Here is a 142,395-nt window from a genome sequence, read left to right as displayed (position 1 = left end):
ACAACTAATTATTTAGATCAGTGGAGGGCGCATAAGAACAAACAGTGCGCGCGCACGCACTCTCACCGCCTTCAAACAACACGAGCGCTGTATTGCTCTCTCTCCCTCGCGCATATCAACACAATAGTAAAAGGTCGGAAGACCGATTGTGTTTTATAGATTAGTAGTTTGTTCATATAAAGTGTTTGATTAGCAAGTACATGTTTAGGAAATGCATAATACAAATTGTATGGTTTAATGTAACGGTAAACGGACTCTGCGGGTAAAACTGTTGTGATGAAACTGCGCATGCGCGGGGTAAAACTGCTGGGGTAAAGCTGTGGCTCTGCGGCTCTGCAGAAAGATATTATTGTGCTGCCATCAGTGGCGCGGATACTATGTTTGTTTCTGGCTCGCGCAAAGCCTTCACTCTCGGACGCGCGCTTTCTTTGCCCGCTTCATATTAGAAAACTGGTCTAGCGGTCTCTGGTGGTGCAAAAATGTATTACAACTAAATTAAATGCACGCCATTGACGCCACTTAACCGAGCAAAATGTTTCACTCGGTTAAGCAATTTTTAACGGTTAATCGGTTAATCGGTTAACCATGGACACCCCTATTGTTGAGTATTCTCATGAAACAAGATAGAGGAAGTAGAAGCAGAGACTTCGACCCGGAAACAGAGTTAAGGTGCAGTAAAGTGATCTGTTGTTCTGTGAATGTTCACTGGTGAATTCCAGTCATTTTAATAAGAATCCACACGATCAGCAATTTCGTTTGTGGTCAAAAATGTCACTATGGGACCAAGTTGGTGTGAGGTACTTAAAGAGTTAGAAAAGTGAAAAGATGCAGCAGATTCGTTTCCCGTTTGTTTTTCCTCTTTTCTGGTGGATGGTCCAGGCACTTCAGTGATTTTCTGGTCTACAGGAGGATTTTTATTCTTGTTCAAACTTGTATTTCAGCTTACCGAGATCCCTGCAAAGTACAAAATTTACTGTTAGTAAGGTTATTAAAGTGATAGTTGTGAAATTTAAATAATTTCCTCAGCCTTGTGACGCTCCAAACCTGTTTGACTTTCTGTCTGTGGAACCCAAAAGCAGATCTCAGGCATAATGCAGCCCCTGACACCGTTCAATTTCACTGCATGAAACACAAGCAGAAAAAAAATTGTGTAAATCATTCATGAAACCATTCTTATACTCTTGTCTAGTTCAATTCAATGCAACAATTTATGTAAAAATGGTTAAGCTCCAAAAATGTCCCAGAAAAGATCCTAAAAATAATCAACGAGTTCACAACTCATGTGTTATGGGTTGTGTTGTAAGTCTTCTGAAGCCATATAATATCCTAGCTTTTTCCTTTTTTGTCGAAAAAGACTAAACTTGAAGTTATAATTCAGAGACACTGTAAAACTGTAGTAATGTATAATACATTTAGTTTATATATGTGTTTGAATATATAGTAAGTAGACTCTGTATTTATATTTATTTGGTGAGTTTACAAACCTTGTAACGGAGAGCCGAACAAACGGCGGAAGCTTTGTTGAAAGGACGGAGCCATTACTTTCAAATCCGATGACGTCGATCAGCTGAGGTTTGTTGCGCGCGAGGATCGCTGAAGCAACGACAGCAGAGGAATAGCAGAAGTTTCGTGACAGAATAAAACTTCTCTCCTCCTGGTTCTTCTTCTTCATATTATTAATATTATTATTATTTAGAGTTGTTGTTTAAGGTTTAAATTACTTAATAAAATAGGCCTATACTAAATAAATGTAAGATACCCAAGTGAAAAAGACGTAGGCTACTGTTTAGGGATGGCGAAAACAAAAACATTTCTTGACCGACCACCGAGCCTCATTAGCTGGTTGAAACCGGATAACCGATTAGTTTAAAATATACGCTATTTGAAATAACAGCCATTTCGAGCCGCGCCTGCAAACTCTGTCGCATCTCTCTGCCGCCCTTCCACTCGCGTCACTTTTTTTAAATCCCCTACAGCGCGAAACATGAGTCCGGCAAACGCAGTGCAGAGGAGCTTGTATGTAAACGGAGGATAAATGGTTCGCTTCTATAAATATAGAAATTTAAAACATCTCCGGGAACACATTTAAAAAAAGACAACATCTTTTATAAAATGTCATATCATGAATCAGTAAATTAGTGCAAATATTGGGCCCAGAACCATTAAGGGCAGAATTCTATCTACTGTTCAATAGATTCAGTAGTAACAGTAAGTTAAGATAAAAAACAACTCTTTTCAAATATAATTCAAAATCATGCTTTCAGAAAGCACAAACTGTCCCAATCTGTACTTTTCAGCTTTGAATGGCATGTACTGAGGCGCTCTGGCTTAGAAATCACTTCCAGCACATCTGTGATGTAATAAAATACAATGTCAAGAGGGTGAGGCCAAATGAACACATTCTTCCATCCTGACTTCTGCATGCATCAGGAGCCCCTTTGCCATGGGACTTTTCGGCAAAGTTCCATGTCACGCGCTTGATGCCAGAGAGAAATGGTACTGTACTAAGGAGATAAAAGTTGTTTTTTTATTCCTGTACTGAGTGTAAGGCCCATCACTCATGACATGTAAAGTTGTTGGTGGAGGATTGCACCTCTCCCTCACATCCTTCAGCACCGGTTCTAAGTGGGCCCATATAGCACGTTCATCATGCCGAAGGGATGAAGAGATGGTGGCATATGACTGACATCCACGTGCTGTATAGGCCACACATGTGTGAACTGTGGCCTGTTTCCTGCTTCCTCCGAAATGAAAAGCTTGGACTTCGCTGTTCAGCTTGCATGAAAAATTTTCTGAGAAGTCTACATGAAGGCAAACTTCATCCTCTGTCAGGGTTTCTTTTAATGCTCTGAACTCTATGGCTTGGTGCAACCAATTGAAGTGATGTTTTGCCAGAGAATCAAGTTTCTGGCTGAACAGCTTGAATAGGTTAGACCATGTTCCACTTTGAGTTGCCTTAGAAGAATTTGTAAATGTCTTTTTTTTACATCCGATTTTGTCTCTCGTGACCACTGCTGCCATGTAACAGGTACTTCCTCCTGAGGTACTGCCACCTCTATCTCATTGTAACAGCACTTCGCACAAATCCGATACATGCAGTCTTTGCTTTGTGGATCACACACAATTGAAGTCAGCAGCTCTGAAATTCTGGCAGTTTGCAGAAGGCCTTTCTGGTGCAGCTTGTCTACTAAAAGCTTGACATTTTCGTGGTCCAAGCATGCGCATGTGTTACGATCTGATGCTTTGGGTGGTGTTACATAAAAGGGACAGTGGCGAACAAACTGTCTGTATGATAGCGAGAAAGGCTTTTATATTTCAGAATTATATTGAACATGACGTTCAGTCAGGGATTTAGTTAACACTCGCCTCTGTTGTTTGTTTTTGTTTTTAGTTATTGTATCCTTTTTCCCGGGTAGCAGGCGATTGTTCTCATCCTGACAGTGACATTTAACCACTTCTTCTTTTCTCTCCAGGGCAAGTTTCTTTGTTCCCCTTGGCTTGTTTCTTTCGCTGACTGTTTTTTGGCCTTTCTTTAACCTTTCCAAGCTCTTCCGCAATTTCTCAGAAGTTTGTTTTGTAGCTGCCAATTGCCTTTTTAGTTTTAGCATTTCCTTCCGTAAGTCTGCCTTCTCTTTTTGCAAAATTCTGCAGCGTTTTTTCACCCTTATTTCTTTCTCTGGTGTTGAGGATGCTTGTGGTTGCTTCCCATCCTGCACAAACATGTTTGCATACTCCTGATCAGGAGGGTTAGGCTGAGCCTCAACTGGAAGATCGACTGGATCATCTGCTGCTGATGAATTCATAGATTCAGGTGTAAAGTTCATTATTTTGTCCAGTGTCCTTGTCCCATCCCTGTGCTTTTTTTTGGTAGTCCCTCCATTGCTGCCTCGTTTTTTCTTGTTGTGCTTTGGAAAGCTGACTTATTGTTTTTTTTCACTATTTTTCCATCATTTTTCATTTTTTCATAACAAAAAAAAAAAGAATGACAGAGTTGTGGGTGATTAAGATGTAAATAAGCTTACTAATGTACAACATATCTATCTCAATAAAATATACATGGTTTCAGACCCCTTTTTTAGTTTTGAAATAGGACCGATACACTTTTTCCCCTCATTTATAAGGAATTTAACATAAAATCATGCCAAAATATTTGATTAAGTATTTTATTGAGAAAATTAACATTTATATCTAAGTTTTGTTCTCTGCTTGTATATTCGGACGGTCACACCACCTGACATTTTTGGCCTTTCAAAACACCAAAACTCAAAAAATCTATTGAATTTCAATAAAATGAAAATGGTTTCTTATAAAAGACATATTATAGATCCATTTGATATATGACATGTATTTATTCAAATTATTTTTAGGAAAATAATGAATTTGGACACAAAAAATACATGTCATGTCATTGACCCTTATACCACGAGTATTAGAATGTGATTAAATAGATGAGAAGGTAAAGTGACGTAACGATTGAGTCTTCCCAGCAGAACTTATGCTAAAGCTTTAATTTATACCAGAAAGACTCGGGAGAATAAATACTGTGACAATTATACATTTATTAACAGCCCAGCAAGCAATAAAGTTCTTTGGCGTAGGCCCCGTCCGTAGCTCGCAATCTGAGGGTCCGGACTCTGCATATCCTGCCTGAAGACAAAGGCAGGGGCTAAAAGAATAATTCCACCGGGACGGAGCCCACCCCCAGAAGCGGTAAAAAGTATACCCACCAGTCGTGTATCCTGAAGTTCCTAAAACATAAAAGAAAAAGAGTTAACATGATAAGCATGAACATGGAACATGGAATGCCTCATGGCCAATAGCTAATTAGTAAGAGGCCACTTCATCATGATTAGAACAGAACCTGAAAGGTGTTGTGTAGATGTGTACTACGCATGTGCATTTAATAATCTGCTGCTGCATATACTTAAACATTTGTCCATTGCTGACGCTTCCATCCAAACAACTTTTATTAAACTATACACACTTATGTCTTATTACTAGTTTCCCTGTAGAAGGTCTTCTGCCCTCGGTTGAGTGTGTGGCTACTCAGCCTATGCAGCGTGCTAAACATACAGTAAGAGAAGATGGTCCCAGGAATGACAAGACACAGTTTTCTTCTTAGTGCCTTTACTGAAGACCTCTCTTCTTTGATTTGTAAAACTGTGAACATACAAGCAAATTTTATTAAAAACACATTATTTAACAAACCAAGACACATTACTGTGAATTTAAATGCTGGAAGTGATCAGAATTCAAGATATAAGAATCACAAGATTACATTTTTAAATAATTCAGTTTGTGTCAGTTTGCCACCATGAGTTTGCAGAATATAATGCAGTTAATTGCAATTTCAATACACATATACACAGACAGTTCAAAATACTATACAACATATCTGTAATCCCAACATTTATTTACTACTACTGTAGAAGAAAGTTGTAAATTTGTTTCATTTTTCCCTACTCTGCAAAAGTATAACAGGTCTTTCCTCTTTAGTTAGATTTAGTAAAACATGAACTCAGCAAGCCTTTGTCAAAGCTACACAGGAAAACAAAAGATACTTGTTTTACTTTTGACAACCTGTATGTACAACCTGACGATCTAGGTTGTGTGAAAAACAGTGTTAACATTGACCTAAAAGATATTGTGCAGCCACATACCAAACAGAAGCTAGCAGCATTAGCTTGGCTTAGACCACAAAAAAACTTTTTTTTTCTTTTTTTTTCTTGTAAGAGTTAAAATAACCTCTTAAGCAACAGAAAAGTAACAAAAACATTTAGAAAACAAAATTGGCCACTAATTACTTACAGATTATGGCATGTCAAAGCTTCTCAAAGATATAAGGGGTCTGAGAGGAGTGTAGCATGTCAAAAACTCCGGACATTTTCTCACACTGCGTGTAACAAACTTTTTTGCCTGCTACCTCAGCACATCACCACAGAGCACCGTGTAGCGCACGCAATATAATCGAAGAAGAACCCAAAAAACACTAAAGGAGATACTGACCCCTAGTGGGTAAATAAATAAATGCACTAGCGAACTAATACTATAGAACACAGAGGGACAGAATAGAAGGAACCCATGACTTTAGCGTATAAAAACCAATGCTCAACTAATTGACCTACAGGAAATTTAGCTTTTTTCTGTGCGCATGCGTCACGACTAAGCGTATTGTTTGTGTTTGGAGCTCCGTCGAAATTGATTCATAATCCTTGATTTTCTTCTTTCACATTTATTTACAAACAAAAATTTTCTATTTTACAGCGTGTGAACATATCTTTGATACTATTCTTTATAAAAAAATAAAAAAAAATAGATTGCTTTGATATCGCTACTTATATCCAACTTTCCGAACTTCCGCTACTAGCCTTAGCCCGCTAGCATTGCACGCATGGTCTCGCCTATCGATCGTCTTATTTACACCCGTATCACTGAAAGGATATGGGTTCTATCCAGGATTACAGTCCTAAATTAGTAGTAATATTGGTAGTATCACTGCTAATTTATTGTTCATCTGCTATAATGGCGAATATATTGGATGTGTGTCTAACGTTACCTTTGAGTGCAGGTGCGGACACCTTCGAGCTGCATTCGGTGCAGTTAGAGTAGGAGTCCGTGGAAAAGCAGATCCGAGAACTAATAGAGAGGCAAGCCGAGCTGCAAGATTGGCGATCAGCGCTTGAAACATCATACGCCGATGCTCACAAGTCAGTGGTTAGTAACTTTTTGACTCTGACCTCGTCTACTCCGTGTGTTTCTCTGCACAGGACCCGAGGACCCAGGACGTGATCCAAGCTCAAATCCTCAGCTGACCACCCGCCAATCACACTCTCCTCCACAGATGTCAGCAATGCACTGAGCAGGATCAGCACACACAAGGCTGCTGGACCAGACAACATCCCTGGACGCGTACTCAGGGCATGTGCGGAGCAGCTTGCTGGGGTTTTTACAGACATTTTCAACCTGTCTCTTGCCCAAGCAGCTGTACCAACATGCTTTAAATGCACTTCCATTGTGCCAGTGCCAAAACACTCCAGTCCGAAGTGCCTTAACAACTACCGCCCTGTAGCACTCACACCCATCGTAATGAAGTGCTTTGAGCGGCTGGTCCTGGCACACCTAAAAGACTCTCTACCATCCACATTGGACTCACACCAGTTTGCCTACCGTAGCAATAGGAGCACAGAGGATGCAGTCTCCATGGCACTGCACTCTGTGCTCACACATCTGGACAATAAGAACACTTATGCACGCGTGCTGTTTGTTGACTTCAGCTCAGCATTCAACACTGTCACCCCAACTAAGTTAATAGCCAAACTTGGAGACCTGGGCATCAACACCTCCATGTGCAACTGGATTTTGGACTTTTTGACCAACAGACCCCAGAATGTTCGATCAGGCTCCAACTGCTCCACGTCCATCACACTCAACACTGGTGTACCACAGGGCTGTGTGCTAAGCCCGTTTCTCTACTCCCTCTTCAACTCCGACTGCAAGCCTGTGTACGGATCTAATTCCATCGTCAAGATTGCAGACGACACTACGGTGATTGGTCTCATCAGCAACAACGATGAGACTGCCTATAGGGAGGAGATCAAGCACCTGGCCACATGGTGCACTGAAAATAACCAGCTCCTCAACACCACCAAAATGAAGGAGCTCATCGTGGACTTCAGGAAAGAATCAAGAGGCACACACGACCCCATCCACATCAATGGAATGGCTGTTGAGCGTGTCTCCAGTTTCAAGTTCCTGGGGATCCACATCTCGGCAGACATGACCTGGACAACCAACACCTCCTGCTTGGTCAAGAAGGCTCACCAGTGCCTTTTCTTCCTGAGAACACTGAGGAATAATCAGCTTTCCTCGACTATCCTGGTGAACTTCTATCGCTGTGCAATAGAAAGCATTCTGACCAACTGTGCTACAGTGTGGTATGGGAGCTGTTCTGTTGCAGAGCGCAAGGCACTGCAGCGGGTGGTGAAAACCGCCCAGCGCATCACTGGGACTCCACTACCTGCCATCGAGCACATCCAGAGGAAACGCTGTCTGCATCGAGCTCGCAGCATCCTCAAGGACTCCTCTCACCCAGCCCACAGACTGTTTTCTCTCCTGCCCTCCGGCAGGCGTTTCAGGTGCCTCTGGACCAGGACCAGCAGACTAAAGAACAGTTTTTTCCCCAGAGCTGTCTCTTTATTAAACTCTAACCCTCATTGATCCCACTCCCCTCATATACTGATTGACTCTCCTCTCCCTCCTCACACCTGCCTCCATTTTGTTATTTGTAATACTATAATGTTCATTTGCACTGCTGACTGTAAACAACTGTTTACATATGCATCTTGCACTATTTACCTTGACTGGAATATGCTCAATTTGCATTGCCGACTGCTTATTTACAGTACCAATTGTTTACATATACATTTGCAATACTGTACTTAACTGTAATGCTGTAAGGCAAGGCAAGGCAAGTTTATTTATATAGCACATTTCATACACAGTGTCAATTCAAAGTGCTTTACATAGAAGAAATTAAAATAATAAAAAGAAAGAAGAATAATTAAAATAATAAAAAGAAATAAGAATAATTAAAACAGTTAAAAAAAAAAAAAAATACAGTACAGTACAAACATTCGGACGAACAGTGGCACAGTGCTCATTCATTAAATGCATAGTTAAACAGATGTGTTTTGAGTCTGGATTTGAATGTGACTACTGTAGGAGCACATCTGATCTCCTCTGGAAGCTGGTTCCAGCTGCGGCTGGCATAATAGCTAAAAGCGGCCTCGCCATGCTTAGAGTGAACCCTTGGTAATTCTAGCTGATATGATCCTAATGATCTGAGTGATCTGTTGGGTTTATATTCTGTGAGCATGTCTGCAATGTATTGAGGTCCTAGGCCATTAAATGATTTATATACCAGTAATAATACTTTAAAATCAATCCTAAATTTAACTGGTAGCCAGTGTAAAGACCTGAGGACTGGTGTGATATGATCATATTTTCTGGTTCTGCTCAGAATCCTGGCGGCAGCGTTCTGTATGAGCTGCAACTGTCTTATGGTCTTTTTGGGAAGGCCAGTGAGGAGTCCATTACAATAATCCACCCTGCTGGTGATGAAAGCATGAACAAGTTTCTCTAAGTCTTGTCTGGAAACAAAGCATCTAATTCTTGCAATATTTTTCAGATGATAGTATGCTGATTTAGTTATTGCTTTGACATAACTACTGAAACTAAGGTCTGACTCTAGTGTCACACCAAGATTCCTGACTTGATGTTTAGTTGTTTGACCCCTAGAGTGAAGGTATGCGTTCACCTTGAGAACTTCATCTTTGTTTCCAAATGCAATGACTTCAGTTTTGTCTTTGTTTAACTGAATAAAGTTTTGACACATCCAACTGTTGACTTCATCAATGCATTGGCACAGGGAGTCAATGGGGCTGTAATCGTTAGGCGATAGGGCTAAGTAGATCTGTGTGTCGTCTGCATAGCTGTGGTAAGCAATTTGGTTCTTTCTCATTATTTGGCTCATTGGGAGCATATACAGGTTGAACAGGAGTGGCGCAAGAATTGAGCCTCGAGGGACTCCGCATGTCATAGATGTCCACTCAGACTTATGATCTCCTATAGTCACATAATAACCTCTCCCATCTAAGTATGACCTGAACCATTTTAGGACTATCCCAGAAAGCCCCACCCAGTTTTCCAGCCTGTCAAGAAGTATGTTATGATCGACAGTGTCAAATGCAGCACTGAGGTCGAGTAGTACCAGCACTGATAATTTGCCTGAATCAGTATTTAAGCGAATATCGTTTATTATCTTTATGAGCGCTGTCTCTGTGCTGTGGTGCGGTCGGAAACCAGATTGAAATTTAGCCAGTCTGTCTGTAAAGCAGACAGACTGGCTAAACCGACCGTCTGCTAGCTGTCTCACCTCACCAAGGTCAGATAAATCCCATCACATAGAGCCTCTTTCACCTAGATATCATCATATAGAGACTGTAGGTGTGTTCGACATCGGCTGCGGCTGGATGCAACCGATCGGCGAGAGTAGCCGCGTGCAGGCGGGGAGGAGCTGCAAACGGAGACGTGAAGTCGGACACTTTCTGGTTCCCGTAGTGACTGCTCACGTGGTATTTGCATACTTTACCACAGCTGAAGTGAAATAAATGCAATATTTGACAAATAATACACAGATTTTTCAGATACATTTTTATTCAATACTTTATTTAGGCTACTGCTTCATACAGCGTCTGTTTGAACAAGAATAAAGTTCAACATAAGCTGTTATAAATGAAGTGGAGTCTACGTTTTTTAATCTGTTTTATTTGATAAACATGACACAATATAACATGACAACGACATGAAAAGAGTGTTTACTGTTATAATAAACTGATTTGAGTGCTTTAGAAGAACTAAAGGTGTTCGAATAAACACGAAACACACGTGATCGTTGTCATGCAGTGAATCCGGCCAATCGTGGAACAGCTGTGTCGTCATCAGCCCACGTGCAGCCCAGTGCAGCCGCTCTTGAGAAGCTGCGCTGGCTGAGTTCTCCGGCTACTCTCGAATTGCCCTCGCGGTACTTTGATGGCATACGTCACAGTCACGTGGCGTCGGCGCTGCATCAAGTCGGACAAAATTTCTAACCGGCATGCACTGCTTCAAGTCAGCCGCCGATCGGTCTGCGCAGAGCTGCATGAAGTCGAACAAGCCTTGTGTCTGTTCCCCGAATTAGGACATACAAAAAACTCCTAAACCCATTCAAGGGTAATTTTTATTGATGTTCAACAAATAAAAAACAGACATAATATGAATGAACAAATGATAAAGCTTGGGTTGCTGAATATTCGATCCCTTATTTCAAAAGCACTTATTGTTAATGATATGATTACAGACTATAATCTAGATGTGCTGTGTTTGACAGAAACCTGGCTAAAACCAGACAATTATATTACTTTAAATGAGTCCACCCCGCAAGATTACTGTTATAAACATGAACCTCGTCTGAAGGGCAAAGGGGGAGGAGTTGCTGTAATTTATAGTAATATTTTCAGAATTACTGAGAAGACTTGTTTTAAATATAATTCTTTGAAATGTTGTTGCTAAATGTAACACTATCTAGTGTAAATGATAAATCACGTTTAACATTTGTGCTGGCTACTGTATACAGGCCACCAGGGCACCATACAGACTTTATCAAAGAATTTGCTGATTTTCTATCAGAGTTAGTATTGGCTGCAGATAAAGTCATAATTGTTGGTGATTTTAATATACACATCGATAATGAAAAAGATGCATTGGGTTTGGCATTTAAAGGTCCCGTTCTATGTGATCCCATGTTTCAAACTTTAGTTAGTGTGTAATGTTGTTGTTAGAGTATAAATAATATCTGTAAAATTATAAAGCTCAAAGTTCAATGCCAAGCGAGATATTTTATTTAACAGAAGTTGACTACAAAAAACGGCTGGATTGGACTACACCCCTCTACATCCTGCTTTAATGATGTCACTAGAACCGTAACCTCCGCCCACAGGAACACAGGCATATTGATGGCGAAATGTCAACAGACGTGGTTGATGTTTATCTATAATCGGATACCGCAAAAGTTTAATTCGAAGTTGTTAGTTTGCTCTGTCCACGGACTGTCCTCTGTCCATTTCACCACGGACTGTTTTTCTAACCTGGAATAATATCAAGCAGGCTTCTCTAGCGTTTCATACTGACGAAGGGGACAATTTCAACTATATTCCAGCAAGCGGTAAGTAGTGATTTAATATGGAAGTAGCGATCACTCTTCACATCGTTCGTTTCTCTTAGTAGGATGAAAATAATCTTACTTAAACTGTGATTAATATACAGAAAGCGATCAAAGAACAATCCCTTTCCAATCGCCCAAGCTATCAATCACACAGCGCGAGTTTATCTGGACACTTGCCAAAACTCGTTATGAAATCAATGACGCTGTTACACTGCACAACGAAGCTCTTACTGTATTTATATGCCTCATGTTTGCATTGGTGAAATCATTAGTGATAGTGCAGAAACTGCGTTGCAATGATAAGATCTTTCACGCGATCAACAGACTGTCATCTGCTCAATGCTCATCACTGCAACCTTTTATGTGATGGTAATAGATCTAAATACTTAAAAAACTTCTCATGATTCGTTAATCCAGATAGCTGTAATAGTAAAAACGTATAATAGCTGTAATAGTAAGTTTTCCAGATAGTTCCACATGTAATGCCAGATATTTCATATGCAAGCATGTCAGCCAATCACAGCAGAGGGCGTTTACACTGAAGTCTCACAGCAGACACGCCCCTTCAAACAGAGTGTTCAAACCAGGGAATGAAATCAGGCTAGGAAATATGCCTTTATTTCTAAATTATAACAATTTTTGATCTAAAAAACATACTAACATTATAAGGGCCCCCCTGGAAACATTATAAAATAATAAAAATAATCCATGGAATGGGACCTTTAAAGACATTCTGAACTGTATTGGAGTTAGACAACACGTGTCAGGACCTACTCATCGTCGTAATCATACTCTAGATCTAATATTATCACACGGAATAGATGTTGATGCTGTTGAAATTCAGCATTAGAGCGATGACATCTCAGATCATTACCTAGTCTCGTGTAAACTTCATTTAGCCAAGGCTGCAAAGCCGACTCTGTGTTTCAAATATGTTAGACCTATCACTTCTGCCACTAAAGATTGCTTTATTAATAAACTTCCTGATCAGTTTCATCATCTCAGCATCCCGGATAGCTTAGAAGAACTCGATATTGTGACAGAAACTTTTAACTCTCTCTTTACCAGCACTTTAGACACAGTTGCTCCGTTGCGCTTAAAGAAGATTAAAGAAAATAGTCCAACGCCTTGGTACAACGAGCACACTCGGGCCCTTAAGAGAGCAGCCAGAGAGATGGAGCGCAACTGGAAGAAAACAAATCTAGAGGTATTTCGCATCTCATGGAAGGAGAGCTCGATTGCTTACAGAGAGGCTTTAAAAGCTGCTAGATCTGCTTATTTTTCAACCCTATTAGTAGAAAATAAACTTAATCCTAGGTATTTATTTGAAACTAAACTATTAAAGCTCCAATATGTAACAATTTTGTAATAAAATTTCCGAAAATAACTTGCACAGTGTGATATATTTCCTCCAGTTGTGTACTTACAATATCTCAAAAGTCTCCAAAGATTTTTTATTTAAGAGAAATTCCGATTTTAAATAACTGTCCGTCCCGGAAAAGAAATGTCACCTCTCAGTGACGCAATGTCCGCTTTTTTCCGGTGTGGACCATGTGGTTATGGGTCCGAAATTAACACCCGCCAAGCGCCAAATGTGGGTAGATTTTCTGTTTGGCGAGTAAATCTCAAAAGGCTATCCGCCACACTGGCGGGTGAATGTTCATACCAAAATATGAAATTTTAACTCTTAAAAAACTCTTAGAAACTCTTCTGCCTCTAAGAACGAGCACACAGAGAGAGAGAGAGAGCCCCTTAACTCTCAGGGAACCGAGGTTAAAGTAACCGAGTAGCTCTGCCTTCCCTTCCACAATATCGAGTCAGGTAACAAAACTGACAAAAAATGTTTTTTATTTCACCCCAATGATAATATTTCATATATTTCTCACATTTTGATCAATATATACAGTATATATAGAGATTTTTTTTAATTATACGATTCAAATTTTGACAATTTGAAACAACAAAACGAAAGCGTCCATATTCGGATACACGCAGACTGTGTGACAAGCGGAGGAATAGAACCCGGATAAATATCCGCCAGGCGTTTTCGAGATGGAGAGAGCTGCGCGACAATCTTGGACTTGACAGAGACTCTGCTCTCGCGAGTGTATTGATAGACAGGTAAGCAAATAATTTTTTTTTTTTTTTATTGTACAAGTAACGTAATAGTTACAGTAAAGATTATTTTAATAGATATGAATTAGGCTACACCACATGCCTGTAATAATATAGCATAACATTTCACTTTCCTTGCAGTTCATTAATTATGATGACATAAAATAATACGATCAGACATACAGGTAATACAAAAACGAATAAATTACCTCATCCGTGATCATGATTCATTAATTCCATTTAGATACATCACTAGATGGTGAAAACGCATTAAAAACGACATCTCCCATCGTCACCTCCTTCATAGCGTCATCAAGCTTCGCCTTTGTTATTGTTGGAAACTGCGCCCTCTTGTGGTCAAAAAATATTACATATTGGAGCTTTAAATGTAAAATGTGTCTGGCGCAACATGGTATCCAGCTCCTCAGGCTGTAGTGCAGCACTAACCATATGGCTGATGGACAGAGAAGGTAATTTTGTACCATGGTTTTGACTCGTAAGGGTTTATGTTCAAGACTAGTGAGATCAAATGTTCAATTATTTAAGGTTATGTCCAAATTTGTAGAGGAAACAGAGGTCAGATATCAAGGAAATGGAGTAAATGCTGAAAGGGCTTGCCGCATAGCAGGTGAACTAAATGTTATACTGTAGTAGAGGTTACTAAATTCTCTTTCACCTTGTTTAAATCTATGCTTTCACTGTGCCTGCAAAGTTTTATATACATTTTCACAGAAGGGGGTAGAGTGACCTCTGCTGGTTGAGCTTCCACATAGCAAGAAGGGCTATAAATATGTTACAAAACTAAAATGTGAATTAAATAATAGAAACTTATAAATAAATAGGCTACCTGCTATCCTAAGCTACATATAAAATGAGTTCACTTGTCTTAATCTGAAGTTACAGGTCACCAATGGTCTTTCAAATGTTTAATTCTCCCTAACAGCCAGGGTCCGTGTACTTTTTGGTCATTTCATTTCCTGTTTGGAATGGAATAACGAGAAATGAAAACCAGCTCGTTTATTCGGTTTTTAGTTTAGTTTAAAAAAACGAAAAATGAGATTTTGGCTCGATTTTTCATTTTTCGTTTGTGGTTTACAAATCGGTTTATGGGTTCAATATTTCATTTGCACACGTGGGCGGCGCTGAAACGCCCCTTTCATCTGATTGGTCAAAACGCTCCGCCTTCAGTAAGCTACGAGCTTTTCTTTCTGTCAGGCAGAATAAGAGTCAGTACGAGTGCGGCACTGACAAATGCACTTTAATAAAATAATGTCTGAAACCACCACTCACTGTTAACTACTCACAATATTTGAAGCAGACTATGTTGCTGGTCACGTAATTCGTGCTGCTGCGACTTGCAAGTGTGACTCCATTAATGTGAGCCACAGTAAATGACAGATTATTTTAGCATGATGTATTTCCCATTGATAAATACAGTGCAAATAGTTCAAATATCTCTTTGGATAAAAGGGAAGTGGAAATAAAAATCAATAATAGGCTGAACTGTACCATGATATGTCCGTAACATGTGCGTAGATGACCTACCCATAACTGTTACATTAGAGTTAGCTAAGTTTAACACAGTTTGTACAGTAGCTATAAAAGTTAAAAAATTATGTCTAAAGTTCCCATAAAACATGAAAACCCAACAACCCAATGGGAATATATCCTTGTTGTGTAAAACATCTGTTCATAATCTGTGATTACACAATTGCAATGCGAATAGCACCGGGAGGTGTCTGGAATAAGTCTGCAATGATCAATCCGCATTTTTAAGACAGCTAATTTTACAGTAGGCTCATATTCAGAATGTCGACCTTCTCGTATAACGCCAACGACCGCACAAATGGGCTTCCTTTGTGAAATATAGCAGACCACCGTTTTAAATAACAGTTTAAAAAAGATGGTTTGTTATAGTCCGACAGACAGACAGACAGACAGACAGATAGATAGATAGATAGATAGATAGATAGATAAATAGATAGATAGATAGATAGATAGATAGATAAATCTTGAAGTGTAAAGCTGGTTCTCATACACAGATAATGCCTATTTATGAATGAAATTCATGCGTTTATTTGTCATTTAAACTGATGCAAACAGGGAAAGAGAGTAGAAAAGACGTATTATCCTGTCGCCCCCTCTAGTGGAGTTTGGTGATGCATTTAAGTTCTAGGCGGAGTCAATTTCTCATAATAATAATACATAATAATAATGTTTAAACATACACTCTCAGAAAAAAAGGTACAAAAGCTGTCACTGGGACAGTACCCTTCAAAAGGGTTCTAATATGTACCATTTAGGTACTAATATGTACACGTTTGGTACCAATATATAACTTTGAGGGACTTATATGCACTCTTTAGGTACAAAGGTGTACCTTTTGAAAAGGTACCGCCACAGTGACAGCTTTTGTACCTTTTTTTTCTGGTATGCTAGCTTTTTCAAGCCAACATAATAAAGAAAACTCAGAGAAACATCGACCAATTCAGTATGTAATAAAATTGTATTAGTTTTATAATAAACTTTAAATAAACTTTATAATAAAACTAATAACATTTTAAAGGTAATGTCAGAAACCAATCAGCAGACTCTGCATCACGATCCACACAACGTTCAATCTCCCCAGAATTCTAATCACCCACACCTGTTCACAATCAGTAACCTCATCAACCAGCTCCATAAAACACTCACACTCACTGCAGTCTAGCGTCAAGCCTCCAACAGGAACTGACCGTATTTCCTCTGTCTCTGTCTCTGTCTATTAGAGAAAACCTTTGAATACTCTGTTCACTGAATATACTCACCTGTGTATCACTAACCTCTGACTCTGTCTGTAATCCTCAGAAGAGCTGCTGTTGATCACCGATGTCCTAGCTTCCAGCACTCATCCAAGGCTCATTGAAACCTCGGTTTCTCCCGCTGAACCCTCACCTTATCCTGTAAGAAATAAGGCCAGTGTTATCATTCTGGGAATGGATTCACGGAATACATGATTTCAAGAGTGTGCACTAACCTGTTGTGGATCCCGCATCTTATGTTCTTTTAAATCCTCTCGTCTGGAAAAGGCAATTCACATTCACAGATCTGAAGAGGAATACTCACCCGTGGTGGATCCTGATCCCCTTTATTGAACAATTCTGAAAGATAATTTGAGTTCCTAACCCGTTGAGTGAAAATTACCCGCTGTGGATCCCGAATGCCTATGTTTTGTTGCTCCGGGTTTTTTCCCCGAATTCCTTACACCTGCTATCCTAAAATTCAATAAAGTTGTGTTATCTAACATCACCTCGATCTCTGAGTCCATCGTATCCTGACAGAAGGCTTGACCTACTAAACTTCAAATCGATGGTATGGATATAACACAGCCAACACCCGCCGCTATTCCCATACAATCTACAAGCAATGCTACCGCTTCAGCAACATCAGCTCCCGGTACTTCCGCAAACACTGCTCCCACGCTGGTGTGCTTGGCTAACTCCGCCTCCCGACTAGCGCCATTCTCCGGCCGGGCGGAGGACTGCAATGGATTCCTTTTGCAGTGTTCACTAGCTCTTGAAATACAAGCTCAGACGTACCCCACTGATCGATCAAAGATCTCGTTCATAATTCAACATCTATCTGGATCAGCATTAAGATGGGCAGAGTCACTGTGGATGCAACAAACAGAAGTTACTACATCATTGCAGAGTTTTGTCAGTCATTTCAAGGAGGTGTTTGGACAACCCATCAGTGATTCCTCCATTAGTGACAAATTGTTGCAGCTCCGCCAGGATAACAAATCTGTTTCAGAATATTCCATCGAATTCCGGACACTAGCCTCTGCAAGTGGTTGGAATGAAAAAGCCCTCATCTCTGTGTTTCGTCGAGGTTTAAATCCTGCTCTCCGCCTACAACTCGCCATTTATGATGATAATCTAGGGCTAGAAAAATTCATACAACAAACCCTGCGCATTCATCAAAGATCACAGAGTTGTTATCACGATTCCCGATTATCCAATACACATTTCAATCGACCTCCATCTGACTCTACTTCTGAGAGTTCACCCGAAAAGATGCAGGTCGATGCTCATAGAATCTCCCTGGCTGAACGTACCCGAAGAAGAGAACTGAGGTTATGTCTATACTGCGGGACAGCAGGTCACTTTCTCAAAGCATGTCCAACTCGTCCACCTCGACTGATGGTGAGTTCAGTGCAAACTCTAATTCCAGTTTCAACTCCTCTCACTATTCCAGTAATTCTGAAATCCCACAATCTCCAAGTCTCCGCAGCTGCCATCATTGATTCCGGGTCAGCGGGGAACTTCGTATCAGGGAAGCTCTGTAAGAGACTCAAACTCCAGAGGATCAACACTCCAAAACCATACTCCATCCATGCTGTAACTGGCGAATTTATCAACAAGGGGTACGTTACCACTCAGACACCACCTATCACTTTGTACACTGATGACACTCACCAAGAAAGTTTCGAACCATTTATCCTGGAAAACAGTCAGATTGAGGTTATCTTAGGACGTCCATGGTTAATCTGTCATCAACCTGATATCAACTGGCAGACTGGCAAAATCAATAGATGGGGCTGTCAGTGTCTCCTTTCAGAAGAACCTCACTCTGTTCAGGCCAACTCCCAATCACCAAAAATCATTAGCTTGAGTTCCACTTCCATTGAAAGTCCCACAGAAAATGTATCTGTCACTTTTCCCCACTGTTACTCCTCGTTCTCCGACGTTTTCAATCCAGTTGCGGCCTCCAAGTTACCCCCACATCGACCCTGGGATTGCGCAATTAATCTGATTCCCGGAGAATCTGTTCCAAAGGGTCGCATCTATTCCCTGTCAATTCCTGAGCAAGAAGCCATGCGAGCGTACATTGAAGAAGCCTTACAACAAGGTTACATCCGTCCTTCCACTTCTCCCGCAGCTGCTAGCTTCTTCTTCGTATCCAAGAAGGATGGAGGTCTAAGACCCTGTATTGATTACAGAGCTTTAAATAAGATCACCACAAAGTTCAGTTATCCATTACCACTCATTCCCTCAGCCCTGGAGCAACTCAGAGAAGCCAAAATTTTCACCAAGCTGGATCTCCGAAGTGCCTATAATCAAGTTAGGATTCGAGAAGGGGATGAGTGGAAGACGGCATTCATCACTCCTGCAGGACACTATGAATACCTCGCCATGCCTTATGGCCTTGTAAACGCTCCTTCGGTCTTCCAGAGCTTCATGGACGAGGTATTCCGAGACTTCCTGGGGCACTTCATGTTGGTGTATATTGATGATATCTTAATTTTCTCCAAAAATCCAGTAGAACATCAACATCATGTCTCCTCAATACTCCAAAGACTTCGTGAATTCAATCTGTTTTTAAAGGCTGAAAAGTGCACTTTCCATCAATCTCAGGTTGAATTCTTGGGCTACCAAATTAGTGAAAGAGGTGTGGAAATGGATAATAGGAAGACTGACGCCATCATGTCCTGGCCCACTCCTACTTCGATCAAAGAGCTCCAGAAATTTCTCGGCTTCGCTAATTTCTACCGAAGATTCATTCACGGTTACAGCATGTTAACAGCTCCTTTAACCTCTTTGCTGAAAGGCAAACCCAAGACCCTTCTATGGACCCCAGAGGCTGACCGTACCTTTCACTCACTCAAGACTGCATTCACCTCTGCTCCCCTGCTTAAGCATCCAGACCCTGAAAAGGTGTTTATCGTTGAAGTAGATGCCTCTACCTCAGGTGTAGGAGCTGTCTTATCTCAATACTCTGAGAGCTCCTCCAAGCCCTTACCTTGTGCCTTCTTTTCAAAGAAGTTGTCCACTGCTGAAAGCAATTACGACATAGGTAATCGCGAACTCTTGGCAGTGAAACTTGCCTTGGAAGAGTGGAGGCACTGGTTGGAGGGAGCTAAGCACCCGTTCATAGTCTTCACTGACCATAAGAACCTCCAGTACCTAAAAGAAGCAAAACGACTTAATCCACGGCAAGCCAGATGGGCATTATTCTTCACTCGCTTCCATTTTAGAATTTCTTATCGTCCGGGCTCCAAGAATATCAGAGCAGATGCTCTTTCTCGTATCCATGCCCCTGAAGTTCCGATCGAAGAACCAGAGACCATTCTACCAGAACAGATATTCGTCAACCCCATCCAATGGGACATCAATGAACAGTTACTTGAGCTATCTCAACAGCATCCTGGACCTCCAGAATGCCCTCCAGGAAAGATTTATGTGCCTCAAGAATTCCGCAATTCCTTAATTTCTTCGGCCCATTCATCAGTTGGCACAGGGCATCCAGGGGTACACAAGACATGCTCCACGCTCCAACTCCGGTATTGGTGGCCAAACATGCAGCAAGATATCACAACTTTTATCCAGGGATGTATTCCATGTGCCATGTCCAAGGTCCCAAGAAACCTTCCAGTCGGTAAACTGGTCCCACTCCCTGTTCCAAATCGACCCTGGTCCCATATCGGGGTTGACTTTGTCACCGATCTCCCAAACTCAGCCGGAATACCTGTATCCTCGTTACCATCGACCGGTTCTCAAAGGCTTGCAAATTAATCCCACTCAAGAGTCTCCCTACGGCCTTTGTCACGGCACAGTTATTAATGGAACATGTCTTCCGAAACTTTGGAATACCAGAAGACATTGTGTCCGATAGAGGTCCCCAATTTATCTCTCGGGTTTGGAGAGCATTCTTCAACCTAATGAATGTGACGGTAAGCCTCTCATCTGGTTATCATCCACAAACTAATGGACAAACTGAAAGGAAGATCCAGGATGTAAGCCGGTTTTTGCGTACATTCTGCCACTCCAATCAACACATCTGGAGTCACTACTTGATTTGGGCAGAGTACGCACAAAACTCTCTCAGACAGTCATCCACTCAACTCACACCTTTCCAATGCGTCCTGGGCTATCAACCTCCTTTGTTCCCATGGTCTGGGGAACCATCTGAAGTACCTGCAGTCAATGAATGGTTTAGGGAGAGTGAAAATGTCTGGAATCAAGCCCATCAGCACCTACAACAAGCAGTTAATCGTCAACAACATTTTGCAGATGCTCATCGACGCCAAACTCCCGTTTACCAACCTGGACAATTGGTATGGCTTTCTACCAAAGATATGCGACTCCGGCAACCCTGCCGTAAACTTAGCCCAAAATACATCGGACCGTTCCCCATTGTCAAGCAGATCAATCCGGTCACATATCAGCTTCAGCTCCCCGCTCAGTATCGGATCCACCCTACCTTCCATGTTTCCCTTCTCAAACCTCATTACCCACCTGTACCTGGCTCCCCAGCAGAACTGGCTCCCGGAGACGATCCTCCTATTCCACCTATAGAACCGGATCCCATCTATACGGTTAAAGAAGTGATGGAATCTCGACGTCGAAATGGTCAATTGGAGTATTTGATCGACTGGGAGGGATATGGACCGGAAGAGAGATGTTGGATACCTCGAAAGGATATCCTCGATCCTACTTTGCTCCTCGAATTCCATGCTCAGCATCCTGACAAACCGGCACCACGACCCAGAGGCAGACCTCCAAGATGTCGAGGTCTAAGGTCCGCTGGCGCGGACTCTAGAGGGGGGGGTAATGTCAGAAACCAATCAGCAGACTCTGCATCACGATCCACACAACGTTCAATCTCCCCAGAATTCTAATCACCCACACCTGTTCACAATCAGTAACCTCATCAACCAGCTCCATAAAACACTCACACTCACTGCAGTCTAGCGTCAAGCCTCCAACAGGAACTGACCGTATTTCCTCTGTCTCTGTCTATTAGAGAAAACCTTTGAATACTCTGTTCACTGAATATACTCACCTGTGTATCACTAACCTCTGACTCTGTCTGTAATCCTCAGAAGAGCTGCTGTTGATCACCGATGTCCTAGCTTCCAGCACTCATCCAAGGCTCATTGAAACCTCGGTTTCTCCCGCTGAACCCTCACCTTATCCTGTAAGAAGTAAGGCCAGTGTTATCATTCTGGGAATGGATTCACGGAATACATGATTTCAAGAGTGTGCACTAACCTGTTGTGGATCCCGCATCTTATGTTCTTTTAAATCCTCTCGTCTGGAAAAGGCAATTCACATTCACAGATCTGAAGAGGAATACTCACCCGTGGTGGATCCTGATCCCCTTTATTGAACAATTCTGAAAGATAATTTGAGTTCCTAACCCGTTGAGTGAAAATTACCCGCTGTGGATCCCGAATGCCTATGTTTTGTTGCTCCGGGTTTTTTCCCCGAATTCCTTACACCTGCTATCCTAAAATTCAATAAAGTTGTGTTATCTAACATCACCTCGATCTCTGAGTCCATCGTATCCTGACAGGTATGCCGTGCTCTTCAACCGACATGATTTAATTAATCCCAAACCTGGTAATTTTGTCAGTACTAATGTACGTTCACTTACAGTTTCTCTCTTTTCTGTCTCTTTCTTTTCATGTGAACTGAGGCTACACATGCATACATTCATAAATATAATCTTTATTTCTATTCAATTTTCAAAATTATGTATACGTCACACACGCCTACCGGCCTTCTGATGTAAATAAAAGACGAGAGTGGTAAATGTTACTGACATATTATCAAGGTACAGTTCAGCCTATTATTGAATTTTATTTCCACTTCCCTTTTATCCAAAGAGACGGAACTATTTGCACTGTATTTATCAATGGGAAATATATCATGCTAAAATAATCTGTCATATACTGTGGCTCACATTAATGGGGTCGCTTGCAGCACGAATTACGTGAGCAGCAACATAGTCTGCTTCAAATATTGTGCATAGTTAACAGTGAGTGGTGGTTTCAGACATTATTTTATTATAGTGTAGCCTATGATTTGTCAGTGCCGCACTCGTACTGACTCTGCCTGACAGAAAGAAAAGCTCGTAGTTTACAGAAGGCGGAGCGTTTTGACCAATTTCAGCGCCGCCCACGTGTGCAAATGAAATATCGAACCCATAAACCGATTTGTAAACCACAAACGAAAAATGAAAAATCGAGCCAAAATCTCATTTTTCGTTTTTTAAACTAAACTAAAAAACGAATAAACGAGCTGGTTTTCATTTCTCGTTATTCCATTCCAAACAGGAAATGAAATGACCAAAAAGTACACGGACCAGCCAGAGTTACTATTTTATTAGTTTTAATTTTTATTTCAGTTAACTAAAGTGTTTTTTTCACACCCAGTGCTACTTTAGTTGTACTAAAAAGCGTTATATTAGTTAGGTTTTAGTCTACAATCACCTCGCTATTGTTACTTTTATTTTGAAAGCGTTACCGGTTACTTTCGCTTCCAAAAAAGGAATAGACCACGTGACTTCCGTTTTTGGTCTATAAACGAAAAACGAATTGACTGAAGTTCAAAGACTCTCTTCATGCTTTGTTCAAAAAGGAATAACGATAAAATGATCCCCAAAAACGAAAAACGGGCCGTTATTAAAATGGTTTTTCGTTTTTTGATTCTGACACCAAAAACGGTTATTTGGTTTCTCGTTTTGAAACAAAAAACAGAAAAACGGTATTTTCGTTTTATAATTACAAACGAATTACGGATTATCCAGAGATCCCCGGTCCGTTTAGACTTTTATTGTTGGTAATATCTCTATCAAGTGTTACAAACTGATTTTTTTTTAAAAGAGAAAAAAAAAACCTGCTCGTGGATAAATTGAAATCTTGGGGTCTCGAGAAGTAAAAATGTATATTTAAGTTCGCAGTTGATGCTTGACTTTGTCTTAAATATTGCAATATAGAACATTCAGTAGCCAGTAACATTCATATGCTTATTAAACTGAGATGTTGGGATTATAAAGGGTCTGTGTACGTTTTGATAGTTTGTTTTTTCGTTTGAACCACAAAACAAAATAACGAGAAACCACCTGTTTTTCATTTGTCGTTTCAAACCAAAAACAAAGAAACTGTAAAAAAAGAGCCGTTCTCCCGTTTTTGGTTCTGAATCCAAAAACGAAAAATCAAATAACGGTCCGATTTTGTTTTTTTGAAATTCATTTTTCCGTTTGAAGATCTACATTAAAACATAGACAGGTTGGCCACGTGACCCGGCAGTAATAGTAAATATTTTTTACATTTACATTTAGTCATTTAGCAGACGCTTTTATCCAAAGCGACTTACAAATTAGGACTAAAATTAAGCGAGTCATCATGAAGAGGCAAAAAACAATAACAACGCAAGAAGTGCTCAGAATACGAGGTTCAGGCATTATTCAGAGTAGCATAAGCCCGATAAGTGAGGTTTAAAGGAATTTTTTTTTTTTTTTTTTTTTTTTTTTATGAAGGTAAGTGCTCACGAAAGAGATGGGTTTTCAGCTGTTTTTTGAATGTTGTCAGGGATTCTGCATTCCGGATGAGGGTGGGGAGAGTGTTCCACCAGCATGGAACTGTGAATGAGAATGTTCTGGAAAGTGATTTTGTGGCTTTCTGTGATGGAACCACGAGACGTCGTTCGTTGATCGATCGTAGGTGTCTGGTAGGGATGTATGCTCGTAGGAGTGAGTGAAAGTAGGAGGGAGCTGAGCCTGTGATAGATCTGTAAGCAAGCGTCAGTGCCTTGAACTTGATGCGAGCAGCGATAGGTAGCCAGTGCAGAGAGATGAACAGAGGAGTGACGTGGGCCCTCTTGGGCTCGTTGAAGACAAGACGGGCTGCAGCATTCTGGATCATCTGTAGAGGTTTGGTTGCACATGCTGGAAGTCCGGCCAGAAGAGCATTGCAGTAGTCAAGCCTAGAAATGACCAGGGCCTGGACGAGAAGTTGTGTTGCGTGCTCAGTTAGGAAAGGCCTGATCTTCCTGATGTTGTGCAGCGCAAACCTGCATGATCGAGCTGTCTTTGAAATGTGATCTGTGAAGGTCAGCTGGTCATCAAACATTACTCCCAGATTTCTGACCGACCTTGATGGGGGGATCGATGATGAATCAAGCTGGATGGTGAAGTCGTGCTGTAGAGATGGATTGGCAGGGAGGACGAGAAGCTCTGTCTTTGCCAGGTTGAGCTGCAGGTGATGTTCCTTCATCCATGTGGAGATGTCTGCCAGACAGCTTGAGACCCGTGCAGCTACTGTTGGATCATCTGGTTGAAATGAGAGGAAGAGCTGTGTGTCATCAGCATAGCAGTGGTAGGAAAAACCGTGTGCCTGTATGATGTGTCCCAGTGATGTGGTGTAGATGGAGAAGAGGAGGGGACCAAGAACTGAACCCTGGGGAACCCCTGTGGTCAGTTGATGTGCTCTGGATACCTCGCCTCTCCATGCGACCTTGAAGGACCTACCTGTGAGATAGGACTCAAACCAGTCGAGTGAAGTTCCTGTGATGCCCAGTGATGAGAGACAGGACATAAGGATCTGATGGTTTACAGTGTCGAAGGCAGCAGACAGATCCAGGAGAATGAGGAGTGAAGATTTGGAAGCAGCTTTTGCAGTCCGTAGGGCTTCGGTGACCGACAGTAATGCAGTCTCAGTTGAATGCCCTTTCTTGAAGCCAGATTGGTTGACATCCAGCTGGTTGTTTAGAGACAAGAAGGATGGTACTTGGTTGAAAACAGCTCTTTCAAGTGTTTTCGCAATGAATGGTAGGAGAGAGATAGGTCTGTAGTTCTCTACAAATGATGTGTTTAGTGTTGGTTTTTTAAGCAGTGGAGTGACCCGAGCCTGCTTGAATGCTGTAGGGAAGGTGCCAGTATGGAGGGATGAGTTGATGATGTGTGTGAGTGCTGGTAGAAGTGTGGGAGAGATGGCTTGTAGAAGGTGTGAGGGGATGGGGTCTAGAGGGCAGGTGGTAGGATGACTGGAGAGGAGAAGTGTAGATACTTCTTCCTCGGTTAGCGGAGAAAAGGAGGACAGAGGGTCGTTGGCTGTGGAAGGGGTCAGTCTTGGTTCCTGTGTGTGTGGAGCTGAGAACTGACTGCTGATGGTTGTTGTTTTGTTGGTGAAGAAGTTCGCAAAATCGTCGGCAGTTAAAGAGGAGGTGGGTGGTGGTGGAGGTGGACAGAGAAGAGAGTTGAATGTCTTGAAGAGTAATCGTGTGTTGGGGGAGCTGTTGATCTTGTTGTGGAAGTATGAAGATTTTGCAGCATGAACATCAACAGAAAAGGACGAGAGGAGAGATTTATACATACTCAGGTCAGATGAGTCTTTTGATTTGCGCCATTTCCTCTCTGCTGCCCTGAGTTTGGTCCGATGTTCACGAAGAACCTCAGATAACCAGGGGTTAGAAGGAGTAGCGCGTGCTGGCCTGGAGGAGAGAGGGCAGATATTGTCTAGAGAAGAGGTTAGAATGGAGCATAAGGTATCTGTTGCAGTATTCACATCCAGAGATGAGAATTGTGAGGGTGGGGGAAGAGAGGATGACACGGCAGAGGAAAGGTGGGAGGGGGAGGGTGAGCGCAGGTTTCGCCTGATGGTGACTGGTGGTGGGGTTGGTGGTGCCGGGGTAGTGAGTTGTAGACTGAAAGTAATGAGGAAATGGTCTGAAACATGGAGAGGTCTCACCAAAATGTTGTCTGTGGTGCAGTTGCGTGTGTAAACCAGGTCCAGTTGGTTGCCTGATTTGTGAGTACCTGTGGTGATGTGTCGTTTGAGATCGAAGGAGGCTAGGAGAGAGGTGAAGTCTGTTGCAAGTGGTTTTTCGAGATGAATGTTGAAGTCACCGAAGACTAGAAGTGGGGTGCCGTCCTCAGGGAAAGAGGACAGCAGCACATCCAGCTCCTCTACGAAGTTACCCAGCTGACCTGGGGGGCGATAGATGACTACGATATGGATCTTACTGGGGGTTGTAAGTGTGATAGCATGATATTCAAATGAGTTGTTGTTGCATAGAGAAGAGAGCGTTGAGTATTTCCACTTGTTGGAGACGAGAAGCCCTGTCCCGCCACCCCTTCCAGACTGGCGAGGGGAGTGAGAAAAGGAGAAATTGCTAGAGAGAGCAGCGGGGGTTGCTGAGTCTTCTGGTTGAATCCAGGTCTCAGTCAGGCCCAGGATACTGAGAGTACAATGAGATTGTGCTGACAAACTGCCTGGGAGCTCCTCAGTGGTGAAACTCCTCCTCCTTCAATCAGTGGAGAACCAGGTGGGACAAATCTGAGGCAATCTGAGCGTGCCAGTACCTGGCTCTGTTATTGTCTTTAAACCACAGTGAAAGGAGCATTTGTAGCACCACTAGACCAAGGAAACTTTCTTTGTAATCAAGGTGACTGTGCAAAACCAAGCCCTCCACAAAACAGTGAAGGACATCCGGTAAGCACCATATTGGCCATGTTTGGCCCAACTGACTTAAGCAGTGCAGTGCAAATGATACTATGGAAAACTCTTGTTGACTTTGTTAGGACTTTTACCTTTTACCTTTACTTACTTTTACTTGAAACTACTGATTAGAATAAAAATGGAAACCTTGTAATAGCAGTAATGTGTTTATCTGAGGTGAATGTGAATAATTTTGTTTATTTAATTTGGCTGGCAACTCAAATAATAATCTTGTATTTGTCATCTCTCTTTTGAGGTTTTTCACCTGTTTAGTGCCAACCAAAGCATGGTAAATAAAAGACAAACAACTGATTCCATGGCTGTTTATTGAGTGAAATCCAGTTAAAATCTTCATGTGGAGGGACTGTCCTTTTCAAGTGGGGAATTGCACAAAAAAATAGATCACAACTTGACAGAGATGCAAAGGCTGGAATGAAGTCAGCTTTGTTGACTGCTGACTGACAATTCCATAGACCCACAGAAAGAAAGAGAGGAGCGTGTGAGGATGAGAGAATGGGACGCAGATTAGCAGTATCACGCTGCCTTGTGCGCGTGATGAAGGGGCGTGTTCCAGAGATAACAGGAATGTGTTGAAAACACATGCTGATTAGGGAGAAAGATAAGATAAGAAGTGGAAAGGGAAAAGGAGATACTTAAGTGCCTTTCTGGTGTCCTAGCTCGGTGGAGTCGCGCAGGTAGAGTCGATGGTCTTTACCCGAGTCGGTCTTCACACGAGGAGGCTGAGCGCGAGAGCTGAACGCTTCCGCTGACGCTTCCGCGACAGCGCGCAAATTACACAGATATACAGATAATGCTTACACCGCTTGAGTGAGTACAGCTGTTTCGGTCGTGCAATTAAGTGAATAAGGCGACAATGGGCCAAAACGAAAGTGCTAGTAGCAAAGGCTTAAGTGCAAATTAGACTGTAATAATAATAATTTTCACTCGCGGCTGCTTGTTTAATGTAGTAACGCGTCTAACTAAAATGCAGAATTATGGGAAGTTCAAAATATAAAATAAGCAGAGATTCGAAGATGGCCTTACCAGTGTTGTGCCAGTTCATACTTAAAAAGAACTAGCTCAAAGTTCAGTTCACACAGATGATAATGAACTAGTTCATGTTCATAGTTCTTTTTTTTTTTTAAATGAACTAAGTTCACATATCTAAAAATGAACTAGTTCACGTTCATTTGTTAAATTCTTTTTAAGATAGGCCACTATCTTACTCAATAGAACCTCTTTACCAGTGCTTAATTTGTAAAGTGGGAGGTCCCGGCGACTCAAAACGGGGGTTGGAGATATCGGAACAAAAACAAAAACAAAAAAAATAAATTACACTGCCTACGTAGCTTCTCTGCAGGGACAGCATGCTGAGTGGGTGCTAGATCATTGACGGGGAGCTGCGCAAAACTTGGTCACTAAATATTTAATATTCAGTTATGTTAATGATCACAATTAAAGTTTTAATTTTATTAAATTGAACAAGCGCAACATTCAGCATTCAATCAAATAGGCCTATTCTAAAAGATGTAGGCTATTATTAATAATAATGTTATTTCAACACAATATCTCGTTATTTCGAAATAATATGTGTGCGTGCATCTGTAAATCCGGTAACGCGTGTATTGATTTTTATTAATAAACAAGTGTTTTCTCTAAAAGTGTCGACTCTGCTGCAAAGATTAAGTTGACGATCGCCATCTCCGTGTGAACGCGCTTATAGAGAGAAATGCACAAAGTGGATTACATAATCAGAGAGTAGCCTTTTTCTTTTTTCTTTTTTCGTTTTGAATTATTTCGTTTAAAGACATTTCAAGCTTTGTGTATTTGATGTATTTGTCATGTCTGTGTGAGGCATACACTGAGTTTCGTTAAGTTAGGATGTGCTCTAGTTCACGTGCAATGCAAGTGAGCGCGCGGGCGCCTCCGTTATATTTATTTCGTCGGCCTATTCATTAAATACAGGCAATTGGTTGATGAAAAATTTATTAAAATTAAGATACAATTTATACAAAACGAAATTCACTTTAAAGAAAGGCTTTCTATAAAACAACTTCAACGGTCAAAATCATGTCTGACCTGCTCCATGTCTCATATTGCGCATCCTATCTTACTCGGTCGTGCTGTTCACTTTTCATAAATCAACATAAATGGAAAAAAAATAACATTATAATATTTTAACAAATATGAAACGCGCTTTTTTTAATGGCTACAACAGTATAGTAGGCCTACATAGCCTACTCTCTATTTGTACAAATTTCTGCACATTAATTTAATTCTGAATTTTGCATTTATTAGCCTAATCATTATGATACTAAAATCCTAACAAATAGGCTATGCTATGTAGGCTACAAAAAATCAGATGAGCCCATAATATGAACGGTTAAGCATTTTCCTCTTATAGAAAACCATTAGGCTATAAGAACGCTTAATGTGGCTTAATGCAGATTAGAATGTCCCCTTATAATGTCGAAATAACGAGATATCGATACTAGGCTACTTTGTCCACCGTGGTCTCCTTTTTGATCAGCGGAAACGATTTTTGCTTGTTTGGGATCTGACTGTGAAGCGTATTTGAAAAAATTAAGCAAACTTTCCTGTCTTTTTGACATTTTTCCCCTGAGTGAAACGATCGAGGCTAACAGCAATCTCCACTCGTACAACAAGCGCGCAAGTCATGTGTCACAAACATTGAACACTACACATACAGTAATTATTTTTTTTTTCATTTAGGCAATTCATTTTAGTGACACAGGAGGTGCCGGATCCAATAAAAAAGGTTCCGGATCCAATTTCGGAGGTGACGGAACATGTTCCGGCTCAAATTAAGCCAGTAAAACCTGACTTTTCAAATGAGCGTGAACGTGAACTGCGCGTGCTGCTCATTCCTGCCAGAGTGAGCGCCGCTCTCGTTCACGTTCATTGTATGAAAAGTGATTCGTTCAGTTCAGCGTTCGGCGAAAATATGAATGCGTTCAGTGAACGTCGTTCATTGAACGCGTTCATGCACAACACTGGGCCTTACCTTGACTAAAATGCAGCACTGAAAAAGCAGGAGAACAGGGTATTCTAGAGAAAACACACTTGCGCGCTCCTGTCGTGCCTCTTGTATGCTCGCTTGTCCTACGGGAATGATCTGGATCTCCTCTATTTAAATGTATTCCTACAGATGCTGTTTCGGTCGTGCAATTAAGTGAATAAGGCGGCAATGGGCCAAAACGAAAGTGCTAGTAGCAAAGGCTTAAGTGCAAATTAGACTGTAATAATAATAATTTTCACTCGCGGCTGCTTGTTTAATGTAGTAACGCGTCTAACTAAAATGCAGAATTATGGGAAGTTCGCTTGTCCTGTGCATGGCATGGCCTATCAAAATAAAAGCCAAGCTAATGTTATACCAGAGTAACGTTAGAAGAAGAAAAATCAATTAATAAATAGGTTTATATAAACCTGGACCGGATTAAATATGTTAGCAACAGTAGTTTTTTACAGCTATTTAATATCGTGCCTATCCAGACATCACCAGTCACGTTTAATGAGCGCATTGTTTGGCTCAACACAGTTGGTAATATAGGTTATCCTAAGAACTTATTGTGTGTGCGCAGAGTTGTTACAGTTAGCGCTATATTATATAAGTAAATTTATATTTAATATGGTTTCCACCGTAATGGACCACTGTTCCCTCTTTCTACCAGCAGGTGGCAGTATTTAAATGACTGACTGTATGGTGTCTTTGGTAACTGTTTTAAATCAAGATTACTGATACAGATGTATTTATTGTTGTTCATTTTATTTGGTTTTGATTTTATTTGCCTAGTTATCATCATCATCATTCACCCAGCCCAGAGTTAAACCTGCTTCTGTTTTAACCTGATTATAACACTGCTATCAGCTTCTTAGCAGCTCAGACAACAAACTCACATCAGACATGCCCTAATCCTAATGTAGGCCATCTGGCCAAAAGAATGATTTACCAGTGTGTCATATACTGTGTGAATCTTTCTTCTCTATACACATTCCAGTTTGTATAACATACAAAACTCAGATTGTGTCATGCAAGTGAAGAGAATCCATACAAGTCTTAAAACTTTATATAGCACATACATGCTTTCAAAGGCATTGCATGTACAATCAATGGCTGCAGAACATTTGTTAAGCCCTAAGGTAAGAACATTTTACAAGGTCCTCAAAAGAAATTCCAAAAACATAATTAAGCATAATAAGCAATAACTGCAACAAAACGTTTCCAGTAACTTTTGAACAGTCCTGCTTATTGACTTGGACGAATCTTTGCCCGTACAGAACAGCTTCAACTCTTGGATGTTGGCAAGTTTCCTCACATGAGCTGCTTGCTTCCTCTGTCATGATCCTGGTTCTTTCTCCTCCTTCTCTGTCTCCCTCTTGTGGTCACACACACACACACACACACACACACACACACACACACACACATACATACACTCTCTCCCGTTGGCTCATCACTCTCAGCTGTTTCTACTCTCCTTCTCTCCGCGCTAATTTGCCCCCATCTGTTCCCTCTTTCCCACTAATTGTTTCTGCTTCTTCTAGCCCTCTCTTTTCCTGCCTTGTTGTCAGATTATTTTGTGCTACCTTCATGCGTTACGTTACAGTCTACCTGTCCTGTCCTGTCCTGTCCTGTCCTGTCCTGTCCTGTCCTGTCCTGTCCTGTCCTGTCTGCGCTCTTGCTGGAGCATCATCTACCACGGGTATTAATCTGTTGTTGCTGTTACACACTATAGGTACTCTATCAGCTTACTAGACACTGGGTACCTGTTCGACGCCAGCATTCCAGCCGTCGCTCCTTCCAAGGGTCCGGAGGAACGCTCTCTCCTCTGCTCGGGATCCTGTGCCTTTTCCCTCGCTGCGCTGTCCTTAAGAGAGGATTTGTGTTGTCAAAGACATTTCAAGCCGTTTGGCATTTTCTGTTTACAACAGACTTCACTGAAGTTTATTCTGTTTATTTTATTAATATATTATTAATATATAAGTATTGTCTTAGAATTTTAAATAAAATAAAATAGAGCAGTGCAGGTCCGTACAGTGATAATATATTATTTAACCCCCTGAGGTCGACAATCGCGACGGCGCGATAGGGTCGTTTTTTCCTTATTAGTGAAAAAAAGAATCAAAATACTAATATTATTTTTTATCTAATATGCTTGTATTGTACATCAATCGATCCTGTTAAGTGTGTATTTTTTGAAGTAATTAATATAAAAAACAAATGTTTTCAACTCATGTAATCCTTTTGAAAGCAAGGAGAGGTACCGTTTTTTCCTTCTCCCTTCATTATCTGTAATGAGCTGAGGCCGCCACACCCCCGGCGCTATTCACATGGTAAATAGTTTAGGTGATCTATGCATCGCACCCGCCCCCCGATCAATGCCATAAAAACACAGTTTCTTCATCAGATTCACTGATAGTTCATCGCGTTTAGAGAGGATGGCTTGTTTCTCCGGTAAAGACGCCCTTCAGATGATTCTGGACAGCGAGGAAGAATTCACCTTTTCCTCAGAGGAAGATTGTAACTCAGACGACGAACGGCAGCATTTTCAAGAGCGAATTGATCCCGCCGAGGATACAAGTTCAGAGTAAGTTGTTTACTGTTATATATATATATCCTTTTCTGATAATATAGAACTTTATATAAATTTAATTTCTGAATTTTCAGACTATATTTTCCCTATTTTTGGCTAGCTTTTGACACCTTACAGGAACGATTGCCTTACATCCATAACATTTGTGTAACTTATATGCTCAAGTGTAAACTTTTTTTAAATGTGATATTGCTCTTTAAACATATTTGTATATTAAATATATTTCACTCAGTTTTGATTAGCTTATGACACTGATTCATGCTAAAATACTGCCTTATGCGTAATGTAGATTGTTTGCGAATATCTGCTTATAGGTTATATAATGTGGTTTAGTGCAAATATATTTCAGCCTCCGGTAAAATATGTGATACTGTCTAAATACATTATATTTTTATATAAATGTTCTGGTTTTGGTTGGCCTATGACAGTATTTATCATGCTGCCTTATGCACAGATGTTTGTGAATACAGACTGTGTAAATGTTTTAGTGATGTGCCGTTCGCGAACGATCCGTTTATTGCGTGCGTCACTAAATGCGTGCGGTCTTTATGGCCCATCAATACTCGCGGTGATGCGGTCTATGGGGTAAATAGATATTTCTCTGTCCTATGGCCCATCAACAGACATTGTGCGTCCATAACCATCAATTGCTCATCAGTTTACTTTGAATAATGTATGCTAACAGTTGTATTTTGTTGTTGTTGTTGTTTTTTAGGAATGTGGTTGCAGCTCTCCTTCTCCAGCACCGCAGAGGGGCACGCAGGTGTCGTTCAGTTCTCAGTGCGATCAAAAATCATACTGAGTAAGTGCATAGACGTAATATTTTACAGATGAAATGTAGCCTAATTGTGTTTACATGATAATAATATAAAAGTAGCCTACCTATTCTTGTGTGAAATTACAAAAAACGTTGTCTTTTTTTTTATCCGTGGCCATTAGTTATTGATAATGATAATACAATTTATTTAATTGTGTTATCAGCATGCTCACATGTTTTTTGTTTTGTTTTGTTTTTTTACAGATGTGACAATGAACTTGTCCAAGCACCTGTCCCGAAGAGAGCCAAGGCTAACCAGCAGGCAAGCAACAGGCAGTCCACTCTGTCATGGAAAACAGAGACTGATGTTGACAAGGTTCCACAGACTGTGCGATTCCGTCCTGCACGGGAACCTGGACCGCAACTGAGTTCTGTTGACTCACATTCGCCCACGAGTCTATTCAAACAATTTTTTTCAGAAAGTGCTGTGTCAACTCTGTGCCACAACACAAATGCTCAAGCTGCCAAGGCAACTGTAAAGGGCTGCAATTATAAATGGACAGATATCAGCACAGTGAGATGTACCGTTACATTGGGTTGCTGTTCTACATGGTCATGGTGAAGGTCAGCTCCATCAGCGACTACTGGCGGCAAAGCAGTGTTTTCTCCGTACCATTTCCATTTTGATAGTTTTTCCAGGATTTTTTATTTTGCTCACATTTGATTTGCTTAGAGCCTGCATCAACAGGGCATAAGCATTTACTGTGAGATACCTGCCTTTACTTTTGTTTATCGCTCACAATTGCTTTGTTTATAGCAGACTGATTATTTTTTTATTTTGCTCACATTTGATTTGCTTAGAGCAAATTTAGAACATTTACTTCCTCCACAGAGGAATTACACAAAAACAGATTGAAAAACAAAATCTCAAACTCAAAGGTCTTCTCCCATTCTTTGTTGTTTATTCTCTTAAAAATACAAACATGTACATATATGTTATACACATATTATGGTAGCCCTGTTTGTGCTATATAGAGTGAATTTACACCTTTGCCATTAACATGTTTATAAATAACTGAAAAAAGCACAAATGTCAGAGCATGTCAAAACACCTCCAGGACCCAGAAAAACCCTTAGGCCCCAGAGGGTTAATTAGTGCACTTAAAAATTGAAGTTTGCATGAGGTAGATGAATAGACTAATATTGGTTGACTATGTCCAGTATAAGGGTAGGGGCAGTTTCCGAGTATTCAACAAAGTGACTGCTTTGGGATAGAAGCTGGCTTTGTATCGGCTGGTTTTGGCATACAGTGCCTTGTATCGTCTGCCAGACGGGAGGAGGTTGAAAAGTTTGTGACCAGGATGAGAGGGATTTGCAGAGATTTTTACTACCCTTTTCCTGAACCTGGACCGGGCAGGTCCTGGATGGAGGGAAGGTCAGCTCCAATTATCCTCTCCACAGCCCTTATTGTCCGCCGCAGTCTGGCCCTGTCCCGTTGGGTGGCTGACCCAAACTAGACAGTGATGGAGGTGCAGATGACAGACTGAATGATGGCTGAATAGATCAGCAGCTCCTTTGACTGGTTAAACTTCCTTAGCTGTCTTAGGAAGTACAACCTCTGTTGTGCCTTTTTTTGGACACAGTCAATGTGGGTGGACCATTTAAGGTCCCTTGAGATGGTAGAGCCCAGGAACCTAAAGGAGTCCACAGAGGACACTGTGTCATTCTGGATGATGATGATTGGAGGAAGTGGGGGAAGTGGGGGAAGTGGGGGAAGTGGGGGGGGGGGGCCTTCTCCTAAAATCCACTGTCATCTCCACAGTCTTCTTGGGATTTAACTCCTGGTGGTTTTGACTGCACCACTGGACAAGCTGCTCCATCTCCTGTCTGTAGGCAGACTCATCCCTGTCCCGGATCAAACCAATGATAGTTGTGTCATCAGCAAACTTCAAGAGTTTCACAGACGTGTTCTTCGAGGTGCAGTCATTGGTATAGAGGGAAAAGAGCAGTGGGGAGAGGACGCACCCCTGAGGAGCGCCGGTGCTGATGGACCGGGGTTTGGATGAAATGCTCCCCAATCTGACTGTGGCGAGGGGGGCGTGGTTTTGCGAAGTCTGTAGCGGGAGAGAGAGGACGGAGCCGAGCGGTGCGTAAGTAGGTCAAGTGCAGATGATGAACACCTGTGTCTGATTGCAGTAATTGGCGTGGAGAGACCGGATATAAGCTGGTGGGAATGAGAGAGAGAGAGAGAGAGTTGGACTGGGACCTCGTCTGCTGCTGTGCTCGACGGAGAATTCACCACGAGAATCTGGATTATTGTTTTGTTGTTGCTGTGCTGATAAGCACGGTGAACGCGCTCTGTGCGCAACCTTACTCTTTTGAACTTTTTACTTTAATAAACGAGTGTCCCAGTCTCGCCGACCCCTGTCTTCTTTCTTCCCTTCATTGCAACCTTGAAATTCATCACACTGGTGCTGAAACCCGGGAGGGAAGAAGATCGCCGCCGCCATGCAGACCCCGCCAGCCACGCCATTTGCGGACATCATAACATCGCTCGCCGGTCTTCACCAGGAACAGCACCAACAACTACTGGCGATTAAGGAGGAGCAGGACAAGAGATTCGAAGCGCTCCTCTGAGCCCAGCATGAAGACCGCGAGCTGTTCCGGAGCTGGATAGACCGGGAGGTTCGGGCCGTCCCCCCCACTACTAAGGAGTCATCAACGCCGTTACCCCTCAACAAAATGGGACCCCAGGATGACCCGGAGGTGTTTTTAGATCTCTTCGAGAGGTCCGCGGAGGACCGGGGATGGCCCTTCGAGGACTGGCCAATGCGGCTCATCCCTCTGCTATCCGGAGAAGCACAGGTAGCCGCACACCAACTGCCAGTCCAGAACCTCCTGGTCTATAAAGACCTCAAACGTGCCATCCTCCAGCGGGTCGGCTGGACCCCAGAACAACATCGCCAGAGGTTCAGGACGCTGAGCCTCGAAGAGTCCGGCCGGCCCTTCATCATGGCACAACAGCTCCGGGACTCATGCCGCAAATGGCTGATGGCCGATGGAAGCGACGTCGAGGAGATGATCGACCGAGTGGTACTGGAGCAGTTCGTGGCGCGGCTTCCGAGGAAGACCGCGCAGTGGGTCCAGTGCCACCGCCCGACGTCGCTGAACCAGGCCATCCAGCTGGCGGAAGATCAGATGGTGGCGTGCCCAGGGGTCGGCGAACCCCTGCCATCTGCTTCTCTCTCTCTCTCTCTCTCTCTTCCCCCTCTCTCTCATGTCCCCTCTCAAAACCTGTCCCTCCTCCCAGGTCTCGTGGGGGCCTTACACCCAGGCCAGCTCCAAGATGGAGAACAGGGACTTCTGCAGAGCCGGTGCCATCGCCCAGGGCCCCTCCCAGGGGAGGGGGCGCCCCTAGCGGATTCTTTACTTCAACGGCTGCTCCACCGCTCTCTCCACGCCAATCCCTTGACCCGCTTCCTGCCACCAGGGCGGCGGGGAAGTCTGGGCCGGCTTGTTGGCGCTGCGGGGATCCGGGTCACTTTATCGATCGGTGTCCGGTGATGGAGGTGGGGACGCTGATCCGGGTCCCCGATGCGCCACAAGCTGCCCCCGATCACGATGGCCTGTACCAGATACCAGTAAGTATCAAGGGGGGTACATATCAGGCTTTGGTGGATTCAGGTTGTAACCAAACCTCCATCCATCAAAGCCTGATTCAAACTAGGGCATTGGATAATAGCCGCATGGTTAAGGTACGGTGTGTACACGGGGAGGTGATGGATTATCCAATCATGCCTGTGGAGATTCAATTTAGGGGACAAAAGCATAGAGTAGAGGTGGCGATTAATCCACACCTCCGGCATCCGCTAATTTTGGGGACCAATTGGCCAGCGTTTAATGAATTATTAGGGTGTTTGTGTGCGGATGCCTCTTGGGTAGAAAGAGACGGGAGGAACGAAGCGGTTGCTCAGGTGGGAGAAGCTGAATCGGGATCTCTGGGAGCTGGTTCAAGGGAACGGAGCGCTCTTGAATGAACCATCCTTGCAGAGCGCGATGATTTTCCCCTAGAGCAGTCTCAGGATGAAACGCTGAAACATGCTTTTGATCAGGTCCGCTCTATCGACGGCCAGTTACTCCACCCTGACCAACCGCTCTCCTATCCGTATTTTACAATTTTAAAAGATAAGTTGTATCGGGTGACCCAAGACGCCCAGTCAAAACAAGATACAACTCAGTTGTTGGTACCCAAAAGCCGCCGGGAAATGTTTTTCCAGGCGGCTCACTGTAATCCAATGGCAGGGCATTTAGGACAAACAGCTACACTAAACCGTCTCATGGCCCGATTTTTCTGGCCGGGCATTCACGAGAATGTACGCAAGTGGTGCGCGTCTTGTCGTGAATGTCAGTTGGTGAACCCACCGGCCAACCCAAAAGCACCTTTGTGCCCTCTCCCATTAATGCAGGTCCCCTTCGAGCGAATTGGTATGGACCTCATCGGGCCATTAGAACGGTCAGCACGGGGACACCGCTTTGGTCCTGGTGGATTATGCAACGCGGTATCCTGAAGCAGTGCCGCTCCGCACTATTTCTGCTAAGAGCGTGGCGAGCGCCCTGTTTCAATTAATCTCCCGGGTGGGAATCCCGAAAGAGATTCTCACCGATCAAGGCACGGCGTTTATGTCACGCACAATCCGCGAACTTTACGAATTATTGGGCATTAAATCGATTCGAACCAGCGTCTATCACCCACAAACTGACGGTTTGGTCGAACGGTTTAACCGCACGTTGAAAACCATGATTCGAAAGTTCGTACAAGAAGACGCCAAAAATTGGGATAAATGGTTAGAACCCCTCTTGTTCGCTGTACGGGAGGTCCCGCAAGCCTCCACGGGGTTTTCCCCCTTCGAGCTTCTCTATGGACGTCAGCCCCGCGGGGTGTTAGACGTCCTTAGAGAAACTTGGGAGGACGGACCTTCAAATAGTAAAAACGAAATTCAGTATGTCCTGGATCTGAGAGCAAAACTCCACACTTTGGGGCGGCTGTCAATGGAGAATTTGTTACAGGCTCAGGACAAACAGAGTCGGCTGTACAACAGGGGGGCTAGACTTCGTCAATTTGCACCGGGAGATAAAGTGCTTGTATTACTCCCTACTTCTAGTTCAAAATTACTCGCAAAGTGGCAAGGACCCTTTGAGGTCACACGGCGAGTTGGGGATCTCAACTATGAGGTAGCTCGGACAGATAGGGGCGGAGCACATCAAATCTATCACCTCAACCTACTTGGTCGGAGGTAGAATCAGTGATGCTGGCGACGGTAGTGAGCGGAGAGGAGGATCTCGGTCCAGAGGCGAGTCTAAAAACCCAATCTCTCGCTCTGGCCCCTGGTGGAGATCACCTCTCACCCTCCCAGCTCGCTGATGTAAAAAAAGTTCAAGCAGAGTTTGCTGATGTGTTCTCGCCCCTGCCTGGCCGGACGGACCTCATTCAGCACCATGTTGAGACAGAGCCGGGTGTGGTTGTACGCAGCCGGCCGTATCGTTTGCCAGAACACAAAAAAAAGGTGGTTCAGAGCGAATTAGAGGCAATGCTAGACATGGGAGTAATAGAAGAGTCCAACAGCGACTGGGCGAGCCCGATAGTTTTAGTGCCTAAAACTGACGGCTCGGTTCGATTCTGTGTGGACTATCGCAAGGTGAATGCTGTGTCGAAATTCAACGCTTATCCAATGCCAAGGGTTGACGAATTGCTTGATCGGCTAGGTACTGCTCGATTTTATTCGACACTGGACTTAACAAAGGGATATTGGCAGATCCCCTTGTCTCCTATGTCCAAAGAAAAAACAGCTTTCACAACGCCATTCGGATTACACCAATTTGTTACTCTTCCTTTCGGCTTGTTCGGGGCTCCGGCGACCTTCCAGCGTCTGATGGACAGAATTCTCCGGCCGCATGCTGCATATGCCGCTGCCTACCTGGATGATATTATCATCTATAGTGGGGATTGGCAGCGTCATATGCAGCATCTACGGGCTGTCCTGAAGTCGCTGAGAAGGGCGGGGCTCACGGCCAACCCGAAGAAGTGTGCAGTTGGGCGTGTGGAAGTTAGATATCTGGGCTTCCACTTAGGTCATGGACAGGTGCGTCCCCAAATTGATAAGACCGCAGCAGTTGCGACCTGTCCAAGACCAAAGACCAAAAAGGAGGTTAGACAGTTCCTGGGGCTGGCGGGATATTACAGAAGGTTTGTACCTAATTATTCGGACCTCGCCAGCCCGCTGACTGATCTAACTAAAAAGGAGGTACCAGATACGGTTCAGTGGACGGAGCAGTGCCAGCAGGCTTTTACTCAGATAAAGGCTGCTCTATGTGGCGGACCGCTCTTGCAGGCTCCTGACTTTTCTCTCCCTTTTATCCTACAGACGGACGCGTCGGACAGGGGGCTGGGCGCGGTCCTGTCCCAGGAGGTGGAGGGTGAAGAGCGGCCGGTGCTGTACATCAGTCGGAAGCTCTCTAAGAGAGAGACGATGTACAGCACCATAGAGAAGGAGTGTTTGGCCATCAGATGGGCCGTTCTCACCCTCCGCTATTACCTCCTGGGGCGGGAGTTCACCCTCTGTTCGGACCACGCTCCCCTGCAGTGGCTCCACCGCATGAAGGATACCAACGCGCGGATCACTCGTTGGTATCTAGCTCTACAGCCTTTTAAGTTCCAGGTGATCCACAGGCCGGGTGCACAGATGGCTGTGGCCGACTTCCTCTCCAGGAGGGGGGGGGGGGAGGCTGCAGACCGGATGGCTCCCCGGCCTGAGTCGGGCGGTGGGGGTATGTGGCGAGGGGGGCGTGGTTTTGCGAAGTCTGTAGCGGGAGAGAGAGGACGGAGCCGAGCGGTGCGTAAGTAGGTCAAGTGCAGATGATGAACACCTGTGTCTGATTGCAGTAATTGGCGTGGAGAGACCGGATATAAGCCGGTGGGAATGAGAGAGAGAGAGAGAGAGAGAGAGTTGGACTGGGACCTCGTCTGCTGCTGTGCTCGACGGAGAATTCACCACGAGAATCTGGATTATTGTTTTGTTGTTGCTATGCTGATAAGCACGGTGAACGCGCTCTGTGCGCAACCTTACTCTTTTGAACTTTTTACTTTAATAAACGAGTGTCCCAGTCTCGCCGACCCCTGTCTTCTTCCTTCCCTTCATTGCAACCTTGAAATTCATCACACTGACATAGTGAGATCAGATAACATGATGTGATTGGTGCAGCTCAGATCGAGGGGCATATTTAATGAGCATCATTACTCGACACCAGAGTAACTCACTGAGCAAATTCAATTTACTCTGGATTACCAGGGTACTTCATGTTGTGGAAATCATAAATCATAAATCTTCCATATAACTTGAAACTTTATTATGATGAGTGTAAAATACCTTTGATTATTGTGTTCGCTGTTTCTTCACAGTTAAAAACTCTAAACTTGACAACTATGATCTCAAGACACTGGAGGATGATCAAACACTGGGTTTCCCTTTTTTGGGACCCACAGTGACATTAAACGCAAGAAAAAAGGTCAGAGGTCTCCTGTTCACGAGTACACAGGTCAGTTCAGTCAGTCTAAAGTCCACAAATGCTTGTTTTCTCCATCAGTGGTTTTGCATTACACACATTTATAAAGGCACTGATAGACAAATCTAAGGTAAACAATCATAATCTCCACATCACAACAGAAAAGTCAAAATTGACAAAATGTCTTATTTATCATGAGAAATGGGCAAAATTATGAGATAAAAATTTAAAATGGACAAAATGTCAATTATGAAATAAGTCACACTTATGACAATTCACAAGTGACCTAAAATGACAATGATGAAATAGTCATGATCAATAATATGAGAAAAAAGTCAACATTGACAAAAATGTCATAGCTGTGAAATAAAAGGTAAAAATTTTATAAAAGGTTACAAAATGGTAGAAATGATGACAAAATGATGTCAAAATTGACAATGTGTAATAACATGCTCTCTATGATGCTGTATGATTGACATTTCTCTTCTTATGAGCATTAACAGTGGAAAAGTGCACAAGTAGAGCGCATACAGTAGAGCGTTGGTGCTTGTAACGCCAAGGTCATGGGTTCGATTCCCAGGGCAAGCAAGAACTGATGAGAATGTAAATGTGTACCTTGAAATGCAATGTAAGTTGCTTTGGATAAAAGCGTCTGCCAAATGCATAAATGTAAATGTAAATGGACAGAAATGAACAATTATCCCACATATCCTCTACATAATATACATGTAAACTTTATTATGATGAGTGTAAAACATGTTGAATTATTGATCATTCATACAATTAAAGCTAAAGGAACATATTGACAGATTCATGACACGATATTATTCAGTTTCTGACGGATGTTTTGTTCTGCTCCACATCAGCTTGCAGACCTGCATCATCTCACACAGGTTTTTCACGGCTTGTCAGACGAAGAATATCCAAACCAAGACATCCTCCTCCTGAAGATGAAGATGATGAAGATGAAGATAAAGTAATTCCCAGGTCCCAATCTATGTGTGGTGATGTAATCAGCCATCATAGGGTTAATTCCCAAATATGGTGTTCTGCGGGTATAAAAAGGGATGCGGCAGGCATCTAGACTAGCGTGCTATTCCGAGTCCGGAAGGTGACGTCATTCTGGGGTGCCGGTTTAGGTTTAGGAGGTAAGTGCTTTTGTGGCAAGTGCATGAATGTTTGGATCAGAAAGGGTAATTTGGGACTCGCTTAACTTGCAGTGTGGTGGAGGAGAACGTGGAGTGAACTCTTATCATGGCGAGCCTTTTATTAGCACGCCTTGAGTGCACTGCGCGGCATGAGTTAATTACCGCAGGTATGTGATGCATTCTTCTTATGCCTAAGCTAACGAGATGATCATCTCCTAAACCTAATGTTATGTTTTAATAGTGGTATGAGGCATGGAGGTGTTGCAGCAGGCTTAGCAGGCTTTGCAGATTGTGGGAGCATTGAAGACACCGTCGGCTCGTGCTACTTTCTGTAACTCGTATCTGTGTGTGTGACGCTGAACGACTTCGGACGGATTGTGTTTCACTCCCAAGTCGCTGTGTTCGCCCGACCTTCCGTCTCTTATTTGAACTACAGTTTCTGTGAACTTGTATGCGAATTCTAATTCAACAGTGTGACGGTCTCCATCCGGTCAAGGACGACGTCAGAGCTGATCAAAATACGCGCCGAGCGTACAGCCTGCCAGGATACATCTAAATTGGGGCTGTCACAGTGTTTCTCGACGGGTGGACTGAGGACGGGGGAGGGGTAATCTTACAGTGACGAAGGTCTATGTGTGTCACCCTTATATTTGTATATTATTAGGAATGTTTGGTTTTCTTTTGTATTTTTGTTTTGTTTGTGTTGAATTGATTTTCTGTTTGTGAGTAAGGTTTGTCAAGACATAGGGGAATGACCCATCAACGCCCGCTATCTTGCTGATCGCGGTCCACGAGCATGAGCTGGTTGGCTGGTATTGCTACTGAGAAAGACAGGCCTTTACGGCCGGGTGTGATTATATGCTTCATTGATAGAGTTTTATGTGGAAAGAGTTTTATGTGGAAAGTGTATGTGTTTATTGTTATATTGATTGTTCTTGTCTTTTCCCTTCAGAATCTGGGGTACCCGTGGTTCACAGTCCTCTGGGTGTGGTGGTGGTTTGACTGACAGTCTGCAGTGTTCACAGTGGGTGGAGTGTTGTGAGAGAGCACGAGTGGTTGCTGTGTTGATCTAATAGTCAGGACAAATCCCCCAGGTTCTGAAGTGGTAGGAGTGCGTGTGTGAGTGCGTGTGTGTGCGTGTGATTGTTGATTTATCTGACTCTACTGAAGATCGAGTTGTATTTTATTAAATGGTGTTTTCTTGAATAAACTGTTTTGTATTATCATTGTTGTCTGTTATCTGACTCAGCCACTACGTATCTGTGTGCTTTGTGTACCTGAACAAGTTCCCGGACTATTTCCGGGTGGCGTAGTCGGATTTAACCTAAAATTGTAAACTGCCACATTTGGCGTAGTCGGCAGGATTTTGTGGCTGTCGTACAGATTCAGACACTGTGATTGTTTTTGTTTTTGTCCCTATTGTGTGTGTGTTTTGTTTGAGTGGTGACAATACGGTGGACATTCGTCTGGTAATGCCCCCCTATAGTATTTATTTATGGAGGCTGAACTACAGGAAATGAGAGATCTTTTGATTCAGTTAAAGGCTGACAATGAGAGACTGTGAAAGGAACGGGCACCGGTTGAGTTGCTTGATCCTGGCGCAGTCTCTGGTAGTGCATCGCGACCGGTAACGTCCAGTTCCGTCGACTTATATATTGGTACTGTTGAACGCTTTGTGTTCATCCCGCGGGAACAGCGTTGTCAAATTCATGCGTTATGTAGGGAACTGAAGCAACTAGTTCGGGCAAAAGCCTGCTGCAACACTGTTGGAGGGGGAAGCAAGGGAGAAGATTAGGCATCACCCTCGTGTTTAATGGGGGGGATTGCACTAGAATTATTTTAGTATTACGGGAAGTATGTGGCTGTTTTCAGTCATATGTAGCCGTCATGGCAGAGCACTTGTAACAAGTGTCTCGTGTCTCGTTGTGTAGCCGTCATGGCAAGAGTGCTCGTAACCAGTATCTCTTGTGTTTCTTATGTAGCCGTCAAGGCAGAGCACTTGTAACAAGTGTCTCGTTTCTCGTCATGTAGCCGTCATGGCAAGAGTGCTCGTAACCAGTATCTCTCGTGTCTCTTATGTAGCCGTCAAGGCAGAGCACTTGTAACAAGTGTCTCGATTCTCGTCGTGTAGCCGTCATGGCAAGAGTGCTTGTAACCAGTATCTCTCGTGTTTCTTATGTAGCCGTCATGGCAGAGCACTTGTAACAAGTGTCTCGTTTCTCGTTGTGTAGCCGTCATGGCAAGAGTGCTCGTAACCAGTATCTCTCGTGTTTCTTATGTAGCCGTCAAGGCAGAGCACTTGTAACAAGTGTCTCGTTTCTCGTCGTGTAGCCGTCATGGCAAGAGTGCTCGTAACCAGTATCTCTCGTGTCTCTTATGTAGCCGTCAAGGCAGAGCACTTGTAACAAGTGTCTCGTTTCTTGTCGTGTAGCCGTTATGGCAAGAGTGCTTGTAACCAGTATCTCTCGTGTTTCTTATGTAGCCGTCAAGGCAGAGCACTTGTAACAAGTGTCTCGTTTCTCGTCGTGTAGCCGTCATGGCAAGAGTGCTTGTAACCAGTACCGCGTGTTTTTTTATGTAGCCGTCATGGCAGAGCACTTGTAACAAGTGTCTCGTTTCTTGTTGTGTAGCTGTCATGACAAGAGGACTTGTGACAAGTGGTTGCGTTGTGGTGCAAATTCACTCTTCACTCTTCCTTTCCATTCTTTTAGCATCTATGTCACCAGTTCCCTTCAGGGGTTGTCTTTTTAAAGGATAAGGCTAATAGCTGGTCAGTTTGTTTTAAGTGTCCATCGCTTGCCAAAGGCAGTGGTGGATGTGGGAAGAGGCGTTATGTTATCCTCTGGCGTAATATGTAGTGATGACTCGTCTTTTTTTTTTTGTCTTTGGGATGACTCCTGAGGTTTGTTCATCGTCGGGACTACGATGACTAATGGGGGGGTAGATTGTGGTGATGTAATCAGCCATCATAGGGTTAATTCCCAAATATGGTGTTCTGCGGGTATAAAAAGGGATGCGGCAGGCATCTAGACTAGCGTGCTATTCCGAGTCCGGGAGGTGACGTCATTCTGGGGCGCCGGTTTAGGTTTAGGAGGTAAGTGCTTTTGTGGCAAGTGCATGAATGTTTGGATCAGAAAGGGTAATTTGGGACTCGCTTAACTTGCAGTGTGGTGGAGGAGAACGTGGAGTGAACTCTTATCATGGCGAGCCTTTTATTAGCACGCCTTGAGTGCACTGCACGGCATGAGTTAATTACCGCAGGTATGTGATGCATACTTCTTATGCCTAAGCTAACGAGATGATCATCTCCTAAACCTAATGTTATGTTTTAATAGTGGTATGAGGCATGGAGGTGTTGCAGCAGGCTTAGCAGGCTTTGCAGATTGTGGGAGCATTGAAGACACCGTCGGCTCGTGCTACTTTCTGTAACTCGTATCTGTGTGTGTGACGCTGAACGACTTCGGACGGATTGTGTTTCACTCCCAAGTCGCTGTGTTCGCCCGCCCTTCCGTCTCTTATTTGAACTACAGTTTCTGTGAACTTGTATGCAAATTCTAATTCAACAGTGTGACGGTCTCCATCCGGTCAAGGACGACGTCAGAGCTGATCAAAATACGCGCCGAGCGTACAGCCTGCCAGGATACATCAAAATTGGGGCTGTCACAGTGTTTCTCGACGGGTGGACTGAGGACGGGGGAGGGGTAATCTTACAGTGACGAAGGTCTATGTGTGTCACCCTTATATTTGTATATTATTAGGAATGTTTGGTTTTCTTTTGTATTTTTGTTTTGTTTGTGTTGAATTGATTTTCTGTTTGTGAGTAAGGTTTGTCAAGACATAGGGGAATAACCCATCAACGCCCGCTATCTTGCTGATCGCGGTCCACGAGCATGAGCTGGTTGGCTGTTATTGCTACTGAGAAAGACAGGCCTTTACGGCCGGGTGTGATTATATGCTTCATTGATAGAGTTTTATGTGGAAAGAGTTTTATGTGGAAAGTGTATGTGTTTATTGTTATATTGATTGTTCTTGTCTTTTCCCTTCAGAATCTGGGGTACCCGTGGTTCCTGAAGTCCTCTGGGTGTGGTGGTGGTTTGACTGACAGTCTGCAGTGTTCACAGTGGGTGGAGTGTTGTGAGAGAGCACGAGTGGTTGCTGTGTTGATCTAATAGTCAGGACAAATCCCCCAGGTTCTGAAGTGGTAGGAGTGCGTGTGTGAGTGCGTGTGTGTGCGTGTGATTGTTGATTTATCTGACTCTACTGAAGATCGAGTTGTATTTTATTAAATGGTGTTTTCTTGAATAAACTGTTTTGTACTATCATCGTTGTCTGTTATCTGACTCAGCCACTACGTATCTGTGTGCTTTGTGTACCTGAACAAGTTCCCGGACTATTTCCGGGTGGCGTAGTCGGATTTAACCTAAAATTGCAAACTGCCACATATGGATATTTTATTATTTGACATGAATCAGCCTCAGCTGGTACCCAGTGAATAATGTTGAATAATTCTGAATAATGTTGAATAATGTTGTGTATCGTAGTTCAGCCTCACATAATCATCAGATCAATCACATGTGTGTTTATATCAGGTCAGTGTGAGTGTTTACTGTTGATCATATGAGCTCCATCATACATTCACTGAAATATTTCACTTTCAGAGGCCGACATCAGAAGAGAATATGATAGTGAATGTTATGGTAGTAAATTTGAATTTGAAACTAAATCACACTTTAACTGATCAGACCACAATATGAATATATATTATTATGATGATTATGTGAGACTGTATAGTTATGAAGGACTAAAAATGACAGAACGAAAAATAAATAAATAAATAAATAAAAGTAGAAATAAATGAATAAATGCAGAAATAATAGTGAAAATAAATACATTTTGGTAATATAAATGGCTATTTCTGTATTTTTACATGTATTTATGTATTTATTTATGCATTTCTATATTTTTTATTTATGTATTTGTACATTTATTTATATATTTATGTATTTATATATTTATTTATTTATATATTTATATATGTATTTATTTCTACATTTATTTATTCCTACATTTATTTATTTCTGTATTTCCACATTTCTACATTTATTTATTTCTGTATTTCCACATTTCTACATTTATTTATTTCTGTATTTCCACACTTCTACATTTATTTTTCCCTGCACGTGTATGCTAATTGACCTATGGCTAAGCCACGCCCCCTCCACTCACTCAGTCAACATTCGGTAAAAGGCGCTATGGCAGCTGTCACAGTACGAGACATTTCACAGGAGGCAATTGATGATTTTTTTGGAGACATAAAGATTATATATCATCTCGATGTCACCAAAAGGGCCTTAACTATGCATTGGAGGGTTATATTAATAATTTTATTGTTGAGAAGGTCGATAAGCTGCAGCTCCAGACAAAGATTTACAGTTCACAGTGTAAACGTTATAGTTTGGTGCTATTTCGCTTCAAACGCTCGCTTTATATACTGTACGCGTCCTATTCGCTTTGGATTCAAAATGTTCAAGCGTCGAACTAGACGCGATACGCACGAATTTGACCCTCTATTCGCATTTGGTGTGAGCGCAGAAGAACAGGCTGCGATGTCAGATTGCTCTGCTGGAATGTGTGTGGGTGTGTGTGTGTGTGTGTGTGTCAGAGAGCGGGCGCGATCGAACAGTGGAAACATAAAAACATACTCCATTTTGTTCATACAGGACATAATTAAAACTGCAAAGTGTTTAGCCTACTTATATTTGTGTAAAACACAACATTGTGCTTTTGTCAAACTGTAAACTCTTGTCAAACTGTAACCTACAACTGTCACCCAACCAAAATCACACACACACACACACACACGCTGTTTAAAAGCCAAAATGACAAGAAAAAACATAAAAACGAATAAAAACTGACTAACTGCAATGCATTGCAATGGACGTGGAAGCAGAAAAGGGTTAGCTATGCGTACTGTGATTGGCTCATCGCGTTTGGGGGCGTGGCTTAGCCATAGGTCAATTAGCATACATGTGCAGGGAAAAATAAATGTAGAAATGTGGAAATACAGAAATAAATAAATGTAGAAATGTGGAAATACAGAAATAAATAAATGTAGAAATGTGGAAATACAGAAATAAATAAATGTAGGAATAAATAAATGTAGAAATAAATACATATATAAATATATAAATAAATAAATATATAAATACATAAATATATAAATAAATGTATGAATACATAAATAAATACATATAGAAATGCATAAATAAATAAGTAAATATATGTAAAAATACAGAAATAGCTATTTATATTACCAAAATGTATTTATTTTCACTATTATTTCGGCATTTATTTATTTATTTCTACTTTTATTTATTTATTTATTTATTTTTCGTTCTGTCATTTTTAGTCCTTCATATATAGTTGGTGGAAGTGTGTAATAACAGTGTTTACAATTATTTTAAGGACCCCTTTATAGGGCCTATTTTAACGATCTAAGCTCATGATCTAAAGCGCATGGCGCATGGCGCAAGTTCACTTAGGGCGTCCGAATCCACTTTTGCTAGTTTAACGACGGGACAAATGGTCGGCGCTCCCAGCGCTGGTCTAAAAGGGTCGTCTCTATTCTCTTAATGAGTAATGGGTGTGTTTTGGGATTTACGTGCGTTTGTCATGATATACGAAGCGGAAGCAAAGATGCAAGTAACTCTTTATTTGTAGGGTCAAAGGACACAAAACAGTTCAGGAACTCGGGTGGGCTGGTGGCGCAGGGACAAGATGGTCAGCGTGCTGGTGAAGAGTGGTGACGGTGAATCCAGTGTAGGTGAACATCCAGACAAGACGAGACGAACCCACGAAGACACCGAACAGGAAACTCGAACCAGGAACAGGACTGTTGATGGCACACGATGAACACACACTGAGGACACCAAACAACGATCTGACAAAGAGATGAGAGTGCGATGAGTCTTTATAGGAGAGTGAATTGGCAGCAGCTGGTGCGGGGAACGAGATCAGCTGGTGTACTGATCAGCTGAAACGAGCAGTCACGCCCACTCACACACACCCACACACACAGAACAACAAATACACGAGACACGAAGAAAACAGTGAATTCATGAACCGTGACAGTACCCCCTCTCCTAGGAACGCCTCCTGGCGTCCCCAGACTCCCTTACCTGTCGATTGTAATCATCAATAAGGGAGTGATCCAGGATGTCTCTAGCAGGAACCCAACTTATCTCCTCCGGACCGTAACCTTCCCAGTCCACCAAGTACTGGATTCCGCGTCCCCTCCGCCTTGAGTCCAGAATGCGATTAACCGAATACGTAGGTTCCCCTTCTACGAGTCGCGGCGGGGGGGGGGGAACCGGGACAGGCGGATTAAAACGAGAATGAAACACGGGTTTTATTTTGGAAACATGGAAGGCGGAATGAATCCTCCTGTACACTGGAGGGAGTTTGAGGCGGACTGCCACCGGGCTAATGATCTTGGTGACAGTGAACGGGCCGATAAATTTGGGAGCAAGTTTATTAGAGACGGAACGGAGAGGAATGTTCTTGGTAGAAAGCCACACTTTTTGACCAACGACGTATACGGGAGGCCTAGACCGGTGGCGATCGGCTTTGGCCTTGGTGCGTGCTCCCGCTTGGAGTAGAGTCTTGCGGGCTCTAGTCCAAGTGCGATGACACCTCTGGACAAAGGCGTGAGCGGAGGGAACCGCGACTTCAGATTCCAGACTAGGAAAAATTGGTGGCTGGTAACCTAGACTACACTCAAACGGAGATAGGCCCGTAGATGATACTGGTAACGAATTGTGGGCGTACTCCACCATTGACAGTTGTTGGCTCCATGAGGAAGGATTCTTGGAGACCAGACATCGCAACGTTCTCTCCAAATCCTGGTTGGCTCTCTCAGTTTGGCCATTGCTCTGGGGATGAAACCCTGAGGACAGACTAACAGTCGCCCCCAGTAATCTACAAAACTCTTGCCAAAATTTGGACACAAATTGGGGTCCTCTGTCGGAAACCACGTCCGTCGGGAGGCCATGTAACCGAAAGATGTGTTTAATGACTGTTAACGCTGTCTCCTTGGCTGAGGGTAATTTGGGCAAAAAAATCAGGGTAATTTGGGCACCACGGTCAAAACTACCGTGTTACCCTGAGAGGGTGGGAGGGCGGTGACAAAATCTAGTGCGATATGGGACCAGGGTCTCGAAGGGATCGGCAGCGGTTGAAGGAGCCCATCTGGGGGTCGATTGGAAGTCTTACCAGTGGCACAAACTGAGCAAGCCAAAACAAAACTGTGAACGTCACGAGCCATACGTGGCCACCAAAATCGTTGCTTGACTAAAGATGTAGTACGACTGACTCCTGGATGGCAAGCCACATTGGAACAATGACCCCACTGAATAGCGTCGGACCGTAATCCCTCTAGCACAAATAAACGGTTCGGTGGACAGCCGACCGGAGGCGTTACCCCTTGTAAGGCCGTCTTGACCTTCGATTCGACCTCCCATGAGAGTGTGGAGATAATTAGGGTCTCCGGAAAAATGCACTCGGGAGTAGACGGGCGATCGGAACGGTCAAAAATGCGTGACAAAGAATCGGGCTTGATGTTTTTAGAGCCCGGGCAGTACGAGAGAGTAAAGTCAAAACGTCCGAAAAAAAGTGCCCACCAAGCCTGCCTGGAGTTCAATCTTTTAGCGGTTCTAATGTATTCCAGATTCTTATGATCGGATAAAAGGTACCCCCGACCCTTCTAACCAGTGACGCCATTCTTCCAATGCTAACTTGACTGCCAACAACTCTCTGTTACCAATATCATAATTACGTTCGGCAGGGGACAAACGGTGAGATAAAAACGCGCATGGATGCATTCTGTCGTCTGCAGAAGAACGTTGGGATAGCACTGCACCTACCCCCACCTCTGACGCATCGACCTCCACCACAAACTGACGTGATGGATCAGGGGTAACTAAGATGGGGGCTGTTACGGGCGGACGGACACCACCCCTAACATAAATGGAGAGACGCACACAGATCAGCTCGTGTCCAACATAAGGGGTATGTTTATTTAGTAGGTTGTTCAGAAACAGAGGCAGTAATACTGAGGCGGAACGCTTTTGTTTCCCGGGGTGGACTCCTAACGCTTCAACGACAGCACGGCAGTGCATAGACTCCTGGCTCAGGCTCTGTGTGCGTGCCCAGGTGTGCTTCCGGAAAGCTTTTGTAGCTTCAGTATACGGCTGCGCTCAGGTGTGGCTCATCTGTAATTAAGAGCAGGGGAAACTCAAACACATAATTAGAACTCAGCGGAGCTGAGGGACGTAACACCCCCATCCCGAAATGGTGACCTGTCGCCATACTCTAAACATAGGAAATACTTATTTTTACTCTAGCCTTCTGTGTTCAGCTTTCAGGTATCTGTATAGGCCTATGGAAACAAAATAGAATTACAGGAATGTAGTACTTTGGTGTATAAGGTCAACTCATAGGCAATACACACTTATGTGTAAAAAAGAAAAAAAACATCGCTAGAGACTTATATTAGATTAGCAGGCTCAATAAACCAAAGTAAATCTCAGAGTAAATAACGAGTATATACGAGTATATATAAAAAAAAATTCACAAGAAAATTATTACTATTAAGCATCCACCCTAGACAACGCATCTGCGACAATATTGTCTACTCCTCGGATATGTACAATTTGGAGGTTAAACGGTTGAAGCAACAAACTCCAGCGCATTAACCTGCGGTTAGAATTGTACATGCGACTGAGGAACTTGAGTGGATCATGGTCAGTATAGACCTTAACTGGATGTATGGTAGAACCCAAGTACACTTCGAAGTGTTGAATAGCCAACACTAGAGCCAAAGTCTCTTGCTCGATAGTGGAGTACCTTCGCTGGGCAGAATTAAACTTCCTTGAGAAGAAACTCACGGGATGATTTATATGGTCTGCACCTGACTGCAACAGTACGGCACCGGCGCCTACGTTGCTAGCGTCCACAGCAAGTTGAAACTGTCTGTTAAAATCTGGCGCAGCGAGCACGGGAGTTGTCAGTAAGAGAGCCTTGATGTTTTCGAATGCTCGGTTACAGGACTCCGTCCATTCAAACTTAGTTTTGGGGCTCAATAGGTTAGTGAGGGGACAAACCACAGTCAATGATTATTTTCTCAAAAGGCTCACCTACGGCAGGTATGGGGTACAACGGTGCAGGTGGAATTATCTGGTTTGGTTTACCACTAACCTGACAGACATGGCACGTCTTACAATACTGCCGCACATCACGCTTCAGCCCCGGCCAGAAAAAGTGACGAAGAACACGGTTGAATGTTTTAGTCACACCTAAGTGACCAGAAACATAATCATGCGCGACACTCAGAATTGCACGTCTATTTTCAGTCGGCATAACGATTTGTTCAATGTCATTCCATTCATTACTTTTGTGAGGCGTCCACCTCCACATAAGTAAGCCATCTCTGACAAAGAAAACAGAACTCTCGCTGGCACGGTCTGAAACAGATTGAATTGTATTATAACATGAAACAAGAGTAGGGTCTTTTTGTTGAGCACTAATGAGTTTCTCTAAAGATAACGAAATATCTGGTTCTATGGTTTTTCCTCTGTTCCTCACATGTACAGGACTACTGCGGCACGGAGCGGAAGTGGGTTCAAGGAGCCTCTCACACTCCGCAGGGTGAGCAACGAAACTGTCACTTAGGTCGATGTCAAGGGGAGGTACTGTATCCCTCATCCTTCGAGTCTGCGACCTAGTGACAACACTGGTGGGAAAAACTTCTGGGAATTTTTGTGCGCACTCATCGGGGCACTCTTGAATGAGCGGCACAGACACAACCTCCGGTGGGACATCGCCACGGCTCCATACGTTTCCACCGGCTAGGTCATTGCCAAGGAGAAACGTGACACCGGGGATTGGTAAAGAGTCTTGAACACCAACAACCACATCACCACACACCAAATCTGAATCAAGACGCACGCAATGTAATGGCACATCAAGAAAACCCATCTCGATTCCTCGAACAAGGACACTACTACCAGTTGCAGTCTTTTCAGACAACGGCAACAAGCCGCGAAGGAGTAAAGACTGTGCAGCTCCCGTATCACGCAAGATGCGCACAGCGACAGCCTCCTCACCAGGCACAGATACGGTCCCATTCGTCAGAAAGGGCTCGTACATGGACTGGGGTTTCTCTGATTTTAATGCTGCACGAAGGACAGGCGACATTTTCTTCGAAGAACTAACGGGACCCATTGGTTTCGTGGACTGTTTTTTTTTTAATATTAAACAGTCCGCCACAACATGCCCGGGCTTTTTACAATAAAAACAGTGTCTGTCTTCTTGCTTTACTGCATTCTTTTTCGTGTCTACATCAGTGGTCGTAGAGGGGTTAACTCTCAAGCGAAAACGTTCCCTGGCAATGTTATGCGTTAAGACATATTCGTCAGCAAGTATAGCAGCTTCAGAAATAGACTCGGCCTTCTGCTCAGCTAAATAGGTTGCCACAGCGGTTGGCAGGCAGTTCTTAAATTCTTCTAAAAGAATTAGTTCACGCAATTTCTCCTGACTATCAACCCGCTGTGATGAGCACCAACGATCAAACAGAGCTGCTTTATCTCGACCAAATTCAACAAAAGTTTGACGCTCAGCTTTTTTTAAGTTTCTAAACTTCTGTCGGTATGCTTCAGGGATCAGCTGATAGCACCTCAACACTGACGCTTTCACAACATCATAGTCACCGCTCTGCTCCACTGTTAGCGATGAGTAAACCTCCTGCGCCCGTCCCACTAAAACGCATTGCAGGAGGAATGCCCATGCAGTTCTCGGCCAATTTAAGTTAGTCGCGACACGCTCAAAGTGGGGAAAATATTTTTCCACATCTCTTTCCACAAAAGGGGGCACAAGTCGGATGTGGCGAGTGACATCAAATGAATTAGGGTCAGAAGGAGCGACACCTTCCCTTTGAGCCGCGATTTCTAACTTTCTCAACGCGAGTCGGTTTTCAAGTTCATGCTCACGTGCCTGTGCTTGCATGCGCTCACGGTCGAACTCAATTTCCTTCTCTCTGATACCTAACTCTCTTAACCGAATCTGCAGCTGTAACGCTTCTGTAGACACGGAGGATTGTTTCTCTACAAGCAGAATGCCCTTACTAACCAAAGCAGCTTGTAAGACGGTCTTGATTGTATCTTTGGTGCGCTTTTCAGCAGAAGTGAGCTCAACCTCGTAAGTTGCAGCCAAATTCAGTAACTGCTCTTTCGAAAATTTCAAAAATAACTCAATAGAGGGTTCTTTAACGAATACTTCCTCTGTTGCCATTTTAACGCGTAATTTTTAAAACGCTTGTTAACGTTTAATTTTAAAGGTAAAGACAGTTAAAGCGCGCACAAAATTTAAATTACAAAAACTACAAATAAACACTCACCAAAGCAGTTTAACTGCGACAAAGCTACAAGGTAGCGAATATCTAAAGTGGTCAAACGAAAAGCACAATATAGGCTACAAACGACCACGAATTTTAATGTCCACCCACAAATTAATCAATACGCTAGTACAATCAGAATTCCAGCGCTCACTAAATAGGCGATATGCCACAAATTATCACAAGCTATACAACTAAACTAAAAGGTATTCTGATAGGCAAAAATGTTGTCCCACTTCTCTAACTAACTATACACAAAAACCAAAACAAAATCCTAAATACCTACGCAATCTTCAGTGGCTTACTCAGCTCGAGGCATCTCCCACGTGCCCCCTCCTGAGATATCCACCAAAATAAAATAAACGTCAACTAAACAAAGGAACAGACAATCATAATTGCTCACCAGAACACTCACCAAAATGTTGTAGCCTTCAAAAGTTCCGCAATTCACACTAAAGTCCGACTTAATCAAAATTATTAATCCCGGACGAGCCCCCAATATGTTACGGGCGGACGGACACCACCCCTAACATAAATGGAGAGACGCACACAGATCAGCTCGTGTCCAACATAAGGGGTATGTTTATTTAGTAGGTTGTTCAGAAACAGAGGCAGTAATACTGAGGCGGAACGCTTTTGTTTCCCGGGGTGGACTCCTAACGCTTCAACGACAGCACGGCAGTGCATAGACTCCTGGCTCAGGCTCTGTGTGCGTGCCCAGGTGTGCTTCCGGAAAGCTTTTGTAGCTTCAGTATACGGCTGCGCTCAGGTGTGGCTCATCTGTAATTAAGAGCAGGGGAAACTCAAACACATAATTAGAACTCAGCGGAGCTGAGGGACGTAACAGGGGCTGAAACAAAGCGGCCTTTCAGTTTGGCAAACGCAGCCTCAGCTGCGTCTGACCACCTGAACGTAGTTCTGGGGGAGGTCAAGGCGGTCAGAGGCGAGGCTAGTTGGCTGAAATTGCGAATGAACCGCCGGTAGAAATTGGCGAACCCCAGAAACCTCTGTAGGGCCTTACGGGAATCTGGACTTGGTCAATCCACCACAGCCTTAACCTTCTCAGGATCCATACGCATTCCCTCAGACGACACAATGTACCCTAAGAAAGGAACAGACTGTGCATGAAAAGCGCATTTCTCCGCCTTGACAAAAAGCCCATTCTCTAGCAACCTCTGAAGCACTCATCTGACGTGCTGAACATGTTCCTGGAGAGACGAAGAAAAAATCAATATGTCATCCAGGTAGACATAAATGAACTGATCGACCATGTCTCTCAGCACATCATTGACGAGTGCCTGGAAGACCGCTGGGCAATTGGAAAGCCCAAAAGGCATAACCAAATATTCAAAGTGCCCCCTGGGGGTGTTAAAAGTGGTCTTCCATTCATCCCCCTTCCTAATGCGGACCAAATGATAAGCATTACGCAAGTCCAGTTTCGTGAAGGCCGACGCTCCCTGCAACCTCTCGAAGGCTGAAGACATCAATGGCAAAGGATAAGTATTCTTTACCGTGATGTTATTCAACCCTCTGTAATCAATGCAAGGTCACAGAGAACCGTCCTTCTTTCCCACAAAAAAGAACCCCGCCCCCGCTGGAGAAGAGGAAGGTCGGATGAATTTGGATGCCAGAGAATCAGAAATATATTTCTCCATGGCCTCCCTCTCGGGAACAGACAGAGAGTAAAGCTTGCCCTTAGGCGGAGACATACCTGGTAGTAGATCTATAGCACAGTCATAGGGACAATGCGGAGAGAGAGAAGCAGCCCAAAACTTACTGAACACTCCCTTCAGGTCCTGATACTCCGTGGGCACGTTTGACAAATCCACTGCTTCCTCCTGAAACGCAGAAACAGAAACAGACGAACAAGCAGACACAAGACAGGACTCATGACATTTACTGCTCCATTCCAACACTGATTTCTGCTGCCAGTCAATCTTGGGGTTGTGTCCGATAAGCCAGTGGTGTCCGAGAACAATGGGTGCGAGGAGGGAGTCCAGAATGTAAAATGAAGTAGTTTCCGTGTGGTTGCCAGATACTGTGAGTGTAATGGGTCCAGTGGTGAATGAAATGGTAGGAAGAGCTTGACCGTTAAGGGCGTGAACTGCAATGGTGCGGGTGAGAGGTAACAGGGGAATCTGAATCTTGTGTGCAAATGTGTAGTCCATGAAGTTACCCTCTGCCCCGGAGTCCAACAGTGCTCGACAGTCGTGAGTGTTGGCTGACCATCTTAGTCTTACCGGGAGGAGCGTAGATGTTGATGAGGTCTTCTCAGCGGAGATCCCACCCGACAGTAGCCTCAGATTTACTGCCGGGCTTGCCCCTTTTACCGGGCAGTTGTAAGCCAAGTGTCCTGCAGTCCCACAGTAAAGGCAAAGGCCCTGGGATCTCCGCCTTTCCTTCTCCTCCCGGGAAAGCCGAGCTCGCCCGACCTGCATGGGCTCGTGATCGTAGACGGGGCTGTCCGTGTCCTCGCCGCTGGCTCGCGTGGTCTTAGCCGCTCCAGAAGCCCGAGCGGGTATCTTCAGACGTTCGACTCGGGAGAGTCGGGAATCCACACGAAGCGCCAGTTCAATCAACCCATTGAGTGTAGTGGGTAAGTCCAGAGCATAAATCTCTTTCAGGACGCGGTCAGCCAGCCCATGCAGGAACATATCCCACTGCGCCTCCTCGTTCCACCGACACTCTGCCGCCAAAGTCCGAAACTCGATGGCATAATCAGATACAGATCTTCCGCCTTGCTTGAGGTCCGCGAGGATTCGTGCCGCTTCTCTTCCCGCAACCGCGCGGTCGAACACCATCCTCATCTCGGCGGCGAGTGTCTGGAACGAGGCACAGCATGGATCTTGGTTCTCCCACACCGCCGTCCCCCATAGCGCTGCCCTCCCAGTCAGCACCGTGAGCACGAATGCCTCTTTGCTCTGTACGGTGGCAAAGGTTCTGGGCTGCAGAGAAAAATGCATTGAACAGCGTGTTAGGAATGCTCTGCAAAAGTTTGGCTCACCGTTGTATGGCTCGGGAACAGGTAGGCGGGGCTCTGACTGGGAGACGCTCTCTGGTGGTACGGGGGGAGCGGACGGTGTGGGCGGCGCAGTGGGAACTCGCAGATGTTGTAATTGCTGGGCGAGCCCGGACACCTGCGCCACAAGAGCTTGAATAGCCCGACCCGACTCGTTCATATTCCTCTCCTGGGAATCCATCCGTGAAATGCTGGATCTGATGAATTCCTCCAGAGGAGAAGAGGATCCGCTTGCTGCTTCCATTGCTTGGTCAGATCGTTCTGTCATGACATACGAAGCGAAAGCAAAGATGCAAGTAACTCTTTATTTGTAGGGTCAAAAGACACAAAACAGTTCAGGAACTCGGGTGGGCTGGTGGCGCAGGGACAAGATGGTCAGCGTGCTGGTGAAGAGTGGTGACGGTGAATCGAGTGTAGGTGAACATCCAGACAAGACGAGACGAACCCACAAAGACACCGAACAGGAAACTCGAACCAGGAACAGGACTGTAGATGGCACACGATGAACACACACTGAGGACACCAAACAACGATCTGACAAAGAGATGAGAGTGCGATGAGTCTTTATAGGAGAGTGAATTGGCAGCAGCTGTTGCGGGGAACGAGATCAGCTGGCGTACTGATCAGCTGAAACGAGCAGTCACGCCCACTCACACACACCCACACACACAGAACAACAAATACACGAGACACGAAGAAAACAGTGAATTCATGAACCGTGACAGCGTTACACCAATCAGAGTCTCCTCTCCCATTCCCTTTAAATACCAGTTGTGCTCGCACCGTGGCGGATTTGCTATTTACATGACGGAACTTGATAATGGAAAGACTGAACGCGTTTCCAGAGTGCAGATGGATCTGCTCGTGCGCGAGGTAAAAGTGCGAAGTGCACAAGGAGACCATCTACGGGACAAGCCGGATTCACCATATATTTATGTACACAGTAATAATCTTTTACATTGTAATCCTTTTATTTTTAATATTTGGCAAGTTTGTGTGCCGCTGTGTGTGTAATAAGCAGTGTGTGTGTGTGTGTGTGTGTGTAATAAGCAGTGTACCCGCGTTGTGGACCCGCCTCAAGTTTCTCTCAAAGTTATGAACAAACGTTCTTCCAGTCACATTAACAGATGTTAGTTCAATGTTATCTGTTTTTTTATAATGTTCTCGAAACATTAGAAATAGTCTCAAAATCAGGCCGTTATCATCATATGCTTTACTGCACATGTGACTTTACAGAATGCTGGTTTGTTGGCATTTGTACTGTTGTTTTATTCTTCATAATTGTGTTATTGTTGAACTTTCTTGTTGTGTTCTCTCTCCAGTGCATTGCTATAATATTCATGTCCACTAGGTGGCGCTGATGTGTTCACATGTTCAACTGATGTAAGAGCTGATACGATAATATGAAAACAATATAGTTGGGTAAAGTGAATGCTGAGCTTCTGCTTGTGTCTGTCAGCTTTCATTCATTTCTCCTTCAACATGACATTTCTCTGACTGATTAACACATATAGTGTAATAACATGCTCTCTATGATGCTGTATGATTGACATTTCTCTTCTTATGAGCATTAACAGTGGAAAAGTGCACAAGTTTAGTTTGTGATGAAAATTTCAAAGTCACACTCAATGTTTTTATCTGACCTCAGATCAGTTTCATTAATTTGTTCAAAACTATAGAGGGAATACAGGAATAGAGAGGAGAGAAATAAACGTACAGTGCAAAATGTAGGCCTATTATGTATGATTATTTTTAAATATATATATATATATACTTTTTTTTACCATAAATATAATGTAAAAAATATTGTTAAAAATTCTTTCTTTGCTCAGTCACGTGACTGAAGGCGAAGTTTTCAAAGCATCTAATTAATATTCATGAATACGCCTCCATCAGTGTTTGATGTCAGTTGTATTATCAAGAGTGTGTAGTCCTTCTTGTTTTATTATTATTAAATATATCGTCATTAATCTCAAGGGTGTGTGGAGTGTGAGGATGATTAATCACAGTCGACTCATGACTTTCCATTAGCAGTAATACAGTATTGGTAAAAAAAAAACAAACAAAAAAAACATACATACATATATATATAGTAGCCCTCTCTTCTAGTTTGTCCAGTCTTACAGCTCCCTCTTTGACACCGTGGGTCAAATAAGATGAATCCCTGCAGAGTCACTGTTATATGTTTGTTGTAGTCTTGATGTAGCTCAAAACTTGTCTTTAGGATGTTGGCATGTAGAAACCTTCAGAGGGCTGTGTTCACCTGCAGAACACCTGGGGCCTGTTTCAGAAAGGAGGTTCAGCGAAAACTCTGAGTATGTTAACCCTGAAATGAGGGAAATTTTATATTTAATTCTCTGGGTTTTCTGTTTCAGAATGGGAGGTATGTTAAACCTGAGAAAGCAGAGTAAGTCAAGCCCGTTTCTGAAAGAGAGATAGCTTATACTCAGAGTCAGTTACCATGGTGACTTACTCTGTGAACCTAACCTGGTCGGGAGCAGGTTTTCTTCGGTAAACCCAGAGTTTCTTTCGGTCATTACCTCTGTAGGTCTCTAAAATAGCCTATATAAATAATATTTATATAGGCTATTTTAGAGACCTACAGAGGTAATGTTAATATTATGTGAACAGTATGTTATTAAATATATACTGTATTTATTAAATATATACTGAATAACATACTGTTCTTCCAGTTTCACCTCTGATATTATAACAGTTGGGTAAGTTACTTGTATTACTAACTACAAATGACATCTTCAACAGTGTAATTAGATTAATGTAATAATGACTATCTTTAGAAAGCATTGGTCTACTTATTACTAAATCCCATATCAACCTTAAATACTTGAACAATACAAGGAGAGACAAGAAACTGCACTTTTAATGCTTTCAAATAAACAAAATACAATTGCATGAATTATTCTTGAATATTATTGACCAAAGTGTGTAGAGGGAGAAGGTTACATTAAAAATATACCTTTTAAAAATGTATGTTAAATATACAGAATTGTTCTATAGTCTAATGCAATTACATCAGATTTTACTTTAAATTACAGAAGAATTAAGAGTAATCCCTTTAATTAAATTACAGTATTAATGTTCTAATACTGTAAAATTACAGTAATAATGTTTGTACTGGTGAGAAATATGAAGACCTCTTTTTGTCTGGCGCTGTTGTCATGGTGACTCATAATATCTGCGCTCCATTGATAATGCCTTTTTATAGTTGTGGTGCACACACTTAACTCAAGAGTCAGTCAACTCAGAGTTGATTGAACTAACTAATTTAAGCTGTTCTGTAACTGAAAAATCCGAGTTTCCCATCACAGGGTAAGTCAACTTTTAGTTGTTCAACACTGTAAAAAAAATCCGTAAAAATACGGTACAATGTACCATATTATTTTGAAGGAATTTTCCGTATTTGTCTTTTACAAGTCTTTTACCCGTATTTTGAATTGAGTTGCATTGTGGGAACCATAACCTGATCGGCGCGAAAAGTTTGAGATGCAAGCGCCATTACACACGCAGATGATAGCAGCCAAAGTTTCTTTATGAAGTCGGATTTCGGATGTGTGGAAGCCATTCTGACACTTCTGTGGTAAAAAACGAAAATTATATTTAACTATATGTCAAATAAGCTGTTAGTTTACGTAATGTTATTTAGTTGAAATCTGGCTTGTTAGGCAAATGAATGTCGGAGCCGTCGCGTTTATCATTTTATGCATATCGTCACACATTGAAAGATTTAGTTCACACTCGTGGAAGTTCCCTTATTGTATGTTATAGTGTCCTCGTTGTAACTGGTTTATTGACTTTTATTTGTCGGTGCTGCGCGCATCCGTTAACCAGTTATGATAAAGACGTGCAGTAAGTTAACTTATGTTTTTGAAGCAGTTGAATGCCTTCATACAAAAGCTAACGTTACCAGAGGAAACGTCAAGAAAAGGAAAAGCCATTCAAGACTTAACGTTAGTTGATTTAAAAGGCATGAAGATACATCATGATACGTGAAGATGCAGTAACGTTACAGCTGGATCAAGGAAAACAAACCACCTTTTCTGACAGATGAGGTAAGTTAACGTTAATGTTATGTTTCAGGCTACGTTAGACTTTTTGTTGTCTTGTTTTAGACGACACACGGACACATATTATATGACTTTAAACCCCAAATAATGACATTGAAAGATTAATTTACACTTAACACGACTGCTATTATCACCTATAATCACCTATAATAATAATATTATTATCACCTATAATAGCAGTCGTGTTAAGTGTAAATTAATCTTTCAATGTCATTATTTTGGGTTTAAAGTCATATAATATGTGTATATAACTGCTATTATTACCTACTTCTGCCTGTAACGTTAGTCATTCTTTACCAGCTCCCTCCTCATTAAGTTAGTTTGTTTGTGTTTCTGTTGTTGCATGATGATACAGTACAACGTGAAGAGAGACTGTATGTGAAGATGCAGTTCAGCTGGATCAAGGAAAGCACCTCCACCTTTTCTGCCAAATGAGGTAACTTAAAGTTATGTTTACGTTAGACTTTTTATTGTCTTGATTTTGTTTTAGACGACACACGCTTGACTTTAAAGACCAAATAATAACCTTGAAATATTAATTTACATTTAACATGACTGCTATTATTTATATTTCTGCCTGTCACGTTAGTCATTCTTTACCAGCTCCCTCCTCATTAGTTTGTTGTTTCATAGTGTTTCTGTTTTTTTCTCATCTATTGACAGGACTTTACTGCTGTACTGTGCATCCCAAGCACCACCACCATCCTTATGGGTTTGTATTTTGTTTTATTAGCATTTTTTTTTTATTATTATTAATCATTATGAGTGTTCAATATTGGCAAAACACATTTAAATTTAAAGTCTAAATTTAAATGTTTATAGAAAAAGTTGGTTGCTGAACACTCCCCTTCAAAGATTTGTATGCTTATATGGTCAGTAGAAAAAAAAATTGTATAGGGAATATTTAAACTATTTTTGGAGCGGTTTTCTGAAGTGATTGTGTGATGTTTTTCATTTTGTAATAACTTATTTGTTTAAGATGGTGGGCATTCAAGATTGCTGTCATTCAAGAAGTTATTGACCACATCTCCTACCCCACTGAGGCAGTGAGCTACATGGCACTTATCCTGGAGTTCATTTAAAGGTAAGCAACACATTTTTAATTTAATTATTTATCTCTAGCATGCTGTTGTGTTACTGTTTATGTAGTTGAAAATAATGAAACATATTATAAGGTATAGTTGAGCAGACAAGCTAACATAACATGCAATTGGAGTCCACTGGAAACAGAAGTCTTAGCGTTTTATACAGTGTTTGAATTTGAAAGAATTAGGGATGGCAGTTGATAATTTAACGAACGTAAAACACTGTACAATTGTTTTTCAACCTCAACCTGGTCTGCATTATACTTTGTAGTTCAGTTTACTTCGTTTAATTTCTTGTGTAGCTAAAAACATATTAATTTTTTTCTTCATATCCAGCTTTCCTGTGCAGAAATCCTGAACGAAGGTCGAAAACGCTGAGATGAAGGAAACCAAACGTCCACACATTCCTCAAAGACTTCTGAAGTTCCTGTATGAACAACTTCGAAAATCCATGTAAAGTTTAAGCTTTTGTCAAATCTCAAAATGTACCTTTAACTGAACGTACCGAAGGAGGAAAGTTTTTCACGCAAGTTGTTCACCCCAAAATTAAAATAATGTCATTAATTACTCCTGCAAGACTTCTGTTCATCTTCAGAACAAAAATGAAGATCTTTTTAATGAAATCTGAGAGCTTTCTCTTCTTCTGTTGACAGCTTAAGCAACTACTACTTTCAAGCTCCAGAAAGGTAGTAAAGACATCATTAAAGTAACATGAGAATACTTTTTCTGCACAAAAAAACCCCTAAAATAACGACTTTATTCAACTACTCATGTTCTTCATGTGGGCCTCTGAGAGTTCACGTAGTGTAACAGCGCAGCGCTTCTGGGTTGTACGTCAGAACGTAGACTCACTATTGGCCGACGTTGGTCATGCGTGTGATGCTGGCCAATAGTGAGTCTACGTGCTGATGTACAACACAGAAGCGCTGCGCTGTTACACTACGTGAACTCTCAGAGGCCCACATGAAGAACATGAATAGTTGAATAAAGTCATTATTTTATTTTTTGTGCACAAAACGTATTCTCGTCACTTGATAAACTTATGATTTAGCCACTGTAGTCACTTGGACTATTTTAAACATTGTCTTTACTAACTTTGTATGCCGGCAAGTTTCAATAGAAGCCTATGGAGGAGTGAGACAGTTCTCAGATTTAATAAAAAATATCTTAATTTGTGTTACGAAGATGAACTAAAGTCTTACGGGGTTGGAACAACATGAGGGTGAGTAATTACTGACAGAATTTACATTTTTGGGTGAACTAACCCTTTAAGGAATATTGTGTTCTCTTACAGAAAAATGGCATCAACACTGTAACATTTCCCTCTACTATTAACTATAAGTCTAAAGCTATTTTTAATGTAAAAAGCAGCAGTCCTGTTTTTGTATTCCATTTGGTTTTGTTTGTTTGTTTCTGCATTTGTATTGTTTTGCTTTTGAAAATGTTTTGAATCTTTATGATTCTTGGTTTGATTTTTTTTTAAAGAATTTTGTGAGCTATTTGGTGCAACACCAATATTGTGCACGTACCTGCTGATGTTTTTTCCCTTGTTTGTTTGTCTAAAAATGTATTCCACAACACAAGCACTTTTTAATGGTGCTTTGCACATTGTTTAATTGATGTAAAAAAAAAATATATATATATATATATCTTTACCCATTGAATGCATTTAATAATGTTTACATGAAAATGTTTACAAAAATAAACCACGTTCAATTTGTATATATTGTTCTTGAATTATTTGCTACCAAAAGATATGCCATAAAATTCTATAAAAATAGAAATTTCTGTACAAGGTTAATCCGTGAATAGTACGGAAAATGTACTGGTAATTTACGGAAAATACGGAATTTTCCATTTTAGGTTTGACGGAAGTGTCCGTCAATGGTACAGAAAAACTCAGGTAAATCTACGGAAATATCCGTTTTAAGGTTTACGGAAGTACCTGTACAATAACGGAAAAAGTGCTGGTAATTAATTACCAGCACTTTTTCCGTTTTTTAACGGAAATTTTGTTAAAAACAGTGAAGTTTAGTTCAAGTTTTAACTTAGAGTTGGTTGAACCTCCTTTCTGAAACAGGCCCCCGGTTTCACCTGTAAATGAATGCATCAATGCATGAATTAAGGAATTCTACTTGTTGTTCAATGTAGAATGTGAGCAAAGTTCATAGAGTCAATCTCAACTTTTGTGACTTGTTCAGTTGACATGTCATTCCTTCATGGAGAAACTTCTGCTTCTCTGGGACATTCCCCATAATGATAATCTGTCGCTTTGCCTGGCCAGTGCATTGTATGTACAACAATGCTTATCCGGGGCCGGGTCGCGGGGGCACTAGTCTAAGCAGAGATGCCCAGACCTCCCTCTCCCTAGACACTTCCTTCAGCTCTTCCGGGGGGACACCGAGGCGTTCCCAGGCCAGCCAGGAGACATAGTCTCTCCAGCGTGTCCTAGGTCTTCCCCGGGGTCTCCTCCCGGTGGGACATGCCCAGAACACCTTCCCAGGAAGGCGTCCAGGAGGCATCCGGAAAAGATGCCCGAGCCACCTCAGCTGACCCCTCTCGATGTGTAGGAGCAGCGGCTCTACTCTGAGCTCCTCCCGAAAGACCGAGCTTCTCACCCTATCTCTAAGGGATCGCCCAGCCACCCTGCGGAGGAAGCTCATTTCGGCCGCCTGTATCCGGGATCTTGTCCTTTCGGTCATTACCCACAGCTCATGACCATAGGTGAGAGTAGGAACGTAGATTGAACGGTAAATCTAAAGCTTTGCCTTGCGGCTCAGCTCCTTCTTCACCACGACAGACCAATACATCGGCCGCATTACTGCAGAAGCTGCACCGATCTGTCTGTCAATCTCCCGTTCCATCCTTCCCTCACTCGTGAACAAGACCCCAAGATACTTAAACTCCTCCACTTGAGGCAGGAACTCTCCACTTGAGGCAGTTGAACCGGCAACAAAAGGCAGCCCTGCCGGAGTCCAACATGCACCGGGAACAAGTCTGACTTACTGCCGGCAATGCAAACCAAGCTCCTGCTCTGGTCGTACAGGGACCGGATAGCCCTTAGCAAAGGGCCCCGAACCCCATACTCCCAGAGCACCCTCCACAAGATGCTAGCACAGAAGTCCAATAACAGAACACCACTCGGGTTCAGATCAGGGGGGCCGTTCCTCCCAATCACTCCCCTCCAGGTGTCACTGTCGCTGCCCACGTGGGCGTTGAAGTCCCCCAGTAGAACGACGGAGTCCCCAGTCGGAGCACTTTCCAGCACCCCTCCCAGAGACTCCAAGAAGGCCGGGTACTCTGCACTGCCGTTTGGCCCGTAGGCACACACAACAGTGAGAGACCTATCCCCGACCCGAAGGCGCAGGGAAGCGACCCTCTCGTTCACCGGGGTGAACTCCAACACATGGTGGCTGAGCTGGGGGGCTATAAGCAAACCCACACCAGCCTGCCGCCTCTCACCATGGGCAACTCCAGAGTGGTGAAGAGTCCATCCTCTCAGTGTGGTTCCAGAGCCCAAGCCGTGCGTAGAGGTGATCCCAACTATCTCTAGTCGGAATCTCTGAACCTCACGCACAATCTCAGGCTCCTTCCCCGCCAGAGAGGTGACGTTCCATGTCCCTAGAGCTAGATTCCGCGTCCAGGGATTGGGATCCACGGGAGGGTGGCCCCACGTCGCTCCTTCAGGCTGAGCCCGGCCGGACCCCATTCTCATGTCAATACATTTAAATATGAAATTTTTTTTTTGCTTTTGTCACACTGAATTCAGAGAGGAATCTTAAATCATGTTCCAGTATTAAACAATGATAAAACACATAATCTGCACATAAAACCTGCAAAGTACTTAGGATAGTGTTTGCATAGATATTGTGAGAAGACCGCTGTAATCCAGAGACTGCAGGCAACTCTATATGTGCTATATGTGAGAAAATGTTACAGCAACACCCCTGACGAACGTGTGACTAAAAGTGAAGGCAAAACTGTGAACAGCTTTTATTTCAGCACACCAGCACATCGCTGCATGCTAGCAAAACTGCAACTGGAGACAGGATGGCTTATCAGATTTTTATACGCTTTAACGATAATAAAGAAACAATATTAACTGTGGCAACTTCAAATGAAGACTTCAATAAAACCACAATTAAAGAGATAAAAGAAAAATTCAAATTGGAAAATCCAGGGGCACCAGGTAAGATAAAGATTTATTGCTAAAGTTTAACACTGAGTAGAAAATATGAGATCATATAAATGTAATTTTTTATATATACTTATAGTCCTTTATATATATTTATATATAGTCCTACACCGTGTTTTGTGATGGTTGTTAATGGGTTTCTGCTGAGGCTTTCCTGCATTTTCTGTATATTTGTGAACATTTCCCAACATTTGTTTGCACACACAAGAAATCAAAGAATTTTTTTTTGACAAATTATTATGATTATCATTATGTATTATGGTATATATATATATATGTCCTATGCATGTTCGGAAGGGCAGAAATAAGATGATTTATCTCTTATGTGTGTTTCAATTCAGCAATGTGTTTATAAACAGCAGACAAAAGCTGTACACAAGCTTAATCACTCAACTGTGTAATGCTCATATACAGTCACATTGTAACATCAGTGTGTTTTTCTCTTTCTGCTAGAACCAGACAAATTACGAGTGACTTTTGGAACAAAGCAACTGGAGGATGAGAAAACACTGGGGTTTTATAAGATCACACATGCAAGCACTCTTATATTTGTGATGAGAATGGATGGTGGAGGAGGTAGGCCCTATGACTGAAAAATGCATATTGGTTTCATTGTTTAAATTAAGAGAGATACCACACCGTTTTTGTTTTTATTTTTTATTGAAACGAATCAAATCACTGATTTCAGCTTACAACAAGAATGCTTCACAGGACAGATATCACATATCCTTAAAAAAATTAGCAAGTCAAACAAAAGAAACAACAACAAGAAAGAGAAAACGGAAAAACAAACTAATCTGGAATGGTAAAAAAAAAAAATTATTCCTTTATCTTATTGACACATTCAAGATTCATAGAATTTGGTGGGGACATTACAATATAAAGAATTCCTCCATAAAGTTTAACAAAATTTAATTATTTTTATTTTTAATTAACTTTAATGACTTCTTCAGCGATTCCATCTCTATTAAGAATAAATTACATTTAGGTATGCATTCTGTAAATTTTTGTTAATGGATGTAATATTTACCATGCAAAATGTAGAAGTTCACCACATATTCAACCATTCTGTGTCTGTGTGTGAAAGAACATATAACATCTTTTAGAGATAATTTATAATTCACCTTTCTTGGGGCAAAAAGAAAAGAACTAACATCAGACCAAAATTCTAAAGATAAATCACAGTTGTAAAACAAATGAGCCAAGTCTTCCTCGTGTACAGTACAAAAAAGAAAACAACAAAAAAAACATTTGTAGTCAATGTCCATGAATTTTGATATCAAAGCTTTATATGGGTATATGTTGTGAAGTATTTTAAAATGTACCTCTTTAACTTTATTCAGCATACAAAATTGATTTGGATTTAGCCATGCCTCTTTCCAATGAATATCAGCGATTTGTGCATTCCAAAGAATTTCCCTCTAGCCTCCTGGGACCCAGGAATAGACTTCGGTCTACTGTAGTGGACATTATATTTTAGTGAATTTCTCTGACATCACTCATGTCACATGTCACACCTGGGTGTCCTGTGAAGAGCACATTCAGGGCTTTTCAGAGATACCAAATGTTTGGAGGTTTCACCATGAAAACAACTTCTCCTTGGTCTTTAAAAATGTCTGACATTAATTTAGTGATCAAATGTAGCACTCTTATGGAAATATGATAATATATTGTAATTATAATTTAAATCGGACTACTTTTCAAATTGTATTTCATAAACCAACATCTCAGGAAAAGCATTTTGTGTGGAGAAAAATTTTGATAGAAACCAGTTTTCCAAGCTAATTACACTTGCTGGTAAAATGTGGATAGTTTAATTGGTTATTTCCCAGGCAGGTAGTTACATCTCAGTAGAAAAGATAAGCCTCCAAGCTTTTTGAAAAGGAGGAAAAAAGAATCATAATGAGACAGTTTCTTAACCAATTAAGTTTAAAAGTATTGTTAATATAAAAAAAAATCTAAAATCTCTAAGCCACCATCGAGCATCTTTAGAACGAGCCAATGCACAGATCTGCATCTCACACTCCGCTGCGTCTCACACTCCGCGGCGCGGGTATAAATACAGAAGTAGATGTTCTTTCTTATAACTGTAAGAGGTAAAAACAGTGTTCGTTTATTATCTTTAATCTGACTCTTCGTGTCGTCACTGAAGACAAACTCTTGTTTTCTCTATAGCAGTGATTTTATATTAGTAATTCTTCAGTGAATTCTGCTCTTAAACTGAATGTATATTGTATTATTTTCTGTCATTATTAATATCTGTTACACGATTAAACCCCACAGAGGAACAGCAGTCAAGTGTCAGTTTATGATCAAAGTTTTCTGGTGTTTTTTAAATGTTACTTGTTTCAAAATGTTCAACATTCATAAGTAACGTTCCCATAATGTTTGTAAAATGATAATATGGAACGTTCTATTTTGTTTTGCTGAACTTCACATAAACATGAAAAACATAAAAAAACTGGATGTTTTAAAACTTTAGAGAACATTCATAAATAATATGTTCATATCTTAATGGGAACGTCAGTAAAATATTCTTATTTCTTTGTTGAACTGAGTGTTTATGGTGACTGTAAATCAGGCCGTTATCATCATATGCTTTACTGTACATGTGATTTACTGAATGCTGGTCAAAACTTTGATTTATTTGCATTTTTACTGTTGTTTTATTCTTCATAATTGTGTTATTGTTGAGTTCCTCTGACTGATGAACACATATAGTGTAATAACATGCTCTCTATGATGCTGTATGATTGACATTTCTCTTCTTATGAACATTAACAGTGGAAAAGTGCACAAGTTTAGTTTGTGATGAAAACTTCACAGTTTGTGTCTATACAACAATGCACAGAAATGAACAATTATCCCACACATCCTCTACATAATATACATGTAAACTTTATTATGATGAGTGTAAAACTATTGAATAGTGTTGAATTATTGATCCTTCATACAATTAAAGTTAAAGGTAGAGATCGACAGATTCATGACACGATATTATTCAGTTTCTGACGGATGTTTTGTTGTTCTGTTCCACAGCAGCTGTCCTAGGTCCACTTCCACTTTCTCTACCAGTATTTCAATGGCCCATAAAACCTGAAGATGGAGATAAAGGAATTACCAGGTCTCAATCTATGGATAATTTAGTTGCGATGCGGAACTAAGCCTTGGTAGTAGTTGATATGAGGGTTAGATTGTCAAAAATGATTTATGGTTTCATGACATAATTTATGACTGGATGTCCATATATGGGGGTTTTATGACCTTTGACAGGAGGGAGGGGGGGGGGGGATATGGATGTGTGTTTATGACATTCTGCTTGGTGTGACAAGGAAGTGAATGTTTTTCGGGGGGTGTTTTTATTATAGCAGGATAATGTCCGCAGAATGATGAAATTATGAACATGAATAGATCTGCCATAAATTTGGTTTTCAGATGGCGTTGCAGAGTCCATAATGTCTGTGGGAGAGATTAAAAAAGTCAGGGAATCAAAACAAAAGAGCCAGGAAGTTACATTTGATATAAGCTACTCTTATCCAGTGATTGCTCTGATAAGCTAAATCGCCCTCTTTCTGGGGAGCTGTCCCCCATCCTGTTGTTCTAGGAGAACATGTGAAAGAAAGATCAAACCCAAACAATGACACCACAAATCTGACAATTTTTGAATATCAGAACTTTGAAGATTAACATTTAAACTTAGAACACATTATTACAACACCCTTTGACTTTATGAATACACAAAAATTACATCTATTTAAAGACTGCATGTAGGCCTATCATTTTGACGCTTATGTTGCCTTACTTCTTTGGTAATATTAAAAGTTTTTATGAATTTATTTTTCAGCACATGTAGTCAGAGTTACAGAAAATAATAATAGTGCAACAAATAGGAGATTATGTTTTATTTATTTTAATCAGGTTTGTTAAAAGTGTGCTTGAATGATGTTAGTTCATCTGCGCTACCATGTGTTTGCTATAACAATGAAAATATTTGAAAAACCTGTTAAAATCAAGTAATGATGCAGTCCTTTAAATCTTAACTTTTGAATATAGTAGAATTAAATGGATGTTAAAGTATTATCATATCACATGTGTCCTTTTATTTAATGTGACAGAAAAGACAGTAACACCAGTGACACAATGAATCACCAATGACATGCGTAAGACCAAATATCATTATTCTTCAACTATAATTAAGTAGATGAGATTAAATTGTTACATTTGGCATACAATCTAAATGAATAGCTTTGAATAAAGTTTATCTATAAATGTGAGTCACTGGTGTCACTGGTGTCACCCATAAGAAAAAGAGACACCAGTGACAAATTTCATTTTTACAAAATGGGTACTACAATGTTTATCGACTCTTTAAGATCAGCTGATGCTGTTCATCATTCGTTACTCTGAATAAAAGCAGCTGCTAAATCAGCTAGAATGCATTTTCGGAGGAAACTTGCTCGGGTGCAGTGCACTAACATGAGCAGGAAGTGGGTAAGGGTGTGTTGAAGTTTGCTTGATCTGAGAATTTCAACAATAGTACTTTTTTCAAGATTGTGCAAAAAGGTGAAAAGTTATGTGCATTAAGAGACATGTCTGCAATGTAGACTAGTGCCAATGGCATTGTTTATGTGGCTTGGTTGTTGGTTTTGAAATATTTGGTTATGAATATACAGCAGAGAGTGGGAGTGTGTTGGGGCACTTGGTGTTTTAAGCCCCCAACGGCGCCTTCCAGGCAGCGAGGGGATGGGTAGGTTTAAGGTTGAGGGTAGGGTTAGCTGCCTCTAAGGAGCCATTGGGGGCTTAAAACACCATCGAGCGTGTGTTGGGTGATGAAATAGTAGCCTATTGAAAAGAAGTTGATATTTAGAAGTCTTCATTTACTGTATCCAATAAGCCAATACAAAACTCGCCCAGCTGTTCTGTGGTTGAGTGTTCCCTTTGATTAGGAACAAATTTACTATCTCAAATTAAGGTCTACCGTAATTAGCGATGCTTTGATTGCTGCTGTCAAGATGGTTGTCATCACCTACACAGAAACGCTGATTTTTATAGCCTACCGTCAGTCCTCATATTGTAATTAAATGAAAAACACTATCAGTTTCACTATTAGCTTACCCTAGCGATGCAATCGCAACAACATGGATAACGCTGTTTGGCCTTGCCTTACTTTATATGACATATGCGCCATATGCTAGAGTTACACATCCCGCTGCCATTTCAGGGCTTGACTTTCGGTGCGGGAATGTGGGGATTGCGCATAATTTAAACCATTCCCTTAAGGTTAGCTTTTATAGTGTGAGAAATTACCGCACAAATATATTCGCTTCATCTCAGAGCAAATGATTCAAAAATAAATTCACAGATGCGAGAAAAAAGATGTAAAACTGTCTTTTATTTTTGAATTTAATTCCTCAATCAGCGCTGGACCGTCATTGTCTGTCTTCCGCTGAGCCCTGGCCGTAGACAGGTCATATGTTTCACGCTGTCAATGCAGTGGTCTGCGTTGCGCTGATCTTATTCACACTATCGAGTGTAGGTGCAGCATTCTAACATTGAGTCATAATGAGCTGTTTGTGAAGAAATTATCCGCTTCCAAATTATGTCATTTTAATCACGAAATTGAAACATTAAAAACCATTTTGCTCTTTATGGTGTGCGAGTGATAGAGCGCGGCAGCAACGAACCAACTGATCAGCTTGCAGCGTAACAACATTGAATGCTCAGCCCAAACAGCTGACAGGGTTTCTGCAGGGATCTTCAATTTAAATTTAATGCCTTTTTAATGCCATTTTTTTTATTTTTAATGCCATACACGACCCATGACTAACCACGGATATTATGTATGTATGTACATATATATATATATATATATAAACTTAATTTAATCAAAGGTTTTCTCCGCAATTAAAACACTTACATTTGTTTAGGTTTATATATTTTATAATGTAATCATTTCACAGTTAATCTACAAATGAATGTAAAGACATCATAAAGGCCTGTCTCACTGATACTAATACAGCTATTGATATCTGGATAAAAATGATTTCTCCCCCCTAATTTTAAACATTAATTATAGCCATTCAACATTACAGTGTAATTGAAAGCTATCAAGTTTTTAACATTAGGCTTCAAAAAAAATATGACAACTGGCTTTGGCCAGCTCCTGCGCCTTGGCCCTTTGAGACAGAGACACCGTTCCAACTTTAAAACGTCCGGTCAGTACCGGTGTAAGTTGCTCGCGAAGATGACATCACGAGTCCATGTCGTTTGTCCGCAATATTGGATTGAACAGAAAGCTAAACTAAAGTTTCACAGGTCACAAATTTAGTCCGAACTTCACGAAACTGGACGTACATGATCCTTGGACCAAGCCTCACAAAAGTTACTAGAAGGATTTTTGATTTTCGGAAGCGTTTGCCCGTCACAGCCAAACGAAATCAGCGGCGTAGTCGCCAAACAGGAAGTCGTCCATATCTCAGGAACGCTGTCACGTATCAAAACCAAACTTTGTACATGAACTCGGGACTCCAATGTGAGGATGCAGAAGATCTGATTTTTTTTATTTTAGGCTAATTGACAAACCCATTTACCTATGTCTATGCAAAAGAGTTTCACCTCACACTTTTAATGTTAATGCATTTAGACAGTAGGTGGCACTGTTGTATTACATTTCACAGAGCTGCCAAGTCAGTGTATACTGCATTCGTTTTTACTAGGTTTGTCTTAATAAATGAAATGAGTCATAATGAGCTGTTTGTGAAGAAATTATCCACTTCCAAATTATGAAAAAAAAAAAAAAAAATCAGATCTTGTGCATCCTCACATTGGAGTCCCGAGTTTGGTCGAAATTCACTCCCCACACTCCGTCCCCCGTGTGTGTGTTTGTGTGTGCGAGTGTGTGTGTTTCTCGTGTTTCATTTAGAAATGAATATGAATCATGTTTGTGTTTTATAGTGTGGATCATTGTGGAGATCATCTGTGTGACATTAAACAGCGTCCTGAGAGTAACATCAGTGATACACACACAGCCGGGTGAGTGAAATATACTGTGTCTTAGTGAAGGATTTCTCCAGACTGAATAACAGTTCAATCCTCTGTTCTTCATACATCACTAAACACTAGAGATGCACCATATTGGGTTTGTGCTGTCTCTCCTGTGCAGAGACTATAAACACATTATTAATTTTAAACTAAATCAATTTTTTCTTTCAGTTTCAGAGTTGTGAGGTCTCTGTGAATAGGGCTTAAGACTGATTTACTGGTATTTCTCTAAAGCTCCTGATCACACACGATCTCTAAACTGTAATTTGCTATGAATTTTCTGTAATTTTCTAGCTGTAGTGTTATCTTCTTTTCTATTAATATTCCTGCAGACGAGGAATAATTCACTCAGTATTACTTGATCTATTCCAGCACTCCCTCAATTACAATCAAGCACAATTAACTGTAGACAGTTGTGTTGTAAGCAGTAAAACAGTCCAGTTCTTTATAGTCAAACTCATTTATTATGTTTGATAATGCACATTTCTGTCCACCCCAGACTGCTGATGGTCTTTATCTGTCCACCTCTGTGAAAATATCCACAGTTAAAAACACTGATTTATAGAAGACTTGACACATTATTCAGCTTGAGCTTATTGATGGAGAATATAGAGTTCATGTTGGCTAGTTAAACATAAACATAACTGGACAATTATGTGTGAATTAAACTCTTAATTATGGTATATATTTGTTTGTTATATTTGATTATTTGTAAATAGTGAGTGACATCACAGGTGTCAGTCGCAGCATTATATACTAGCTTTATATTTTCTCTCTGTCAAACTGCCTGTCAAATAGTTTTTATAGTAAAGTGTTTGTATGTTGTTGGTTTTGAATTTTTGGTAATACTTTACAATAATGGTCCCATTAGTTAACATTCGTTAATGCATTAACTGTATTTGTTAACGTTAGTTAGTCAACTGTTCATTGTTAGTTCATGTTAGTTCAGGTCCATTAAATAATATTGACAGATACAACTTTTGATTTTAATAATGTATTAATAAACATTGAAAATTATATTAACTGAGATTAATAAACAATTTAGTGTTTTTCATTGTTAGAATATGCTAACTAACGTAGTTAGTCACCGGCAAGTTTTATTTATTAGTTTATTCAACAATTCATTTTGTTGTGCATAAAAACTCACTCTTTGCTTCTGCCTTCTTCTGGTTCTTCACAGGTTCTCTCAGCCCAAACCTTCTGGGCTCGATATTCACCCGCTGCTGAACTGTCAGTCTTGTGTCCATATAGCTGATTCTGATCAGTGGCTTCAGATTGAGCCGTCGGCCTGTACAGATGAAGGAGGGTCAAAGTTCAGGGTCAGCACTGACCCAGGCCGTTACGAGTGTGTCAGGACCAGAATGCGATGGGTCTGTGACTGTGTCGTCACCCTTCAGTACCGTACCGTAGACGGACTCTTCCTCAACGCAGAGCTGGAGAGGCTGCAGTGCAACCGGATCGGTCCAGTGATTGACGTGACGGTGATCTCAGGGAAACTGGAGGAAGTTCATCTGCCCCATTACGCCTGTTTAGGAGAGTCTGACCCCTCTCTCAAAGATGCTGTGAAAGTCCTCACCGTAAAAGACGAGGGAATAACCACAGAACCTGTGCAGTTGACCCGATTCCATGCTAAGATTGTCCAACCATCCTTCTCTCTGAAAACATTAATTATAAGTTGGATAATGGGATGGTATGAACACTGTGATCTTCTTCTCTACATGTGTTCTAAAGATCCTCGCATTCTACATCTCTACTTGTTTCCATTTGATGAATGTGCAAAAGAAAAGGTTGAGAAGAAAGAAAAGTCAAATTACCCAATACAGCATCCCAGACCTGGCAGGCCAATTCGGATGAACACGCCACACATTCTTAAGGTTCCTGGTGCCTCCACTATCGATCCCAAAGAAGGGATCACACTCACAAGAGAAACTCCCCCAAACTACTTCAAGATCAAGACTCGTCTGGAGAATGATCTTCGAATGACTCTTATCAGAGAAGAGGATAAGGAGGTCTGGACCACAATGATTGAGAAAGATGAACTTGATTTGATTCGTCCTAAGAAAGACAAGCCGTGTATGAATAGTGAGGAAGGTAAATCACTTTTTTTTTTGATAAGCATTGGCCAGATCTCATTCAGGGGGTTAAAATTGTTTGGATCATTGCAGATAAACTCTGTCAGCAGAAACTAATACATGAGGAACAATATTCAGAAATCACACATGACAGTTTAGCCAGTCAGGAGAGCGTGAGAAAGATCTGATATCATACGTATGTATAGTGACACTGTGAAAGCTAAATTAATCACAATTCTTCAGAAAGAGGAGCTTTACATTTTAGAACATCTTTACAATTCTAAACTATGAGCTGAAGGTGAATATATATATATATATATATATATATATATATATAAAGCTGCTCTAAAACAGAAATGACAATGTATTAAAAGATATTAATATCTTTCAAGATATTAATTTCTAATAACATTGCAAAGAAATTTCATAAATATTTTATATATTTAAGTAGTTTTTTGCAATGCAAAGTAAACTGTCTGCAGGTAAAGTGATTTTGTATCCAGGTCTAATTATATTTGTCTTACTTATTGGTGAATTACCATTGTAAAATCCAACAGTTGTTCTAACTAAGACTGTTTAGTTACCTTTACTTAACCTTCTGGGGTCTGGGGTGTTTTTGGGGTCCTTGAGATGTTCTGACATGCCCTGACATTTGTGCTTTTTTCAGTTGCTTATAAACATATCAATGGCAAAGGTGTAAATTCACTCTATTTAGCACAAACAGGACTACCATAATATGTGAGCAACATGTATGTTCATGTTTATTTTTGAGAGAATAATGTTTATGCATGGTTATTGAAAAAATTTAAATTTAAGTTTCTGAAATATTGGCACAAAACGCATACTAAATATGCGTCCTCAAGACTTTTGACTAATGGATGTTGTCAACTAGAGTTTTTGCTTCAAAATGATCTGAAAATCATCCATCCTGCAAAGGCATTACACAGACAGCACGCCAGAATCGAGTTCTCTTGCGCTTGAACAAATAATAACACACAGAATTATGACAAAATGCCCGATTTGTCGACTATTCTCATAAGAGCAGTCTTAAATGAGTTAAATAATGTCTTAAATGAACTTAAAGAGTTGTGAGAAAATTAGATGTGTGTCAGATCCGCGTAATGTTCGGCAGCGGCAGATCTTAAAATCACAGTAGCCTAATAAACCAGTTGCTGTGATGTCTGTCATTAATGATTATCAAAGAACAAAAGTAACAGAGGACAAAACATATATACTGTATGTACAGTCTTTTTTTTTAACCAAGCGGTGTTAGAGTTGAATGAGCCGAGGGTTTTAATGCAGTCTAACGATGCAGGGTTCTAATGATCTAACAAAATCCAAATTTTGATATCCAATATATTTTTATGAACCTTTGAAGTTTCTATGAAGCAATACATTATCATTCTATTGCACATCAGGCCATTTCATGGTGCTGTTTCTATAAATGCATTAAAGCTAAACATGCAAACTTTATACCAGTGGTAATTTTGAGCAGTTTTTACTACACCAATATATTTTTTATGAACCCTTGAATTTCCCATGTGGGCCAATAGAGCTATCTGTTGCCCAACCAGCTCATTTCAATGTGTCGTTTCTGAACGTTTTTTTTTTTTTTTGGACCCTTGAACTTGACATTTTATTATTATGATTAGAACATGCACACATTATTACTGTTGAATTCCTTTCACAAGGCTCTTTCTCCTGGCCACGTAAATGATGCTTTAAAGGTCAAATTTGGGCTCCGTACTAGAGGTAATGGTTTAACAATATTAATTAATCTAAACAGCTTTTACTGTACCAGGCTTTATAATTAAACTTTAAATTTGCTTAGATATATAAATGAATTGGCTAATGTTTCTTTTTTTTTTTTTTTAAGGGTTCTACAGTAAATATCCAAAATTTGGATTTCATTCGACCATCATTACCTCTGGTATAAATTCCTTAACTTTAGGAATTTACCCACTATAGTGGCTGAGAAAGAGATCATTTCCATTGTGTTGTTTACATTTTAGTTGTGTCGTGCACTACTGGGCCACCATAGTTTCTACTAGGGCTGCAGCAAATAATTATTCTGATAATCAATTATTATACACAACTTTATTAAGTTGTGTTGCCATACAACCCTTTAGCATCTGCTCTGGTGAGTCTTGTTTTGTGTGAAATATGACGGGATTAGGGATGAATGTAAACAGTGTACCGCTTTGGCGCATTCCACACAAATTTAAGTTTTTTCATAATTGATGTAACCGATTACGTCGACACATCATTTTTTGAGTAGTTCTATGCAACTTAATTTACTAATTTGATTCCTTTTTGTAGGGAGGTGGTAAAACGTTGGCTTGCGTACTGTTGTAAAATGGATATTACAATTAATGTGCTATGGCAAGTTCATATATAGTTATATAAAGTTCATAGGAGGAGCTAAAATATATCTACATCTACTATATTAATAAATACTGATTTTTCTTCAAAGCATGGCAGATTTACACAACTCCAGTGACTATCTATCTTTGCATTAATCACACACACAATAATTTTACTACATTATTTAGCTCAAATAATTCATTTAGATCATGTAAATGTGTCATTTATCTGTTGCCTTGGCTTTTGGCTTGCTTAGTTGGGGACATTTACTATTCAACAACTTAAGGTGGACGATGATCAACAAGGTGGACGATGATGCAATTTTCTTCTAGAAAAAAACTTTGTTGCATTATTTTCATGTTATCACTGAAAAGCTGCTTTGATACAATCTGTATTGTAAAAAGCGCTATATAAATAAAGGTGACTTGACTTATTCAGTCCTTTCATTGCAGCATATAACGTTTTTGCATCTCTGACTACTAATTGTACTACTTGTAAAAAACTTTTTATTTAAATCTTTGTTCCTGCTTTGTGTGTGACTCGCTGAAAAATCACTGACTGTTTGAGAAGAGTTTGGATGAGATTCCTCTAAGAGACGAGACCTGATCTAACCCTAACATTTGAATACTTCGAATCATCTGTTTAGAGTGAAAAATACTGAAGATCTTTTTCTTTTTGTCCTGCAGAAGCGAATCAGCAAAGGAATATGCTGTCTCTTGAAGAGCTGCTCTTGGAGTCACTGATGGATCTAGGAGAATATGGACTGAAGCGCTTTCAGTGGTACTTGAGGAAACATGAGGGTATTCCAAAGTCTGAAATGGAGAAGGCAGATGTCTTAAAAACAGTGGACACGATGGTGGCACGTTCAGGACCAGAAGAAGCTGTGAAGATCACAGTGAAGATCCTGAGGAAGATGAAACAGAATAATCTGGCCAAACAGCTAGAGAACAAACACAAGCAAGGTAATGTTTAAACATTACATTTAAATGTTTTCTTTCATTGTAAGGAGTGATTGTTTAGTGCTGTGATGGATTCAATGTGAAAAATGAAGTCATTGTTAAACTCAAACGTTTCTCTTTGCTCAGCTGATGTGTTTGTGTAATCTGACGTTTCATCTTTCTCTCACAGCTCAGACTGAGGGCAACATGAAGGCTTCTTCCACTTGCTGATTCAAAACAGATCAAGGGTAAATAATGATAAACGTCATTCCCTGTATCACTTCTCACGCATGCATTCTCAAAACAGAGTTGATGGGGATTATTTCCAGTGAAATATTGTGTGATGTGTGACCCCCAGTCAACGATCAGTCGTGAAATGTGTAAAGCACAGCAACTTCATGATACAAAACAGTTGTGTAGTGTGAAAGGAACAGCGATACATTGGTTTCATGTAGTTTATACCCGGCTTAAGACGGGTTCTCAACTTCGCAGTCCACTTTCCTGCAGTGTCCAAGGGCATTTCTCAAGTACGCAAAGTTCTGACGCGCGTCCTTCTGTAGTTCTGACTTGCCAAGATCGACTCAGCAGAACGAACTCTCGAGGACGCAGGTGCGGTAATTCTGCGAATGGAACAGCAGCGTTCTTGATAATGTCACTCAGCTCGCTCTGCTACTCCGGTTATCTCGTTATATATATTTAAGGCAACAATAAAACAAATGTATATTTATGACAAAACAAAATATAAAACACAACCCTGCTTCTTTGTTTACATTTTAAAAATATTAAACATAGGCAATATGTACTCCGATTATCTTCGCTGTAATAAAATTAAATATAACATAAAACACAACCCTGTCTCTTTTTAAAAAAAATATCAGTTAAAGCTACAATATGTAATTTTTTCGCCATCAGAGGTCGCATTTCAAAACAATAACAAAGACAAATCTTGATGACGCTATGAAGGAGAGTGGAACGATGGGAGATGGGAGAGTGGTTTTCATCATCCAGAGATATATAAAATTCACAAATCATATAAATTATATATCAGCTAATAAATTAGTTTTTGTATTACCTGTACGTTTCATCACACTATGTTATGTCATCGTAATGAATTAGCTGCCAGGAACGTGAAATATAATGCTATATTAGCCTGTTACCTGTGATGTAGAGGCTGAGGCGGTCGGATCCATCTGCAGTATTTTATTAACACATTATTAAGGGTAGATAATGGTGCGCAGGTGATAGTGATGAAGGTGAAACCAGGCAGGGATGGAAAATAATGAGAGCAGAGGGGAGTGATGGGAATTGCAGTTCTAGGACTGAGGAGAGTGGAAGCGAGTGAGACCAGCGGGAGGCGTAGCAGCGCGCTCCGGTGGGTTAATGCTGCATGCTCAGTTTTACACGTTTAAAACAATTTAAACCCACAGTATTTGCAAGTAATGGCTAAATATTTTTGTGCAACACATAAGTAGGCTACAACGGTAGAGTTCAATAGCCTAAATATATAAAGTTGTTCATTCACTGCTTACATTTGCTTATTTTTATATAAAAAGGTTTCAGTTGCATCAAATACTTGCTAGATTTGGTCTTAACTTTGTCCCCTCCTTTACGAAAAATTTGTTTATTCAAGTGTGCTATTAGTATACTTCTTTTAAAAGTGTAAAGTATAAAGTATAAGTATACTTCTTTGCTTGCAAAGATCTTTGAATTAAAGATGTGAATTAAATATAATATTTTTGTTTGATTTTTACAGCTGTTTGGGGATTATTTAATCTCTTTTTTACTTTACAGTAGGCTACCGAAAGGCTTAATATGTAGCCTAATGTCTAATATATTAGCCTACTTTAACAGTTAAGCTAATCAAAACAAAATAAAAATATGAGTATGTGTGTGTGTATTACATGATACAAATGTTGTATTTTTGACCAATTTTAAAGTTTTACTACATTTTCTTCCTAGAATCCACCTTGAAATCTAACCCCTGTTGGGATCAGGATAATCCTGTTTTTTTGGATCAAAGTTATCCAAATCCTACTGACAAGTTTTGAACAACACAAACTGAAGGTTTGATCCAGATTAAAACTAGGATTGGATTCCGTGATTGGGAAATTCCTTATTTCCCTTTTGAACAACCCATTTTCAAGATTTGGTTCAGCTTACCTTTGAACAACTGGCCCAATGGTTTGCTTGTGTTTATTTTCTATAGTATTCGCTTCTTTTGTAGCCGGCATAGGCATTTTATGCTAAGTATATGAAGACTCAAATCTCATCATTTAATATTGTTTTTAGTATTATTATTACTTTTGATTAATATTCATAATCAGTAGTATTATGTAGCCTATCTGTTTTATACTTTTTTATATACATTCATAATCATTTGTAATCATTGTATTTTGTGAAAATGTGGGAGAGACTTTGAGACTGAAATGTATATGCAGTGTTTCCCACAAGCATAGCATAAGGATATACATTCCAACATTAATGGAAACCATATGTTCCTCTGGTGATGTAGTTTTTTTTCTTGGTCCAGTAGTATAAAGACTGAGCTCTTTTGTCCGAAAATCAGGAAGAGATGGAAAGGCTGCTGAATGAAGACATCTGTTTGGTCCATTGTCTCTTCCTCCTGTGTCTTATATAAAATAAATAAATAAATAAGAGATCTCTTGGCAAAATCACTGGTGTCTGTTTCCATGAAATCAACCAACAGGGGAAAGCAAGATTTTTAAATCTACAGTATACTACAAATGTATTTACATATTTATGTACTTAATATAAATATCCTGCCATTGCACTTAAAGTCTACTAAATTCAAACAACTAATTTTGGTCAACTAATAACAGTGCTGAGGTTCAACATTGCAAAATTACTTCAGTTACACTTTAAATATCCAGCATTTAAAGACTGATGTTATACCGAGATCATACTATCATTACTAATGATATCAAAACACATTTTAGTTTTCACATCAGTTTGAACGGGTCAGTATCATTGGCTGCTGAAGACTTGGGTCTAACCATTTCTGTGAGCTTAGGGGGGTGTACCGTTCTACCACCATTTAACATGCTATAGATCAGCTTATTCAGCCTATTTATTTTGTCCTTTTTTTGTATAACCTATAGAAGTAATATATTTAAATTGCAGTTTTATGAAAATTTAGATAAAAATAAAAGTGCCTTGTTTTTCTCCACTCATGCCTTTTTGTAAATAAACACATTAGTGGACATTCTAGCTTTAACATCAAAGCATTTGTATGGGGAAATCAGTTATAGTGGAGGTTAGCAATCAATGCAGGTATACGATACAGACTTTATAAGATTGTAATCAATATCTGTCTTTGGAAAACGACGTGAGCTAGTGTTGTGCTCACATTTACAGCTATCACAAGCAGGTGCACTTATTGAAACCTTTTTGTTCAGAGATTGGGCACTTATCAGACAAACAGTAATTAAGTACACAGGTAATATTAACAAGTTAAATTAATTTAAAGACTTAAATATGGTATTTAAGACTTTATATATAAAGTATAAGACTTTCAGGATTAGAATGAGAGCTTGTGCTCAGGTCAGGACAGGTATAAGAACTTGATTTGGCTTTCCTGACTGCAGAAGTATTTTACTATATATATATATATATATATATATATATATATATATATATATATATATATGTATGTGTGTGTGTGTGTGTGTGTGTGTGTGTGTGAGGTTTCGTACAAACGAAGCAGGCAAGATGGTAAGTTTGATATTTTAATAGCAGAATGGATCGGACACAGCGTGAAAGGTGAGTAAACAGGAAGTAGATAATTGGAAGCTTCACTGAATGATAACATCTCTCTTTCTCTTGCAGATGTAGATAATGAAGTGACAGAACATGGGAGGGAGGGGGGGTGGGGGGGGTAGGCATCCTGGAGTCCGTGACGTGGAGGTGGACCGGGTGTAGATGGACGGACTCCAGGATGGTCCAGACGGCCATGGCGGAGCAGACTGGTCAGGGGGCCATGGCGGAGTAGGAGACCACCCCTCGGTCGGCCATGGCGGAGACTTCCCTTCGGGCGGCCATGGTGAAGCAGGCTGAGGAGGTGATCACGGTGGAGAGAACCCTTCGGGTGACCATGGCAGAGACTTCCCTTCGGGCGGCCATGGTGAAGCAGGCTGAGGAGGTGATCACGGCGGAGAGAACCCTTCGGGTGACCATGGCAGAGACTTCCCTTCGGGCGGCCATGGTGAAGCAGGCTGAGGAGGTGATCACGGTGGAGAGAACCCTTCGGGTGACCATGGCAGAGACTTCCCTTCGGGCGGCCATGGTGAAGCAGGCTGAGGAGGTGATCACGGCGGAGAGAACCCTTCGGGTGACCATGGCGGAGACTTCCCTTCGGGCGGCCATGGTGAAGCAGGCTGAGGAGGTGATCACGGCGGAGAGAACCCTTCGGGTGACCATGGCGGAGACTTCCCTTCGGGCGGCCATGGTGAAGCAGGCTGAGGAGGTGATCACGGCGGAGAGAACCCTTCAGGTGACCATGGCGGAGACTTCCCTTCGGGCGGCCATGGTGAAGCAGGCTGAGGAGGTGATCACGGTGGAGAGAACCCTTCGGGTGACCATGGCAGAGACTTCCCTTCGGGCGGCCATGGTGAAGCAGGCTGAGGAGGTGATCACGGCGGAGAGAACCCTTCGGGTGACCATGGCAGAGACTTCCCTTCGGGCGGCCATGGTGAAGCAGGCTGAGGAGGTGATCACGGCGGAGAGAACCCTTCGGGTGACCATGGCGGAGACTTCCCTTCGGGCGGCCATGGTGAAGCAGGCTGAGGAGGTGATCACGGCGGAGAGAACCCTTCAGGTGACCATGGCGGAGACTTCCCTTCGGGCGGCCATGGTGAAGCAGGCTGAGGAGGTGATCACGGTGGAGAGAACCCTTCGGGTGACCATGGCAGAGACTTCCCTTCGGGCGGCCATGGTGAAGCAGGCTGAGGAGGTGATCACGGCGGAGAGAACCCTTCGGGTGACCATGGCAGAGACTTCCCTTCGGGCGGCCATGGTGAAGCAGGCTGAGGAGGTGATCACGGCGGAGAGAACCCTTCAGGTGACCATGGCGGAGACTTCCCTTCGGGCGGCCATGGTGAAGCAGGCTGAGGAGGTGGCCACGGCAGAGAGAACCCTTCGGGTGACCATGGCGGAGACTTCCCTTCGGGCGGCCATGGTGAAGCAGGCTGAGGAGGTGATCACGGTGGAGAGAACCCTTCGGGTGACCATGGCAGAGACTTCCCTTCGGGCGGCCATGGTGAAGCAGGCTGAGGAGGTGATCACGGCGGAGAGAACCCTTCGGGTGACCATGGCGGAGACTTCCCTTCGGGCGGCCATGGTGAAGCAGGCTGAGGAGGTGATCACGGTGGAGAGAACCCTTCGGGTGACCATGGCGGAGACTTCCCTTCGGGCGGCCATGGTGAAGCAGGCTGAGGAGGTGGCCACGGCAGAGAGAACCCTTCAGGTGACCATGGCAGAGACTTCCCTTCGGGCGGCCATGGTGAAGCAGGCTGAGGAGGTGATCACGGCGGAGAGAACCCTTCGGGTGACCATGGCGGAGACTTCCCTTCGGGCGGCCATGGTGAAGCAGGCTGAGGAGGTGATCACGGCGGAGAGAACCCTTCGGGTGACCATGGCGGAGACTTCCCTTCGGGCGGCCATGGTGAAGCAGGCTGAGGAGGTGATCACGGTGGAGAGAACCCTTCGGGTGACCATGGTGTTGTGTTTCTATACCGCTCTAACATCTGAGTCCATCTACAACATTCCCAATGACCTGCTACAATCAGAAATTGCCCTTACCTGCTGGTTAAAGATGCTATAAATGGCTTCAGGGTCCTCGGCGGTGTCCGATCCAGTTCAGTCCGGGTTTCACTGGGCTTTTGCTTAGTATTAATATCTAAACTAAAGTAAAGATATCTCTAGGAAAAATCACTCTGAGAATTATTTTAAGAGTTTTTCGAAGCACCAAAAATTGGTTTCGTTTTACTTAAAAAGTTTCAGAACAATACAAAGACAATAAATTCAAAAAGGAAAAAAATAACAGAAATGCGTATAGGTCTCCTCGAAGTGCGGCCCCGAACAACAGGAAACCACAAACACTGTGGTTGCAAAGCAAGCTTGCAACATGCTTCAAGCGTTGCAAGCTTCTTTTGCAAGCAAGGACATTTAAACTATAAAACATTAACACAGGGCAAGTTTGTATCAAGTGATTCAAACTTCTCCTGTAAACAGGATATTTCACAATTTGGACATTTAAACTGATTCTCTAACATAACTCCCCTTACAATACTAAGTAATCTTTTAAGCAGTTTCTCCATTTGCCTTAAAATCCTCACAATTTGTTGACTTTGTAAGACTGAAAATACTGGTTTGGGCCTGGTCTATGAGACAAAATGGCCCTGCTGGCTAATTAACATTCGACCTCCCCATACAGCCTTTCTTCCCCTCAGAAACAACAAAGAACTCACACAAGAACATGGTTTAATGGCGTTTTTGGTGTCATTTGAAATGTCTCAAAGTGAGTGGTACAGATATCTCATATCCAGATAGATCAAATAAAAGGAAATAAGGTTTAGAGAAGCTTAGAGAAAACTGGTTTAGAGATAAGGCCAGATAGGCCAGCCCCCCTTTCCTTGAATAGAAGCCATTTGAGGGTGGTCTCGCCCATCCCCCATGTCACCTGGTCAGAGGATAAAGGAAGGTGTGCTCTGACTCTCAGGTATCTTCTTTGCTGGACAGGAATGGGATAGGTGGTCCCCTCTCTCTCCCTCTCCCTCCCTCTCCCTCTCCCTCTCCCTCTCCCTCCCTCCCTCCCAGAATTCTGACTTTTTTTCTCGCAATTGCGACTTTATATCACGCAATTCTGACTTTATAACACGCAATTGCGAGTTTATATCTCGTATATAGACATATTTTCTCAGAATTGTGAGATATAAAGTCCTATTCTAAGGGGGGAAAAAAGACGGACTTTTTTTTTCTTTTTTTTTTACCTCAGAATAGTTTATCTCACAATTCTGACTTTATAACACGCAATTGCGACTTTATATCATGCAATTCTGACTTTATATTTCCCAATTGCGTGTTATAAAGTCAGAGTTGCGTGATATAAAGTCACAATTGCGAGACAAAATTTAGAATTCTGACTTTATAACACGCAATTGTGACTTTATTTCACGCAATTCTGACTTTATATCTCGCAATTCTGACTTTATAACACGCAATTGCGACTTTATTTCACGCAATTCTGACTTTATATCTCACAATTCTGACTTTATATCTCGCAATTCTGACTTTAACATGCAATTGCGACTTTATTTCACGCAATTCTGACTTTATATCTCGCAATTCTGACTTTATAACACGCAATTGCGACTTTATTTCACGCAATTCTGACATTGTATCTCGCAATTCTGAGAAATAAAGTCAGAATTGCGAGATGTAAACTCGCAATTGTGAGATAAAAAGTCGCAATTATCTTTTTTTTTTTATTATTTTGTGGCGGAAACAAGCTTCCATACCCCTACCCCTACCCCTCCAACCAAAAAAGAATCAAGACCAGTGTTGGGCAAGTTACTTCGAAACTGTAATGCATTATTTATTACTTGTTACTGTCATTTCAAAGTAATTTGTTACATTACAATATTACTGTATTTAAAATGTAAGGCATTACACTACTATTGCATTACTTTTAAGTTACTCTCACCAAAATAACTGCAAATATGGATTTGGCAATCTAAATGTAGCGTATGATGCTCAATTAGCTCATTACACATCCAGTAGAAGGTGATGTGGTATCCGACAGAGCTTGGACCCATAAGAAATTTTACCATGATGTACTATAGTACATACCATGGTATACCATAGTAGTACCATGGTAGTACCATGGTACCTTACATCTAACCATGGTACATACTATATAGTACTTCAGATATTATCATGGTACCATGGTACATTGCATGGTACTGTAGATGTTACTATGGTACATAGTATGGTACCTCAGATTTACCATGGTACCTACCATGGTACATACCATAGTACCTCAGATATAACCATGGATGGTACATACTTTATAGTACTTCAGATATTATCATGGAACCATGATAATATCTGAAGTACTATACTGTACAGTATGTTATGGTACATAGTATGGTACCTCAGATTTACCATGGTACATGCCCTAGTACCTCAGATATAACCATGGTACATACTGCCGTACATATTAACATACTGTACTATACTGTACAGTATGTTATGGTACATAGTATGGTACCTCAGATTTACCATGGTACATGCCCTAGTACCTCAGATATAACCATGGTACATACTGCCGTACATATTACCATGGTACATACTACCTCAGATATAACCATGGTACCTCAAATATTACCATGGTACTTTGCATGGACGCATGGTACAGACATCTTTTTACTTTAAGCCCGGGGTAAACTTTAGGCTTAAACTTTAGCAAAAATAAAAATAACTAATGAATAATAGCTAAGCCAAATATTTTTATTTTATTTTAATTATTATTGTGAGTGACTGCAGTAGTGTGGGCATAGGCCATTTGGTCTATGAACGAGTCATAGATCTCCAAAATCAGTTTTAAATGTATAATTTAATATTAATGAGATTTTTATTTAAGTAATGTTCTAATTCTAGATGTTTGTAAATGCTGCATGATTTTGACGTGGTTTAATCAATGGCCGTGCGCGTGAACTTTGAACATTCATGTCGCTTTCAAACACTGGAGCGGCCGCGGCGCAGAGTTGCCATGGAAACGGCGCTGGACCACTGCGACTGGTAAGCAGGAAACTCCCTCTCTCGCTGTTGAGAATGTACTATCCGCTGCAGGCTCACTCATCTCGGCTCTGTCTGATTAACGTACAGGAAGTGAAACATTTTGCGCGGACGTTTCTCCTCTGCTGATCTCGCGGTGATTTTGGCGAATTTGTATGAAGAAAAAAAAAAACTACCACTTTATTCCAGGTTAACTAACATTGCTTGTAACGCGCGTTACTGACATTTGTACCGAGTAAAATATTACTTTTTTTCCCCCTGTAATGCCTTACATTACCGCGTTACAGCAAAAAGCAATGCATTACTGTAATTAATTACTTTTGTAACGCGTTACTCCCAACACTGATCAAGACAACCCTACCCCTTCACGGAAACGCGCAAAACGGAGGGGTAGGGGACAAGGGGTAAATTGGGATTGAACCTAAGTCTGCAATAGTGCACTGTTCTGTACAGCCTTGTAATTCATCGTATTTTTCAAAAATATAATTTTCTATTCAGTGCAATATCAGTACACAGGGTTTTTTAAATACAAAGGGTCCCAAAAGTGATCTAGGGGGTACGGAAGCATATTATTTTTCCATTGTCATTGGCAAAGAACATCTGACTGTGTTAAATAGGAATCCATTGTAATAAAGTTATTCTCATTATTATGCAATAGGCTATTGCTCTACCTGCTCTCCTCTCTCATCTCCATCTCCTTCTCTCGTTCTTCTTCTCTCTGTCTCTTTATCTTTACCTGTAAATCTCCCCTTCCTGAAGATGAGCTTAGATTGATACAGTCTTTGTAAAGTGATTATTTATGTCGGTCGTTTAAAAATTCTATTGTAAAACAGCCGTTTAGTTTAGCCACTTGCACCTTATTTTCGTGAAGCGTCGCGTTGGGATTCGCGCGCGGCCGCGGCTCGCGCTTCTGAGAACTTAAATCCCGCTTGCTTTGATCGGTCATCTCAAACATTTAGCCATTGCCGACGAGCGGTGTTTGAGTGCTGAAGCAGCTCAGATGATGAGGTCGGTTATCGTCGCGATATGCGAATCATTGCAGCAGGTAATAGGCAATTATTTCACAACGTTCATTATACACTCAGGAAAAATTACCGAGGTCCAGATCTCGGAGACCTCAATGGTCGGTACGGCCCTGACTCGTAGGCTATTTGGCCGCTTGAGTTTCTAGAGATATTTTATTATTCTGGCCTTTTCAGCGCCGCCTTTGCGCCTATAGGCTATTATCCATGTTTTGTATCTCTTATTTTTTGTTCGCACATCTCTAACAAAGTGACTTTAATTTTATTTTTTGTGGGGCTGCGATAAAATAATAATAAAAAAAATAATGGGGCTGCGCTATGACTGGAGCCATAAGGAAAGCATTCAACCCAGTGCCATGACAACACCGGCCCTCCTGGCCAATAAAACAGACCGGCCCACCGGGAATTTTCCCGGTGCTCCCGATTAGCCAATCCGGGCCTGGTCACTGACGATGCCAGCCGAACTTAGCCCCGCCCACACACATTTTTGGTCGGGAAGTTCGGTCTGGACTCGATCCGTTGAGGAGCTATTATGCCCGAACAAAAATTGTTCGGACCAATCAAATTGTCAGGGCGGGCTTTATACGATGATGGACAGATGAGCAACAGTAACGTAATTGTAACGGTCACCAGCTGGAGTGCCCTTGAGAGCCACCAGAGGGCACTCCACACCGGACTATCATATTCACTCACAGACTACATTTCCCATCCTGCATCTACCTGGACTGATTACTTCATACACCTGCACTGCACTGATTACACACACCTGCACCTCATTCACACACACATAAAAGCCACTTCCACACTCCACTTCTCTGCAAAGTATTGCATTGCCCCGGCGTACAATTTCTGAGCGTTTTCCCTGTGTTTGCTGAACTGTTACTGACCTTGGATTGTTTATACCGACTTCTGATTCTTCTGCTGCCTGTCTTGACCCGGATTGTTCATTGGACTGTGATTCCTGCCGCCTGCCTCAACCCTTGCCTGTTTTCTGTTTCTGCTCTGAGATTATCTCCATTGTTCTGTCTGCCCCTGATTTACCCTGCCTGTTGATTATTCTAATAAAGCTGCAATTGGATCTTACTGCGTCCTCCACATCATAACAGTAATCATCCACGTCATCAACGAGCGCTTGGGTTGAATTCGTTTACAACAAAGATGCATAGACAGTAAAAGAAAAGATGCAAGACTGCCGCTGGAGAATTGAGATTTCAAAAGTTCACACTTACAAATAAGTCAAATAGAATAAATGCATATTTGGCGTGCTGTCCGAGGAGAGGGCGGGCGGCTCGGTATTCGGCCCGAACCCAAAGTACTCCCCCCGTATTCCAGGCTGGCTGTGTAAGGACAAGCCGAGAGTGAGTGGAGGGATGCTGAAAACTGTCAAGGAATGTTTGGCGAGTTGACAGAGTGAATAAGTATATGCTTCCTCTCATGCTGATAGGGTAGACATGGTAATAGTTTGATGACAAGTTGATTGGATTGATTATTTGAATGTGCTCCTCCCGAACTTTGTTTATGAAACATCATGTGTAGATTTGTCTTTGCTGTCTCCAATATATTTATGGTTAATATCAGAGGAGTCGACATCAGCATTACAATTGATCCCGCAGCTTTTACTGACCACAAATCTATTCACATCTTTATCACCACTAATGACAATAGAAAGAAGTGGATACTGGATTTTAAACAATTCTTTATTTATTAAATGATGAATTTAAGTGTGAGGTCTTAAAAATACTAGATAAATACTATAAACAGGGTGTAATTACTAACCAATATGGGCTGCCGTGGGATTTTATGAAATATAAAGTGAGGAGTTTAGCCATTAAAAACGATTGGCAAAAATAAACAGGCCAAAATGCAAGCCATCATCAAGTGTTTGGGGCCCTGTGTGATAGAGCAGATCTAGCAGAGGAACAAGAGTTTGGTGTGTGATAGAGCAGATCTAGCAGAGGAACAAGAGTTTGGTGTGCGATAGAGCAGATCTAGCAGAGGAACAAGAGTTTGGTGTGCGATAGAGCAGATCTAGCAGAGGAACAAGAGTTTGGTGTGTGATAGATCAGATCTAGCAGAGGAACAAGAGTTTGGTGTGTGATAGAGCAGATCTAGTGCAGAGGAACAAGAGTTTGGTGTGTGATAGAGCAGATCTAGCAGAGGAACAAGAGTTTGGTGTGCGATAGAGCAGATCTAGCAGAGGAACAAGAGTTTGGTGTGCGATAGAGCAGATCTAGCAGAGGAACAAGAGTTTGGTGTGCGATAGAGCAGATCTAGCAGAGGAACAAGAGTTTGGTGTGTGATAGATCAGATCTAGCAGAGGAACAAGAGTTTGGTGTGCGATAGAGCAGATCTAGCAGAGGAACAGGAGTTTGGTGTGCGATAGAGCAGATCTAGCAGAGGAACAAGAGTTTGGTGTGTGATAGAGCAGATCTAGCAGAGGAACAAGAGTTTGGTGTGTGTGTGATAGATCAGATCTAGCAGAGGAACAAGAGTTTGGTGTGCGATAGAGCAGATCTAGCAGAGGAACAAGAGTTTGGTGTGCGATAGAGCAGATCTAGCAGAGGAACAAGAGTTTGGTGTGTGATAGAGCAGATCTAGCAGAGGAACAAGAGTTTGGTGTGTGATAGAGCAGATCTAGCAGAGGAACAAGAGTTTGGTGTGTGATAGAGCAGATCTAGCAGAGGAACAAGAGTTTGTCCGAAAATCAGGAAGAGATGGAAAGGCTGCTGAATGAAGACATTTGTTTGGTCCATTGTCTCTTCCTCCTGTGTCTTATATAAAATAAAATAAAATAAAATAAAATAAGAGATCTCTTGGCAAAATCACTGGTGTCTGTTTCCATGATATCAAACAACAGGGGAAAGCAAGATTTTTAAATCTACAGTATACTACAAATGTATTTACATATTTATGTACTTAATATAAATATCCTGCCATTGCACTTAAAGTCAATGTTTCTCGGGGAACGCAAACATTTTTCGAGAGCATTGACATTATTTTTCCTTCCATTTCATATTTTTTGTTCCTTTAGTATGAAGGTAATATGATGCCATAGAGTTGCATGCGCAGGGTAAGATCTGTGGAAGTGTACATAAGTTTGCAAGCGTAAATTAAAGGGAAAAGGTCTAACCCATGTACGTGTAAACGGGCCTCACTCACTGAGGAAGAGGTGGGCGGGGCCACCTTCATCATGTAGCCAATCAGATGAGCTCCTCGCTGACTTTCGATTTACTCTTATCTGATTGGTCCAATAAACACGTCAGTCGCCAGAACACATCTTTATCTTCATTTGGCATCTCATTATGGATATGTGTTTATGACATTCTGCTTGGTGTGACAAGGAAGTGAATGTTTTTCGGGGGGTGTTTTTATTATAGCAGGATAATGTCCGCAGAATGATGAAATTATGAACATGAATAGATCTGCCATAAATTTGGTTTTCAGATGGCGTTGCAGAGTCCATAATGTCTGTGGGAGAGATTAAAAAAGTCAGGGAATCAAAACAAAAGAGCCAGGAAGTTACATTTGATATAAGCTACTCTTATCCAGTGATTGCTCTGATAAGCTAAATCGCCCTCTTTCTGGGGAGCTGTCCCCCATCCTGTTGTTCTAGGAGAACGCGTGAAAGAAAGATCAAACCCAAACAATGACACCACAATTATTTTTCATCACATGTAGTCAGAGTTACAGAAAATAATAATAATAGTGCAACAAATAGGAGATTATGTTTTATTTATTTTAATCAGGTTTGTTAAAAGTGTGCTTGAATGATGTTAGTTCATCTGCGCTACCATGTGTTTGCTATAACAATGAAAATATTTGAAAAACCTGTTAAAATCAAGTAATGATGCAGTCCTTTAAATCTTAACTTTTGAATATAGTAGAATTAAATGGATGTTAAATTATTATCATATCACATGTGTCCTTTTATTTAACGTGACAGAAAAGACAGTAACACCAGTGACACAATGAATCACCAATGACATGCGTAAGACCAAAGATCATTATTCTTCAACTATAATTAAGTAGATGAGATTAAATTGTTACATTTGGCATACAATCTAAATGAATAGCTTTGAATAAAGTTTATCTATAAATGTGAGTCACTGGTGTCACTGGTGTCACCCATAAGAAAAAGAGACACCAGTGACAAATTTCATTTTTACAAAATGGGTACTACAATGTTTATCGACTCTTTAAGATCAGCTGATGCTGTTCATCATTCGTTACTCTGAATAAAAGCAGCTGCTAAATCAGCTAGAATGCATTTCCGGAGGAAACTTGCTCGGGTGCAGTGCACTAACATGAGCAGGAAGTGGGTAAGGGTGTGTTGAAGTTTGCTTGATCTGAGAATTTCAACAATAGTACTTTTTTCAAGATTGTGCAAAAAGGTGAAAAGTTATGTGCATTAAGAGACATGTCTGCAATGTAGACTAGTGCCAATGGCATTGTTTATGTGGCTTGGTTGTTGGTTTTGAAATATTTGGTTATGAATATACAGCAGAGAGTGGGAGTGTGTTGGGGCACTTGGTGTTTTAAGCCCCCAACGGCGCCTTCCAGGCAGCGAGGGGATGGGTAGGTTTAAGGTTGAGGGTAGGGTAGGGTTAGCTGCCTCTAAGGAGCCATTGGGGGCTTAAAACACCATCGAGCGTGTGTTGGGTGATGAAATAGTAGCCTATTGAAAAGAAGTTGATATTTAGAAGTCTTCATTTACTGTATCCAATAAGCCAATACAAAACTCGCCCAGCTGTTCTGTGGTTGAGTGTTCCCTTTGATTAGGAACAAATTTACTATCTCAAATTAAGGTCTACCGTAATTAGCGATGCTTTGATTGCTGCTGTCAAGATGGTTGTCATCACCTACACAGAAACGCTGATTTTTATAGCCTACCGTCAGTCCTCATATTGTAATTAAATGAAAAACGCTATCAGTTTCACTATTAGCTTACCCTAGCGATGCAATCGCAACAACATGGATAACGCTGTTTGGCCTTGCCTTACTTTATATGACATATGCACCATATGCTAGAGTTACACATCCCGCTGCCATTTCAGAGCTTGAGTTTCGGTGCGGGAATGTGGGGATTGCGCATAATTTAAACCATTCCCTTAAGGTTAGCTTTTATAGTGTGAGAAATTACCGCACAAATATATTCGCTTCATCTCAGAGCAAATGATTCAAAAATAAATTCACAGATGCGAGAAAAAAGATGTAAAACTGTCTTTTATTTTCGTATTTAATTCCTCAATCAGCGCTGGACCGGCATTCTCTGTCTTCCGCTGAGCCCTGGCCGTAGACAGGTCATATGTTTCACGCTGTCAATGCAGTGGTCTGCGTTGCGCTGATCTTATTCACACTATCGAGTGTAGGTGCAGCATTCTAACATTGAGTCATAATGAGCTGTTTGTGAAGAAATTATCTGCTTCCAAATTATGTCATTTTAATCACGAAATTGAAACATTAAAAACCATTTTGCTCTTTATGGTGTGCGAGTGATAGAGCGCGGCAGCAACGAACCAACTGATCAGCTTGCAGCGTAACAACATTGAATGCTCGGCCGAACAGCTGATCATAGCTGTACCTTATTATTTTTCATCTTCATAAATATATCTAGTAGTAAAGCTAATGCAAGGGCTAGAAATCAATGAATCTATTGCTGATACTTCCTTGTCATCATGGAGAGCGCAGTTCATGGTTGCATAGCAACGACAGACGCCACGGGAGAGCAAGCGCTTGTGGAAAGGAGACGCGCTCGCGCTTTCCACTTGTTTTTACACATCTAATGTGCGTTCCATTCGACAGGGTCCATACGCAGTGTTCACTGCTCCCCTACTCCCTGAGCAGGGTATATCAGTTGAAGAGGACTTCACTGACAATAACCGCTCATTTGAAACGCCCTGTGCAAACGTCATCAAAGAAAGTCAACGACGAGGTCGCGCAGATTATGATATAACATAAATATATATAGGACTACATTCATATTTTAATTTTTATTATTATATTATATATTTACAATTATATTGCACTATTTTACAACTACCTAAAATAAAATCACTTTACTTCACAAACTAGCTAAGCTGGCTGCATTCACTGAGGTAAATTATAATCATCAAAAATAGTATATGTAATATTCACAACAATAACCGTTAAAAATACTGTCATTTGTATAACAATGGCGAAATGTATGAATACTTACACACATACGTAAACTCCTCCATCGTTAGTTATGACCGTTATGACTGGTGATGACGTGGTGCGCGAAATGACAGTTGTGTGGTCATTGCTCTCCACTTCCTGTGAAGTGATGTATCGATGTTCCCTTATTCCCTATGCCGTGCGCAGTGCCCTTCGAACTGAACATGTTCGCTCCCTTCGGATTGGAATCTCACTTAAGATGGCGGAAAACCCTGTGAAGTCCACTTCGCAGTCCACAACGCACCTCTAGAGCGACGTTGTTGATTGTTTGAGCATGTGACTGCGCATTTCTCCATCCATCTTCTTCCGCTTATTAGTAGGGAGGTTAAGTGACTTTTGACTTCAAGTCATGATGCAAAGGTCCCCTTTGGTATGGAAGTACCTTGGGGCCATAGAAATAAATTTATCCTAAGACACAAGTGAGATCACCCTTTGTATCTTATATACACACATTTTTTAAAAATGGCCACCGACCATACTTGAGAGGCCCATATCTTTGCTTCTGTTATATCTATAATGACAAATTTGGTATCAACGTGCACATTTTTGGGGTCAAGGAGTCCAAAAAAATAGGTTCCAAGACTAAAAAATAATAATGTTGTCCTTACCATGACAATTGGAGGTGAAGTATGCAATTTTTTATCAAAAAACGCATGCCAAACACAACATGTATGATTTGGATGGGGGAGGTGAAGTAGCCTCTGTGATGCTGGCATAATATGCAGCCCATGAGATCCATTCTCCGGCTTCAAGTTTCTCTTTCACGAGAATGTTTCTGACTCTCTCTAACCACTGGTAGCCTTCTTCAATTACATTGATGAGAGAACGGGAGGCTGAATGAGGATGACTGTTGGTATTCAGGGCAGGAACATACAAGACCTCATCTAGGCCAGGAGCCAGGTCCACTCCTCAGGATGTTTTTTGCTACCTTTTTTTCACTATTATTTCATATTATCTTATACCTTGGGCCATCACAAGTTGATAACGATCACCCCCAACTCAGCACCGTTTGGTCTCAGGGGCCAAAAAACACCCTTTTTGGGAAAAGCTTTTGGCGGAATGATGTAAACGTATTTTGCCCTGAATACCCTTTTTGTAAATATTAAGATACTGCAGCTACATAAATGGCCGTATAACCCTACAATTTTGCATGGTGTATCCTGACACATAGGGGAAACTAGCAGAAAAAGATTCTGAGGATTGCTGCCTTTTTGCTGTCAAATATCACCCTCAACATACCCCAAAAGACAAAAAAATGTCTGTCGCCTGACAAATTGTCATCAAAAGTGATAATTTTCAAGCATTTTATTAAATATATCACTGCCTCAGATGTACATGAAAAAGTTTATAAGCTTCAATTTAAGTCCAAGATGACCTTCCTATCTAGAGGATTATAGCTGGTATAACCAAAGTTATCCACTGTACCTCAAATCGGAGAAAACAGAACTTTCAAGCATTACCATTCCATATTGGATTAAGCATATTTTTTGTATATGCACAATGTCTTAAACAAGAGTTGAGACTTGACTTATGTACTGCTATACTATAAGAAGTGAATTAAATAAAGTGAAATAAAGTGAAAAGTGAGTAATGTTATGCCCCTAGGTCAGGGCTATTCAATTAGCTTCATTCGAGGGCCGGATTATTAAATCGGAATGTTGAGGAGGGCCGGTGGTTAGCTTATTTATTGAACCATTATTTATTACTTACTGAAACATAACAGTATTAATAAATAAGCTAAAGTAAACCTAAAAAAGTATTGAATTTACTTGGAAATGTGGTACCCAACAGTATGCAGATTTATGAGTCTTTCATAAATAACTTATTTACAGCTATGTACAAAAATATGAATTATACAAGATCATAGGTATTGGTAAGAATTATTTTATTTATAATTATTATAGGCTTAAATGAAAATATTCTGACAGTAAGATGTGATAACCACAGGTAAAACCATGCATGGCTACTCACTCACTACCACTGTATAACAAAATCCCTAAACACAGGTAAAAAATATACACAAAATGAATTGTATATTCCTCTACCCACCTAATTAATCTACTGCAATATAAATGACTATAAGATAGTATTCAGTATAAATATTCCATATTTCTGCCCAAACCAAATTACTACAGTACATTCATGGTAAATGTTTGTAAAGGTGGTGATTAGGGGATTTAAAGGAGAACTTGGTAACTTTTTTAACTTAATAAAACTGTCTAGAAATCATTTGGATGGTTAAACAACCTGTTCTGGTGATATTGGTGACTTTCCCCGCTCCCCCCAGCGTTCCCAGGCGGAAAACCAACCTTGCAACTTGTTCACTACCGTCCCGGCAAGATAGAAATTGGAAGTCTCGTGAGAAGCCAGAACGAGAACGAGAACGAGCGCGAAACACAAATTGCTTTACGGCAATTCGACATAAACACACACGCATGTATGATGTATTACCAGATTACCCACCTCGGTAGACATAGCTCCACGCGATACAGTTGGCTTGCTCCGATCAAAACAAACGCACATGAGCAGCGGTAGAGAGGGGGAGGAGGCCGCCGCAAGTGAGTTTTTTACGACTGTGTTGTGAAATATACGCCCCACCACAGCTGTAGGGGGAGCTCGTGGGGAAAACATGCGACAACAAAAGGGAAAATCAGCAAAGAAGTGACTAGAGTTCGCTAGAGTTACCGAGTTCTCCTTTAAAGTCTTTTAACTTTGTTCATGGCACAATGTTTCTGCTGTTTACCTCATCAGTCGTGTTGGGAATGTTGAGGCTGCTTCATCTGATTTAAAACTAGTTAAATCATCGAGTGATTTGTGGTCTATAACAGAGGTGTGACGAATTGAACAACTTCTCGCTGGATGTCGCAATGCTGTTTAATAATAGTGTCCAGAACTGGGAGTAAACGCAACTCCTTTAAGCTTGCGTTCCGTTATCCACTGGGCGGTGCTGCGCAGTTCAAAGTAAACTAAACTGCGAGTTGAACTGAATCTAAACTGAAAACAGCGCTATTTGTTCTATATTTGTTGTTACTGACCGAGAAACAGCTTCAGATGATTCAGTGACAGAGCGGTCCGAACGAATCTGAATCGTTTCAGACCATTATGCAAGTGCATTTGGCCAATTCATGGAAAGGAAATAATTGAACCAAAGATAGAACAAAAGATTCGCACCATTCACAAATGATTGGTATCGCTGGTTCAGTCGACAGAAATACGGGACACACATAATAACTGCTGAAATATTCGGACTGAAAACGTTTCTCAGGTTAGTCGGAGCGCTCATGGTACGCACAGTGCGTACAGACGTACAGCTGCACACGCCACTACGGCCACTCACATATCTAACCAAATGTAGCCACACCGCCAGGAAAAGAGGCGGAGGGAGGTTGGGGTGCCTTTGGGCCAGATGGAGATGATTGAATTGAATAGCCCTGCCCTAGGTGGACTGGGTTCAGGGTGCAACATAGTTGCATAGTTCATTCACACAAAATCAATTAACCAAATGTGAGATTTATTAAAGTCCACAAAGTTCTCACAACACAAGGAATAAAGATGACCCTAGTGTGCAGTCTGTTATCAAAAAGCCAACCTTCAATAGAGTAAACGTTAGTAACCTTCTGTACAGGTAAACATTCTTTACAGCCAAATGGCGAAACGTCTCAGTTACATATGGTAACCCTCGTTCCCTGAGGGAGGGAACGGAGACGTACGTTGTGACTGACTGATAGGAATCTCGCTAGAGAGGCCAATCTACTTCGAGTAAAACTAAAATGAGCCAAAACACATTGGCATGCAGTCATTTGCATCAGCTGTTAAGCCTCGCAGCGCAGGTATATAATGAGCAGCAGGTGCGAGGTGAGCTCCTTTTTTGCTGAGGAGCCAAGCCTGGTAAGCTGGCCGCCCCGACGGGCAGCAGCAGATGTGACGATGGGATGTCGTCTCCATTCCCTGCCTCAGGGAACGAGGGTTACCATATGTAATTGAGACGTTCCCTTATCGGTCGGTCACTCTCGGCGTATGTCGTGACCGACTGATAGGAATCCCTACCAAAGCGCCACATCTGCTACACCCCATCCAGTGCCCGGTGTAAGCCTGTACCCCTTCTTGCCTGGATGGACGATAGGAAAGGGCTTACACAGAGCGTATCTGTGACTGTTGTTCCGTGATAACCCATACAGCGAGATTATTGGATAACACTGGGAAACCGTGCCCTTTCTATGGAAGGGGAACGATGCGGAAGCCACTATCGAACATCTTCGGGGGTTCTCTCGGCGAGAAGAAAACCACTCGACGAATAGGTTCCACTTCAAGGCACACATCTCGTGAACAGCGCCCGTGCAGAAGTGATGGTGTTAAGTACCTCTGGGGGTAAGTCACCTAGAACCAGAGATGGAGTTTCCAGAGGTCCGGATGCGAGTACCATAGGGTGCCCCGTCTCTGAGTCAGAAGGTCCTCCCTCAGAGAAATGGGCCAGGGAGGGACTGTCACAAGGAGCATAAGTTCAGGGATCCAGGTCCGGGTGGGGCAATAGGGGGCCACCAGAAGGACCTGCTCCTCGTCCTCCCTGATTTTGTACAGGGTCTGTGCAAGTAGGCTCACTGGGGGGAACGCATATTTGAGGAGGCCCCGGGGCCAGCTGTGTGCCAGTGCATCCGTGCTGAGTGTTCCCTCAGTCAGGGAGTAAAACAGCTGGTAGTGGGAGGTCTCTGAGCCTCCACCTGAGCCTCCCTGAACTCTCTCCAGATCAGCTGAACTGCCTGGGGGGTGGAGTCACCATTCTCCCGGGAACACAGCTCATGATAGCTCGTTGCCCACACGGTTGAGCACACCGGTCGACATACATGGCTCGAAGTGACCTCGGATGCTTCTGACTCCAGAGGAGGAGATGGCGGGCGAGTTGTGACATGCAACGGGAGCGTAGACCACCTTGTCGGTTGATGTACGCAACGGTTGCAGTGTTGTCCGTACGGACCAGCACATCTCTGCCCTGTAGCGGCCTCTTTAAGTGGCTCAGAGCGAGACATACTGCTAGCAACTCGAGGCAGTTGATGTGCCAATGCAGTTGAGGGCCCATCCACACCCCTGACACTGCATGCCCGTTGTACGTGGCACCCCAGCCGGTGGCAGAGGCGTCTGTGAACACCACAGCATGCCTGGAAACCTGTTCCAAGGAGACTCCTGCCCACAGGAATGAGGGGTCTGACCACGGGCTGAAGGTCTGGCAGCACGCCGGTGTGATTGTCACCCGGTGAGTGCCGTGATGCCACACCCATCTCGGGACTCGGCCATGAAGCCAGTGCTGAAGAGACCTCATATGGAGCAGCCCGAGCAGAGTTACCGCTGCTGCCGCTGCCATATGCCCCAGGAGCCTCTGAAAGAATTTCAGTGGGACCGCCATCCTGCCTTTGAAGGTGTTCAAAGGTGGTTTCTCACAGGTTCGCGTTTAAATTCTGTGTAGAGAGAATGGTGTCGTCTTAGCGGCCCTTAATTTAATAACAAATGATTGTTGCGACGGAAGCGAATCAATCAAAACTAACTTTAGATGGAAAATAACTTTATTAAAGAACCGCTATAAAGCCAAAACAATCTTACCTTAAATTATACGCTTATCTGTGTAAAGCTGCTTTGAAACAATCTACATTGTTAAAAGCGCTATATAAATGAAGATGACTTGACTTGACTTCAAGCAGTTCAGCACCGACTGAGCGCGTTGCTCTGTGAGGTGCGCTGTCTGTGCGACCGAATCCAATTCCATACCGAGAAAAGAGATCCTCTGCATGGGGTCGAGTTTGCTCTTCTCCCAGTTGACCAGAAGACCCAACTGGCTGAGGTGCCTGAGCAAGAGGTCCCTGTGTTCGCATAACTGATTTCGAGAGTGTGCTAATATGAGCCAGTCGTTGAAATAGTTGAGGATGCGCACGCCCTGTTCTCTCATGGGAACAAGGGCCCCCTCCGTAGAGCCTAGTCAGGCATGCACGATGATAAACAGCATTAATAGCAACCATGTCACCAGCAGCTAGTTCAGCCAATAGATGCCTGTCACCCACCACCTGAGCACATTCTTTCACTTTTCTATCCAAGCCAAGGGTGGCAGCCCTCCTCAGTTCCTTTTTTTTGCCCACATCACCACAGAAGAGTTTATCGAATGGTTCACATGATGATGTTGAGGGTCTGGGTAAAGCGAGTGTGGTGGACTTGTCACTCATGCGCTGTGTTTTTACTGGGCTCACAGACTCTTCATGCTTTTTTCTTTTTCTTGCTCTCTCAACTTTTTGTTTATCAATCACATTTCTGCAGCTTTTGTGCCACACCATAGGATTTTGAATCATCAGCTGAACTACATCCTGACTACCACCACTAATGTCCACTATAAACTCAGGCAGATCCCCTAATGCATTCAGCTCCTGGATGTTATCTAAAGCTTCTTTGTAACATGATTTCAATCTTTCAGGATTGTTTCTCAGTTTGAATGACGAAGAGGGATCTAATGTTTTTTCAATCTTTAGGGTGGACTGACATAGGAAGCATAAACTCCAGTCACGGCATTCCATTATGGCTAATCAGAAAAAAGAAATGAAGTTGCTTTAACATCATAAGATAGATAATATATGCATTAACAAGCATTCGCAAAAGTAAAAATCGATCAAATAATGAAGCTAACTAACTAGCTAGCAACATGTAGGCTATGTGCTTGCTTCAACAAAAATGACGCTAACTGGTCACTAGCTAGTTATGATGACGCTAACTAGTTACTAGCAACCTAGTTATAATGAAGCTAACTAGTTACTAGCTAGCTAGTTATTAGTTATCTAACACATTTTTCTATTTAATGAGAAAGTCATACGAACCTCAAAGTGTTAACCTGTCACCTCTGACCTTCAACAGCTGTCACAGCTCCTGGTGCAGATGGGATGTGTTGTTGCAGGAACTGATTTGCTATAGGCTACTCCTGACTGGTCGAAATCTCATGCTACTTAGGACAAATGTAATGTACAGAAGTAGCTGCACTGCTTAAATACAAAATTAAAGTTTTTGAAGGAAAAGATAAGTAAAGTCACTCTGATGACACAATTTTTATGTGAAATGTGCATATTTACCACCAATTGTCATGGTATGGGGAAAATATTAGTTTTTTAAACTTGAAACCAATTTTACTGGATTCCTTGACCCCAAAAATGTACACTTTGACACCAAATTTGTCATTATAGCGATAACAGAAGCAAAGATATGGGCTCTAGAGTATTTTTGGCGCATTGGCGGCCATTTTTGAAAAAACCTGTTTATTTCTGATACAAAGTGTGATCTCACTTGTGTCTTAGGATAAATTTATTTGTTTGACCCTAAGGTACTTCCATACCAAAGGGGACCTTTGCATCATGACTTGAAGTCAAAGGCCTATTTTTTGGGCTTAACCTCCCTACTATATCCGGGGCCGGGTCGCGGGGGCAGCAGTTTAAGCAGAGATCCCCAGACTTCCCTCTCCCTAGACACTTCCTTCAGCTCTTCCGGGGGGACACCGAGGCGTTCCCAGGCCATAGACATAGTCTCTCCAGCGTGTCCTAGGTCTTCCCCGGGGTCTCCTCCCAGTGGGACGCGCCCGGAACACCTTCTCGGGAAGGCGTCCAGAAGGCATCCGGAACAGATGCCCGAGCCACCTCAGCTGACCCCTCTCGATGTGGAGGAGCAGCGGCTCTACTCTGAGCTCATCCCGAGTGACCGAGCTTCTCACCCTATCTCTAAGGGATCGCCCAGCCACCCTGCGGAGAAAGCTCATTTCGGCCGCCTGTATCCGGGATCTTGTCCTTTCGGTCATGACCCACAGCTCATGACCATAGGTGAGAGTAGGAACGTAGATTGACCGGTAAATCGAGAGCTTCGCCTTGCGGCTCAGCTCCTTCTTCACCACGACAGACCGGTTCATCAACCGCATTACTGCAGAAGCTGCACCGATCTGTCTGTCAATCTCCCGTTCCATCCTTCCCTCACTCGTGAACAAAACCCCAAGATACTTTTTTTTTTTATGTTTATTTGACAGCGACAAACGCATAGAAGATTGCTTTATAAAGAATACAAAGTAGATGCCATGCATACAGGTTTATAGCCATGACTAATTTGCAACCCCTGTCCCTGGTTAGGCTTGAAAAATTAAAACAGAAATTACAGAGTATTGAATTAAAAATTTTAACTATTAAAGTACATACAATAAATACATCCCATACACGAAATAAGAAATGGGCTTAAATGGATGTAGAAATCACTATAAAACAGAGTCTAGACACATTTAACAATACAAAAACACAAAAGTATGCATATGTCCATGCATGCTAACATATGCAACCTTATGTTTGTATGTATTGTGTTGTATCCTGTGCAGTCAGTGTTCACAGAGTTGTTTCAGTTTTAGCCATTGCTTTAAATGTGTATTAAAAACCTTGAGTTCTGTCAGTGGTTTAATTTCTGATGGTAAGGCGTTCCACAGTTTTATGCCTCTTACTGAAAATTATGTCTGACCAAATGTTGTTCTACGTTTTGCGGCTAAACAGTTTCCATTTACTGTGCCTCTAGTTCTTATTCCACTTAAACTCCTCCACTTGAGGCAGGAACTCTCCACCAACCTGAAGTGGGCAAGCCACCCTTTTCCGACTGAGGACCATGGCCTCGGATTTGGAGGTGCTGATTCTCCTTGTTTTCTATTGTTATGCGCAGCATATTTCAAACACAAACACAGCCACAGACAATGAATTGTTTGTTCGGTTAGCAAAGAAGAGCATGATGTATTTTGTATAAAGTTTTTATTATTTTTTTTTATTAACTGTTTTGAGAACTGGAAATGCACAATTCATGCATACAAATCTGTATAAATGAAGATGATTAAATTAGACCGATGCAAAAAACGAAATTCAGGCCTTGCATTTATTAAGACAAACCTAGTAAAAACGAATGCAGTATACACTGACTTGGCTGCTCTGTGAAATGTAATACAACAGTGCCACCTACTGTCTAAATGCATTAACATTAAAAGTGTGAGGTCTTTTGCATAGACATATGTAAATGGGTTTGTCCCATTAGCCTGAAATAAAAAATAAAATAAAAAATTTCAGATCTTGTGCATCCTCACATTGGAGTCCCGAGTTCATGTACAAAGTTTGGTTTCGATACGTGACAGAGTTCCTGAAATATGAACTTCTTCCTGTTTGGCGACTACGCCGCTGATTTCGTTTGGCTGTGACGGGCAAACGCTTCCGAAAATCAAAAATCCTTCTAGTAACTTTTGTGAGGCTTGGTCCAAGGATCATGTACGTCCAGTTTCGTGAAGTTCGGACCAAATTTGTGACCTGTGAAAATTTAGTTTCGCTTTCTGTTCAATCCACTATGGCGGACGAACGACATGGACTCATGATGTCATCGTGGGTAGGTGGGTCTGTTTTGCACATTTTGTTGTGATTTCACTAGAACAAAACGAATAGCTCTGTCACCTATGGGGTGAGATTTCGGTCACAATTCTGCGCGCGCAAGATCACATTTTGAGCGTGGAAAAGGGCATTTCGCACGCGCGTGAACTGAGTTTTGCGGAGAAATGTTCGTCTCGCAGATAAGAAAATATTGCGAGCGAACGAAAATCAATTTTGCATTTAAAATAAGTATTTGGATGTGCGCGGACGTTCTCTTTCGCTTGTGCAAAGTTTCACTTTCTTGCTCCTTTCATACCAGCCGTGAGCGCTCTCTAAGCGCAGACGGTTCGCTTGCTCAACACAACCCAGCGTTACAATATGCCATAATTCCAGCCAATCAGAGATGAGACTGCTAAATTCTGATTGGCTGGCTTGAAAACCAATCACAAGACTCCCTGCATCACCGACTGCGGAAGAGAACTAGTGCAGTTGAGTAAAGTTGGCAGTAAATTCACAGATTCGAACATCCCGGGTCAATAACTCGTGAGCTAAACGTTGTTACTGCACAAATGACACCTCTTTTTTTAATCGTAGTAATGTAGACAAGCAGCTACAACCTAATTTTCCTCCAAACGAGCTTTCCCTCGCAGTGGACAAAATACATTGATTTCTATGCGCAGGCGGCAGAGAGGCAGATCCGAAGGGACCGTCTGCAAAGTGCAAAACCCGAAAAGCGTTACTACGAAAACAGTCAATAACTTCACTGTCACACACTGTAGTGTCATCAAATTCAGCTCACACATCACTGCTGTCCTGATGGTTATACTACAACACTTATTTTGTATAAATATCGTTTTGCATATATTCTTTATGATTATTATTTATGAAAAATATTCAATCATTTCACTGTAATTCACTGTATTGTTGGCAAATTCAGTTCACATCACTGCTGTCCTGATGGTTATACAACAACACTTATTTTGGTAAAATATATATTTTAAATTGTATATACAATTGTACTGTAAATGTATAATTTTTATGAAAATATTCAATAACTTCACTGTAATTCACTGTATTGTTGCCTAATTTAGTTCACACATCACTGCTGTCCTGAAGGTTATACTACAACACTTAATTTGGGAAAATATATATTTTAAATTTTATACAATTGTAAATGTATAATTTTTATGATTTTTATGAAACATATCTTTACTGTAATTCACTGTATTGTTGCTAAATTCAGTTCACACATCACTGCTGTCCTGATGGTTATACAACAATCGAATCTGTGAATTTACTGCCAACTTTACTCAACTGCACTAGTTCTCTTCCGACAAACATTACTTTTCTGGTCCCTTTTGTACAAACACAATTTTTCTCCCAGTAGGTGTTTTATATGGAACAATAGTAATATCATTCATAATAAAAAAATCTTTGTACATGGAGAATTGGGTCCAACACAACATTTTAATTGTTAGCCAACTAATTGTCAAAAATGGGCAATTTTACACCTACCCTAATTTTATTTCAAAATATGGTTTATTTGTAAATGAAAAAGAATTTAACAAAGTAATTAAGGCTATTCCTAATGGCATACTAATATTAAACAAATTTTCAGATGTAGATATCAATAATACATCTTTACAAAATCCTCAACTCTTTGTAAATGGTCTCTCTTTATTTGATAAAGGTTTTAATAACAACTTTATAAGAAACTCCTTTAATGTTGGATCCAGTCCTCCATGTCCTCCAAGTGGCTTAAACCGTATTGTATATCTTGGCGCAACATTTGGACTATGTCCTATAAGTTTATTATTTCTAATAAAGTCAAAGAAGTAATGTATAAAATTATTCATAGATGCTATCCTGTAAATGCAACCATTAGATATATTCACGCTGTTTGTGATAAGTGCACTTTTTGTAACACATCACTTGAAGACAGAAAAAGGGCAATATAAAAATAAATGTTCAATTTCCTTTTGGACTGACTTTAAAATAGATATGACAAAAAAATTGAACAGATGTCTTGATTTAGACCCTCATGACATTTTACTTTGTTTCAAAAACCCTTTTTTTTCTGAAAAACAAAATTATATAATTAATCTTTTTATCATTTTGGCGAAATTTTATATTCATAAGACAAGAATAACTCAAAAGAAAACCTCCTACGGTATATTGCCTTCTATAACACTGATCTAACAATATATTTTGAAACTCTTTCAAACATGAGATCACAAAATAAAAGCTTATAAAAACAATACAAATATTAAAGCTTTTCAAATACATATAAATGCCCTGATATTTTATACTTATATTTTTGTATTTGTTCTTATGTTTATGTTTATTTTATAATAATAATAATAATAATAATTATTATTATTATTTTTTTTTTTTTGGTAAAATATTTTGAGCTGTATTGTCAATACTTTGTAACCATTTTTTTTTTTTTTTTGCATTGTACTGAAATGTTTTTGTATTTGAACTGACTAAATAAAATAAAAAAAATAAAATAAAAAACTAGTTCTCTTCCGCAGTCGGTGATGCAGGGAGTCTTGTGATTGGTTTTCAAGCCAGCCAATCAGAATTTAGCAGTCTCATCTCTGATTGGCTGGAATTATGGCATATTGTAACGCTGGGTTGTGTTGAGCAAGCGCGCGCAGAATTGTGACCGAAATCTCACCCCATATGTCTCCACAACGGATTGAAGCGCGCGTCCGTGTGAAGAGTGAAGACTGCGCGAGCCACAAGACTATGGCGCTCGAAATGTTCCGTTCGGCGACGAGACTGACAAGCACGACAGATAACACACGTGTATACGTGCGTGTACGTCTCCATTTGTTTTATATGGAGACGTACACGCAAATATCACGTCACGTAGACACGTCAATAACGTGTAGCTGTTGATCTTTACAGACGTGACGGCGGCGTCACGTTAGAATTTAACGTGTGGATTACGTCTGCACGTCTGCCCGTCTGAACGTCTGCCCGTCTGCACGTCTTAACGTCTGCACGTCTGTACGTCTGCACGTCTTAACGTCTGCACGTCTGCCCGTCTGCACGTCTGCCCGCCTTATTTTCCTTATTTTCTCATAGGCTACATTTAGGCTACTGTTATAGACATTATAGATAATCTTATTTTGGCAGTTTACTTAGGGCTACATTGGATTTATTTATTTATATAATGATGAATGTCTGTTAAGTATGCATTTTGTATCCCAATGATAGATAAAAGTATATTGTCATGTATACGATGAGAGACAAATAAAATGGGCTAGTAAAATTCAGAAAAAGTGGGTCATATATTTGTTTGTTTAAGATTTGTTAAAGCCCTGCAGCAGCCAGTCTGCATGCCTCAAGTTCATTCATAGATGCTGCATTTAGTAGGATATTAATTAACCATCTGAAACCACTTTAAAACGTATTGGATTTTAAACTAAAATTAATTATCATACTTCTGATTGCTGGTTACTGCTATACTTATTCTGAACAAATCATTCAATTTAAAATAGTTTAACATAAATATACTATTTAATAGAGCTACACTACAGTTTTTATAAAGCCTAGCACTCTATTAAATGTAACCTAGTCATACTGCAAATTTTTTTGCTACTATGTTAAGAGCATACAAATATATCACCCAACTCAGGCAAAACAATTGACAGCCCTGATAAATAAAGTAAAAGGCTTAATGCATCTTGTTTTCACCTGCAGGAAAAACAAACACTTAAAACAAAAAGGACAGTAAATGACCACTAAAGTCAGTAGGTGGCAGCAGAGGGACACTTATCTGCTCATTTGCCATGTCCACTCCTTGATATACTAGTAAGAAGTTTCAGTAAGTCTTGGGTCATTTATTCCTGTACATTAAGGGCTCAATGCATTAACAATTTCTGAAAGGAGCAATGTTCGCTATAGTATACATTTGCTTTTGTAAAATATTTTCAGTGCTTTAAATGTCTTACAGATTTGTATGGGTTCTGCATGCATCTTTGGAAGTTATTCCACAAGATAAATATTAAGTAAAATGTATGACTGAATGATTTTTTTTAAATGGATTTTTATGTCAAAACGAAGAGTTTGTAATGTCATTTGTAGCATTTTTTAATAACAGAATAATAGACTTAAATAGTCAGAGTATGACTGCTTTATTCTATGGTATTGTCTGCATGCTGGTCCTATTCCTGTCTAGCACATGAAATACCCATACCTTTACTCTGCTCTTAAGCACACACAATAATCATAAATGCTACACTAAATCTTTAAATCCTGGGAAATAAAGTTTGTTACATAAATAAAAATTACAGTAAAAAGCATTCACTTAACAATTTTGCAGTTAATGAAGTACATGTTATACAATATGCTCAGTATTTTGTGTTCAGTATTTTCAGATTTAAACTATATAGCTACGATTTATATTTATATTCTTTATATCACAATGACATACATATGTACACATCAGGGTTTCCGTTGTAATTCCGTTGAAATGTCCGACAAAATTAAATCTCTCCGGTCAAATTGTCCGATTAAAATTGCCTAATAATCCCGCCCCCTAACACAATCTGAATTTGAGAATAAGCCTAAAATGTATAAAGCAAAAATACACCGACCTTTGGCTATGTTATAAAGGAACAGGCTCTACCGTTTTAAAGTTATTAAACATTATTACATGGCTTGGTTGAACTCCAATGTGGAATGCGGTCTGTTATTTCTTGATATCAGACCGCTGAAGCACTAGCGGCGCCAGGATTTTGATTAGGTGGGCCTCCAGAAAACTGGATGGGCCAGTTAAAATAAGCCAACAAATAAATAAGAACGGTTTCCCCTTCATCTCCGTTTCAGCGCTTTTCTGGGCACTGAGGACAGCGACTCAGTAGCCAACCTGAATTTAATGCGTAATTAGCATAGGTAAAAAAATAATAAAAATAATAAAAAAAAATTAAACAGGATTTTTTTGTTACTTTTTTAATACAATTACAATTTCATTTAATTTATTGTTTAATAAAATTATAGGCCTATTATTTTTAGTTTATTAACAGCAACAACAGCTGTAAAGATGAAGTTGACGATCCATCTCCATAGTGAACGCGCCTATAGAGAGAAATGCACATCATGGATTACATTAATCAGAGCGTAGCCTATATTTCTTTTAGTTTTAAATTGTTAAAAAGACATTTCAAGCTTTCTTAAGATTTATTTCATGTCTGTGAGGCCTATGCTGAGTTTCGTTAAATTAGGATGAGATGCGCTCCAGTTCACGAGCAATGCAAGTGACCGCGCGGGCGCCTGCATGATTAGGCCTATATCGTCTGCTATATTTCCAGGCAATCGGTTGATAAAAAAAATTATTAAAATTAAGATACAATTTATACAAAACGAAATTCACTTCAGAAAAGTCTTTCTACAAAACAAAACTTAATTAAGTGGTCAAAATCATGTCTGACCCGCTCCATGTCTCTCGATATTGCGCATCCTATCTTACTTGTGCTGTTCACTTTTCATAATCAACATAAATAAAAAAATAACATTAAAATATTTTAACAAATATTAAACTAAATGAGCTTAATGGCTACAACACTTATAGTATACCTAGACTCTCTATTTGTACAAATTGCTGCACATTCATTTTATTCTGAATTTTGCACACATAAGTTGAAAGGCATTTGTTTGTGCATGCATAGCAAAACATATCTGCAACATTGATCAAGTTTCGCTGATAATTATGCGTGCATTTATTGGAAACAAGGACGAAGCATATCAACTGCGTTGTTTGTTTAGAATGGAATGGATCGCAAATAGATCCGAATGAAGAAACGAACCATAGTATAATTTTTTTTTTTTTTTTTTTCGTCTATTTGAAAGTTAGGCTAATAAACATGTTGCATTCGGCCTGATTATGTAATTTTTTAAGTTACATAGCCTGCCTCCAGTTTTCCTCAACTTTACTAATTAAGTTGACCAGCATATCATCAAAATGTCCGGAAAACGAAACCTCTGCCGGTCACTTGTTTTCTAGCGGAAACTCTGGTACACACACACACTATGTGTGTGTGTTTGTGTGTTACATTCTCTATAAAGTATATTTACTGTATTAGCCTACTGTATGTAAAATGCAAGTGGAGTACGTATTACAGTATTACAGTACTGAAAATAATGTCTGATTACACACCTGTTCTGTGTACAAACGTTTGAATGATTGAAGACACTGTTGTTCTCTCAACATTCGGCTTTACCTTTTGACCCTCAGTCATTGTAAGGTCATGATTGATAACATTGTCTGCAATAGTGTCCTTATTTCATTAGAAACATGTCCACAATCTTGACCTCTTCCACTGTTTTGCCTCCGTACCCTTCTTCCACCACACATCATTACTCCTCTTCTTCCAGACTGTTGACCCTGTTTGTTTCTGTGTTGTTCTTCCATTATCTAAATGTGTGACATGGAGTTGTGCTGTCTATATATGCTTGTCAAATGAAGCTTCATGCACCTCTGAGCTATTTCAGAGACCTGGTTGATTTAATGCTTTACATTCCCCTTCATAGTGAAATGCAAAATTTATAGCCAAGACACTGTCATTAAAATGTTAAAATGTAGCATGTCATGGGAACCAACAACAGCACATACATTAGGCTATACCCATATTTCTATTTATAACGCAGCCACTTTAAATTCACATAATGTTTCACATCTGAGTAACAGAAATATAATGAAATATAGCCTATATATATATAATGAAAATGAATTGCCAACATGCCAAGAATATCAAAAAATACCAAGTAAAACACAAATTTGTAAATATTTGTTTGAATGTTTCTGTAATGAGCAGTTTTTAGAAAACCAGAATGCCTGTAAATAAACAATATATTAATGACTGGCATTTCACACAAAAGTCAATAAAAATACAGTTCCAAACAGCGCCACAGCAGAACATTTGTCTAAAAGGAGTAGTTGTGTGGGTGTTAAAATATATATTTGTATTTTTGAAAGAATAGGTTGAACATCAACCAGTAATCTCAATAGAACAGGGCCTTGGCGCCATCTACCGGCAATTTTATTTTGATATTTAGTAGTTTAATATTTATTTAGCCTCCGTTCATTTCGGCATTTACAACTCGGTTTAAATGAGCTTGCTAGAAGTTCATAGAACGATTTTTTTATAACATAGAATTTAAGAATATAATTAAGTAATGCATCCACTCTACTATAGAGCTTTATTATTATTATTATTGTAGCCTATAGCCTATTTCATATTCCCACATGCTCGTGCATAATTGATATTGCAAAATAGGCCTACATTCAAAGCTTTTTACTGTTGAGATTCGTTTTTTTATGTATCCAAACCTAAATAGTATTTTCTTAATATTCTTCGAGGATGTTAAAAGCTAGGCCTATGTTAAATAGCTATTAATGTGATTTTCTCTGCTGAAAATTACTTCATCTAATTTAATAATAGCTTTAATAGCTAAATGATCAAGTCTTCTAGCCCACACTGTTCGAACAGTGTCTCAAATAAGACAAGTCTATTCAATTCAAATTTAGCTGTAGCCTAGCGCTTTTCACAATATTGTTTCAAAACAGCTTTACAGAAAATGCATTTCAGAAATGTACATAGAAAAATACAGCTAGTAAGTTAGTCATTTATTAATCCGTCATACAAGTAGCTGCATAAAAGTACGTGCGCTATTTTTAAATTAGCCAAGGCACATTTTGCTTCAGACGTGCAGACGGGCAGACGTTAAGACGTGCAGACGGGCAGACGTGCAGACGTTAAGACGGGCAGACGTGCAGACGGGCAGACGTGCAGACCTGTAGACGTTCTCCACACGCACGTTAACACGTCTTTAAGCTTGGTTAGGAAAGAAATGACACAAAGCGAGCGCCATACAAGACAACACTGTATCCACTTCACTGATCGAAGCGGCGACGAGCACTCTGGTCACGTGTTAAAGACACACTTTAGAGAGTGACTGAAAGCAAGACTAAAGCAAGACAGTCCGAGGAGAGAAAAATCACGCAAAGACAGTTCAGGTAATAATAATACGTGATTGGAGATGTGGCTTTACAGCCGGCAATGCGAGTTTAATCTTCTGTTAATCTTCTGATTTAGGTAAACTATTTCCCCAATAAATCATAAAAATATCTTTAGATAGAAATAGGCGTCAAACACGAGATAAACTATCTAGTTCTACATGAGCTGATGCGGAAGATCTGAAGAGGACGACAGGTAAGCGAACAACATTATGAAATATTTCATTTCAGAGAGAATTTTAATCAAAAATGATAAAATTCCCGGGAGAGTGGAACTATTATGAGCGCTGACTTATTTTATGTAGGCTATAGTATGGGGGGAAGAGTGGGAAGGGAATGTTTAAAGGGATACTTCACTTTAAAATGAAAATTCTGTCATCATTCACTCACCCTCAAGTTGTTTCAAACCTGTATGAATTTATTTTTTTTCTGCTGAACAGAAAGGAAGATATTTAGAAGAATGTCAGTAACCAAACGGTTAACTGGACCACTTTTTTTTTCCTACTATGGATAAAACTACTCGTTTTATCAACTGCTATTTTAAAAGAGTGTTTTATTTTCCTCCACAGACGTGAAGTTCAGCGATTGATGATGGCTAGTAAAGTGACCCCAGATGCTGCTGGAAAGGTTGTGTGTGTTTTATTAGGGGTTTCATTGTGAACACACATCGTTTGTGCTTCGTGTGCTTGTTTTATACAGATAATTTTACATTAGATATTTTACAGATAATTGGTATTTGACATGCCATTATTTTTTACTGTTACAGTAGTTTAAAGCAATAATGCTTGTGAAGCCGTGTTTTACAGTGAGTTTAGAACAGCTGAGGGCCGTTGTTAGAAGCAGAAATAAATCTAAATTCACTATGAAACACTTCAAGAGGCTTATTGCTTTTATAAAATGGTTACTCCATAAAAAATATTAATTTTAATATTTATTTGATTCATAAAATTCATATTAATGCAGCAACAGAGAGTCACGAACGGCAGTTGTGCAGTAACACTGATGTAATGCGCTCAGAGTTCAATTCAATTCAAATTTATTTGTATAGTGCTTTTCACAATACATATTGTTTCAAAGCAGCTTTACAGAAAGTGCATTTCAGAAATGTACATAGAAAAATACAGTTAGTTAATCATGTATTAATTTAGGGCATAAACATATCGCCAGCGTCGAGTCGTCTCTTCACATGCTTCTAGTCGTCTCTGCACGGGTGTTGGGGCATCTGTAGTGTCCATGGGAGGCTGGATACAAACTGGAGCTGACGATCTCTATTTACCTCTGGACTAGCGTCCCGAGATAACAACAGAAAAGCAGATGGGAAATAATTAGCGTAGCTGCTGTTCATAATATTAATGCATTCAATCTGATTCAACTGTAGTAGAAAAGGTAAGTATTATGTGAATGCTTGGCTAAAAGAGATGCGTCTTTAATCTAGTTTTAAACTGGGAGAGCGAGTCTGAGCCTCGAACAATATCAGGAAGGCCATTCCAGAGTTTAGGAGCTAAATGTGAAAACGCCCTCCCTCCTTTACTGGACTTAGATATCCTAGGAGTGACCAGAAGCCTCGAATTTAGTGATCTTAAAGAGCGCGATGGATTATAGGGCGATAGAAGATCCGTTAAATACCCAGGAGCCATTGGCGGTTCTAGAGGCGGGGCCACAGGGGCCCTGGCCCCTGCTGAAATCTGATTGGCCCCTGATTGGCCCCCGTTCCTAGCGGTGGGGGAAAAAATCGATTCTTAGATGCATCGCGATGCGGACGTGGACGATTCAGAATCGATTCACAAATGTCAAAAATCGATTTTCTAAAAAAAAATATATATATTTTTTCCTAATAACGTAATATTGACGGAACGCAAAAGGCGGAACTCTAAAGCGGACATGTAGTGCGCGGACAGTCTGTGGCGTGCACATAACAGAGACGCGCACATAACAGATGCATGATGGCTGAGCGCCAAATTTGAACGGCACCCTCTTCGTTAAAAGTTAACGTATGGAAAATTGGCAATTTCATTGTTACCTATTTAGTATTTTTTGTATGAGAGCTGCTTTCTGTATTAAGTTTTCACATCAATATGCTTTAAACCGATCTGTTAATACGTTTTTAATACGTGCCCTGCAATATGTGCAATGCCAGTCACAAAAAGTTACATTTTGACTCTCTGCAGATGTTCATTCACTTTTTTTGTATAAGCTGTTTTTGATTGTGGTATACAGCAAACATTTCAAGTCATAACTCTTTATTATTTAGTTGTGTATAAGAGCGGCTTTGTATGTTACTAATTATTCAGAATATGCATTAGTCCACAAGCATTATGTTAGTATGAGAGCTGCTGGTACATAATTCTATATTTTTGAACGAAAACTGTTTGTGAATTTGCTACAGCAAAATGTTTGTTTTTTTTTGTCTGAAGGATTATATTGCTCATTGGAAATAACAAGAGGATGTTGGTTAGAAGTCTATTATTAAATGCTAGAGATTCAGAATATGCTGAATTTTGTATTAATTTATTACAAGTATGCTGCCAGTACAGGCACACATTTATTTTCCTGTTGGTTCTTTGTAATGTTGGGACAAATGCTGGCAAATGTAACCTTACAGTTGACTTGCCAAATCACTTCCATTTGTTTTATTAATAAAATTAATAGAGGAACTATTGGAAATAAGTTCGTTATGGGTCATCATAAATACTTTGCTTTAAAAGTACCAAGTAGTAAAAAAAAGAAAGAAATCGTTAATAATCGATAATCGTTACCCTCTGAATCGTAATCGAATCGAATCTTGAGGTGCCTAGACTAGAGATTCCCACCCATCAGTCGTCGACGAGAAGAGCAACCGGATAATTCCTCACAACGATCACAGATGCAATTCCACCCCCAAACAATTAACAATAATTTACTGTTTATAAGCGACGACATGATTATGAAACTTAAAAGGTGGAATTCAGAAAGAAGTGCATTATTGTGTCCTTTATGCACAGTATAAATAAATGAAAAAAATCATTAAGAACTTAACTGGCTCATAATTTTTTATTAGAGCGTTTGAAAAAGGAATGACTGCCGAAATGTATTTGCACCGTACTGAATAAATTATTTTGTGTGCTTGAATGTACCCTGTATTTGGCCCCTGAATGTATCATGTGGCCCCTTAATGGCCCCTGTTACAGAAAAATCCTAGAACCGCCACTGCCAGGAGCTAAACCATTTAGGGCTTTATAGGTCAGTAGCAATACTTTGTAATTGATACGGAACTTAATAGGTAACCAATGTAGAGATGATAAAATTGGTGTTATATGATCATATTTTCTTGATCTAGTAAGAACTCTAGCGGCGGCATTTTGCACTAACTGTAGCTTGTTTATTGAGGATGCAGGACAACCGGCTAATAAAGCATTACAGTAATCTAGTCTCGAGGTCATGAATGCATGAACTAACTTTTCTGCATCAGAAACAGATAGCATGTTACGTAGCTTAGCGATGTTTGGAAAAAGGCTGTTCTTGTAACATGAAATATGATTTTCGAAAGACAGGTCTAATATAACACCCAGGTCTTTTACTGTAGTGTAGTGTATAAGTAACAGGACATCCTTCTTAATTAAAATTGTATTGTAAGAGGTTTTGTGGGCAGTTTTTTTGACCAGTAAGTAATACCTCCATTTTATCTGAATTTAAAAGCAGAAAATTACACGTTATCCAGTATTTTATATCTTTAACACACTCTGTCAATTTAGATAATTTAGTGTTTTCATCTGGCTGTGATGAAATATATAATTGAGTGTCATCAGCATAACTTTATTATAACAGTTTTCTTATAATATTACCAAGCGGCAGCATATATATTGAGAATAACAGAGGGCCTAACACAGATCCTTGCGGCCAACTTGAATATTCTTGGAACATGACCTAAAGATAAAGACGAGTTAATAATATTGAGAAGAGGCTCTTCCACTACAGGTAACACTTCTTTCAGTTGTTTAGTGGGTATAGGATCTAATAAACATGTTGTTGGTTTAGATGCAATGATAAGTTTATTTAGCTCTTCCTGTCCTATAGTTGTAAAGCACTGTAGTTGTTCTTGAGGGGTGATAATTGAGGCTGAATCATGAGACACCATTAAAGATTGTACATTTACAATTGTGTTTCTGATGCTTTCTATTTTCTCAGTGAAGAAATTCATAAAATCATTACAACTAAACTGTATCGGAATATTTTGCTCAGGTGACGTCTGTTTATTTGTTAGTCTAGCCACGGTGTTAAATAAAAACCTTGGATTATTTTGGTTATTTTCTATTAGTTTGCGGAGATGCGCAGCCCTGGCTGCTTTTAGGGCCAGGGCACAGTGTGTGTGTGTGGAGTTATTTACAAATGGAAAAATTGACTGCATTTATATAGCGCTTTCACAGACCCATGGCCACCAAACCGCTTTACATAGCCTCACATTCACCCATTCACTCATACACCGACGGCGGTGTCAGCCATGCAAGGCACCATCCAGCTCGTCGGGAGATTCAGTTTGTAGACAGCCTACATGAACCACTGAGCCACTGCCGCCCCAACGGCTTTGAACGCGGCTCAACCAATCAGAATCAAGGACCGGAACTATACGTTTTATACATTTAATTTAATAGTGATATTCTGTTATACTGCTATTATTCAGCAGTGTTGGGTCTGTGGACACAGAATATAATGCAGTTGTAGATTGTAAAGATGTTCAATCAAGTGTCATTGTTGACTCTGTCATTTAGTCAGATATATTGTGTGTGTAAACAGTCTTTGAGTTTGATCAAGTTCCTCTAAAACATATTTCAGAGCCAGGAGACACAGGAACCCAGAGAGGATCATCTCCAGAGTCTCTCAAACACAAAGAAGACTGACTCAACAGCCAGGAACAGAAGTAAGACATGAACCCTTCATCTGATCTGAACATCTCCATCAGTAAAGAGTGTGTGAATCATGATTAGAGTAGAGCTGTACTGAAAGAAAACACTTTCTCCATCCCTGAAACCCTGTGGAGAAGATTCTGGCGCTTTTCCATTACCAGTACCAGCTCGACTCGGCTCGGCTCGCTTTTCGCTCCGTTTTCCATTGCAGATAGTACCTTTACAATAGTACCTGGTCGTCATAGCGATGCCGCAGGAAACTGCTGTGACTAAATCTTTTACGCGAGACACACCCGCTACCCACACACACAGGACAATGGAGGAAATCGAGTGTATGCTGTTTTTGGATGTTTTTGTTTTTGTTTTGCTGTTTTTTATTCAGGATACTCCGTCTGGCGCATGCAATGATGACGCAGTGAATAGTGATGATTCTCTCTGACCAATCAGCAGTCTGCCGTGTTTTCACGTCACATTTTAGTATCGCCTCAGCTCGCCTCAGCTCGCTTAGAACCTCGCCGGAGGTGGTACGAAAAAAGTACCTGGAAGCTGGTACAGGTACAACTTTTACACAGTGGAAAAGCAAACAGAGCCGAGTCGAGTCGAGGCGAGCTGGTACTGTGTAGTGGAAAAGCGTCACGTCTCACGTTACTGATATCTCACGTTACTGTCTGTGTTTGTCACAATGATCCGGTTTGTTTTCTGTGAGAAACAGTCTGATCTTCAGTGAGTTTGTTCTCTGCAGTTCACACAACCGTTCATATTGGGATTGTTTTCTGAAGATGGACATTATTAACACACAGTCATAGATTACTACTTTTCTCACATTTCATTTCATTGCTGTCAAAGCTGATGAATATTGATTGATATTCAATTTAAATCAATTAACATTTATTTGTATAGCGCTTTTAACAATACACATAATTTCAAAGCAGCTTTACAGAAAATGCACGAGTCCAAAGATTACAATTTACAGTGATCTGTTATCAGCGGTAACTGTCTTAGTTATGGATTTCAGAAATGTTCATATACAAATCACAGTTAGCTAAACGTTTATTAATTTAAACAATGTAATAATAAGGCAGAAACAACGAGCTAATTGAAGTAATGAATACTTGTTTGTAAACAAATAATTATGAAATTTAGAAAGATGCAGCATTGGTGATGTTGATTCAGAGTTGGTGTCATCTGAAGTCTTCATAAGAGGCTGGATCCAAACTGGAGCTGACATACTCTCTAGTTACCTCTGATGGGCGTCCCGAGATAAAACACAGAAGCAAATAGAAAATAATTACGTAGCTGCTGTTCATAACATTAATCAAGGATAACCATGTGCATTTGATCTGGTATAACCAGAGCTGCCAACTCTCACGCATTGAGCGTGAGACTCACGCAATTAACACTTTTCACACGCTCTCACGCCACACATCCATTTTCTCACGCACAGAAAAATTGCGGAGCAAAGAGGTACTTTTAATATTAAACTAATTCTCAGCTCTTAGATTCCGTCAATTTTATTACGAAATTCAGACAAAAATACGTTTGGCGCTTGTAAATGTGACGTGACGGATCGCTGAGCGCCTCAGTTCAAGTGCACGTGAACCGATCATCTGTTACTTTTTTATTTAAAGATGCAGTACAACTTACCGAAAGTATACATAATATCAACCAATTAGTGTTTTTCAACCACGGAAAGAGGTCAATATAACAGCAGGAGAACAATTATGTCACATAACGTTACATTTAGCTCAGGAAAGCCATTTAATGACCATAGCATGTTAACTGAATAGAAAAAATGGCTAGAGAGGAGATTTTGCTGAGCACTATATTACATATTTATTATATTTTTACTTATGTCATTAAATAATTGTTATTATAACAAAAACAGCATTATATTTAATTTAATTTGTTATTTTTAACCTTTAATAATACCAGCAGATTGGGCCCTCTATGTTTACAGCATTAGGTGAGATTATTTTTTTAAATAAAATTTAAAATAAACATGTATCCAAATTAGTCAATATTGAATCAAAATCGGAATCAAATCACAAGAATGGAATTGAAATCTAAATAAAAACTGTATCCTACCAGTCATTGTACAATGTAAACATTGTAACATGTTGTCACTAAACTTCATAAAATTCTATTTAGTTACCAAATGTTTTGACAATCACAATTACACTTATTGTGATGCAATATCCCCCCCCCCCCCCCCCCCCCCCCCCCCCCCCCCAAAAAAAAAAAATAAATCTCACTCCAAGCTAAACTCAAAAGTTGGCAGCCCTGGGTATAACTGTATAAGGTTAGGAGATGCATTATATGAATGCTAGGCTAAAGAGATGTGTCTTTAATCTAGATATAAACTGGGAGAGCGAGTCTGAGCCCTGAACATGATCAGGAAGGCTATTCCAGAGTTTAGGAGCCAAATGTGGAAACGCTCTCCCTCCTTTAGTGGACTTAGATATTCTGGGTACTATCAGAAGCCCAGAGTTTTGTGACCTTGAAGAGCGTGATGGATTGTAGGGTGATAGAAGATCAGTTAAATACACAGGAGCTAAACCATTTAGGGCTTTATAGGTCAGTAGCAATACTTTATAATTGATACGGAATAGAGGTCGACCGATTCATCGGCCGGCCGATTAATCGGCCGATTTTTTGCATTTTTAACATAATCGGCATCGGCCAATATCCAAGTGTATTAAGCCGATTATTAGGCAGGCGCATCTGTGGGCAGCCTAGTGTTGTTGTGGAACACGCGTTCGACGCACACTGCGCTTAGAGTCATTCTCCAGCAGAGTGAGCAGACCTCATCCAGTGCCTAAGGAAGGAGCTAAGTTCCTTGGAGAAAACTCCTTTATATTTAATTAAAAACGTTTGATATGTTACTGCCAACTTCGAGAAAAAAACATGAATAGGCGACATGACGTTCGGCTACTTTAAAATTGATAGCGTAGTTGAGGTTGCATTAGCACAGCAGAAGGGTTGCTATCATGTCACAATAAGTAAGCAAGAATTTACAGACAGTGAATCTGAGACTTTTATTTGTTCTGTTTGTGTGTCTTATATTTGAGAGGGTTGTCACTCAATGCAGAGAAATAAGTAATAAAAAAAAAAGAGACCAACTATATGCTAGTGAAGGACTGGCTTTGCTTTGCTAGCGTCGTCGTCGCTAGGGTTGGGTAGCTACAGACAGACCCGGAGCTAATACGGCACTGGTGCCTTAACGACCGTTATTTACTGGACCGAATATCAACGCGCATTTCTGTGCTTCATTTCAGTGCTACTGTGTCTGTGCTTCTCTTGGATGCTCTGAAAACGGACGTTAGAATAACAGAAACATCGCTTCGCTGCACTTGACACTAGTCAGCAGTTAACTTTAGCATTCCGTTAGCTAGTAAGTTAGCTGGATTAAACACGGTTAACATGCTGGCCAAACAGTAGTGTAATGTGTGACTGTATTTCACTGTAGACTAGGGGTGGAACGGTACATGTATTCGTATTGAACCGAAACGGTACAGGCGTCACGGTTCGGTGTATACATTTCCACGGAGAATACACGCTATAAAAATAAATAAAACTCGCGTGCAAAGTAATGCGGAACTACTGTTAGATACGCGAGTTCTTTAGGGACGCCTAATCTGTAGCTCCGCTTTAGCTCCGGCTGCGATGTGAAGATTGCAGTGCTGCAATATGTGTTGTGTGTGTGTGTGTGTGTGAGAGAGAGGCGCGGGCGCGATCGAGATCGAAAAGTCGCGTGTGTTTAAAGTCGCAAAGTGTTTACTTATTTGTGTGCAAACGCGCGCGCGCGCGTGTGTGTGTGAGGCGCGGGCGCGATCGAACAGTGGAAAAATAAAAACATACTCCGTCATTTTGTTTATCAGGACATCATTCAAACTGCAAAGTGTTTAAGTTACTGTTAATTAAAATGTTAAGGAAAACAAATATATTAATCTGAAATGTAGCAAATTAATTTTCAATTCATTCAGGTACAATTACCAAACATATCTCAAGGTCTTTTTGTCTTTTGTACAAGTGCAGAATGCAGATTGGTAAAGTGTTCAATAAATGTTTTTGTTGAGAAATTTTGTCTATCTTAAGTAATTATTTGTGTTACATTTTATCTTTCAAATAGAGGTTAAAAACAAGCACATAATCGGCCAAAATAAATCGGCAGCATTAATCGGCCATTGGCCGACCCGGATTTCAAAAGATCGGCATCGGCCTGAAAAAAACCATATCGGTCGACCTCTAATACGGAACTTTATAGGTAATCAGTGTAGAGATGAAAGAACTTCTAGTAAGAAATCTAGTGGCTGCATTCTGAACTAATTGTAGCTTGTGTTGTGGATTTTTTCTAAATCTGACTATCTAGAATAAAACTGTTGCGTCTACTCATCAACACAGAGCGTCTACTAATCAACACTTAATAAATGAAACTGTTGCGTCTACTCATCGACACAGAGCGTCTACAGATCGACACTTAACCTTTATACTCCAGCTCTTGCGTCTTCAGTCGACTACTGGCCGAGACTACTAACCAAACTTCTTTGCTGCGCAGCATAAAAAAAACAAATGAGACAGACTTCCATTTACATGTACATTTAGTCATTTAGCAGACGCTTTTATCCAAAGCGACTTACAAATTAGGACTAAATTAAGCGAGTCATCGTGAAGAGGCAAAAACAATAGTTTTTTGTTTTTTTTTATGAGGTTAAGTGCTCACGGAAGAGATTGGTTTTCAGTTGTCTTTCAGTAAATGTCCCTCAGATGGTTTATTCAAATGACCGGGAGTTCTCGAGCAATACTCAGAGATTCTCGGGCCAACATAAGAATATAACAGGCTTTATAGGGTAAAGCCAGACACATAAAAATAGAATCATCATGACTAACATGTCATGCGCTATCAATATGATTGGATAAATTGTTTAAAGCAAGCCCCTTCTAGACATGTGCCGGTATTCGGTAATGCGATAAATCGCGGTAATGAATATGCACGATATTGTTATCGCGGGCACTTCAAAATACCGTGAAAAATAATAGATCTGAATTTAGATTTTTAGAACGCGCATTATAGCTTATTTTCCATCAACCGCTTAAACAAACACTGCGTATATGCTGCGCGAAACACGTGCGCACTCTGATGTAAACAATCGCCACGTGTATAAGCATGCGGCCGGTGCGCACTCTAGTCTAATGTAAACAGTCCTCACATGGAGAAGCAGCATGGTGGAAGGAGGAACGCCGCCGCCTACAGTCTATGGCCGCCGCCGACCTATCCGGATCCATCCCGCTTCTAAAAGCAGAGCTGCCAACTCGACGCATTCAGCGCGAGACTCTTCACACGCTCACGCCACACATCCGTTTTCTCACGCAGAGAAAAATCGCGGAGCAAAGAGGACACGAAGACCGTCAAACAAGACAGAGCAGGTTACTTTTGATATGAAACAGGAGAACAATTGTGTCACAGAAAGTTACATTTAAACCATTTAATGACTAGCAGCATGTTAGATGACTAAAACAAATTGATAAAGAGGAGTATTTTGCTGAATATTTTCACTGCACTTTTTTACATATTTATTATATTTTTACTTGTGTCATTACATAATTGTTATTATAATGAAAACCACATTATATTTGATTTAATTAGTTATTTGTAACCTTTAATAATACCAGCTGATAGGGCTCTATATGGTTACATAGCATTATGTGAGATTTTTTTTTTTTCATGAGAAAAAAATAACATGTGGGCTATCTACTGTAGCCTTCCTAATATTTATCCAAAATTAGTCAATATTGAATCAAGATTTAAATCAAATCCCAAGTATTGAATTGAAATCGTTAAATTTGTGTTAAGCAATACAAACAGTAGCCTACCAGTCATTGTATCATGTAATCATTGTATGTAATCCCCCCCCCCCAAAATCATGTGCAATTAAAATATCGTGATAATACCGTATACCGTGATAAAAGCTCACTCAATTAATCGCAGCATGAAAATGTGATACCGGCACATGCCTAGCCCCTTCTTTCATTACCCTTTGTTAACTACGTCAGCAAAATATAAAAAACATTGTAAGGGGTTAATATTTCAGTCAGTCATTTCACAATACAGTCAAAATAAACAGAACATTGAGTCCATTTTCAAAGTTCCAATTGACCAAGGTTACATTGAGTCAAAAGTTTGTTAAAAGGTTAGATCATATCGAAATAAAAATAAATAAATACTTCCTAAATAAAAGGAATCCTGTTTCATTGTTAGATCTGGAATGGAAAGTTAGTCACCATCAGACATAGAAATTGGAAGTGTAATAAAAAGTTTATCATAATATGAAAATCTAAGTTCAAATTTTCATGGTTAGTAACATAATTAATCTTATCTAATTAAAATCCACTGCACTTGTTTATCGAGGATGAAGGACAACCAGCTAGTAATTACAGTAATCTAGTCTAGAGGTCATGAAAGCATGAACTAACTTTCTGCATCAGAAACAGAATCATGTTCCGGAGCTTAGCGATGTTTCTGGACATGCTTTCTTATATCCAGACCTACTTACTTTTAAACCTAGCCAACATTTGCTTTGAAGTTTCTGATCTCGATGGACACTCGATGGCTCTGTGTGTTGTAAGATCTGCTGGATGTGTTTCTGGAGTTTCTCTGGTCAGCTGGATGGACGTCAGTCCAGTGTTAATGTGTTTCTCATAGCAGGATACTGTGGGCTGGAGAATGAAGGGAACACCTCCTCCTACTTGAATGCAGTTCTTCAGACGCTCTTCATGACGAAGGGATTCAGGCAACATGTCCAGAGGTAAAGAAACATCTTTCACTTCCAGCAGTGGAAACAACATGACAAACAGCCGATCGATAAACACTCAATGTCTTCTGTAGATTGGGAGGAAGAGTCGGTTCATCTGATGGACACTTGGCTGGAGAACTGAAGAAGTTGTTCTATAAATTAGAAACACAACAGAACACTGCAGTTTCAGCAGCTGGAGTCATGAGGAGCCTCGGCATTACAGGTGGTTGGTCTCTTTATTGCTGTTTCCAGCATTCAGTCAATGTTTCTGCTGATGAAAGTTACTCAATATAAGTGTTTGATTGTTATTTGCTTTCTCTCCATCAAACCCAAAGTTCATAAACAACGAGACGCAGCAGAACATCTACAGTTGATCATTGAAAACACTCCTGGATCCTCTGAGGTAACTAGTTTCTTCTGAATCTATTCAATGACTTTCATAAGGACCATCTATCATCTCACAGCAGTTCAGCTCTGGAAGTGTTTCTCCAAAGAAAGTTCAGGTGATTTCCAGAGATATTTTTGCCTCATATTTGGTCTTGATCTCCTGCTTCTTCATTGTCTTTACTTCACACGGATCCTTGACTATCATTTGTTGGCATGAGACACAATTAAAGGTTTATCAGCAGTCTAATGTGCTGGAGGCTGAACTGCAGAGAATGATCATTTTAACAGTGAAAGCACACGTATATCTGTGGATCATCACTAAAGTCTGTTTTCTTCACATCTGTGTAGATTTTTAAGGTCACTATGAAGACGACGAGAACATGCAGGTCATACAGACACAAACCACAAGAAACCTTGGAGGATTTTCTCTCATTGCCAGTGTCTCTTCAGAACTATCCGGAAGTGGTGAGCAGATCTTTGCTCTTCTGAATATGTCTGATCAAATATATCTGATTAACTAATGCTTACTGTCAGTGGTTTATACTTTTGACTGAGAGATTCGTCATTCCCATGATGAGGTTAATAGTGAAAGTTAGATTCATATTCTAAATATTGTCTCATTTGCTCTCAATAGCATGTCTAAAATAGTGATTATTTTATTCAACAACGTATAAAAATATAACATTTAATTTAGTTAATTTAAACACTTCGTCCAGTAAACAATTTAACGCTTTTTCTTACCCAAATTGCGCTCATTAACCCTCTGACGTCTGAGGTGTTCTTATTTCTGTTATTATCTGATTACGCTGTATTCAGCACAAACTCTGCTACAATAATATGCGAGCAGCATGTATGTAAAAGTTTATAGTTTTGACAAAATTATGTTTATGCGTGGTTGGTGATTATTTGTTTAAGTCACTGAAATAAGGCAAATGGAAGTTATGAAGTGAGTTAAACATGTGGAATAAAAACATGTTATGTTTCAAATGCACATCGTAAGTGGCTCAGACTCACAGTGCTCGCGGAGACCATTTACTCTATGAAACTATGTTTAGCACATTATAAACATCTACGTTTGAGCAGATATTCAGGAATGCTGTATTTCACAGTAAACACTGGTCTAAACATTCTAATATTCAATGAAAGGTTGGCTATTTAATATTTAATATTTGTTTTCGAAATGACTGTCTTCCAAAAATAGCCACTTTTTGCTTTCTAAAGACATCGCTCTCATTTCTGTGTGGCAAGTATTCGCCAAATGGGCACCATTAGGATTTGAGCGAGTTTGACATGGGCAAAATAGTGATGGCTGGACGACTGGGTCAGAGCATCTCCAAAACTGCAGGTCTTGTGGGATGTTCCCGCTCTGCAGTGGTCAGGATCTATCAGAAGTGGTCCAAGGAAGGAACAGTGGTGAACATGGGCGGCCAAGGCTCATTGATGCACGTGGGGAGCGAAGGCTGGCCCGTGTGGTCCGATCCAACAGACGAGCTACTGTAGCTCAAATTGCTAAAGAAGTTAATGCTAGTTCTGATAGAAAAGTGTCAGAATACACAGTGCATCTCAGTTTGTTGCGTATGGTGCTGCATAGCCGATGTGACTCAAAATGACATATTTAGAGCTTCTTATCAAATCAACATGAATCTTTGCTCCATTGCTAATCAAAGGTATCAGTATCTACTATAGAGTTCTATTGAAACACGGCTTCAGTGGGACTCTGTTGAATAAATGTCTGTATTTAAATGCACATTCATGTACAAGCACATCACATTAATTTAATGAACAGTGTAACTGTGCTGTATCTTATTTTTTTTATATATTTCTTCCAATGTAGGAAAAGGCTTTAAAGGAGTTTCTTGATCAAATGTGTGGAGAGTATCCGCTGTATTGTTTTGATTGTAAAAACACGACAGACTGGGTAAAGGCAAGTATATTTCCTACATGTAATATCTGTTATAATGTGAGATAAATTGTGAAATATAGTTTGTATTTAATCCACATGTAAGTAAATCGTTTTAATGTGGGTTAAAAACTGCAGTACATAAACTCTTCCATACTTTAAATAAAAAAGAAAATACACAATAGCATTTTCTATCCTTATCATTTCATGATAAAGCAAATACTCCTTTTCTCTTTTGATTTGTTACAAAGTCCTCTGGTAGACGGGATGAACGAGACAGATGAAATTGCCCAATGCAGTAAGGTGAATTTATTAGCCAAACACAAATGGGAACAGCGGGCAAAGCCAGTTAAACACTTGTAAGGAGAGTCGAGGGGATCCAGGCAACAATTAGAGCCGCAAACAGACAGTCCATAAACCCGATCCGATCTAGCAATCATCCACACTGGAACAGGACTGAGGAACAACTGGGAGCTGGAACTAGTGATGTGACATTTGAACCGAGGCGTCGGAGTGTGTGTCAAGAAAAAATGGGCGTGCCAGATGAAGCCGCGATTCGAGGCTTGTGTTGTTAACGTGAAAATCACGTGACTAATGACAAACGAGGCCTCGGTTTGTGTGGCTACGTCATCGGTTCGGTCTGAGTGTCGCTTCCGGATTAAAGCCGGTTCGAAACTCGCGCCACCTTGTGGGTGTTGCAGGAGTAGTAGAAGCAGTTGTAGTAGTGTCAGAGAGTTAGATAACTATCATTGTCAGTGTCAGTGTCGTTATTGTGTCATATGTGAGGGCTGTATATTATTACATTATCAGGTTAGAATAGTTGTAGTATATTATTATTATAGTAGGCCTAGCTATATTATAGTCTTGTTATATTAATTAGATAAGATTATTTGGATTGCTCTGGATTTTGCATCTGGACTGGACTGCTTTTTGATTTGGATTGCCCTTTGGATTTGTTTGCTTTTTGTGACTCTTCATTTTCCCTGGTAATGGAGCAGCAAGAAAGAGGGAATCCTCCCCTGTCTGGGCTCAACAGAAGCATCAGTGTCCTCATTTATACCAGCTGGCATTTTTATGTTCCCGTGCATCCTCTGTTCCTTGTGAAAGGATCTTTTCCAAGGCTGGAGAGATTTTGTCCAAGAAGAGGAATCGTCTAAACCCCAACACACTTGAAATAATTCTGTTTCTCAATAAAAAATCTATTGTAATCCTTCCTTCCGGACTATTCTGATGCAGTTTACTTTAATCTGTTATCTATAATCTGCTAAATGAATAAATGTACTTTATTACACTCCCTCTAACATAAGCACTGCACTCAACACAGTGTCACTGTTGTTGTTCATACTGTCACTATCCAAACAATGTATGAATAATTAATAAACTGTGGGTGTGACTCTGCACAAGTAAATTCAGACATATGCATATTTTATATTATACACAGTAATGGACAAAAGTGAGTACAAAATAAATAAATAAATATTTTTATTTCTAAAAGTATTTTATAAAATATAATTTTTTTATAAATATATATATATTTTTATAAAATTAGGGAGGGGGGGGGGGGGGGTGTGGCTCTGAACACTGGTTCAGAATGAATTAATTTGTCTGCTATTTCTTTGCACAGTAGCTAGGTGTCACTAGTGAGCAATGCTGAATGAAGCTTCGAGTAATGAACCTTTGGCTGAAGCAATGGGCTGCGAGGTCTCGGTGGTTCAGGAAGCCTCATTTTGCCATCACTAGCTGGAACACAACACAGAACAGAAAAGGCAAAGATTAAGTAGAGTCGTGCTATTGAGGACCAGTTGATACAGATGACTCAATCAGCAGAGAGAGAGAGAGAGAGAGAGAAAGAGAGGGAGAGAGAGAGAGAGAACGAACAAATGAGTCTGAACCTGAAAACCGTGACAGGTCCATGTAGTTGTGACATATGCTTTGGTTTGTTGTAATAATTAGTTTTTGCATTTAATTGTTAAATGCTGTGTTTGCTTCATAAATATATTGAAGAAAGATAGCACAACTCATTCATGCTGGGTTGTTGTCATATTAAATACTGTCATGTCTTATGATCTAAATTGTTTTCCCAACAGAAAAGTGAGATGATCAGGTTTCCAGGAATACTGGTTATTCAGTTAAGGAGGTTTGAGAGCACCTCAGATGGCTACAGAAAAAATGAACTGGAAGTGAGCATTCGTCCTCATATTAAGGTACTGAACTAATGTATGGGTTAAGTGTGCCACAGCCCTGCAAAGTTTTGCTCCAACTTTAATTAAACACACCTGATCCAACCAATCAAGTCATTCAGTCTTATTAGAAAACAACAGGTGTGTGTGTGTGTGTGTGTGTGTGTGTCTGTGTGTGTGTCTGTGTGTGTGTCTGTGTGTGTCTGTCTGTGTGTGTTTGTCTGTGTGTGTGTGTGTGTGTGTGTGTGTGTGTGTGTGTGTGTGTGTGTGTGTGTGTTGGAGCAGGGCTGGAACTAAACTCTGTAGGGCTGTGACCCTCCAGGAACAGAGACTGACACCTGTGATTTAGGTATCAAGCTTTTCTAGGAGCCTCGCCATCACTGCACGTGTTGGATGTCTCCCTTATTGACCCTGCTGAATGAACTCATCGGCTGGTCAGTAGAGGGATCGATGACCCGAGCTGCATGTGTCCAATAAAGGAAACACCCTCACTGTGCAGTGCTGGGGAACAGATTGACTACTCCTGCACTGCAGTGAATCACAGTTAGACCCCATAACTAGACCAGTGTGCTCAATGAAGACTTGGAGTCAAAGTTGAAGTTCAATCAATTGACAGAGAATTTACTGAAGTTCTCCACACTTTCATATGCCATAGAAAACGAGGAAGAGTATCCAGCCTTAAACTAACTTAGGATACAGAAACACTAGTACTCATAGTTCTGTGGATAATCAGTGAATGTCATTTCTACAGTTCCTGACAGGTTAACAGTATATATAATTCTAACAGCATCTGAACATGGTATTCTGTTCTTTACGCAAATGAGGTCATTTAAAGACACTTGTTGTTCTGTGTACGTAAGTACAGTGGTGGTTGTAGTGTAGTGGTTAAACATGCAATATAATTCGTCTTGTGTATATCTAAGGAGCGATCTTTAGTCTCTCTGAATCTCTCATTTGTTTCCGTGCCAATAGTTTTTGCTGAGGGCAAAGTGAAGTTTCATAACTTTATATATTTAGGCTATTTAACTTTACCGCTGTAGCCTACTAGAGCGCTGACTTTGTCTGTTTGACTGAATTGCTTGCTTTATTTCTTATTATATAGCTGCTTATACCTTTTACTTTTACTTTTATAATAGCTATTATTGATCATTAAAACTGACATTTAACAGAAAGAGACAGGGTTGTGTTTTATGTCATATTTCATTATGACACAGTGAAGATAATGGACATATTGCCTGAACCTCATATTAATATGTTTAAGATTTTTAAAGAGAAAGCTGAGTAGTAGGGGTTACCATCCTCTTTTTGCCGGACATGTCCGGCCGTCGAGATCGTTCAAAATGTCCGGGATTCAGCTTTTGCTTTCCGCAGTCGCCATTCATTGTTTACATGCACACCTTTTGTTTCAATCTAACTGAATTCATTACGATTGGTGAATCTGAATGTAGTGTTTACATGAACGCTAAACAAGTGATCGGTTGATGTGCGTTTTAACATTGCTGAGAAAATTCCTGCTCCTCCGTGAGAGATGCGAGACGATGCGTCTCACAGCTCATCAGCCTCGCCACAGTAAACATGATGAATGGCGACTGTAGAACGCAAAAGCCCAATCCCGAACATTTTGGGCGATCTCGAAATCCCTGGCAGACTCGAGTCGTCACGGAGACTCACTGGTAGCCTGACCTTGTTGTTTTCTACTGCGCTGTCTTACCGGTAGGCGTGGCTTGGGAGTGGCCTCCTAGGGCAGCAAAGCAAGTGCATTCTGGGAGTTGTTGTCTTTCATCCACATGAGCCAAAAATACATTTTCTGGCTTTTCTCAGTCTAGAAAGCTCCGAATTCAAAAATAATTTCACATTTCTTCTACATAAATGACACATTTTAAATACACATTCATCTTTCCAGAGGTGAAGTACCCCCTTAACTGGAGCAGAAACATGTGTGAGATTAATCAGAAACAATGGAAACTAATAATGGCCAGGAACACAGGTAAAAATGAACCAATGGAACAGGGAAAACCAAAACACAATGGCCCTCATTTATCATTCTTGCGTAGAAACGGGCGTATATATTGGCGTAAGATTATGCTTACACTCCTCTCATCGCCTGATTTATGAAGCTGTGCGTACCTTTTAAATCCAGGTGTACACAATACCTGCCCTTGATAAATGCCGCGGCTGAAAACGATCGTCATTAGAATAACACGCTCCTATATATTCAAGTCTCCGCTCCCCCCACGCCCTCATTTTACGCCATGGACACACGGAAGACGGCAAAGAAGAGAAACTTCTTTGAGAAAGAGAAAGCGAAACCAGGGAAGTGCAAAGAAACAAAATTATAGATTTTTATTATTAATGACGCTTATTGTTATTTAGAAGAAGGATGTCGTTATTATTATTATTTGTATTATTATTATTATTATTATTATTATTATTTAAAAGAAGAAGAATGTCATTTTTATTATTTTGTCAGTCTGAATAATTTTTTTGGTCATTGAAAGCCTTTCATTACTAAACCCAGTTCGCGCGCACCTGCCGGGCCTAACCCATGGCCTAACCATCGTTTCAAAGAATAGTACAACGGCGAGCGCGTCGAGTATAAACGCCTCGTCCGTTTGGGGAGGTGCGCGCGCAGTCTGCGGAGACTCGCGCTGCGGAGCCAGGCGAAAGTATAAACAAGGCTTGAGACGTCAGGTAAAGCGCACAGGCTCGCAACTGAAGGAATACATATGCCTACAAATCAAATGCTTTGGTAAAGTCACACAAATTAAACATTGAAGTCCATGTTTTACAAAAATAAACACTGAAGTTTATAATTACTATGTTGTTGTTTTTTACAGTGGGTTATAATGTATCATATCTTTTAGTTTGTCAGTGCGTTTTGTGGTGTTAGAAATTGTTTTTCTGCGCATTCCCGCACTCAAAACGTGCGTACACCACCTCCTGAGCTGGCGTAGGATTTGAGCGTGCCGTACGCCAACGTCCATATTGATAAATCTCAAAGTCACCGTGGTTTTGGGTGTACGCTGGAAATTTGGTGTACGCACTTTTGATAAATGAGGGCCAATGAAACTAAAAAGACTTCTAACACTATGATTTTCAATTCATTATATAGTTCCAGGAGAGGGATTGTGAATCCAACCCCCAGTTACTGAGAACTGTCTGACTTGATTAAAATACTGTAATGGGTTTAATTATAAACACAATAAAAAAGCTGTAATATTACATTTGACACAGTTGCATTATTTTTGACTGAGTTTCTCCTGTTGTATTGCAGGTTTCCCTCCACAAGTATGAACTCTATGCCATAATAAACCATTATGGCCAATATCATGGTGGACACCATAATGCAGACATCAAATGTGAAGATGGAATCTGGCGTCGATTTGATGACCACAGTGTATCAGAGGTATATATGTATATATGTATATATTTGGAAATGATGCACAAGTTTTGTGTCACTGGAGTATTAGTGTATGCAATCTTTCATAAGTGAGTTTATATAATTACATCATGTTATTTTTTCCTTGAAGAGTTTCTTGAACGGCGTCTTCAGAAACGAGAGCTCCACACACGGGTATCAGTTTTATTTCTGATCACAGCAGCTTTAGAGACTTTGTTCATGACAGATATTAATGTTTCTGTGAGCTCATATCTGAGCAGATCTTAAAGTGTGTGTTTCTCCACAGGAGTTCAGAAGCCTGTTTACTCGTGTACAGACACGGAGAGCAGTGTGAGTATCACAGTACTTCAGTCTGAAAGCTTTCTGCAGTGAAATATTGACAATAAATGATTTGCAGAGTTCGGTCAGCAACAGACAATAACTCGTTCACAGCTATATGCCAAAACCTACTGTAAAAATAAAAAAATACAATGTTAAACTTGAGCATATATGAGCCATTTCTTTTCTTTTCCTTGATGTGTTTTGTGATAGTGTTTTGTGTGTTGATGTTGTCAGGAGCGGCTTTATAAACTCATCCTGTGTGACCGAATCTGAGTCTTCTTCATCTGGACCTGCAGAGATCGCATAACTTTATTCTGCAGAACACGGGAATATAAAGAATCTAAACCACACACTCAACTCTACAGTCTTTTAAAATATTCCTAAATGTATAAAAATAATTAGATTGTGCATGTGTGAGTGAGAGAGAGAGAGAGAGAGAGAGAGAGAGAGTGAGTGAGAGTGAGTGAGAGAGAGAGAGAGAGTGTGTGTGTGTGTGTGAGTGAGAGAGAGAGTGAGTGAGAGTGAGTGAGAGTGAGTGAGAGAGAGAGACAGAGAGTGTGTGTGTGTGTGTGTGTGAGAGAGAGAGAGAGAGAGTTTGTGTGTGTGTGTGTGTGTGTGTGTGTGTGAGAGAGAGAGAGAGAGAGAGAGTTTGTGTGTGTGTGTGTGTGTGTGTGTGTGTGTGTGTGTGGTTTTAAGATATGTGAATTTTGATAGATATTTTGGACCTACAAACACACTTCCAGACACATATGCACGCACACACCTACACAGAAGTCCAAAGCGCAGAGGACGGAAAGGATGCAAGAATGCCCATATATGGGAAACAAAGTTGTCATCTAAACCCCCCTCGACTGAGGTGACAGAAGGCTAAATGTCACAAGATATATTTCCTCTGGAAAAAACCCAAGAAATTGCATAGGAACAATGTAACCCAGATCCATATATATATATATATGACTGCATTTTTGACTGTTAGTTGTTGCATTTTTGATGTCGCTTGCGTCCCTAGTGAGAAACTAGTTCTCTTCTAGCTCCGTTTTTTAACTGAAATTCTTTTTGTTTAAATTGCTCTGCTGTATTATTATAACTTGAGAAACCTCGGATGAGAACAAGTTATTTTTTGCATCTATTGCTTGAACTGCTTCAAGGTAATTAGCCTGTGTAATATTCACTCATACAGGACTGCCCTGTTGAGATTGAATAAGCTGAAGTTTTATAACCTGTAACTTTTTGATGATTTGCTACAAATATTATGATTTGCTACAAATATTAATCATTGTGTAACCAGTATTTTACCTTTTGTTTAAATAAAAATGTTTTTCTAAAGACAAACACTGTTAAGTTTTACTTCAGCTTACAAATACAGTTCTATTAGTGATAGACAGAGCATTATAATAATCTTTGCAAGACCAAGGACAACAAAGGTTCCAGAAACGATTCTGTGGGAGAGTAAGCATGAATTTGATCCATATGTCTAGTCGCCAATGATTATTATTGTTTCACGAGAGTGTAGGGACACTCCTAGATTTGCTGGTATAAATTAAACAAGCTAGTGAGGATATCATCCTATTCTGACCTGACAGCAAAAGACTACCTAGCAACTGTGATACTAGGGGTTATTCAGGAAAATGAGATAAATACCAGATCTCACCAGTGTGTGTGTGTGTGTGTGTGTGTCAGCAGCAGACGTCAGTGTTTCTCTTCCACTGAAATCACATTCAGTGTATTCCTCAGACAGAAGAGCTGCAGAATTACACACACATCAAACTGATATATATATAGACACAAGGAACACATTTAATATGGGTTTGGAATATATATAACTACAGTGGTTCAACCTTAATATTATGAAGTGACGAGAATACTTTTTGTGCGCAAAATAACCCCAAAATAACGATATTGTTGAATAATCTCTTCTTTTCCATGTCATTTTCCTACACTGTTGATGTAGTGTAAACAGTGCAGTGCTTATGGGTTCTACATCAGAATGTAGGCTCACTATTGGCTAAGGAAACGCCACTTTTAAGTTTGACCGTATTTTTGTTTTCAGTCAAATTGCCTTGTGAATGGGAGTGCTTGGGGCACGACTATGATAGCATCAAAAATCGCTATTTTTAAAACACTAAGAAGGCTGGACACAACATGAAACTGTGCTGGAAGTATCACCAGGGGCTCTACACATGAACTCCAGCATTGAGAACAGTGTTTGTGTACACAGAGTTTACTAAAAAGAAAGATTTTGAACAACTCACTGAAGCTGTGTCTGCCGGCATTTTGGCAGTCAAAAATAGTTGATCTAATAAATTTATTCTAGAGCTGCTGTAAAGCCTAAACAATCTATGTTACTGTACTTTCCTATTATCACTGTAAAGCTGCTTTGAAACAATCTATATTGTTAAAAGCGCTATATAAATGAAGGTGACTTGACACTGTTTACACTACGTCAACAGCGTAGGAGAATGACGTGAAAGAGTAGAGATTGTTGAATAATGTCGTTATTTTTTTTTATTTTTTTTTTGTGCACAAAAGGATTCTCGTCACTTCATAATATTAAGGTTGCACCACTGTAGTTACATGGATTATTTAAACAATGTTTTTACTAGCTTTCTGGGCCTTGAAAGTTGCAAAGACGTTGCTATCTATGGGTGTTTCAGAAGCCTGTTAGATTTCATCAAAAATATCTTCATTTGTGTTCTGAAGATGAATGAAGGTCTTACAGGTTTGGAACGACATGAGGTTGAGTAATTAGACAGAATTTTCACTAATCCTTTAACTGAAAACAACTTGCACTGACATATCTTAAAATATGTGACTGCCACTATCTCAAGATGCACACCAGTAATGTTTTTTTTTTATTAGACATTTTTATAAAAGCTGCTTAAATACCCTAATTTTATTAAGGCCTAGACCTGGCTTAAGCTAAGCCCAGTATGGAAACCAGGGCCATTGTTCATACCAGTAGTCAGCTTAATAAATACTGTCAAGACATGTCACAATTCAGTCTAATATTTATATGAATGGCAAATATGCTAATGACTAACCTCTGAACAAACTCAAGGTGCTGCCTCTTCCTGTACTGCAAGCTGAACTCATAGGAGGAGGCAAACAGCGCTGCCAGGCCAGTGATGAAGATGCTGTGATCCTTTCACACACACCTTGACCTTCCAAACGTAATATCCAGCACTGGTCGCTTAGAGATTGACCTGTAATAAAAAAATAAATAATATTAATAATTATAAATAACTATTGTGGGTTTCACTGTGGTTCGAGGTAGTTGTCTATTCATAGTTCTATGAATTCAATTTTTCACCTAAACATTAAAATTGATTAGGGTTAGAACGCTAAAACGCACTGGCATATTATTTTGCTTGTTTTAAGCATAAACTCACTTAATTTTGACTTATTCTTTCAGAAAACAAGACAATTTTTACGCGTCTATTAAATGCTTCTTCATGTAAGAATTGTAGATATCTGGACTGGAAACAAGAAAAAAACACTAATTAAGAAAAACATATTTTGCAGTGGGGTGAGTAAATGATGGCTTTTCATTTAAGGTTAAAACTACCCAATGTTTACATACCAGGAAATAAGGCGTGGACTCTCTGGTATGGGACATCAGCGTTGCAAATTCCTGAAACAATTTTTAAAAAGGACAGCACAGCAATGATTAACAGAACCAAAACATAAAACATATTACAGATTAATGAGATTTGTTGAATAATCTCTACTTATCTGCTTTAAGGATAACACCGTCTAACTTCTCTTTGAATGGTGGGAGTAGTTGAAGGACCATGGGATGGCAATCAGGAATACTACATTTGAAAACAACATTAGGAAAATGGATTTTCTTGTGCTAGCAAAATTCTGACAACGATTCAAAAGCACGATCACAGAACTGACAGCATTTTTTATTTTTTTGACCACAGATAGACTATAAATGTAACACTACTTAAAAGCACTTACATTAGCACTGGACCGTCATCAGATTACAAAGCCTGAAACGAAAAATATATGGGTAGTTGACAAATGGCCAAGAAAAAGTACTTTTTTTTTGGAAAACATAACTTTTTAAGAAAAAATACATATATTTATGGAGTATGAAAACTGCAATTTCAGAAAATAGTAGTGGTCACTCATTTTGTCAATGACTTCACATATTTTTTTCACGTTTTCACTCAGCAGTACTGTAAATGTGTCCTATGGTGTGACATTTAAAAAGTATATTATATAGTATATTATTAAATTATATTAAATAACATAAAAAAATACTTGAGACAGAATTGTTCACATTATTAAAACATTATTTTCTTAAAGTCCGTCCTTCGGATGAGACGTTAAACCGAGGTCCTGACTCTCTGTGGTCATTAAAAATCCCAGGATGTCCTTCGAAGAAGAGTAGGGGTGTAACCCCGGCATCCTGGCCAAATTTGCCCCTTGGCCTCTATCCATCATGGCCTCCTAATCATCCCCATATACTGATTGGCTTCATCACTGTCTCCTCTCCATCAGTAAGCTGGTGTGTGGTGGGCGTTCTGGCGCAATATGGCTGCCGTCGCATCATCCAAGTGGATGCTGCACATTGGTGGTGGTTGAGGAGATTCCCCCATCTATGTAAAGCGCTTTGAGGTCTCAGAAAAAGCGCTATATAAATGTAACGAATTATTATTAAAGTGATAACATGAAAGTACTAATTCGAATTATTTTCACCATGGATAGATGAACCTGATAAACTTTTCCCTACGAATGTCAATAAAACTTTTTCGCCAACCTTACAAAACTGTTAAAAATTATACCTATCTAAGAGGAGATATTATTGTAAATCCCCTAATGCCAAACTTGACTCTTTTTTTAAAGATATTTTAAAATAAGTATGTTTTATGTTTGTCACACCATAGGACAAAACCTCACACCAAAGGGCAAAGATAGTCATTGCATAAAAAGAGTCAGAATATATAGTGTTTATTGTAACAATAATAAAGGAGGACATTTGTTTTTTTGTTGAAACTTTATCTATTCGGTTTAAAAGCTTCTTAAGGAGGTCTTGTCCTATGGTGTGACATCTGTGTCCTATGGTGTGACAGGCCAAAGCGTCACACCAAAGGACATTTCCTGTTACATTTCCTGTCACACCAAAGGACATTTGAGCTTTTGTGGCAGTTAATAACCATGCTAATACTAGCTGAACTGTTATGAGCAATTGACATGATACATTTGCATAATATTACATAGTCCTGCTGTCAAAAATACAAATTTTAATCAAAAAATTAAATTTAGGAGTCACACTAAAGGACAAAACTTAACTTAACATCTTCAGTGGTCTGAAAACATTGTTAAATATTTGAACAATTCTGAGAGAAATACTTGCCATGTGCACTGCTCATGGGCTTCATAGGGGTCTTCAGTCACATGACCTTGAATGGGGTCTTTTAACTAAATTTAGTTGTCCATGATATTGCCCAACTTAATATCAGGTTATTGCATAACACCAAAGGACATTTATTTCTGTGACAAACTTTGTTAAATTCCTACACTTTTAGAAATGTATGTATAGGAAAAGTGATGGCCACTTAGTGAAATAGACACTTGCACAATTATGCCAGGAGTGTGCATTAAGATGTTTAAACATTATTTTCTTTATTTATAAAAGTTAATATTTATGAAATAATGTTGTCTACCGTCACACCATAGGACGATTTTGAGATTTGGCTCAAAGTTGTAAAAAAATAAAAAATAACTCAGGTATTCAAACAACAAATTCATGTAAAACAAGAAAATGTTTAACCATTTATTGTATTCTAAATGATGAAAATGTGAAATAAATTATTTTTTATCTTCTGTGACGGTGAAAAAGCCACATCACGTCAACTACCCATATATCAAAAGTACGTCATGCAAATAACATGGCAAATGTTGCCTATTATGTGAAATGTCGAAGTTAAAGAGGCCATATGCGATTTTCTTAAATTTAAACTCGCGACTGACACCTGTGGCCAAAAAACGGAACTGCTCTTCCTTTCTGCTCGCTCTCGTACGTGCACACTTCACAAGTCATCCGCTGCAAAGAAGTCAACATTATGTTTACAGAGGTAAGAACAGTCAAATACATATATTGTTTGAGAAACTAAGTTTGTTTGCTGACTAGCGGTGGTGGCAGAGTGATCTGAAACGTTTAACATGAACGCGCTTGACGTCACATCCGCAGACAGCGCGCGAAAAATCCGACCCGACAGAAAATAGGAAAAATAGGATACAGGCTTATAGGTGCACCCACTGTGAGCTGACAAGGTGTCAGTATGCTCATCAGGAGATGTTTGAGTCATAAATGGTGAAATAAAAAAGGCTATTGCTATGTTTATTTTGGGGGAAAAGTTGCATGTACCCCTTTTAACGTTACTTAGTAAACAGGTGGAACAGAGTGAATGCGTGCGAGGCCGCGGTATAAACCGCGTTCGCAAAATCAAACCAAATACGTGGAAACAATGTTGAAATGCGAACGCAAAATATGCTGGCTTACCGTATCACTCAGTTGAACAATTTTCCATCTTCTCAAACTCTAAATCCCACTAATCGTCACAGGCGCAGGTTAGATTATTCAGATGATTCTTCCATCCATCTTCATGTAACGTTAATGTCGTCCATTTTCTGCTGCGTCACAGGCAACTACTGTTTGAAACACGAACCGAAGCTCACAAAATCTTAAAAATTGCTCACAGATTCGCAGACACTGTTTATCTTGATAACATGAATGATTATTCTGTTCAGTTGAATGAATCTCGCTGACAAATCAAGTTTGCCTGTTGTAGCTAACGTTACTGTCTGTTAAACAGTAACGTTAAACGAAGGCCTTCTGAGGGTAATCCGTGCGGTTTTGTCGTAAAAATATACATATTTAAAACTTTATAAACGAAAATAACTGGCTTCCGGTGGTGGTCGGCGCGCGTTCATGGAGATGGAAGCGTCGTGACGTAGAACGAACGTAGAGTTTTGTTTTGCTCTGCTCTCTGGCTGCGCTGTCACGTTCATTCTACGTCACGACGCTTCCATCTCCATGAACGCGCGCCGACCGCCACCGGAAGCCAGTTATTTTCGTTTATAAAGTTTTAAATATGTATATTTTTACGACAAAACCGCACGGATTACCCTCAGAAGGCCTTCGTTTATCCCCCTGGAGCCGGATGGATTACTTTTGTGAAGGATGCATGCACATTTTCGGTCTTGAAGCAGCTGGACCCCATTGCTTCACATTATAACCACTGAAAGATCTAAGACATTTTCTAAAATAACTGAAAATATGTTCGTCTGAAAAAAAGATTGACATATGCATCTCGAACGGCTTGAGGGTGAGTAAATCATGGCTTAAATATCATTTTTGGGCGAACTATCCCTTTAATAATCACCTGGAAAACCATTTCCACACTGCAGAGGAAGAATCGAATCACACTGAGAAAACCTGAAAGCCCTGCTTTATTTATAATGTGTTGACACCTACTGCATTGCTGGTAAGTGGAGAGGAGCTCTGTGGGAGGAGCTTCATGAAAAGATATAAAGCTGCTCACTTTCGATTTTACAGCCACTCGCGATCTTGCATCTCTACAACAACACTTACGTTGAGCTGACTGAAGTTAAATATTCTTTATACGAATACTTTTATCTGAATACGGATTTAAATTTAGTTTATTTATTAAATCGTAAAGTTGAGGCGACAACAAAGATTACAGATTTTTGATTTTGCAAAATAACAAAAAACAGCTCGAAGATGTTGTTGGAAATGTAAATGGATATTTAAAAGACTTCAGTTGTGTTGTGAAAACAGCTAGAAGATGTCTAATTCCAGAGGTAAAATTGTGCAAATGTTTATAAAATGAAAGTGTCAGTGGAAGACTGTTTATTTGCTGTTAATAATGCTGGTGCGTTGAATATGCAGTTATTTTATTTTTCTGAGAGAAAAATCTATTGTTGGTGATTTGGAAGAACATGGTTTATCTGTAAAAATGTAGCCTATTCATTCCGGTGTTGTCCGAATTTCGACAAAAAATGTAAGTGCGACTCTGTAGCCCCCTCTCTGCTGTCCACATACACCACAGCCTCTCTCATCAAGACGTCATCCAATTCCCTCCAGTCTGGACGACAAGCGCCAACAGCTGTCACAAAACAGCACCACAATATATAAAAAAACAATGTAGTAAACAACTATGATGTAAAATATCACTTTACTTTCTTATTGAATAAGAAATAAGAAAAAGAGGGGGGCGCGCTTCCAGCACCGAATGGAGTGAACTACCCATATATCAAAAGTACGTCATGCAAATAACATGGCAAATGTTGCCTATTATGTGAAATGTCGAAGTTAAAGAGGCATTTGACATGTTTGAAAGTCTACAAGGTATTGTTTTTGTTGTATTTTGTAAGATGAGTGGAGGGCTATACAGTGCTCGAATTGAGTCAAGTCTTATGGGGGGTCCCCAAGTTTTTTGGGGCGGGGGGTTGGTTAGTCTCGCAATATACACTTTATACAAAATATACAATATATTTGATCATAATATGCATAAATATATACTATTTATTAAAAACGCTTGAATTCACATACATATATATATATATATATATATATATATTCTTTTAAATTACTTACTTGAGTAATATGGATTTAGAGGGTGACAAAGCAGCAGACCCAAAAGGGCAGCTATGGCAAATATACCAGGGCACTACATATAAGGCACTTGAACACCCGTAAAAGCAAGTGACTTCAAAATACATTGAAATGTCTCAAAAACAGTAGAAAATAATCAGATGACTTCCAGACTCACTGGATGGTATCACTGTCGGATTCAACAGTGGCACAGGGATAATTATTTCATAATGTCTCCGAAAGCAGTGAAAAAAGAGAGCAGTCAGTAACTTCAAAAGGATATCTATCTTCACAACTTTTTTATTACTTAAACAGTAGCAAAAGAATGGAAAAATACTATCAGGCTGTAATGATGTAGTATGAACCCAGGTGCGGGAGTTTTACTCAAAGAGTGCAGGGCAACTGGGCAAACAGGATACAGTCTTTGGAATAGTTTATAAGTTTAACATAGGGATGTCCAGGAGATTCTCAAAAGTCAACTCAGCATTCATCCATAACAGACATCAAAATAATTTCAGGAACCAGTGGGTGAAGACATAAACTTTCTTCAAAGACAAATTTCTTCAGAAACAGGGATAACGAAAATCTCAAATGAGAAATGACCTCTCAAACAAATATATATATATATATATATATATATATATATATATATAAATACACATATATAAACTCAGTCTCTTTTCCCACAACTGAAATGGAGAACTGAACATAACTATATATATAATGTGTTACATAGAAATGTAGAAAACGTATCTGCTCAGATTGCAACATTGTTTCAGCCCAGATCTGGCCCACATCTGACACTTGGGTGGACCGCTCCTGTTTGCCAGATCTGGGCCGGATCTGAGCTGAAACAATGTTGCTATCTGGGTGAAGTCATCTGAGACACAAATAACATCCAGGAAAACACAAGACGAAGAGTCCTTACATGAGTGCACAGAGAGTAAGTATTTACAACATTCAAGCCAGACAAAGACTGATTGCCACTGCA

General features: G+C 40.6%; 2 protein-coding genes and 2 long non-coding RNA genes across 14 annotated transcripts; all 4 read left to right on the top strand.

The window, feature by feature from the left end:
* The first annotated feature begins 45,204 nt into the window (after positions 1 to 45,204).
* LOC311071319 lies at positions 45,205 to 46,539 on the top strand. 2 transcript variants are annotated; one of them, XR_014603812.1, is made up of 2 exons: positions 45,205 to 45,941; positions 46,267 to 46,539. It is a non-coding gene; the product is annotated as an uncharacterized lncRNA (long non-coding RNA). The 2 variants fall into 2 exon arrangements; XR_014603813.1 differs by lacking the exon at positions 45,205 to 45,941 and adding an exon at positions 46,011 to 46,162.
* A 14,626-nt stretch (positions 46,540 to 61,165) lies between these two features.
* LOC311071317 lies at positions 61,166 to 63,626 on the top strand. 2 transcript variants are annotated; one of them, XR_014603809.1, is made up of 5 exons: positions 61,166 to 61,757; positions 62,128 to 62,208; positions 62,436 to 62,484; positions 62,752 to 62,856; positions 63,207 to 63,626. It is a non-coding gene; the product is annotated as an uncharacterized lncRNA (long non-coding RNA). The 2 variants fall into 2 exon arrangements; XR_014603810.1 differs by having other exon boundaries at positions 63,194 to 63,626.
* Positions 63,627 to 66,854: 3,228 nt separating this feature from the next.
* On the top strand, positions 66,855 to 82,141 carry LOC311071295 (NACHT, LRR and PYD domains-containing protein 1 homolog). The gene is made up of 8 exons (XM_084095629.1): positions 66,855 to 67,046; positions 67,506 to 67,628; positions 70,092 to 70,176; positions 74,007 to 74,084; positions 75,274 to 76,184; positions 79,216 to 79,491; positions 79,658 to 79,715; positions 81,427 to 82,141. The coding sequence occupies exons 1-7, from the start codon at positions 66,908 to 66,910 to the stop codon at positions 79,696 to 79,698; spliced, it is 1,653 nt and encodes a 550-aa protein (XP_083951755.1). The 5' UTR covers positions 66,855 to 66,907; the 3' UTR covers positions 79,699 to 79,715; positions 81,427 to 82,141.
* Positions 82,142 to 108,404: 26,263 nt separating this feature from the next.
* LOC311071300 (uncharacterized protein) lies at positions 108,405 to 133,496 on the top strand. Of its 9 annotated transcripts, none has more exons than XM_084095642.1 (14): positions 108,405 to 112,916; positions 113,045 to 113,108; positions 113,485 to 113,543; positions 117,726 to 117,810; positions 124,497 to 124,599; positions 124,680 to 124,810; positions 124,923 to 124,990; positions 125,323 to 125,439; positions 126,809 to 126,898; positions 128,962 to 129,078; positions 132,329 to 132,460; positions 132,585 to 132,628; positions 132,741 to 132,784; positions 133,010 to 133,496. In XM_084095642.1, coding segments are annotated over exons 3-14 (972 nt in total). In that variant the 5' UTR covers positions 108,405 to 112,916; positions 113,045 to 113,108; positions 113,485 to 113,504; the 3' UTR covers positions 133,012 to 133,496. The 9 variants fall into 9 exon arrangements, with proteins under 9 accessions (XP_083951768.1, XP_083951772.1, XP_083951766.1 ...); XM_084095646.1 differs by having other exon boundaries at positions 113,035 to 113,112; positions 113,486 to 113,543; positions 124,500 to 124,599; XM_084095640.1 differs by having other exon boundaries at positions 113,035 to 113,112; positions 113,486 to 113,543.
* The last annotated feature ends 8,899 nt before the right edge of the window (positions 133,497 to 142,395 follow it).

This window comes from Abramis brama (assembly GCF_963993115.1).
Source record: "Abramis brama genome assembly, chromosome: 20".
NCBI lineage: Eukaryota > Metazoa > Chordata > Actinopteri > Cypriniformes > Leuciscidae > Abramis > Abramis brama.
Note: the sequence above shows the minus strand (reverse complement) of the source record. Positions and strands in the feature narration are given on the sequence as shown.

What these genes read in the sequence shown, in the direction of transcription:
- LOC311071300 (XM_084095643.1), top strand. Translation starts at nt 113,505, where the DNA reads ATGATGGCTAGTAAAGTGACCCCAGATGCTGCTGGAAAG. An exon ending in ACACTCCTGGATCCTCTGAG is followed by an intron (nt 124,991 to 125,322) that starts GTAACTAGTTTC and finishes ACATCTGTGTAG; the next exon opens with ATTTTTAAGGTCACTATGAA. An exon ending in AACGAGAGCTCCACACACGG is followed by an intron (nt 132,629 to 132,740) that starts GTATCAGTTTTA and finishes GTTTCTCCACAG; the next exon opens with GAGTTCAGAAGCCTGTTTAC.
- LOC311071295 (XM_084095629.1), top strand. Translation starts at nt 66,908, where the DNA reads ATGGCTTATCAGATTTTTATACGCTTTAACGATAATAAAGAAACAATA. An exon ending in GGAAAATCCAGGGGCACCAG is followed by an intron (nt 67,047 to 67,505) that starts GTAAGATAAAGA and finishes TCTTTCTGCTAG; the next exon opens with AACCAGACAAATTACGAGTG. An exon ending in GGAGATAAAGGAATTACCAG is followed by an intron (nt 70,177 to 74,006) that starts GTCTCAATCTAT and finishes TGTGTTTTATAG; the next exon opens with TGTGGATCATTGTGGAGATC.